Below are 144,179 nucleotides of genomic sequence, written 5' to 3' on the forward strand. Positions count from 1 at the left end.
GATTATAAAGTGCAAGTTAATAAGTTAAATATCTGTGAGACACTGGTTTCTTTCAGATCCATAAGGATCTGTATTTTACTGTATTTTATCCACTATGTAACCTAACCCACAATTAGAAAATAAGCAGTTTACAATTTCATTAACTAACCTCTTCCTGCAGCAAATTATCAATACATTGAACATATTTATAAATAAGAAAATAACCAATGCAAATTTTAAATTAAAATTTACCTTCTTTAATAAAAATACAAAACTTATTATCATAAAGAAAATACAATACTATTTACAAATTTAAAAAGTAATAAAATAAAAATTTAATAAACATATGTTTTTTACATTATAATTTATTAACATAAAACTATAACAAAAGAAAAGAATAATCAAATGTATAAGAATAAATGTGTTTATTCACACATATAATCTTCGTTTTTTATTCAAACTTAAATTAAAAACTTAATGAATATATCATTTTCTTTTAGATCCTCCAAATCCAGAAAAACCCATTATCGAAGCTAATTCTGATCGTTGTGAATCTTCTGATTCATCATGCTCCTCTAGTTTTCTTTTACGTTCCTTCTTCTTTTCTTTCCTATATTCTTTCATTTTTTCTTCCTAAAAAGGTAATAAACAAAAAAATAAAATAATTTTTTCAAAATAATCAATTATAGTATCACAATTATTGAATCTTTATAATGGCTTCATTTACCATATACTTCATATTTTCTTGTAATACCCAGATAGGAAAAAATGGTGTTATCCCAAGATAAAACTTGTATTTTTCTTTATTGTAGATAAGACTTTAAAGAGAAAATTATAAACGAAACATAAAGCAGTATGTTATAAAATCAAAAAAGAAAAAAAAATTGTAACTATTTTTATATAATTTTTTGGAAGTATTTCAGTTATTCTTTAAAGAAATAATGAAGCAGTATTGTAAACCCTAAAAGAATTTTATTGAAAATTATTATCTAATTAAACAATTTTTTAACATATTCAGGATTAAGTCTGTCTTTTTTCTTCTCACAAATTAAACTAAAGAGTTAGGAGTTAACTGAGAACAACTACTATCTGATAAAAAATTATATATTGCTTACAATTAAAAAGAAATTACACAAATTGGTTATATAATTTACCTCTTCTTTAAGTTCCTTCATCCTTAATTCAAGGTCGTAATCTTTCTTTTTGTCTTCTAATTTTTTTTTATTTACTTCAAAACGTCTTTTAACTTGATCTAAAGAAGACCTTTCTATTCTCATTGACATTCCCAGATTCTGTTGATCTGAAAATAAAATTAAAAAGATATATATATATATATATAAATTAAATAATAATATGCAGGCTACAATGGAGTTTTATGATTTAAAATTATGATTCTCTCATTTCAATGCTTTGTTTGTGACTACCACCTAGAAATAGACCTTTATAAATTAACTAACCTTTATAAATTAAATAAAGTGTCGAAAATAACAAATACTACAAAAGCTTTTTTGGAATATACGAGGGCTATTCAGAAAGTAAGGAACGTTTTGGAATTTTAAAAAACCAAGTACAACTTTTTATATACATGTGAAAGAGGGGACTAAAATACCATTTTTCAACATAATCACCATACAAATTCAGGCACAAGCAGTGCCATAGCAGTGGACAAGCTTTAAAATTCCTGTGTCATAGAATTCTGCCGCCTGTGATCTCAACCACTCAGTGATGCACCCATCTTGCACAAAATTTGTGGTAGCCTAGCTTCTGTGAAACAATTAGAAAACAATAAAGTCCGTGAAACTTGTAGGAAACATAGAGAAAGCTCAGTTATTGTGAAACGGCGGTTTTCACGAATCTTTTCGTCAACTTTGGAGACCAGATCGTCAGTCACAGTGCTCGGACGTCCACTCTTCTCTTTAAAGTGAACGTTTGTTCGGCCATTTTTAAACTGAATGCACCACTTCCTTACAGAACTTTCACTCATTGCGTTGTTCCCGTATACTTCACACAGTTCCTGATGAATTTATATTGGTTTTAAGTTTTTTGCCAACAAAAAACTAATCACAGACTGCACCTCACAACTGGCGGGATTTTCGATTGCAGCACACATTTCAAATTTGTATATAAAAAAACAGGCAGTGCAGAGATGTTCCCGTTGTCATGGCTGGATGCTGACTGAGGTGCCAAGCATGAGCACACCAATATATACGCGATTGGCGTGCGCCTGGCGGCATCAGGTAGAAACGTTCCTTACTTTCTGAATAGCCCTCGTAATTTCCAAAATAAAGATAATATAACATTTTTTTTATGGTAAACCTAACCAAATTTACACAACAGAGATTTTCACCAACATCAAACCATTTTTCAATTATGTTTGCCTATAGTGTCACTGGTTTAGCTGGCATCAAGGATAATCATAAACATGACTGAAAGAAATCTGATATAAATAAAAAAAGGATATTAAATGTAAGCATCTAGCAGATCCCTATGAAATTTTCTACAGACAAATCTGTTCATGAGTACAATTTTAAGTTATGAATTACGGCAGTTTATTCTATACATGTATTTAATTGGCAATAAATTAATTAGAAACGTGCATGCAGGAATGATAACATCACAAAAGAAAAGTGGATTCTTTCAATTTTTTTTGCAACCTATCTAACTCATATCATTGTTTATATAAGTAAAATAAATCATAAATATAATTCAATTTAGTATAAAACAATTAACAACTTCATGTAATCTTTATCAGCACTATCAATCACAATAGTTTTATATATATATATATATATATATAATGTAGAACAATACATCAATATAAAGATAATAACACACTAATAGATTTAGTGTAATACTATTTATATCTATTTATTTTACAAAAACTTTTAAATATTTTTGATATAAATTAAAAATTAAATATACATTCTTTCAGTATGCATATTAACAGTAGCTTTATTTTTCAAAAGAGTGGTAAAGAAAAAACAAAAGCAGTTAAAGATAATGCATTTGCCTACTATTATTTTCACAACTATTTAGCACAGCTCTTTTTTGTATCATAAGCAAATAATGATAATAATAATTTGGATAAACCCAAAAATAATAGAAATTGTATTTATACGGGAAGCGGGTTGAGAGTTCACACTTCTGCCACTGGGTGATTAGGCAGAACTCTTTCCAGTCAGTATGCTAGGTGGCTACCATTTCGAGAGGTACTACAGAAGCACAGTGAATTTTTAATTGTTATTTTCCAATTTTGGCAAAAACAAGATGCATGAAAATCACGAGCAACATGTAGACATACAGATTTTTGTTTCCTTTTTGGAAAAAACCACTGGAAACACTCAAAATGATTTAGAAAGCCTACATAGAATATGTGATGAGCTTTGCAAGTATTTGTAAGTAATTTTCATGCTTCAAAGAAGGAGAAATGCCAATTGAAGACCATCTGCAATCTGGCATTCTGCAAACATTTGAATCAATGAAAGTGTTGAAAAAATTTATGATGCAATCAATGAAGATCATAAATATAGACAAACCAGCCATTTTACTTGGACATTATCAAAAGATTTCTGTATGGAAAAACTACTGAAATTATGAAGAGATGAATGGTTTTTCCATCCTGACAGTGCCTGTTTTGACAAGAAACAGAATGATCTGCTTGCCCCATCATCTGTATTTGCCCAATCTTGCATGGTGCAATTTCTTTTCAATTCCAATGATTTAAAGGGACCTCAAGGTAGTACTTTTGCATGATAGAAGAGGTGAAATAAAGGCCAATGCCAATTAAGGCGTAATAAGTAAAGAGTTCAAAGATGATTGTTTAGAGCAATGGAAAACTGTTTGGACAAGTGTATTGGATGTAATGTAGGGTAATTTGAAGGTTATTATTTTAATGTAAAAATAATACATAATTTAAAAATAAACAATTCCTATTATTTTCACAGTATAAGTATAATGAGAAATGTATTTTACACAAATAAACAACTTACGTTTTTTTCCATTAATATGGTCAAGAAAATTGATAGAATCTTTGACCACACAGTCACATACATTACAATAGTATCTGAAAAAGAGAAAAATAAATTTTTAATTAATCACATCATACTGCTACTTTCTCAGTTCCTTAATGCTGAAATGAATTGATTAAGCACAACTGATACTTTTCAAGAAGATGCCATAGTTGTCATTGTAATTAGTTGTTAGATGGTGCCACAGAAATGAGAAAATAAATAAAATTATAATAACTTGATATAATCAATAAATATAATTCAACCAAACTTCAGGTATGCTCGCTAACCTTAACTAGCAAAAGATGCAAGCATAGGTTAAGTTTGGTTCGATTGTATTTATACTTGTATAAATACAATTTATACAATTGTATTTGGTTATTTATATAATTTTATTATACAGTGCATCTTCGATTTACATGGGTGTTACATTCCGGAATAAACATTCATATCAGAAGTAAACAAAGTAAATTAATAATAAGAATTGCATAAAATTATTAATTTTTAATAAAAAAAATTAACCATAAATTTTTTTTTTGACTGCACTATATTGCCTCCAGCAAACACAATAGTTGACATCATAGTGAAGAACATCACCAATACCACTTCTAGTAAACTGACTAAATGGTATGATGTAAGTGCAAAAAAGAAATTAATGTAAACTTAGTTAAGGTAGATGTTAAAAATGAACTTAATATAATTCTCACCACCAACAATCATTGAAAACAAAATTACAAAAATCTGTATAATATAATAACTGAGGGTAATATTTTAAATAACTAATAATATTAAATATATGTACCCTCCAGTTTGTGATGATGGTGTATTCTTTGTGATAACAATACTCTTCCCTAATTTAGATTCAAGATCAACCCTATAATCGCGCTGTTTTAATAGCTCACGTTTAACAGGAGGCTGTTTATGATGAGCTCTGTCATGAGCCTCAAGCTCCTCTTGTATCCTCTGCGCAGCTAATCTTTCATACTCATCACGATCCCATTTCCGACGATGGTCTTCAATTTTCTGCAAGAAACAAAATAAATACGTTAGTAATAAATTAAAGCATTTAATTTATTTTTAAATTATAGCTATCAATAAAATAAAACATATAATGTAAAAATATAATTTAATTTTTCAATCATTTCCACGCAGAACACTTTCTTCAATTTGATGCATGTGTAACATACTCTAGCTAAAGTGGCCATAACTTAATCAAAATTTTACTTATAACAGATCATAAATAAAACATTTTATAAAGATTTATTTGACTGTCACTTATATGGAAAACAGTAGTTCATAAATTGAACCAGTATTTGTCACTTCAATGTGGTAATTTGTAATTATAAATTTAAAAATGATTTTTTACCACACATGGTAATAAACATAAAAATCTTCATAACATACACATAAATAAGTGAAATAACACAACTATCTAAAAATTAACAAGCCTTCAAGGCCTTAAAACTGAATGCATTCATATTTCTGATAAAAATCAAAAGTTTACAAGAAAACAGAAATAACCTAACTTGCTTGGTAGATACCGAATTACAATTTTCATCAGTTTCAAGAAGAATCATAACAATATAAATGAATTTTTTTATTATTTTCATTACGGAATTGTTAAGAGTAATAAAAATGATTAATCTGAAAAATTCAGCTATGAAAACATAACCTACAAAAAAATGAACTAAACAAATATAATTTAAACGTAAAACTTTAGAAAATGATATGTTCGCACCTAAACGTATACTTTAACACAGTTTAAACATAGTACAATAATTAAAATACTTACACTAGACGATGCCATGAAGAAACTTTATAACGAACCTCTAAATTCGTCAAAACTACAAATACTGTACGTATAAGTATCGAGCGATTTTAGTATGTAATAATAAATGTCTAATAAACAACACTTAACGAGGGCATACTCGTATCACAGTTCTCTATGTAACCGGATACTAGTAACGGGAAGAATCGTGAACGAGTCGTTCCTTCGATTAGATTTATATTGAACGAAAGAGTCGAGAATCGGTTTACAGGAACAACCGATTCTTAACAATGAATTGGATAGGCGACAGGAAACCAAATCTTTTTCAATTCGATTCGATTCCTGGCAATCTTTCTTATGCTTATCTTGTGGTGGTCGATCCTCCTATCATACCAAATTCTAGTTTGCGTTTGTTTTCTTTATATCCTCACGTGACGCATAACTTATAACATCACCGTCACTGATATTTATTGTACATTCGGCAAATTTATTACTTCTGATTATAAAATATTTTCATAAACTGTGCTATTTAATGAGTTAATATCAAACAATTAAATTTTATTTGTAAGTCCCATAACACATTATGTTTCATCACCAATTATAGCAAAATGAGAGCCAAATATTTTTTTTTCTAATTTAAACTCATTAAATGTATTTATATCTTTTTTCTGTTTAACCTTCGGAAGCACCGTCAGGAATTACTTCAGAATGAATAAGGGTGATATGTATGAGTGTAAATGAAGTGTAGTCTTCTACAGTCACAGGTCGACCAGTTCTGAGAGAACTAAAAATGAAACTGCACAAAGATATGTAAGAGTAGGGATAAAACTCCGTTTTAAGCCGATGCAGTACAACTGTTCTGGTTTTGTATTTTGAATACTGATCTCTATATAAATATATATTTGATGTCTATATAAATTTTCTACAACTGTCAGTAAATTTCTGCTTGTGTTGCGAAAATGACCGTTCTTTTGGTTATCTGACTTTAGTAAAATAAACATCCCTACCATCACGATAAAGTCGCGCAAGCGTACAATGTTTTTTTTTTAGTTCTCAGCCGCTCATTCTGCGGCGCTGAAATTTGCTTCAATATTAGTTGTATTTACACCGTAAGGATCCCCTATCCAGTTATATAGAGTCAGTGGCTTAGATTAATTTTTTTTCCAACGGTATTTAATATTACTTTGCAAAATGGGTTAGATATTTCGCCTTTTCATAAAAAAATTAAAAATAATAAAGTAATAGTCATGCAACTACAAGAAATTAATAATTAAATACAATAATAGTTTGGAAGCTGTTAATTGAAATTAATTTGAAATAAAAAAATGTATATTTAGTTCCTGATGATGGAATTTTATTCTGAAACCGCTTGAACGCATATATAAAAGATTTGTTGGTAAGTGGGTTTTTTAATTATTAATTATATAATCATACCAACTGACCATGTTTGATAAAATTATTAGTGTTATAAATTTTTTTCTTGTTTACTTTCTTGTACAAAATAAAGTAAGTATTGTATTGTGATCGCGAAAAATTTCAGTTTTGAGATTTCAATGGAAATATCCATTTTGACCATCCCTGAATCCATTTAATTAGTTTCGGTATGACGTCTGTACGTACATATTTATCTCACATAACTCAAAAATGATTAGCCGTAGTTGGATTTAGGACTGTTGTAACATCTAGTTGTGGATCTCTCCTTTTGATTGCAATCGACTCGACCAAAAGTGTTCAAAAAAGCCCAAAATCCATAAAAAAAATAATTTTTGGACTTTTTCTTAACTGCCGTAATAAACCCTCATTGAGAGCTTTTCAATAATATATCATAAGTGGTATTATTTTCATTGGTTCCAGAGTTACAGACAAATAGAATTTTAATTAATGAAACATTTGGATCTTAAAAGAGAAGGCATATCGGTTAGAATCAGAATTCATCTCCTTTTTTTAAATTAAATATATAGATTTATTAATAATTATTAACCCGTGATTGTAAAACAAATTACAAATAAATAATTATTCAATAATAACAATAAAAAATAAAATATGAAAAAAATCAGAAGTTATACTGAAATAAATAAAATTTTATGTACTTTTAAAAATCTGTACATGTAATTTAATAAGAATTTATTCTAATGTGTGTATGTAATAGATCTGGTGAAATATCTGATTATTTATTATTAATTGAAAATTGTAATTTAGAATCGAATTACTTTTGGATTTCTGGTTTAATTTTATTTAATTATTCTGAAATTTCTGTTAAATTTTATCTACCTTAAACCTAACTACAGCGTGACTGAAAAATAGACCCTAACGAGAACAACATGTACACTGAAGCATACATGTCCAATCTTTAAAACATTGCAAAAAAAATTTATCTTTCAGTTCATTACTCCTCTGATATTGTCGGACATTATTCTTCCCAAGTTGGAGTTGATCATCATTTCGTTTATTTGTTTTTTGTTGCCAACCATTTAATCGCTTTTTGGCTTTAATATAGTTCTTCTGATCTTAATTTGCGTGCACGTTCTCTATTTTTCAAATTATATATATATATATATCTCCTTCTCTCTCTTTATATTCATAATCTTTTCTTAATCTTTTAATTCTTTCTTTAGTTTTAAAATTTTCCTCCTATTTATATTTATCATCTCTTAATATTTCTATTCTTTCTTTGGTTTTAACATTTTCTTCCTCTTCATATTTATCTTCTTGTTTATTACTCACTATTCGTTTCATTTTTGATTATTCACCAAATAATGGAATAATAAAAAATGAATATTTTACACCGTAAGGTCAAAATTAACATTTGTAACCAGTATACAGAAGTTATCTAAACGGAAAAGTTTAATTACTGTTAACTTTTATTTATACGACATACCAGAAATCTGAAGCATTTGTTAACCAGCAACTCAGGAAGATACGAATATTACTGATCTAGTAATATGAGTAATAAAATGACTTTTACTCTATCCTAATATTTCATGTAAGATTGTTGAATTAATAACTGTTTAAATATTTGATGTTAATAAAAACTAATACTGTATTTCGCAATTGAATAACTGTCCACATTATTAAAGAATTGGAGGATCGTATCTCACTTTCAAATGAAATAAGTTTAAGTGAAGTGTAGTAAAAAATGTGTATATGTAATTTAATAGGCGTACAAGGAAGTCATATGGTGTCCACATCAGATTTTTTTTTAAATATGATATTTTCGTACGTAAAAAATTAACGGGATTCTGATCCAGAACCTTTTGGATATAAGTCAGTAACGTGATACATTTAATCTGTTAAAATAAAATGATACGTACGTATCATTACGCATACGTACGTATGTATCACGCATAACTCAAAAACGATTAGCCGTAGTATGTTGAAATTTTGGATTTAGGACTGTTGTAACATCTAGTTGAGCACCTTCCCTTATGATTGCAATCGTCTGAAACAATCCAAAAAAATTTGGATTTTGGACTTTTTCTTATCTGCAGTAATAAGCACTTGTTGAGAGCTTTTCATATCATAGGTGGTACTTATTTACATTGGTTTCACAGTTGTAGCCATAAATAAAATATTTAATGAAATATTTGGATCTTAGGGGAAGGTTCGAATCAGACTTCATCTCCTTTTTTTTAACGTTTTTTTAAATTTAAATTTATTTAAATAAATATTAATTTACTAGCTCTACCCGCCACGCGTCGCTGTGGCACATTTTGGTTGCATGGATGAGAAATGAGAAACAAAACAAAGCATACGTTTCATAGAAGTTTAATTTTGCAATACTTGTGGATATACAATATGTTTTGTTTTTCCAGTGTCTGCGTAGATATAAAGGCTATCTGGTTTGCCGACTCGGGAACACGCAACGTACAATTGCCCATGTGAGAAGCAATCCGTATCTAAATCTAAACCACACAATTCTAAAGATTGACCTTGAGCTCTATTGATTGTGATTGCAAATGCCAATCGAATTGGGAATTGCAATCTTTTAAATTAAAATGGTGTATCGGTCGGGATACAGTCAGGCCCCGTTAAAATCGTTGCTTCCACTACTTTATTCATTAATTTCTTAACTGCAAGTCGCGTGCCGTTGCAGAGTTTTGGCTGATTAATATTCCGCAACAGGATAATTGTCATTTTTTGATCGAACCGTTGCTAGAATCAATCTAATGAGGAATGTTTTCCCAGTTCCTCCTGGCGCATCCAAGAAGAAGGTCCCCTCAACTCCGTCATTTATCATTTGCATTATGCGATTATAAATGCCTTTCTGTTCACGCGTTAATTTGGGAATGTTTGATTGGACATATGACTGAAGATCACCAATGTTGTAACTCTGTTCACGGTGTAAATCCACATCAAATGAAGTAATCGCAGCTCGGGTGGGTGCTGGCGTTCCCAATTGACTAAGAACTTTATTTGCAATAGCTAAGCACTTGATAAATATCTTCAATATTTATCTTGTTATATGATAATATCTTCAATATTATCTTCAATGCTTTGTTGTAAATGCCTTCTGTAAATTCCATGGTCATATTGGTATTTTCTAGGCGTACTCTATGCAAAATATCCTCAGCATATGCGATCGATATCTTTCCCATAACTCTGTGGGAAATGAAGGGAAGCAAGCGGTCAATATAATTGCGAATAATGTGCGAATTTGGTTTGGATGTGCAGTGTTGCACGCGTCATTAATACATATATCCCACTGTTGGTGTTTTCTAATAAATTCAGAGCTTGGTGAAAGGCGCAGCTCAATCACGACACGATTACACAAATGTACCTCAATTAAAGTGAATATTTAATTCAGATTGTATAATAATCTGAATCAGATGCAAGTGGATACGTTTTTTTTTTTTGTTAATAAACAATGTAATTGGTAACAGGTAGTTTAAAATGTGACTGCGGTTGTCGTTAGCTAGTATGGCGAGTGTTCCCCTCGGTTCCGGCAGATGGCGCGGTCACTGGTACACAGCTGACCGTTAAAAAAACTGTTTTCTCACGGTCGCGAGTATGTGACTGATGCGAAAAATAGATAAAAACAATCTTTGATGTGGGTTATATATCGTGCTAAAATTTGAGCTCAATCGGTGCAGAACATTTTGAGTTTTTGAAGCGTACACAAACGAACTTAACATTTTTATATATAAAGATTTGTGGGCTGCGAAAAAAAGCCCTTAAGTCGTGCGAAAAACACATCATTTAAATGCTTACAAAAGCAGAGTAATGCTTACAAATTACAGAATAATCAAACGGCGTTGATTTCAGATGTTAATAAACTGCTAACGTAAGTAGAAGTTGTGCTGCTTCAGTGTACAACGTGATTCTCGAGTATGAATCTACTAATGAATTACGGTCTCCAAAGAAAACAAAACCCCGCAGGTCAATTGAAAAAAAGGTGAGATTTTGATAAAAACGCGATTCGTAAAAAAATTACACGAATTTGAATTATTTAGAAATAGTTTAGCGATGTATTATGTCCTTTGGAAGAGAATTCGGTTATTGTCTTCGACAAAGCTTCTTATCATTAAACGAAAAGAATTCCAGCCGTGTTATAGAAAAAAATGATATCAAAATGTGGCTTAGTTCAAAAGGAATAATTTTTGAAGAGGTTTAATTTCGAATTCCTAATTAACTATTATGTTCAGCATTAAAAAAAAAGAAAAAAGGGTTCAAATACAGAGATAGAAGAACAATTGCTAACATTTACAGGAACCAAACAGTAACAGTAATAATTGAAGAACATAAGAAAAGCCGTAATAAAAAAGGGAGTTCGGCAAGGACTCCCTTAGTACTCCCAAGTAACGGGGATAGGAAACAACCCTATCCCCGTGTTAAAAAATATATATTGTGTTAAAAAACAATTTAGATCCGGAGTAACAGTACAAGGTGAAAAGATAACGATTCTACGATATGCTGATGATATAGTAATTCTAGCTGAAAGTAAAAAAGATTTAGAAGAAACAATGAACGGCATGGATGAAGTCCTACGCAAGAACTACCGCATGAAAATAAACAATAACAAAACGAAAGTAATGAAATGTAGTAGAAATAACGAAGTTGGACCGCTGAATATAAAAATAGGAAGAGAACAGATTATGGAGGTAGAAGAATTTTGTTATTTGGGAAGTAGAATTACTAAAGATGGACTAGCAGGAGCGATATAAAATGCCGAATAGCACAGGCGAAACGAGCCTTCAGTCAGAAATATAATTTGTTTACATCAAAAATTAATTTAAACGTCAAGAAAAGATTTTTGAAAGTATATGTTTGGTGCGGCGTAGCTTTATATGGAAGTGAAACTTGGACGATCGGAGTACCAGAGAAGAAAAGATTAGAAGTTTTTGAAATGCGGTGCTATAGGAGAATGTTAAAAATCAGATGGCTGGATAAAGTGACAAATGGAGAGGTGTTGCGGAAAAATATAGTTAAAAGAAGAGACAAACTTACAGACCACATATTAAGGCATCCTGGAATAGTCGCTTTAATATTGGAGGGACATATAGATGGGAAAAATTGTGCAGGTAAGATACGTTTGAAATATGTAAAACAAATTGTTAGGGATGTAAAATGTAGGGAGCATACTGAAATGAAACGACTAGTACTAGATAAGGAATCATGGAGAGCTGAAGCAAACCAATCAAATGACTGAAGACAAAAAAAATTAATTATTGATTTTATAATACATTACAAATTTACGGATGTATTCATTCTCAAGAAAAGTATGAATATCAGCAATAAAAATCAGTTTAACCGAATTTTTATATCAATATAATTTTTTCAATCATCTTTTCAAATAAATAATTAACAAAATATTGATAACGAATTCCATATACGTCTAATCTATCTAAATAACCACACACAACGTAAAAAACCTTCTGGACTGCGTTATTTGTAATTTCGATTGATAACAATTCGATGTGGTTTATTTCCTTAATTTACAAACAAATTTTATTTTAATTAACAGTTAATATTAATTAATCCAATATATAATTATTTTAATTTTACAACATAAAAAAGATTCTATTTAAATTTTAAAAATGAATTGCATATTGTTAGTATTTTAATAAAGAAAACCTCATTACGTGATCCTTTATTTTCCTTTAAACTGGACCGTTTATCAACTAAAAATTAATGAATATATAAATTTAAAACCTTTGCTGAAGAAACTGTAATGTTCAATATTTATGAATCATAAATTTTACGATTTATAATGATGTTAAAAAATCGAAATATACTATAATCATTTCTGTGCATCTTGATAAATAAATACAAACAAAGAAGTAAGCTGAAATTATATTTTCATTACAACCGATATTTTCATCTAATTTTGTAAAAAAAAAAATATATATAAATAAAATAAAAAAAATTGAATTTAATGATAAATATGATTAAATCTCCATAATTTATAACGTTTTCGCTAATTTTAAATAAGTAAGTTCCATTAATGCTGATCAAGACTAAAATTATAAAGCATTTACGTAGCACTGAGCTCCCGATAAACAGTGATTAATCATTTTTGTTAAATTTAAATATTTTTCTCAAATGAAACAAAGTGAAAATCACGAATAAAACGAGCTCGCTTATAACCAGCATAATTCCGGAAATTGTTTGGTTTTTTTGATTAATGATAAATTAACTTGCTTTTAGCAAGGTATTGACGTACCGTAAAATTGGTTATTACGAGCATTTCCATTTTTAAAAAAATATTGTAATTCAAAAAAGTTAAATAACAAACGACCAAATAATCTCAACGCAAGGGAAATTCTATTTCTTCATTTACGATTTATACTTAAAGATTGTATAATAAACGTAAAGATTATACGTAAAGATTAGATAATAAACCATACTGCTATTAAAAAAAATCAAACTTTTAGAATTCTTATTATACCTTAATACTGATCCTCCGATAGAAGATAATTTAATTTATAACAATCCACAACATTCTCGAAATGATAAAATGATAGTTGGTTTCTCCACGAATTCTACGTGAAGAAATAATAAGAACTAATACCCACATCTACCCCAATAAGTAAAACAACTTTACAATTGTTAGATAGTACCTGTCAATTGTCTATCCTGCAACAAAACTCACTAAAAAATCTCGCAAAAAAAATTTGAAAATAACTGTAAAAATTCAAATTATTATTTGTATGGTTTACATACATACAAATGATAATTTGATTAAATGATAAGTGATTATCTTAGGCTTGTTCAGGTCAGGTCTGAAGGGTGAACAAAGGTTTGTAACAGGACGTTGTACAGTACGTGTTCCATTGCGGTATTACAAAGGCTGGTAGTTCTTTTAATAATCGGGTTTTTCTGTTTGCAAAATCCCAGGAAACACTGAGACAAAAACAATGACCCGTCAAAATCGCCCAAACAGGTTCTTCGAACTCAATAGCACATTTTAAACGATTTAAGTGAAAGTCTGAGGAGGGGTGTGGTTAAAGATAAATTTTACCTGTCCTACCACAACTGGTAAATTCAATAGTCATAATTTTTAGTTTAAAAACCTGATGTGGAGAACACATGAATTCGTTTACGCCTGTTAAATTATATTTCCACTTTTTCTTTTTAAATAAAAAGTACATAAAATTTTATTTCATTAAAAACTTCTGATATTCTACATTTTTTTTTGTTATTATTGAATTATTACTCATTGTAAATTTTTTTTTACAGTGAGAGGTTAATAGTTAATTATTAATAAATCAATAAATTTAAATTAAAAAAAAAGGTGATGAAGTCGATTCGAACCGATGCTTCTTCCCTTAAGATTCAAATATTTCAGTTAAGTTTTTTAAACATGGCACAGCTGGTATATAATATTATTTATATATAAATAAATGAAATACCTTACCAACAATTCATCCGCAGTCTCTTTTCTAGTACTTTCTGTCATTCAACCATCTTCAGGAAAAGTTATCCTTCAATTATTATCATTAAAATTAAATTATGAAAAAAGTAAATTAAATAAATAATTAAATAACAACTGCGTCCTTCTTACATAACAGACATGACTAACTTTATAGCCTTGATTATCATTTTAAGACAAAGATCGTCATAGGGAATATAGACGTCGAGCTAGTTATAATTTTCCAGCACCTGGGCTGCGATCTTTACTAAGATACGCAGAAGATATCTTTAATAAGACCGATTTTTATCAGTGAATATGTAACACGATAAGATAAACACTTGAAGTTAAAGACTACCGAGATACATCTAAAATTTTACTTATTTTTATTATTTTTTTTTTTAAGTCACGGCGACTTATCTTATTAGAGTGAGGATGAGATGCGAACATCATGAAATTTCATGGCAGAGATGTTGACTCAGTTGCGCGCACGTTAAGGTGTGATAAAATAATGTAAGATCGAGATTGTGATTATGATTATTAGCTGATACTTGTACTTCTGGTGTACTCTTCGTGATCTTTTAGTAGAGAAATATTACGCAATTTTTTAACGCATCGCTACCTTTCACCTGTTGCAATCGCTCGGTCTCCAGAAACTTATAATTTTCGTCTACTTTCAAGTGACCAATGTACTATGGAATATTTTTCAGCCGATAAAAATGCTCGCCGTCACAATAAATAAAAGAAAATGAAATCAGGAAACTAACAAATTACCACAAAATATAAAGTCGAATTTATTATCTGTCTTGTTATCCTCATATTCATTAATTCAATAACACAAATAAATAATAATATTAAATTCATTTCAATAAATTATCTGCAACAGTTTGTAAAACTTTATCATTTATAAAGTTTTTGCAAAAATAAAAAAGTTACGTTTCTTTTCTTTTTGTTATTTTATTTCATTTATTTTACTTTCATTTTCCTTTTCTTAAATTTTATACTAAATGTTTCCTTTCTTTACTTCTCTTAAATTCTTTATTTTTTTATTTCTTGATTTGTGTGCGTGGAATTGAGACTGCAGTTCAATGTTACAAAGAAGACGGATTCAGAAATTAATATGGATGAGAGGGCTTGGAGTAATCCTTGCTCCTATTTGATTAAGCATCGATTCATAAGGCAAGGTTGAGTATCGCTTACTGTGTATTTTTATGAAAAGGATATCTTGAAGAGCGATGGAGTATCAGCCATTAGAAAAATACACACACATCGGAAAGACCGAGGATAAGAATTAGGCATGAACAAGTTATTGGACTAATCCTGGATGGACCGAAGAAGAAAAAGAAGATGATTTTCGGGGTGTTGAATGGAGATAATGGTCTACAGACAAAACAATACCTAAGTTCATGCAGTATTTTGAAAGGTTGGTTTATTTGTCGATGTGGCTGTGTATGTGATTTTTAAATCCTTCAATTGTGATATGTAAACCATACAAATGATAATTTGAATTTTTACAGTTATTTTCAAATTTTTTTTTGCGAGATTTTTTAGTGAGTTTTGTTGCAGGATAGACAATTGACAGGTACTATCTAACAATTGTAACGTTGTTTTACTTATTGGGGTAGATGTGGGTATTAGTTCTTCTTATTTCTTCACGTAGAATTCGTGGAGATACCAACTATCATTTTATCATTTCGAGAATGTTGTGGATTGTTATAAATTAAATTATCTTCTATCGGAGGATCAGTATTAAGGTATAATAAGAATTCTAAAAGCTTGATTTTTTAATAGCAGTATGGTTTATTATCTAATTTATAAGGTTAATTTAGCATGTTTAAAGGATCCAGTAACATGATTATAGCTTCTTTTAAATCACTCCAAATTAAAAAAAAGAATAATAATGCATAATCACTTTTTTTTTGTTGAAAATTGTATTTTATAATATTCCAAACATTTTCATGAGGTCGCGACGCAGACTAGAATAACCATGTTAGAGCCATTCATCAATGGGGTGTGAACCAGATACAACTAATGTGATTTAGTGAATCTCCTCAAGGATGTCTTGAGTTCGTCCTTGGAAGGAAAGTAGGCGGGACCTGGAAGATTTCGGATTTCATGGTTTGTCAGTATAAAAAACTGAATCAAAATGACAGCTGTGCTAACCTGTTTTGAAAAGTGCTAATAAGGTTTGTAAAAGGCATTTTGGTTGTCAAAATGATAATTATCCCTTAACTTAAAAAAAAATTGAAATAGAATAAGACCTGCTCTACCTACTCTTTACCTTAGGGTTCGTTTCCAAAAAATTACTGTATTTTAATTTAATAGTCTTTTCACACAGGTGGACAAAGTACACATATTAAACACTATTGCGTTTGGTAAAGTCTTCTTGCAGTGTATGTCCTTCTGTTTCTTTCTCTTGTGAAGTGATAACTTTTGAATGGGTGACAGCAAGCTTATTAAATTGATTAAACAATTTTTATTATTATCATCATCGACAAAAAAGGTTTATACTATCTAAATTACCTATACATCTGATTTTTAAATAAGTAATCTATATCTCACAAATAATAATTTTATGGAATAATTTCAATTATTTTTAAGTAGGGTAAGCTTAGTGAATAGTTTAATTTTTGTTATATTGGCATCACGTTGTGAAAATGGCGATGTCAGGTGAACCAGATGACATCGAAGGAGCGTAAGGAAATGTCTGTCAATTTAAAAAAAAAAATATATTACGATTTAGTACTTGATTCTCTATTTCATGGTTACCTGATAATTTATTAGCTGTGCATAATGATAATTTTAGTTTTGCAAATTAACAAAAAATCAGTGTTAAATATGTATGGTGTTATGGTGGTATTAAATTTAAAATAGTGTTGGTCCTGTAGGTTAAGGTGTACGAATGCTTAATTATATTGTTTATTAAATTTATCTTACGCTGTTTACTTTGACTTAAAGTATTTTTGTAAATTTAAGTGTTTATACATGGTATTTAACATTTATTCAAAATGAGTTGGCTTAAAAATAACTCATTTAGTGGAACTCTAGGGAAACTGAGGTCATCTCATTCACCGTCTCCAGCCAAAGAGTGTGATCCGTCTGCTTGTTATGCCAGTTTTCAAAAGCATTGGCAACAAATTTATGAAATTATTGCTAGAACGAAGGTGAGTGAATAAAAATATTATTTGTAAAACTTTTCTTGTTAACTAAAATGTAGTAATGAGACGTGTAGGCGTACTTGAAGGTTATTTATTTACAGAAATAAAATGTTACCATTTGTTTTTGTTTATCGTTCTTACAAACAGTCTTTGTGGTGATGCATTTATTTTTTTATATGAAACGTTTTACAATGTGAAATGCTACTTGTATATTGCCTACAATTAAACCCAGTAATTTATTATATTTTCTACTGATTACTTAGGGAGTTACAATATTCGTCTGCATAAATTCATTTTACATGGGCGTTTAGAACTTCTCAATTAAAGGTAAAGGCATTAATGGTATTGATCTTGGTTTCTTATTTTGAAAAACGTATGTAATTAAAAGTAACAATTTATGAAACTACATTATCTTTAATTTTAGTGAGTTTAAATGACAAAAACGTGTCATCAGAAAATCATGTCTATTGGACAACGTTTTTGTTCTTATTCCTTGTTCTTAAACATTATCACTGTATTTACCTTTTACAATATTAATTAAAAAAATGAGTCTGTTAAAAGCAATATAACATGACTGGATTTATGTTTATTTTAAACAGCTGGAATATACTAGTTTTCTGTTAACATCCAGACAGGAGTGCACAGATGCTGAAATGTCATTAAAGTCACATAAAATTTGTTTTAAATTAAAGCTATCAATAATATAACCCAAATACAAAAATCAGTCTGCTTGAAAATGGTCCTTACGTTTGGATATCCATGACAAAATAAATTACTGAAAATCTAGTTCACAAAAAAAGTGGAACATTTGATATGAAAAAGATAAGTTTTGCTTCTTATTAATGTAAACATTGAAATAAATGTGCATTTTTCATAAAATTTTAATGTAGCCAAACTGCCTGTGTATGTGGATCATATTCTTGCAGTCTGCTATACAAATCAAATCATAACATGAAATCAAATGCTCTGTTCTGGAAAATTTATGAGAGCACCTCTGCATATAGACTGTATATACATTATCCTGAAGAAACTTTATATAATAAAAAAACATTGCTGAGCAATGAATATCCACTGTCATGTAAAACAAGAACAGATTAGTTTGTGAATGTAAAATTGATCAAAAATGTGTAGTATTTATATCGCTAATTAGATTAGTTGACTTCCTGGCAATCGGCTTCAGAGTGTTTGAAGTACTGACTTGTCAGTATATGTCCACTAAATTGAATTGCATTTGACTTGAAAAAAGTGTTGCTGATAACAGATCAACTATAACAGTGTGCTAGCGCAATTATAATAGTGTGTTAGATGGATTGTGAATGAATAGTTAATTTTCAAAATTCTTATACTTTGTTATAATTATGGAGATACATAGAATTTTGGAATCTTTTGTTTTTTTTTTTACTATTTTCTTTATTATATTTCTTAATAAAATTATTGTGTTTATGACTCTAAATACTTGGAATTATGCTTCCAGAAGCTTTTTTCATAATACTTTTACAACATTATACCAACATACTACTTTTCCTTAGCAGTGGTGAGATAGCTCTGTAGTCAGTAGCAGTTGATTGTCTTAAAGAGGTTACAGGATAATTTAATCCAGTCAAATAATCTATTTGATCTGAATTTTATGTAATATCTCTTTTTTAAATTTAGGTTTTTAAGATTTTATTGTTCAGGTGTATTAAGTGTATGATTTTGATGGATGTATGATTTATATGGAACATATGTCCAGTACCTTTGAGATGGCTTTTAAATATTTATATAATGTAAGTGTTTAATTCAGTTGTACATAATGCTTGAATTTGTTTTTTCTGTTTGTGGGTAAATATGTATCCAGTTTGCCCAATGTAATACTTGGTGCTGTCACTATAGTTCAGTTTGCATCCTCTAAGTTTGTTTTTTAATTATGTTATACATTATTTTATATTTTAATCATATCTCTGTTGGTGTGTGTATATATGTGTGTGTGTGTTTGGGGGGGGGGAGAGGCATGCATGCATGCACATGTATGTATGTAATACATATAAATTTTTTAATAAGTAAGTTGATCTGTATGAAGTTATATATAAGTATAATTATTTGCATTAAGTGTTTTGGTAATATTTGTTCTGTATTCTATGTAATTTGCTGATTTGGAAAAGTGGATCAGATTTTAATTTATTAAAAATGATGAAACACTTAGAATTTTGAACAGAATGTTAACTAATTATACCAAAAACTACTTTAAATACATAATTATCATTTTGTGTATATAATGAAACATGTTCAAATAATTAAAGAGGTTACTAGCTGTGATTACTAATAGAAAAATTGTAAATAAACTGAAAATAAAGCAAAATTAGGAAAAGTGGTTGATAATTAAAACAAAATAGTTGATCTTTAGTAAGCCAGATTTTTTTAATATGTTCTTATAGTACGATTGCAGAAGGAGGATGCTTCTATGCACTTTTGAGAAACTTTTGATAATATGTTTTTAACGTCTGTAGTACCAAATTCTAGAACCACCGAACCAGTTTTTAAAAACTATAATAAAAGACTAGGTATATCATTTCATATTATATGTTCAAGTCCTCACTCTTAAAAAGTTGGCCAATCTTGAATATTCTTTTTTAGACATTTTTAAGAAGTTCCTTTTTTATGTTAATGTTTTTTAGATAACATAAGTGGATTATTTTTTAAACCAAAAAATTATACTGTCTTCATATATTATTATAGATATATTTTTTGTCATCATAATTCCAAATTTTGTTTAAAATCATAATGGTTGTATAGGTTACTATAAGTACCTACTATATAGTTGTATTACGTACATGCAATTCTGATATTCAAAGTATTTTCATGTGAAAATTCGAGAAAGTTAATTTATGAACCTAGAATAACAAAAAATTATGTTTCTGCGTTCCAGAGAGCATTAGTTCACAATCAGTTGTTCTGCATTTCTTTTCTTATTATTAATTTTTTTTTATCAAGATATACATTTCTTGTGATATGTGCAGGATTACACTTTAAATAACAAGAATAAGTATGGAAAAAATTTTTACAAAAAATAAATCCAGTTTAAAAATACTTTATCAGTTTTCTCCTTTAAATTTTGAGTTTGAAATTGTCAGATTAAAAGTTAGTAAATTGTAGGTGTTTTTTATTTGGACCAGAGTTCAAAAGGCAAATTAAAGAAAGTGTTATTTTCTTTTTTTAAAGTTTGTTTTTTTTAAGCCCATAAATTTTTTAAGTTTATTTTATTATTAAAAACATTCAAGCAATTTTTCCATAAACACCTAAGATAAACCATAGTGGTGAAGATAATAGATTTAATTTGATTTGTTAGTTTTTTAAAATAAAGATGTTTGAAATTGGTATTGACAAACACAAAAGCGAATTGTATTGAAATCATGGTAGTAGTGATGTTATGTATTCATCAATTCCTGTGTATGATTTTTCTAATTTTTATACATAATGGTCACTTGCCTGTCTCTGTTCTTGTCACTGTCTCTGTTCTTGTCAATTTTGGTGGAATTTTATGTCTTAGTTTCCCTTGCTGAGGCTAGGTTATAGTCTAGAATATGATTTGGAAATTTTTGGCAGGTGAAAAATGTATAACCTGCTGTCTTTTGTAATAGATAATACAATTAATTTTCAATTCTTAGTTTGGAATTATTACACTAATCATTTCTTTCATCTTATCTTCTTCATTAAAAAAACACATGCAACATGTTCAGGGATGTGATATTAAAATAAATAAAAATATGCAACCAGTTGGTATTCCAGTTAGTGTGCTTGGTTTCTAAAATTAGGTGATTTGGATTCAATTCCTAGCAAGATTTTGGAACCTTTTCATGTGTAGTGTTTCATTCTTCACATTTTGTATTGATTGTATCATAGAATGCTTATTGTGGTTATATATGCATATTTTCATAATATATATTTTTAATCTAGTTCACTTAATCAGATTTAATTATAATTTAGTTGCTGATCTTTAAGTCTCTTATATTATTTATTTTTTTGTTGATTATTTTTTTTTTTATAAATTGGTAAATCAATTAAAATCCATGCATAAAAAATTTACTTAAAACCTACAGCTAGATGGGTGTTTAAATTGTTAAAAAGAAATTATTTTACATCGAGGAAAATGAATGTATAAATATTAATTTGCAAATAAACAGCCCTTTGTGTGTGTGTGTGTGTGCATATGTTTGTATGTGTGTGTTTGTGCACATATGCATGTAATTTTCCCCCTTGGGATCTATTGATGATTATTTAATGATTGAAATGATCATCTAATTTTAAATTGTGTATTAAACTTTTGTAAATCATGTTACCATTTCATTTCAGTAACCATTTGTTGTAGTTGTTTATATTTATTTATGACCTTTTGCTGCATATAATCTAATACAAAAATCTGTTGTTGACATCACATGACTTCCTTGTATGCCTATTAAATTACATAAATATACACAATTTTTAAAATGAAAAATATGTAAAATTTTATTTCATTAATAACTTCTGATGTTTTTTCATATTTTTTTTTATTATTATTGAATTATTATTTATTGTGAAATTTTTTTACAATCAGAGGTTAAAAATGATTAATAAATCAATATATTTAAATTAAAAAAAAAAGTTAAAAAAAAGGAGATGAAGTCTGATTTAAACCAATGTGCCTTCCCCATGTACAATCCAAATATTTCATTAATTAAAATTTTATTATAACTCTGGAACTAATAAAAATAAGTATCTCTTATATCGTTGAAAAGCTCTCAGTACTGCAGTTAAGAAAAAGACCAAAATCCAAATTTTTTTGGATTGTTTCAGACGATTGCAATCATAAGGGAAGGTGCACAACCTGATGTTACGACAGTCCTTAAGCCAAAATTTTAACATCTTACAGTTAATCGCTCTTGAGTTATGCAAGATACATATGATGTGACGCCAAAACTAGTCAAAATGAATTCAGGGATGATCAAAATATTCTGTTGAAATCTGAAAACTAAAAATTTTCGCGATAACAATGCTTTCTTCATTTCGTACAAGGAAGTAAACATGAGATGGATGAAAGGTTAAAAAAATAAGTATTTACTAGGAACCAAACCCAAGACCAGATGATCTAGAAGCCAGCATATTAACCATTCCACCATTAGCGGGCTATATGGCTCTTATGATAATCTACCAGGTTTTTATTTTATACTATTAGTTAAATATAAAATTATAATAATGATATTTATTAAAATTGTTTTCTTTTCATTTCAGACCAGTGCTGTAAAGCAGGATGATATACTCGGTGTGGTTAACAATTTAAAACAATTAATGATGTTATTATTACTTGAATTACAGTATAGTCAGACTAACAAACCATGTCTTGATTATTTGCTCAGTCAAAATTTATTAGATAAATTATTTAACTGGGGAGAGATTACTGGCATGTAAGTAATACCTGTAGTACTTTTAAATTTTTTTTAATGTTAAATTTATATTATTTAAGAAATAATTTGAATGTAAAAGTGTGATAAAAATCTGTTAATAGACAATAAGAAAGGATAATTCCTATTCTGTTTAATTACACTGTTAAGTATAAAAAATTTCACTATAATAACAAGTTTTACAATCAAAATGTATAGCGAAAATTATTTTTTTATTTTTAAAAGGCCCATTACTGATGAAATATCTCTGGAATCATAAAATATTTGATGAGGGTATAAAGTACTTATTTTAACACATATAAATGATACTTTTTGTGCTGTTTAAATGAGAAATAATAAATGCTGTTCTAAAAATTGTGTGCGCGTGTGTGTGTGTATAGAGTAAAACTTGTCAATATTAGACATGGCTTGGGAACAACAGTTTGTCCGTTATTTAGAGGGATTCGCTATTCAGAAAAAATTCATCTAAATTAAAATTAAAATAAAAAATTAGGTTCTAATTAAAACAACATTGAAAAAATTTAAGTTCTTTTTAATGATTTTCTGAAAATAAAACACTTTTTCCTGTTCATATTTGAATAAAAAAAAAATCTGTACTACTGTAATCTACCCACAAAATAAGAATAAAATTACTGTACTGTACTAAAATGTAGTAAAAAACAGTGTAAGGTACAAAAATATTTATCAAAGACGTTAACAATATCAAGAATATTAATCAAAATAATGTAAAGATCAGAATAAATATACAATATCAAGAATATTAATCAAAATAATGTAAAGATCAGAATAAAAAATCAAATACGGATAGTACAATATATTTATATGTACATGGTTTAAAGTAGCTGTCTATTTTAGCTGTCAACAATGTTCAGGTATTCTTTGTAGTGTCCAAACAGTTCAATAAGTTCTTGTCATTCATTCTGTTCTGCAGAAATTTCATGTGGTTTAGTAAGATTTTCAATGTTGGAGTTGAAATTAGTTTGTGGAGGTTTAATAGTGGCTTTTATGAAACAGCTTCTCACTGTCATAGTAGTAACCTGCTTTAGAGCCTTACAAATCCATAAAACTGCAGCCAACACACTAATGCTTTTAGAAAGCTCATCAGCATCTGTAACTTCATTCATTGTTGACAATAAGTACCATAACACCTTCTTTCTTTGTACTGAATTTTAAAGTTCTGAATGATCAAGCAGTTGACTTACTGCAGTGGCTGGGGAAAGAAATTTCAATTTTACATTTTCTAAGCTAACATTAGAGTGGAATTTTGCATTGTCCAAGAGTAGTATGACTTCCCTGTTTTGCTTTCCTGCTTTATGATTTAAACTTAACAACTACTTTATCATTAAGTCCCTAGTCATCCAAGATTTTTTATTTGAATACAATTCAATTTCTAATAAATTTATCTTCATGCCCTTAAAATATTGTGGGTTTACAGCTTTGTCAATTAATGGTTTTTCAAATTCACCTGACATATTCACAGCACCATAACAATCAGTCTTCCTTTTGATATCTTCCTGTCTTTACATTTCTCCTGTTTCAAACACATTGTTTATTGGACAAAGCCCAGAAAAAAAGATCAGTCTCATCACAATTAAAAATGTTTCTTTCATTATAACTCACGCATATTTTATTTTAACTTTTCCTTCTATTCAGACACCAAATTCTTATCTACAGCCCCAACTTAACAAACATTTATAAATGGAATGTTGAGTCTTAATTCATAATTTGTTTAACAATGATGCTTTACACTCATCATAACAAAGTTCTTTAGCAATTTCTAGGGCTTTCTCACTTAACAAAGTATAGAGACTAGAATGAACCCTGAAAAGAACCCTGAAAAACCACTCACAAGTCAAATTTTCAACTACTGGGCTTGGTGTTTTAGGAAATGCACATTTGTTTACTGATTGTTATTTTCAGTCTATGACCTTAGAGAAATCAAGTTTGCTTTTTAAGATATCACTTTTCCTTAGTTTCCTGGTATCAGAATGTTTTCCCATATCGCACACACTAAGTTTTTCTTTTTTTGTAATCATTGATAACTGCCACTTTTTTTATGTCAAGCGTTTATGTTTTTGAGACATTTTGTTGCAATAACAATGGTTGTAAGGATTTTTATAAAATACACGAAATTGAATGTACAGTAAATGTATGAATAGAAAATGTACTATAATAAAAAATACAGTACTATATTATAACTAAAATATTACATGTGTTCATTGAATAGTTTACACTTGCACAACAATTGATGGTGAATTAAGTTGGATGATGAATTGGTTGAAATCATAACATCAGCTTCTAGGCGGGAATTGATGCTGTTCATAACAGATAAATAAATTAGTCTCACTGTGTATAAAATAGAACAGGAAAATTATGCAATACAATTTTTATTCCTGCTGTTCATTTTCAGAACCGATTGAACAGTTTTATAGATAAATTCAACTGTCTATGTCTGTTTGTTAGAAGGTTCGTTGTTGAGAAATATTTTATTCAATAATACTACTCTAAAACTGCCAGGGAATCGAAAAGTGTTTGGTATTAAGAGGTGTCCATTATTAGGAAGGGAAATTTCACTGTATATATAGGTGATTCACAAAGAATGTTACAAACTTTCAGGACATAATCTACTAGTGAAAATAAAAAAGAAAGTTCATATAAATATAGTAGATTCAGTAACACTTTGTTTGTGAGGGTTGGCCGGTGAAAGATTTCACCCTGATTTCTATGCCTTTGGTAAATTTCAACCAAACTGTAATTCTTGGGATCCAAATTAAGGAGAAGATTTATGGCTTTATATGAAGTCTGATCAGAAGAAATGAAAAAAAAAAGTTCTAGAACTGTATCTAATGCAGTTTTTGAGAAATCCAAGGTAAAATGCAAACAATTGGGGGTGGTTGAAAAACACTTAATGTTATTTTTGTTGTTGAATAACTTAGTTAAATGGGTAATAAACACATAAAAGTTTTAAAGAAAACTTGTTGAAAATTTGATTTTGAGTAAAATGGTATGAATAAAGTCCACAGAAACTAAATACAGGCGTAAGAATTAGTTTGAATGTATCAGTTATTGGATTGATTATTCCCTTCGACAATCTCCTCCTCCCATAACCATTATTCCTTCTTTATCTAAGTACTATGAGAATTGTGTGAGTTATAATCTGTGGTACCAAGCTGGCACCTTCTAATAACAAATGAAATAGCTGCTTGTTAAATTTTGGCTCGGTGGAGTGTGACACTACTCCAGACATTTTTGATTGAACTTGGCTAAGAATTCAAATCAGTACCCAATTTATGGTAGAGCTGGGTTGTATGTTATTCTTGAAATTTAAAATAAGTGTATGAATCACTAGTATATTTGGTGGTTGGGGTTCATTAAATGATATTATCAGAGTTATGGTTAATCTGAGACTGGATAATGAAATTTCAATTTGTAATCAATTAACAAGTTTTCAAATAAGTATTAACAAGGACAAAAAAGCATCAGATTGTTGTCTTTTTTTCAAATTTATCAGCATATTTCAATATTACTACTTCCTGTTGTTACAGTCTGTAAAAATCAGGGTATTTAAAGTATGTATGGAAAAGTTATATTTTGTTATTATTTTTTTGTATTAAATTTAAATCGTAACTTTTATTATATTAACGGTATTTGCGCATACTCTACATTATATTTAAAGTAAATATTATATTTGAGAAAGAGATTGTAAGAAGAATATCAATTTTTACAGGCTTTTTTTAGTTAAACATTTTTTTAACATGTGTACATGTACTTAATTATTGTTTCTTTAAGTTAAACATTGTTAATGGTTGTTTAATAAATTATTTTAAAATTAGGTTTTTACATTCGTTATCTGTTGAATCAACATCTTTTATCTACATTAAATAAAAAAATTACACTTTTATTTTTATGTGTAATTAGATTTAATTGTACTTTTTTAAATTAATGAAAGATTTGTTCCCATTTGTTGAAAAATTTATGGTATAAGTATTTGAAAATCCCTATTTATATTCCTCTATGTTTGGTGTGGGTGTAATAGAATCACATTCGGAAAAAAGAATTAAGCTAAATTTTACAATCTGTAATCTTAGTTAATTTTTTTTTCAGATACTATAATAATTTTTTAATTATTTTTTTTCAGGTATGGCAATACAATTAAAATGCAACAGTTACAGTTATTCGAAATATTAGTGAGCTATTCTAGAACACAATTATTAATACATGAATCAGTACATAGGCCACTTATAAAACTTTTAGAATCATGTAGTAATGAAGTATTTTCAGTCGATATAGAAAAATGTCTTATTATCTTACTTAATCAACTTTGCATCTGTCTAATACATCATAATGAACTATTAGAATTGTTTTTCTTTGTTGGTGAAAATAATCAACCAAGCAGGTCAGTTATTTTAGTAATTAATTACATTTATTTTAGTAATTATGTAAATATTATAGATATTAAAAAAAAAAATCACAGTTGAGCACAGTAAAATAGCAAACTTAATGTAGATTTATTAATTTACAAAGAGCTTTTTCAGTAGTTTGTTGTTCGTAATCAGTTTATAATACTATTATTAAAAACATTACAATTTTTTCATATGAAAACTGATGTTATCAGGCTATGTAGATGATATTTTAGTAATGTTTAACTACACAAAAAAAAAAATTATAATTTAATCGGATTAAATTCATGTGAAGGGTAGCTAAAATGTAACGCTCACTGGAAAGTAACAGGAGAACACAATGTCACACAAAGAAGCAGGTACATTCTGTAGTTTCCTGTTGAAATCCTGTAGTTTCATTCACCTACTACTTTCTTTCTTTTCTTTCTTTTTCCTGTTTAGCCTCTGGTAACTACTGTTTAGATAATACTTCAGAGGATGAATGAGGATGATATGTATGAGTGCGAATGAAGTGTAGTCTTGTACATTCTCAGTTCGACCATACCTGAGATGTGTGGTTAATTGAAACCCAACCACCAAAGAACACCGGCATCCACGATCTAGTATTCAAATCCGTGTAAAAATAGCTGGCTTTACTAGGACTTGAATGCTGGAAGTCTCGACTTCCAAATCAGCTGATTTGGGAAGACGATTTCACCACTAGACCAACCCGGTGAATCATTCACCTACTACTGATATTCTAAAACTGAACTTCCTCCTTCTCACTTTTGTCAGTTCCCATTATGAATAGATGAGCAATATAATTTTGTGCATCAGAAGCTGGTAAAATTAATGTTGAGGATGATTCTTGCAGCAGGTGATCAATTTCTGTTGCTGAAATGTGTGTATCACTGACTGCCTGGAAGGTTTTTTCCTGTTTAGCCTCCGGTAATTAACTTTCAGATAATACTCCAGAGGATGAATGAGGATGATATGTATGAGTGTAAAAGGTTTTGTCTTGTACAGTCTCAGTTCGACCATTCCTGAGATGTGTGGTTAATTTAACCCAACCACCAAAGAACACCGGCATCCTTGATATAGTATTCCAATCCGTGTAAAAATAACTGACTTTACTAGGACTTGAATGCTGGAGCTCTCGACTTCCAAATCAGCTGATTTGGGAAGGCGTGTTCACCACTAGACCAACCACGTGGGTTTGACTGCCAGGTAGGTTGACTGTAAATCGTGTGCAGTATATAAAGATGTTAAAATTCCTTAGAAGTCATGTGTTCAACAATCCACAAGGCCTTTAATTCTGCAACATGATAATGCTCAGTCACACATATGTAAACCACCAAGGCTCTTTTGAAGTTGAAATTATTCTACACCTTCCATACTCACTAGATTTGGTGCCCTGTGATTTTTCATTTCTTTTTGGAGTTGAAGAGCAGTTTTAAGAGTATTCATTTCATCATGAATGGTCAACTGAAGGATGCAGTGAGAACATGGGTCAAGGAAAGATGGCCAGCATTCTTCATCAGGAGAAATGTATAACTGTAAATGGTGACTATGTGGAGAAAAAATTGTAAATTTTTGTAGCAAATAATATACTTTTTTTGCCATTTTTTTTGTTTGTCTATCTCGTTTCATTTATGAGTTATGAGTGACTGATTACATTTTCGCTACCACTTTTAAACAACTTCTTTATGTAAAATTATAGATTAAGTTTACTATGAAAACTGATTGAAAAGTAGATTAATAAATTTTGTAGTTGTAATGAAACATTTATTTCAGTTTTTAGAAAACCAGTAGATATAATACCTCCATCTACAGAAAATCAAATCACCCTTGCTATTACACAACAGATACTTATTATGAGCTACAGACATAGTATTTAAGCATACTATTTCACTTAAAGTTTTATTGAAAGTGGTCAACATGTTAAAATATCCTTCTGAAATTTTTTTTAAGTGAATGACAGAAAAAAATACACAATTGTTCTTAAGTATACTAAAAGATAAAATTTTTTGAGTATCCTCTTAATTAAAAAAGGGGGAAAAATATTGTATACATTTTATTTTTTATTGAATTGATGATAGTGCAAAGATTAATGATTTTTAATATGGTATATGGCATAAAACAAAATTTTTTTCTATCAGCTGGTTCATAGATATAAATCTTCAAGGACAAGCTTTTTTTATGTAAATGATATTTATTTTAGATGATATTATCAAAAGTTATAGCAGTATCATACCACGCATTAGGATATTGTATGGACAGTTTCAAAGTTAGAGGACACTAACAGAATATATCATAAAAATGAATATTAAGAAAACAGAAGAAATTAGGATATGAGACAATAAGCTATTGAATGTCTGCACTAAGGTAGGAAGAATACAATAAGTAAAGCAGTGCAGGTACTTAGATAAGTTAGGAGAAGGTTGCAGAATTATAAACAGAATAACAGTCATGAATTTTTTTGTATTTCTGTACGAGTGTGAAAAAATAGATATATGAAGAAAAGGGGGAAAAAAGGAGGCTAGAAGGATTTTAAATGTGGACATAAACCAGTATGAAGAAGTTTAAATAGACAAAATTAAAAATTAAGCAATTAGGAGTATGGACAAGAATAAAAATTTTAATCAGAACCAGTCAGAATAGGAAAGTTAATCAGCTGGGATATATGAGAGGAGAATGATTTAGTAAAACAGTTCTAGAATGATCAGTAGAAGGGTTATAAATTATAGACAACCTGAAATGAAATGGGAGTTATGAAAATTGTAAAAGTTTAGCCAGTAATAGAGGAGGAGAGTGGAGATAAACGTGGTGCAAGGAACCTTGCAATGAGACTAATTAATATATGTTCAGTTTTCTTTTACAGTTCTTGTAAGCAATAAAGACAATAAACCTTATGTAGTGAGATTATATTATAATTTGGGAGACTTTTTCCCCAATGGAAAATTTTGTAGACTTTCTTCCATCATAATACAACCAAATTACACTTAGAAAAGAAAATAATTGTTACCTGGACTTTTATTTATAAGTGGAAATGGTAAAGGGGTTTATAATAAACATAAAAAAAAATAAACACATGAGTGGTGGTGGGGGAGGGGTGATTTGGGTGGTTGGGATTTGTCGATCGTGCAAAAATCGACGACTTTTGTAGATGTCACTTTTTAACATAACCTCAAAATTTCCAAGGAAAATGTAAAAATATATATTTTTTTCATTTCCGTACAAATAATTTAATTTTGATGAAACGTGGTGAAAGTATACCTTTCTATGTCTTTTATAACGACACATTTTTTGATGTAACTTTCATTGGAAATCCCAATAACACCATTTTTCACCCTTTTTCATCCCTCCAACACCCCGCTCACGTGTTTATTTTTTTTAAGTTTATTATTATTCCCTTTACCATTTCCACTTATAAAAGTCCAGGAAACAATTTTTTCCCCCTCTAAATGAGTTATTTCGATCGGTCTGTCAGAGGTTTTATAAAATTTAATTTATACCAAATTTATATCTTTTTCTGTTGTTATTTCAAGATTTATTAAAGTTAAGCAAATTTTCTTTAAAATTAGTGTTTTCTTCATAGCACTCAGTGTATCTCTTATCTTAATGTTTTATTTTTTCCAGATTTATTATATTTTCCTTATTATTACCTTATTTACATAGAGATGGATCATTAGGCCAACAAGCAAGAGATGCACTTTTATTATGTATAAGAATTTCGAAACAAAATGATGATGTTGCAGAGTATATCGCAAGACATTCAAATGTCTGTCCGGTAATTTTAAAGTTTTCATAATTTGTATTATGTATAGTGTTAAGTTGAAGTTTTTAAAATATAATAATTTGTTCTCATATTCTACTCTTTTATTAAAATTGTTCTCTGATTGTTCTTGGATGCAATGAATTTTATAGAATAAATAATTATTCTTTTTAAGGATGGTAAAAGTTTATAATACCTTCATGTTACATGGCATGAAGATACTATTATTTAATGTATTACAACTCACTTTTAAAGTACTGCAATTTTATCTTCCATGGGACCTTTCAAATGTAATTAGCACCACCTTCTTCAATGGCTTTCTCTGAATTTAATAAGTTTAAAAAGTTTTCAGGATGTTGTGTTTTTGATTTTTTTTGTTGTATAATTCAAGTTCTTCAGCAACTCCTCTTATTAAAATATTGGATCTTTAATAATTTGCTGAACTTCAAATTTGATGGTTAAAAGTACAAAATTATATTCTTTGACACACTTCTCTCCCTCTCCAGAGAGAGAGCGCGAGAGAGAGAGAGAGCGTGAGCGTGAGAGAGCGAGAGCGGGAGAGAGGGAGAGCGAGAGCGTGTGAGTTGTTGAGTGAGTGGGTGTGTGTGTGTGTGTGTGTGTGTGTTAAATAGTTGGTAACAGACTTTTAGTAAAGCCGGCTACATTTTTTTACTGTTGAGAATAGATCCCAGACATTTGGGATAGTATCTAATTAAAAAAAATTATGAGGGATTGTAAAAAAAAATAATAAATGTGAAATTACCATTTAATGAATTCCTTCATGTATGCATGTTGAAATGATTCCATCCAAAAGAGCAAAGAAGTTTAATTAAGCACCTTCTACCCGAAAAATCAGGGCTACTGTCTTCTGGTCAAAAGAAATTCATCTTGTGATTGATTTTCTGAGATATGGAATACTTATTAATGCTTGCACATTCTGTAAAACCATGCGGAATCTTAGATTTGCAATTAAAAAACAAAAGACTTGAGTTATCTAGTGTGTTCATGCTTTACGTAATAATGCTTGACCTCTTAAGAAGCTCAAACTTTATGATTAATGGAAAGATTTGGCTAGGAAATTTCTAAACATCCACCCTGAAGATTTGGCATCAAGTGATTATCATTTATTTTTGCATTTAAATGAGAGGTTGGATTATAGCAGTTTGAAAATGATGGACTATGGTCAGTAGTCAGTGTTACTGTTTGGCTCAAGGGACAAGCAATAGATTTTTACGTCCAATAAGATATCGAAATAATACCAAAAATGCGTAAAGTCAGTGATGAATACGCAGAAAAATAAAGTTTTGTTTTTCAAATCTTTTGTAAAGATGTTATTGTTTTGGCTACAGTTCATTATTTATTTTTATCTTTAATTTTATTTTTATTTTCAAAATTAATCATATTTGAAGAATACGTGTGTGTGCATGTGCATGTTTTATAAAAAAAGGTTGTACTTGTGTACATGCTAAATTTAGCTACTCCAAAACCATCTGATACAGAAAAACATTTTCAGTTCGCTGCTGAAATTTTAGAAAAAATTAGTGAAAAGGAATTAGTAAAATTAGTAAATTTAGAATTAGTAAAATTAGGAATTAGTAAATTAGTGAAAAGGCTGTAATTTTTACAGCCGAAGCTACTTTTCACCTAAATGGATGTGTTAACAGATGCAATTCATTGTTAATGTTCCTATTGATTATGTAACAAAACTGTTTCAGATGAATTTGATGAATAAAGCAATATAACTAAGTATTTTTGCTATTTTTTTTATTTTTAATTCAACTTGTACACTCCACCATTCTTTTATGATCTGTGTGTGCGCGCGTGCACCCATGTGTATGTATGTGTAAAACTATCATAAAGCATACATATAATAAAAAAAATATGAACTTGAAATACAAAAAAAGTGTTCTTAAATTCTTTAGAAATACACCCACTCGTTTAGTTATAAATGTTGTTACAATAGAAAATTATAAATTATGAAAATATACGTAGGATTAAAAATTACTTTTGTTTGGTTATAAGATGATTTGAACATGCTACTTAATAAAATTATCAATTTAATTGTTTAAAATTAGAAATGATAAGTAGAACAAGATAAATGTAAAAAACCAAAAATAAAAATTAAATAAATAAATAAATTTAAAAGAGAGTGAGAGAGAGACATTTTAAATGTGTTTCTTTTGAAAGGTCTATGCATATTTTAACAGTGTTAATAATATTTTATTTCAGATAACAAAAGTGGGAGTTTCTTTAAATCAAAAACTATTGTTACCATCTTATCTTATTTGCCATCATTACTTAATGTTGGATTGTTATAGCAAAATATATACCCCGTTATTATTCTGATGTTTGAAGTATTTTCCAGTATAAGTTAATTATTTAAAAAGTAGATTAAAAAAACAAAACAATATTTTGCTATTTTGCACACCAGACACCCTGTGTGATTTGGGAATAATCTTAAATTATTTTTTTGATTTTTTCTTATTTTTGTACTAAGATGTTAATTTGAATTTTTTTGATAATAGGTTCTTTTTTTTAAAGCAGCCATCTTTTTTTTAGGTTCATCCATATTTAAAATATGAAATTAAAAAAAAAATTAAAACTGATTTAAAAAGAAATAATGTTGTAAAGAATAAATTTTGAGAGACGTTCAATAATTAACAAGACAAATTGATGTAGAGAAAAAACTTTATTCGATGACGATGAAACTTGTCAACACACTCTCCACTTTTCAACATAGTCTCCAACAACATTTAGGCTCTTGTCCCAATGTTCTATTAGCTTTCTGATTCTTGCACTGTAGAAATCTTTACGTTGCTGTTTGAACCATTTGTATACTGCTTTTTTGACTACTTTGTTGTCATCGAACTTCTTGCAGCATAAAAAATGTTTGAGCATTCCAAACAAATGAAAATCAGATGAGGCGAGGTCTGGGCTGTAAGGAGGATGTGGCAACACCTTCCAACCCAACTTTTGAGCATTTCTCCGTTCTCTGAGCGATGTGAAGGCACATGTCATGCAAGAGAATCACACCTTTTGAGCAACCTGATGTTCACATTATTGCTGGCCTCACTTTCTGTTAGAGCATGTTAGAGTAGTACTGACTGTTCACATTACGTTATTCTTCTAGTCACTAAAAATTGGGCCGTGCAAGTCCCAGAAGACCGTCAAAATCACTACTGGTTTACATGTGAATTCTGAATTTTTTTTTGGTGGGCAAACCTGGATGTTTCCACTCCAGACTTTGCTATTTAGATTCGGGCTCGAAGTGGTATACCCATGTTTCATCTTATGTTATTATACAATCTAGAAAGTCATACCCTTTCACTTCAAACCATTCTTTGAGCTCAGAACAAATGCATCTGGGTGTTTTTATAAGCTTGAGTCAACTGTCTTGCAACCCATCTCGAACATGTTTTACAATAATTCAGCACGTCATGAATGATTGAATGCATAGTTCCAACACTAATATTACACAAACTAGCAATTTGGGAAATTTTGACTCGTGAATAAGATCATTTATGCGATTTTGCAGTGTAGTAGTCTAAACTTCAACTGGTCTTCCAGAGTGGTAGAAATCAGTCGTGCTTGTTCTGCCTGAATTAAACTGTTCCACCCACTTAGACATGTTGCTGTGATTTAAACTTTTCACCATACTGTCTCAACTTTCTTGAGTAAATTTCCACCTGTTTCACATCTTCTGATAGCAAAAATCTTATCACTGAACATTGCTTTTCCAGCATACACATTTCAAGTGGAGCTGACATTCTGAAATCAACAAAAGAGGTTATGTTTAGATTAATTATGTATGATTAAACAGCTGATTAATTGTGTTACCAAGGAAAAAATTTCATTGTCATTGAATGAACCGTCTTATCTCTTCATCAGTTTGTCTTGTTAATTATGGAATGTCCCTCGTACTTTTGTTATTCCTTAAATTGCAATTTTTTATCTATGCACCAAATTAAAACCAAACCTAAGGGCTTTGGTTTTAATTTGGTGCCAACTTCAAAAAAGTAAAAAAATTAAAGAATTGAAAGGCATTTTTTTCTTAACCACTATATTTTTTTTTTTAATTTTATGTTTATTTTGATTTGTATTATTACTTTCAAAAAAAACTTTAAGTGTAATTTTGATTATTATATACCTTTATTTTTGTTTGTTTTTTCAAACAGGTTATGGCTGGTGGACTTTGTGGGCTTTACTCAGCATTACCTAGAAAACTTACAATAGAAGCTCCAGATTGGTATCGTTTCACTCCTGATGATGTCAACGACATGACCGATTTAGCTCATTTTATGAACTCATTAGAGTTCTGTAATGCAGCTGCTGAAGTCGCTCATCCAATTGTACGATCCGAATTGCTTCAAATAATTTATGTAGCATTTCTTATTCCAGTTATGGGTCCTGCTCTTTTACAGGTCTGTTAATTTGTTTCAGTTATTATGTTTTTTACAATTAATTTTTTAAATTTATTAAAAAATAAGCTTTCTGATATTTATTTTTTGAAGTATTTACTGCTGTATTATTACTACTATATTTATGCTACTTTTAAAATTAATTTTTTTTTAATTAGGTATATTTTTTGATGACGTATATTAATTTTTTTCAATTTGAATTTTAGGTTGCTTCGTGGCTATTACAGTGCTGTAGGCTTCATGCTGTAATGCATTTATTTAAATAGGGCCTATTGGAATGATGCCTATTCTATAGCTTTTCTTTTTTTTTTTAATGAATTGCTGTTGTATTTGAGTGTATCTATTAAAGTTTTTAATTATAATTCATAAATTGGCTTTTTTGTGTTAAATTTATTAGTATTTTATATATTCCAGCACATGAACTCTAAATTTTTATATATTTCAGTGCTGTTACAGCATTATGATAACATGTTATCTGCTTTCTCCAGACTTGTCATTTTCAAGATGCTATTTTGATACTGTTATTAACATTACATCCTACACTATTAAATAGCTTGCTAGGTAGTATCCCAGCAATTTTTATAACATTCACTATTTTCACTTACTGTTGGGTAAAGTTAAAAAATAAAAAAACACACAGCTAGTATTTGCCAAAAGAAATTGGACTTTAATGAGAACAACTTGATATAAGTTAATTATTATAACCTTAAAAACTACTTAATACATCAGCTGAAATCAGCGTCTGAACAATGATAGTTAACTGAAAAAATACATGAGTACACGCTTCTAAATACAGATTGTTACAATATACGTTTTTGACAAAGCCTGAAGGATAACATGAAACACCTTAGTTTTAATTATAACTTTAGAAAAATATGACATCAATAAACATAGTATGCCTGAAAACTATTGCATTACTGACAAATGCTGTAATATTGAAAAATTAGCAATGAACAAATGTCATAAACTTAGAAAAATAAATTAAAGTAAATCTTGATTGGCATTGGCCTTTCCTGATTTATGAACCACAAACTTAACGTTAAATAATGTAAAAATGTAATTCTAGTTTGACGTAGAAAAAGACACAATAATATTACAGTACAAAAGAGTTAATTACAATATAATCACACTGAACTTAATTGAGCACATGAAATGGGTTGCAGCTGAACAATGACAGCCTTCTGTAAGTGACCTGTCGTGACTGTACTAAAGTGAAATTGAAACTTGAACGGCATAGGTAAGATGAACTGAATGTTCCACAAATTTGAATGATAACATAAAGGTTTAACGTAATGAGTAATGAAAAACTGAACTTGCCTGTAGCACACAAATATTTGCCAGAGATGAACTCGTAACAGCAAGTACAGAAGAATACCTATGTAGTCCTGGGCGTAGTCCGCACGGTGAATCAGGAATACAGCGGCGTGATGTGGTTTGGTGGTAGAATGAGGCGTGGAATCTCAAATGTGTAGTGATGAGTTTGAAATTCTGCATGAGCGTGAATGTTACCACCAGGTTTGCAGGAGAGTATTGCCCTAGGCGACTGCAGTGGTGAGATGTTGGAGGTACTCTGCCGAAAAGATGGCGAAAAAAGGCGGGGGTAACCAAATCCAGGTAGTGGACAGGAGAGTGTGTGTGTGTATATTAGTAAGGGGACGAAAAAATAACGGGTGTATGAAAAGGGTAGTCAGAAATAACTCGATAGAATAATAGGCGCGGTCGCTAAGGATGACGGTGGGAGGTTCGAACACAAGAACAATAATAAAAACAGGTGGGCTTTACAGACCCAGCAATACGAAACCAAGTGGAATTCAAACATTCCTTGTAACAAAGCAACGGGACCTACCCTAGCTTGGAATTCGTAGAAAATAACGGAAAACTTTATGCCAGAATGGCGTAAACACTTACATAAGATAAAATTATTTAGCTACATGAACTGTTCTTGTCATATGAAAGACAGATTTTTGTACTTTGTTGTGATTTTTTTTAGTTTTTCATATCTTTTTATGGTTTTTTTTGTAAGAAAATCAAAAATCTGGTTTAATAAATATAGAATTTAATGTGAAAATAAAACTTAATACGAATTGTCATGATTCTGTTGAAAACGGTTAGAAATTAGAAAATAAAAAAAAAAAATAAATAGAAAGTAGAAAACTAATTCGCATTTTAGTCTTAATATTGTTTTGAAAAAAACCTGAAACAATTCTTCAAAAATAATAACATAGCAAACAGGAAAAAGGTGTAAACAAGAGTCACAAACAGAACTAACATAGGAATGGTTACAAACCTGTACTGGAATACCATGACCATGTTTTGCACAGATAAGTAGAAGCATTACTTTGCCCATCGTTATTTATGTAAATTTTACTACAGTGTAGAAAACAAAGAAAGTACCATTCCTTGTGTTCAAAAAGTCTAGGTTGGGTATAGCCTGGTGGTCGTTTTATAAGTAGCTTCAATCAGAGATGACAGATATCGACAGATATAACTAGACCATTTCAATACCGTAGAACATAGGACAGGCATGAGATTGAAACTTTTAAGAATAAATTAGTATAGTTTTAAATAATCTTTATCTGAAAACTTTGCAGTTAAAATTTTTAAAGCAGTGTCTTTTTCAACTACAAAATAGGGACCTCAGCCTCAGTTACGGTTTTTTTACAGCTACTGTATAGAAAATAGAGACCATGGATATGTTTTAGGCATAACTCTCTCTTTTTCTGTTTAGCTTCCAGAACCATCATAAGGTACTTCTAAAGTAATACTTCCTCTAAGGATCTCATTCATCCTCTAAGGATCTCATTCATCCTCTAAGGATGAATGAGGATATGTTTGAATGTAAAATGAAGTGTAGTCCTGTACAGTCTCATGTCGACCATTTTTGAGATATGTGGTTAATTGAAACCCAACCACTAAAGAACACCAGTATCCAAGATCTAGTATTCAAATCGATATAAAAGTAACTCAAGTACAGGATAGTGACTGAACAGATTATTGAAATAAATTTGCAATTAAATTAAACCTCTTTTTTATTTTTGTACTCGCTTGATATTGAAAGGCAAAAAAATCTCCAGAAAAAGAAATCGCATAACGAAAGACTGTTTTATGTGCTAAATCATACTGCCATGCTGAGACATGCAAGTCTCCATCCAAAGAGATCTTGTGAAGCGGTGAACAGTATTGCTACTTTATAATAAAATTATAGACTATTATCTGTTCTGCTGAACTATGTGGTGTTTTTCAGTGGATAATTCTTCAGTTCACTGCTGAGAAACATTTGAATCGCTATACCATTCTGAAGTCATGTGGAAAACGATGGAGTTCCTATGATGTTTTCTGGCATTTAGATATTTTTTTATATTGGGCTTGAAAGTTTTAATTTAACACTGAAATTTTCAATCTATGTCATTTAGTGTGATTTGGTAGAACTAAATCGTAAAACCAAACTTGAGAGTAACAAGAAATTTTTGTTGCACAGCGTTGTAACAATCACTGTTTTTATAAAATAATTTTACTGCAAGTGCCTGATGTACTCTTGACCAACTTTCCATTGTATGCAAATGGCATTGGTTGAAAAATAAAATGATTTGTAACAGTCTTACAGACTCCATGGCTTTGTAAAACATTCAAAATTATTTATTCCCATGAATTACAGTTGATAGTAAAAGGGTGAATTCTGAGAAAGGATGGACACAGCAAAGTACAAATAATAATTACCAATAGCATACTTCTTGTTTCTTTATTTCTTTAGGTAGCAGGTCCCATATTTTTCACATTCCTATTGTAGATCTGTGCATTTTTATTCAGAGTGGGAAAAACTGAATACTGATCATAAATTTTGTGCTAATTAGCCTAATATATACTGCAACGTATATTTGCTTTTTCCTTCAGATCATAAATAAGCACCTAAAGATCATAAATAAGCATATAGTTGCATTATTATAATCATATATCTCTTCATTATTGGACAGCACTCAAACACATTATTTAATAAAATTAAGGATCCTCTGCTACAAGAGTTTTTGGGTTAAAGTTTTCAAAGAGAGGTTTCGGTCATTATGTTCAACAGAGAGAAGTTATTATTAGAATCAGTTATTATTATCAATATATCAGTTATAAATACAATATGACTCTAATAAAAGGGGCGTTGTAATCAATTTGTTGTAAAAACTTATTTCAAAATAAATATCTTTTCCTGTATTTTGTATTAAAAGAAAAACATATAAATAAGTTGTCAAAAGATTCTAATATCATTATAATATATGCTTTGAAATCATTTATGATTTTGTGTACAAAACAACCTTGAGATATTTTTGTCACATTATTCTAATTAAATTAATCTTTGTGTGCTTCATAATACTTATGTCTTGTTTTGTTATTATCTTTATTACATTACTAACTTTGTGTTTTGTATTTATTTATTTTTTACTAACACTTATCATTGTTTTTATCTCCTTTTTTTTTTACTGACTATATTTTAGCTTAATAATATTATTAATTTTATAATTTTGTTTTTACTCATTTAATATTTAATAAGCTAACTGCATGAATATTTCATCGTGCTATTAATTTAAAAATACAGTAGAACCTCTATAATTTGCCAGTTTTAGAGGCATATGAATGTAAAATTAGGAAAACATGACAAAGTATGGAAACTCATTAACATAGCATATAATTATTATACTTCTAAAAAAAAAAAAAAAAAAAAAAAAAAAAAACATTGTTAACAACCTTATTATAATTTGAAGAAAAATTACAATTACCATACAAATATTTTTACAGACAAATAAGGAGTCAGTAAGTTCTATTTATCTGTTTACAGAAGAGCTCAGAAAAAGTTCCTTTTAAGAAATTAAACATATAAAAACAAGTTAAACATATTTAGAGGAATATAAGGAAATAAAAATACCGATACAGATAGATACAATTAGACAAATTTTTGTTTTTTTATTTTTATTTTGTGATTACCATTGTCTACTATTTTAAAAAGTATATTTTTTCTCTATTCTATTGAGTTAAAGTTATATGTATTGTTTCACTACAAAGGGCTTCGTTAATTTGTTGCTTTACACTATCTATCATAGTTCTCTTATGGTTGTGAGAAAAATAAAGTGTCAAGTGTTACGAGAGACAACATTTCAACCCTGTAGGGAAAGACACTTGTCTTGTGACGCTTCCGGTTGCCACCCCCCCATTCTTAGCCCTGACGGGCTTTAATGAGACAATAATTAACAGCTGTTTGGTCTGAGAGTAATGGCACTGTCTCTACAGTCAATTTTGTTGATGAACTGAATGAAGATGTCACATCTAGTGCTGAGTATTATCTGAATTTAGGTGTTGACATGTTGATATGCAAACGTATATATTTGGTTTGGTGAAGAAGGCATCAGGAAATGACGTCATGCCTCAGTATCCATAGTAAGCCTGTTGTATGATCTTGTTATTCATTAAGATGGCCTCATCATTTTCAATTTACATCACTTTGCCAGCTACCATTACTTTTATGGCCCTTAATGTATATTCATTATTTTCTTTACTATAAAAGTCCTACCGTCTCCTTTTTTAATGGCGAGCTGAGATTGTAATATTAACCTTATCAGTTTGGTGACATTTTTTTATTTCTTATATTATCCGATGTATTCTTGAATATTTCACTTGTCTATTTCATTGTGTATTATATGTCATTTTCATGTCAAAACTCCACACTTTTCCTCTAGTTTTTTTTTTAAATTGTGTATTTTTATCATAAGTGATGGCAAATGAAATAGTTTACCATTATTTCATTTTTATGTATGGTAAAGTTAAGTAATGCACAGATTTTCAATATAGATAGTTAAGTATAAAGGGTGATTAATTAAATTAAAAAGAACAAATTAGAGAGGTTTTACTGTAATATTTTTTTTTTTTTTGTAATTTTTGTGTTTATTAATGGGATTTGTGAGTTCTTTATTAACTGTAACATTTCACGTTTACAGATTTAAAAGTATTAATTTTAAAATTATTAATTCTCTTATCATGTTTAAATATTTTTGTACCCAATAACTTTTAATTCCATTTTAAGTCAAGCTGAATTTATCATTCATTGTTTTTATGATTATTCGCAAATAATAAATCCAACCAAATAATTTTATATAATATGATTCTCAAAAGCCTATGAGTAGTTTTAAGAATTACAAAATTTCTATAAATAATTAATCAATTAAAAACATATCAATAGTAAATTGATGAATGACTTGCGGTACAAAAAGAAAATTGAAAGAGTTCAAGAAAGTTGAAAAAAGTACAGATAAAAAAATATCATCCTATGTATTCTCTAAATGATTTAGTTTTTCACCAGTAGTATCTGTTATTTCCCCTGTCGAGCTGAGGCAGTATATTCAGTGCCCTATTTCATGGTAAAAACACTTTAATTTGTTACTTAACATTATCACTATTAGTTCCAGTCATTCTTATGATTATGGCACATTCAAAGCACCTGAAGGATAAGGGGCATTGTATTCTAGCTAATGAAAGATGAAGGAAACACCAGTGTTAAAGCTGTTTTTTAACTAGTAATTATACAAACAATTTAAAGCTTGTCCTGTTTAAACTGTATTTATTGATATACTCATGTAGTTTTTATGTTACTTTGTTTTATTGGAATATATTTTTCCTATTTTTCTCTCTCGCTTGTCCATTCCCTTTTCCTGTTATCACTTATTTATTGTTTATTCTGTATGTTAATTGTTATGTGTTTATTGCTTCTAAAATTGGATTAAATGCTTGTTATACAGGGTGTCTCACAAAGAAATGGAGAAACTTTCTGGTCATTTCCTAGTGGTGAATATAATGAAAAAAATTCTTATAAACATAAGTCTGAAATCACTTTGTTTTTATGCAAAGAATGCTTATAAAAGACTATTTATTAGGTACAGAAAGAATAATATGATTTTGTGTCTTATTTTTCGTCTGTTTTTCTTTCTATAAATAACTGATTTTTAAACATTTTTCTTGACTTTTTATTGGCTGTATTTACATTAATTTTCTTAGAGTTAAATTCTCTACAAGTTTTGTTAGTAAATCCTTCCACATTCATTAGTCATTTAACAAAGCTATTGCATTACAAATCTACAAAAACTTGTTTATCAACACTAAATTTTGTCAGATATCTTGAAATCTATTGGAGTTGCATTTCTAGTATCTGCTTTATCCTATTTTTCAACCCAAATTACATAAGAAACCACAAAGTTTACTCCTTAATTCCGGTCCCAAAAGTAACAGTAGGGCTTCTTCATATTAGAAGAGCTGAAATCCAGGCGAACTCTTTCTCTAGCATGATTCGAAAACAAACCATTTACAGACTTATGTTTATATAAATTTTTTTTCACCAGTAGAACATTTTCTGAAAGTTTCTCTGTGAGACACTGTATGTAAATCATTTTGTCAAAAACTCAACAAAACAGGATAAAATATATAATTTATAAAAAATAAAATGCATTGCAGGAAAGTGTGATTATTTTGTATTTGTAATTCCAAGCTTTGTAATGTTAAGAAGACAATTCTATAAAATATTTGGTTGATATATGTTAAAATATATAATTCTGTTTTATCCCTCATCAATTTTTTTATCATGTCGGTGATTATTTACATTTCTGTCTTCAGTTACTGTTTCAAAAGTCTAAATAAATTATTTACTATTTTTACTTTTCTTTTATATGTTTTAGAATCATGTTACTAAAACTTATTGAGGTCTGATATTGTATGTATAAAAAAACTGTTTTTACAAATTTCTTTGTAGCATAAATGACATGTTTTTTGCTTGTGTGTACAATTTTTTTACATTTAACTGTTAATTACAAATTGTAAAAGTTTAAAGTCATATTTCTTCTTTCTTTAGCTAGACTATGATAGAAGTTACTTTTTTCTGAAAGTAATGAATTCGCTATGTGGCCAGTTTCTATGTTGAACAGAATGAAGGTGCCACTTTTATTTAATTGAAATTTGTGATAATATATAATATATTCAGCTCATTGAATGAAGTAATGGAAAATTGCATATTTTCCCTAAGGCCTGTATCAGATGTTAACTTTTACTTAGTAAGCTTTGTTATATTCATTAGTAACTTGTCTCATGATGGATAGCCTATAACTGTTTTTGGTTTTGCTATTTAATACAATAGTAGTAACAAAAAACCGCAGAGAATAATACATAATGCATTTTCAAACTTTAACACATGATTTACAATTTTTACTAGTGATAATGAACTTCACAATTTTTTGTAACAAAAGTAGTTCTTGAATGGAAGTTCTTAATCAGGTACTATTAAATAATTTTTCTATTTGTTGTAAAAATTAAAATTTTTAATAAGCATTACATTTTATTTATTTTAGTTTAACAGTTTCTATTTCATTACTTATTTTTGTTTAAGTTATTCTTAGCACTAATATTATTTTTTATTATTATTATTAGTAAATATTTATTTGCCTCTGTTGTGTTTTTGTTGTTTTTTTCTTTATGTGGTTATTTGTAAAATGGCTTATTTAATTTTTCCTAGGAGAATATGGGGTTAACTTTTGAAGGTTTTGGCTATGGCACACCACTGCAATTGGTTAGTACACTTAATCAGTGTGCTTCAATTTGCATGCTAATTTCTTCATTTTGTCCTCTTCTTTTTTTTGTTTTTTTTTTTTAATTTTTATTCTGTTTATCTTTAATATTCTTTTTACTTAAATTTTTTTTTATACTTAATTTTCTTTAACATTATTTTTAAAAATGTGTGTACATGATTACTTGTCAGATTCTATGAAACAATAACATATCAAATTTTAAGATAAAATTTCTTTCCTTTTTTTTAAATTTAATTTAAAACATTTTCAATAGTCATTATAGCAATGACTATTGCTATTCCTATATGAGGATGATAGCCATCCTCAGTAACTTAGTGGATGCTGTTTAAATTCTGATGTTTGCTGATTACTGGTATGTTTTTTTTTTTGTGTATAATGCAGACATGTATTAATAAAAATGTGGTTGCAGTACGTGTGTGATTTTAAAGTGATCTTTTTTTTAAACTGTTTTATTATGCAATTTGGTATGGTGACTTTACAAAAGTTTAAATAAAATATTTTTATATAAGTTTTACTTATAAAAATTAGTTCACCCTGTGCTATTAGTTATAAAATTATTATGGTGGTCTCAGTTTGATTAGCAGCTAGTGCATATAATTTTTTTCATTATTCTACTGAGAGTAGTGTTATTATTAATACTAATAATATTAGTATAAATACTGTTGTGATTGTTATGAAGAATGAGTAAATAAGGTGAAAATGTTATATACCAAAACCGACCATCCATTGTATTAGTTTGATGAATTAATTTGAATTACATCTTTTGTCAAATAAATTTTGAGGAGGATATATATTTGTAACAATATATTTGCGCTCTAATATTTGAAACTGTCGATTTGTCATTGAGTGTATACTGCAGTTTGCAGACAGGCCTCAGAAAGAAGCTTAGGCATCCAGTGAGCACAAAATTTGTGGAAGTGTAACCTATCTGTTATGATTTCATACAGCACTGTTCACAATATGCGAGGAAAAAATTCAAGTTATTTTGTTGTTGTGAATCAATGATTTTCTTGAATTTTCATATCGACACTTTTAACAAGTTCATCTGTGACAATTTAGGGTCAGCCGCTTCATTCATTGTTGTGAATGTTTGTTTGACTTTTCTGAAAAATACAGCACCATTATCTTATTGCACTGTCACTCTTCATATATACTCTTCATGTATTCTCTTAATATACTGCACAAAATTCACAAAGAATTTCAGCAGCTAATAAGTTTTCTGTGTGAAGGAAATGAATGATGGCAAGCACTTCATAGTTGGTTAGATTTGCTGTGACAACAGCCATTTTGAATGAGAGTTTTATAGGAACAAACAAGTGAGTGATATTTCCAGTAAAACTACTAGAACTGCACTGAACCTGGCTATTCAACTGCGCAAAGGTAGAATTGCTATCCCTAATCCTTCACACGATACCAAGAACTGGAAGTTAATTTTCGAATAGCCCTCATAGAATAAAATTTCAAGAGGTAGAGATCAGAAATTCACTATGAAGGACATCCCTTAGAAAAAATAGAATATATCATAGAAGAAAATATATAATTAGAAATTGAGGTGATTTGAAGATTTGAATAGAAAGATCAAAGGCAACCAAAGAGTCTGAGAATTGAGAGTGGATTAAAGGAAACTGAAAAGATAGCCTAGAACAAAGTGGGAGAACATTGTACGCAGGTTGATAAGGATTGACTTGGAATTCAGGTTGAAGAAATGGCAAAGGATAGAAAATGATGGTGACTTCCTTGTAAATCCTGTTCATTCAGTGAATAAAAGAGGAAAACTAAATAAGTAAATATTAAAAAAAAGTCTATATGCATCTAATTGTTTTTACATTTGATTTCGGGTTGAGTGTGTGAAATTGTAAGTTTTCAGATTTGTGCTTGAACATCTAAAAGGTTTATTGTTTCAAATTTTGCTTAGTATTGTGCCAACATAAATAGTTTTCTTCATGAGCTATTAGATGGTTCATCATTTTATTTTAATTTTCTGAATAATTTTTGTAATGGTCACGTAATGTAATACAGCTGAGCATCTAATTCTGTCACATTCTTCTTCTTTAGCACTACAACCCTAACTGTGATTTCCAGTGCATTCTATTTCTTGTCTTTTTCCAATACATCATCCTTAACTTCATTAATATATTGCTCATCAATTTCTGTCTTAGTCTTCCTGTTTATCTTTTTGTATTACAGATCCTGCATTTATTGTTCTTTTAGGAATTGTACTCTTTTTCATATGTCCCAGCCAATTTAATCTGTGAGCTGTCAAAGATCTCATAATCTAATAAATCATAATCTAATAAACATCATAATCTAAAAAACTAATAAACATTTAAACCGTTTAAGAAATTAAGTGTAAAGGTTAGGTTAGCACAGAGAATCTTTGAAAAACTGATACCACTTTTTATAAATATATAACAACTCATGTATACACATTTTTATATAGGATTGTTTTCTTCTGCTTATTTCTGTTATTGCTTGTTTTATTTACACACTATTTATTTTTTTGAATGCAGCATTTTTATATTATTTTTTAGATTAAATAAAAATGTATTTGTTTTGCACTGTACATACATTTTGTTATATATATTAAAAGTGTTTTTTATTATATTTTGTATTCTATTCTTTTCCAATATAATGTTTGTTTTCTTTACTTAACATTTCCACCATGAGGATTGTTGAAAAAATTTGTATTTTGACATTGTGTCTGAATTTCAGTGAAAAACACTTACTTTAGACATACTTATAAATTTGGCAATATTCTATGGATGCTAATTAATGTTGGTACTGTAAGAATTTTGATTATATAAAATAATCAACCATGCTAGTAACCAATTTTTCAGTTATTCATCGATAAGGAAGATATTTCAGTTGTGTACAAATTTAAGATATTTCAGTATACAAATATTAAATTTTAATAGAAAATGTGAATTTAAAAATGATAGTTTTGTAATTAAGGATCCAAAATTACTTCACGTAATGAAATAATTGTTGCTTCAAAAAACTATGCTAATGGTGTCATTGACTGATTTTATATATTTCATTATTCACTGTATTTAGAAAATTAAAAGCTTCTTTCTTTATTTTGTAGAATTTTTATCATGTCTTTATTTATTTTAAAACCTACAGATAAAACAGTGCATTATTTGTTTACTGTTAAAAGAAGGGATAGACTTATAAGCCACATATTATGGCATCCTGGAATAGTCGCTATATTAATATTAGAGTGACAGGTAGAAGGAAAAAATTGTGCAGGCAGGCAATGTTTGGAGTATGTAAAACAAATTGTTAGGGATGTAGGATGTAGGGGGGTATACTGAAATGAAATGACTAGCACTAGATAGGGAATCTTGGAGAGCTGCATCACTACAGTCAAATGACTGAAGATAAAAAAAAAATTGTTTATTGCTAGTAAAAAATAACCTGAGATTTTTTAATTATAAAATTTTACATGAAATTGTTTGTAAAACAAACTAATTTTTTTATTTTAACTATGGATATAGGAGAAAAGATTCTTTGTTAATGAAAAAAGATGAGATGCATAAGAAATGGAAGTTCACTATGCATTACCAAGCATATGGTGTTCTGTTTTTCACTTGTTTTGACCTAACAAACTTTTTAGAATTGTATTAATTTTTCTTGACTACTATAAATTGTAATGTACATTATAGAGAACTCATGAGTATAAGATCAAGCTTTATCAGTATAGCTTTATGTGCTATCTTCGAATAGAAGAATGTCCAAATAGCCAAAAAGCTTAATTGTTACTCTCACTGAGCCCTAAATAAAGAAGCACATATCCATCAGGTTCTAGAAAGTAATATGACATCATAGGTGGAACCAGGGCAGCAGCTGATACAGTTCTTATAATAGTTTATCAAAGAAGGAAGACTGAAAGTAAAATAAGCAAAGAATGTAGAAGTATGAAACGATGATTTCAGACTGTGACATTTTTTTTGATCAGGATAGATCAGAGTAGTTTAATGTTTTATCTGAAAAAGTGTTTATCTACAGAAAATTATTAATGTTTTAGCTGAAAACTTAATTAACTGGGATTTATACTTTTTATGATCAATTTCAAATAATCAGTTTTTTTAATAATCAACATTAATTTGATAATATATTTTTTTTTATGTTCTAAAATGTAAATCACAGTTAGTATTACAAAAGCAGTTCAGAAAGTTTTCAGCCTGACAAAGAAAACTGAAGGTTTTTCTGACCTTTTTTTATTTTCAACTAGGGTCACTACATTTCAATACATTTAGACCAATGATTTTCCAGTTTTTTAATACCTTCAGTATAATGTGATTTGTCCAGAGCTGCACAATCAGAGGTTTCATCCCAACCCTCGTAGGGGAAGACACCCGCCTTGTGACGACTCTGATTGTCACACCATACCCCCCTCATTCCTAGCCCTGATGGGCTTTAATGGAGGTCATCTTTCGACCCTCTAACATTTACTTCTCACAGCCAGGCCTTATTGGGATGCCACCAATATAAATGCCTCGATAGACATTTACATCAGTAAATTATGACTCAGCCTTTGCTGTAGCTTCTTTCAGACATCTTGACTGTCCTACTTTGTTGCGCTTTGAACTAGCTAACTGAGTTAGTAGAAGCGCAAACCCTGTGCCTAGTTGTATGTTTTTAGTTAGCTATTTGTGAATAAATGTCTCATAATATTTGAGGCAAATTTAATAAATAACATACCACAATAAATGTTATTCGCAACAACAGAATTTATTCCTAGTTCCTTTAGTGAAATCAACTTTATAGTTCAAATCCCTAGTTTGATTATAAGTACAGACTCTGATCTGGTCTACCAGGGAGAGAGTGGTTTTCTCAGCTTTGATCTCATCATATGAAGTGAATCTTCATTCAGTGAGCAGCCATTTCTTCAGGCTTGGGAAAAGGAAGTAATCGCTAGGAGCCAAACTGCTTCCACAAGGTGCTTGTGGAAGCACTTTTAAATGTAGGTCATTTGAGTTTTGCAATATCGACCCGAGATGTGTCTGCAGTTATATTGTCGTGGTGAATGAACACTCCCTTTTTGGCCTAATGTGGACTTTTAGCTTGAATAGCATCCTTCAATTTGTTCAGAAGTGAAAATGGAATACAGGGGAATACTCCGCTGTGATGTCCTGCCTTTTTTGGGTAATGTATGATCATCATCCTGTGAAAATCCTACAGTACCATATAGCCATGACTTTTCCTGTTAGTGGAATTGTTTTCATTTTCTTTGGTATACTTTTATTTGCTCCTCCCCATTGTCTGGACTGCTGTTTTGTATCTGGAGTGTAATGGTAAATCTGTGCTTAATCTATTGTAATAAAAAATCAAAGGAACTCAGCAGAATCATGTTTAAGTCTAAACAAACACCCTTGAGAAGTGTTCAGTCAAATGCATTTTTGGATGACTGTTAACAGATAAGGAACTTGTCGAGTGGAAAGCTTTTTCATGCCTAAAATATCATGTCAGATGTAGTGACACAGTCTTTTGCATTGTTTGCAATGTTAACAAGCTCATGTACCTTCAGTCTATGATCATTTAATTTGTCATTGTGGATTTTTGTGATAATTTCTTTGATCTAGCACTTTTTGGATATTATGAGCATTCATCACCTTGAATGAATGTACAACCATGTTTAAATTCAGCAGCCTACCTTTTTACTGTTAATATTGAAGTGGAAAAATCCTTTAAAGTGGAATATAACTCTTTTTGTATCTCTGTTGGAATAAAACCTTTTAAAAGAAAGTATTTTATAACAGCTTGAACAGTTTTATACATTTTTTCAGGAGTTGTCAAAACTTGTTTGATTTACTTGATGCCACAAACAAGTAACTAAATGCTTACATCTGAAACTTCACATCATGTCATATAAAGGATTATTTATGACAAATATCATATTCATTTGGTCATACATACACCCTTTCTATGTCAGGCTAAGAACTTTTCGAATAACTCTCATAATTATCTAAACACTCCATTGGCTACAAAAATAACTTAATATATTTTAATGGTTAAATAAACTGTGTATTTAACCGTTTTGTATATATATTTGACATAATACTTAGTTCCAGTTCTGACATGTGGAATTTGCCAGTAAGAAAAAATTTTTTAGACTTAACATTGGAAAATCAATAATATTTTTTTCAGAATTATTTTTAAATATGTATAGATTTAAAAAAGTACAAATCTTGATTTATAGTAGTCTCATTACAGTATTTAGTGTTGGATAACCTTTTAATTTACTTACATCTTTTAGTAGTATCAGTATCATCTTCAGTAGTATCATTTTATACTACTGAATGTTTCCACTATGAATACCAGTTACAGATAAATTTTCCCAACATCCAAATTCTCAGTTAAACAGTATAAATGAAAAGCAATACACCAATAGAACGCCATAGTCCTAGATTTGCTGGCAAACTACCTAATTCACAAGGCGTTAGCCTATATAGCTCTGTATCAAAAGAATTTCCATTAAAACTGATGGAAGTCATGGTAAAAGTGAGTATTCTTGTTTAACATAAGCTTACAACACTCTACATTTGTCACTTTGAACAAATACAAGTTTGAAGGCTAACTTTTTCCTTCCTTATGTTTGTTTATTTTTATTAATATATAATGTTGTTGGAAAGGTTTTTGACTATACAATTTTTTTTTATGATAAATTGGCACGTCTACCTTTGTAAATCACTTCCTGTTAAACTCATGAGTGACTTTCTGCCTCAAGCCTGATATTATGCATATCAGAATTTTTTTCATGTGTATTTTGCACTTACAAGTTTGTCATTCTAATGTACTGGTTAGAACTAGCAATTTGTGCACAATAAATTTTCTCAAAATCTCAAGATATACAATTTCCCAGACACTGTAGATACATCATCAGGCTTTTGGAAATTATGATTTACCAGAACCAAAGAATATGCATCATAACAGAAGGTAGGTAACATCAAGAATGTATGTAACTTGCAGTAAATTTAGTTGTACGTATTTTAGTTCAGATAAAATTTGATGATGTTGAATCTTTTATTATGCCTCTGAATTTTTCAACAATCCTCATGTATGTTATGAAATTTTGTAATTAATTGACTATCGTTTTAATAGTTAATTATAATATGTTAGCTATGATTTTTTTAACTTAAATATTTTCTTGGTAAACTTTTGATTGGTAAATTTTATTTTTTTTTTTAAATGCTTAATCTTTTAACAAAAAATTGACTTTGTTACGTATATTGTTAACCATATATTGTGATTTAGTACAGCCAGTTTGTCTATTCAATACGGTGTTTGTTTATTTATTTGTATTTTCTTTAAAGCTGAAGTTTACAAATTAAGGTTTTGTGGCATAATTTGGTTTTTTTAATTATAATTTGTCAATATTCTTTTGGAGTGTATATCAGTATTATCTATTAAATCTTGTTATTTATTTGGTTAGTCAGATGTGAAAAAATTGATATGCTTAGGAAGTACAGTCTGTGTATGTAAATAAAGAAAAAAGTCATGTAAACATAAATCAAAAAATGTTTCAATTTATAGTTACGATATCAGTAAGATTTTTTACTATAAATTTTAAGTACTATAATGCATTTTCATGAATGTCATTTTAAGTGAAATTTGATTTGAATAGTTTTGAAAATTTAATTCCAAAACTTGTTGCTATTATCATTAAAAAATCTTTTTACAAAACTCAAACAACCGTTAAAAACTTTTTTTTTTATTTTTGAGTAAATAACTTTTCTAAAATTGCAGACTTAAAATATGTAACAATAAAATTTCATCAGCCAGCAATACATTGAACAGCATCATTTATTGACGTATTAAAAATTATTAACAACTGCGTAATAAAATTATTTTCTTTGTATTGTGCTGTTTTTCGAGATAGTCTTTCTTGAGAGATGCAAGTGTGTGTTTGTTATTTTAATGAGAATGTACGTATGTTAATTATAAATTAATTATGAGAAGTAAGTGTATTTGTTATAGTTATTGACAGAATTTTATAGATCTATGTTTAATATTTTTCAGTTAAAATCAATTATTAATTCAGTGGTTGGAAACAGTTTTGAGGTACTTTTGAATTAGTATCATAGTGTTGATTTTTTTTTTCATTTAATTATTAATGTTAATGTTAATTAAAGTTGTTAATTTTTTATTAGTTTTTTCATAATTATTACTAATTAAATGATTGGTTATTGTTTTGCCTATGATTTTTTAAAATAGTTATTTTTAAGCCTAAAGATGTTTTGTGTTAGTGATTTGATTAATTAGTTGGGATGAATGTTGGATTATGTAAAATCTAAACATTTTTGTTTGCTAAGTTTTAATAATTTGAAAATTACAACTAATATGTGTTTATTTTGTTATTATAATTTTTTAGTGAATGCTTGGGTAAATTTGTTCTTTTAAGGTAATGAAGTTGTTCTACATAAGTAAATACAGTGAAACCTCATGTCAATATCTTCCTAAGAAGACCACTGCCGAAGGGAATCAATATTTTTTAGAACAAATTTACATTTTTTTTACTGATAATTCCGTTATTGTTTCCTAAGATAACTACTGTTAATTTTGACTAGACTATTAAATTAGAAAATCTTGGAATTAAACTGTTCTATTTGAACCAAACTGATAATATGCATTAAACTAGGCCTGTACAGACTATTTGGTATGATTAGTTTTATCTGTTATGGTTTTTCCTGTTTTAGAAAATTAATTGAATGCTCTGTAGTTGAAACCAAGTCGGGAAACTTTCTGTAAATACAGTAGACTGCCGATTATCATGATAATTGACGCAAGGTTGGCCGTGGATAATGATTTTTAAAAAAATTAGGTTGGAAATATTTATAAAGGAAAAACAATACATATTATGGGAAGAACAAATTATTAAGTTCTAAGTAATCTTTGTATGTATTACATTTTTGTAAACAATAAATCTCATTCATTTTGTTCTGAATTATTAAATTGAGTGCTACTACAACATTGAATTATTAAGGAGAGAAAAAAAGGTTATTGATTATGTGGCCATGCGTTTAGCTGTCAGTAGCGTGACTAGGGATTGTGACTTAAGGAATATAAGAGCTAAAAAAATGATCCAATGAGCTTTTTAAGTTTATATTTAGTCTTTAGAATTAAATTTCTTACAAAATTAGAATCTTTTCTTATTTCAGTTGTTCATTTCTAGAAAAACAAAAATTGATAACCATTAGAGATCAGAAATCATTTAAGCAGTTTAGTTAATTCTTTTAATTCTCATCACTGAAACTCAAATTTTCTTCAAAAATTTATCAGATCACTTGTTACACCATTATTTTTTACATCTATTCTTGAAATGTACTGCCCGCCATTTTAAAAATGAAAACTGAAATTTTAGGAAAAAAATCTTTATACTCCTTCATTGTTTCATCTAATTATAAATAACAGCAAGGAACTTTAATGCATAATTTTATAAAAATCAAGGAAAATATTTGTTTGCAACTGAATCAAACACAAATGAATTGTCAAAAGGTCAAATTAAAACAGGACTTCACTTTTTGCTTGGTCACTAATAATATATCCAAGAATATGAGTATAATAAAAAAGTGTATGTTATGCTGCAACATAATAGTCACTAAATTTTTTCCTTTTTTTCCCATATATTTCCATTTTTTTATATACCCACACATTTGCAATTTGTTTATTTTATAATTGGCATTGCCTTGTCTTTTCATAAAGTTAATTAACTTTTAAGGCTTCTCTCTGTATAATGTTACACTGGATCATCTTTATGTCATCCTGAAGAATGTTTAAACTAGGTGTCATATTTTTCCTTTTATAATAAGCCATCTTCACACATTTTTTGTAATCATATCATTCATTAATCCATATTTTAAAATTACAGTGAAATCTTGCTTGCTGTAAATGGCATTGAAGGTATTGACAATTTTCATTTTCTTTTTTCAAAGTTAAATATATACATTTTACCTAATCAGTAAGTGGGAACAATAATGTAGAATTATAGTGTAGAGTTACTCAAATAAAAATTTTCATTATGGAAATAAAATCTGAACGTAAAGAAAAGAAATGTACTTATTACAAGAGAAATGAAAATATCAGCTTATGATAATAAGTTTTTAGCAAAATATTCTGGTATTCTATACAAAATTACACAAAAACATTATGAAAGTAAGATATTCACAAAAAAAAATACACAATATACATGTATATTATGCCTCGATACTTTGTCAAAGTTAAAAAAGTAATTTCATTAATTGTTGACAATTTTTGAAAAATTTTACCCTACATTAAAAAAAAATAATTTTAATTATTTGTGTTTTGATTTGCAGTCAGTTTTATTTCAACATTTGTGACTTGGTATTGTAAATTCTCACTTACTTTGCAGCATCATAAATACATGGAAAATAGCCAAATAGCAGCACCTAACACTTGTTTATTTGATGAGAGTAGTATGTCTGGCCCAGTTTTACCATTTTTTTCCCACATTTTTCCACTTCTTTCTTCTGTGAGTGAGTGAATGCTTTTGATGATAAAAGAACCATTTATAAAAAACAAAGAACCACATTAACTTCTCGAAGAGACCATAAAATATTGAACTGTTTTATCCACTTAGTGCAAGATTGTCTTCTTCATCATAAGTGTGAGGGACATTCACATCAATCTGGGACTTTGTTATGCTAGAGTGTAAATGGAGATTCCTGCACATTCTATTGGTTATACATATAAGGTACAAGTGTCAGCTATTATTGCATGATGCACTGGTGTGAAGCAATGTTAAACAACAACAACAGTCAGTTGTAAAGAACATGGCGTCCAATGTAGTGGACTGATATGTGAAACCAGTTCGTTGTAGTGAAATTAACAATTAACTTATCAATTACTAATAATTTATACTTGTTGTCTTAGAACAAAATGGTGACTTGTTTTTTTGACATTTCTTATTTTTAAATTGTTAAGTTTTATCTGTAAGCAACTTATAAAATATTTTATTCTCATTTCATCATCATTGAATGCCAACTTTCTGTCACTTAATAAAATCTCACTTAGTTTTTAACTAAGTATTTGTAGAATCAAATCATTATCGTTGGTTTCAGCACTTATTTTTTGTACAAATATATTATGAAATTACTTTGAATTTTTCCTTCCAACTATTAGAATTTTTAAAATTAAAGAATCCTAAATTCTTAATTACTTCTGGGCCTTTTACTGGAATATTTAAACTTCTTATTTGTCAAAACTAGTGAAGAACTGGTTGATGAATTTGTACAAATTCTGCTTACAAAATCTTTTTAAGTTTCTCCGTACATTAAAAAATTTATTGTTTTTTAACTGTTTTTCGATATTTTATTACAGATGAGCCAGTTAAAATAAACTTTCTGCAGACTCAACTTGTTTAATATATCCTATTCTAATTCATGAATTGTATTAATTTTTTATGTTTTTTATCCAAAGACATTCATAAAAAAATTTTGTCATTTAATAACTAATAAAAACAATCTGCGGTCTCTAAAAATACCTAAGACTAACACAAATGTATCTTGACTCTTAAGCAGAACATTATTTAAACATGATTAACTCAAGAGTTACAGTTTATGCTTCTTTATTCAGAAATTGAAAAAAGGTCATTAACGTTAGAAGAAAGAGCAATTTTTGAGGGGTAGGCAATTAGTGAATAAAAAAGTAATGATCATAAAACAAAGATTAAAAACAAATCTACACTTAATTAATTAGAAATGAAATTGAGAAAAATTAAGAAGTTTGATTTTATAAATTTAAAAGTTCTGATAGTTGGAAGAGAAAATTCTGTAAAATCAAAACAAAGCTTAAATCTTGATTGTAAAATACCACACATCTATCTGAAAATTTACATATGTCTGTCTTTATATAGAGTGGACTAAAAAATTAGGGAGAAAGGGACCAGTAAGTATTGTTGCAGGAGAGAAATTAGCACTACAAAGGCTACTGAAATAAGATTTCACTGTATTTCAAAACTTTTATCGCTTTTTCATCATGCTGTTTTACAAATCCACATTTAACATTCATAATTATTTTTCATTAATTTAAAAATGAGATTAAAGAGATATTTTCTATTTAACATTTTTTTCAAGGCTTACTTTTGACCAAATGCATCGAACTCTGTGATTTTTTTTTATTCTGTAGATTGATTTCCCCATGTAATTCTATAGTCAGGTTTTCCAGATATCAGCTGATGATTTTTTAAATGAAAAATTACTTGGTCACATAGACAATTTTAAGGTTTTTATTTTTTTTATAATTAATTTAAAACTGGATTTCTTATGTCATGTGCAACCTGAAGTAATTCTCCAGTATTACGTATTGCCACCTGATATTAAAAAAAAAAAAAATTAAGGTAAAAAATAATAATAAGCATTTCATGCATAACTACTGACAGACGAAATAGCTCATTTTCAGTTTAATTTTCCTAAGCCAATTTCCATTCCTCTTGCAAAACTTGTTGAATCATTAACCAATAAATTTTCATTAAATTTTAACAACTGTTTACAATAAATTTTGTGAGGTTTGATTCTGGAACTTTTTTTAAATATAAATTTTTATTTTATAGGTTCAGTTTTTTTTTGGGAAATTATAAAAATTTGAAATTTAGTCAAACTGTAACAGTTTTTGTTATTTTTTTGTGCATGGTTAATATGTTAAGTTTTTTCTTTTAATTTTATGTATGCTATATTTAATATATAATTGCTTGCCTAAAAAAAAAACATGCTTTTACTGCATAATCAGTTTTGTTTTATTATGTATTATGCATGAGATTTTTCTTTTTGTATCTTATAAATATTTTCCTGCTTTCTTTGTCTATTTCAAAATATTTATTTATATTGTACAAACAGATTATTTATTATGACTGATAATATTTAATAACTGAAATATCATTTTTTTAAATCTTATTTGGGATTTCACTGCCTCTTAACAGATTTATTACAACGGTTATATTTCATTACTGCGTGTATATTTTAATTCTATTGTTTTTAAAATCTTTGTGTCTGTTTTAAATTTGTTAAATTTTAATTGTTAGAAAACAACTTCATTTTTTGTGTTTAGTTATGTAGTATAAATTTCATAAGGGTGAAGTGGCTTTACGTTGAAAGCTATTTGTTTTTAAAACTTTTGTAGTATGAAAATATATTTATTGTTTTACTAAAACTACTTAATTTAGCCTAAATTTAATCACTGCGAACATTGAGTCATTTTTTTTACAATACAGATGTTTCAGTATGCCCTAGTACTCTGTTACCACCAATTTACTACTTGACTGTTTTTTTTAATGTATCATCTCGTTAATCTCTTACAAAAATTTTTTTAACTTTTTGAATAGATCAATTCAAATAATCGATGGTAAAATCTCACAGAGATTTTATCAGCAAGCAAATCACAGACAATGAATATGCATTATTATCACAACAACACAACAACCTTTTTTCGGCTTTGCTTTCCCCAATTTTAGAAATTACGGCACAGATGTTGATTCAAATTCAATTCGTATAATGTTTTTTGATGTTCAAAAAACATACATTAGTAAATTTGTAGTCAGCAGGCAAAATCAATTGCCTTAATAATTTTAAAACTTTACAACTCTCATATTAGATACTTGTGGAAATAGCCAATCCTGTGATGGAGTGGTAGCGTCTTGGTCTTTCATCTGGTGGACCTGAGTTTGAATACTGGTCAGGCATGGCTTTTTTTCATACGCTACAAAATTTATATTTCATATTTCCATGAACAAGATTCGAAGCTTATATGGTGAATTATCCAAAAGAAAAAGAAAAAAGTTTTGATAGATTATTAAAAAAATGTTAACAAACTGTTGTTCTTGGTTCTATAGTTATATCAACCTCCACAAGAGAAACTATTGAATGATGATTAATTTTAAGACAACCCTCATACAGCAGTATGAATGAAAGAAAATTTCTTTTTAATTTTCTACAAATAATTTTAAATTTAGTAAATGTATTTTTTACAGGTTTATTAATTATAAAAATGAACTGACCCATGAAGATATCTTTCTATTATTTTGCATTAAAGAATTTTGTAGTCTGTAAATAAGTAAGATTAATAGAAATATTTTATTGTTTTACTTGCTCTTACTGATGATTTATTATATAATTTGAAGAAGATAAAATATTTTTAATCAAATATAAGTATTATGTTTATAAAAAAATTATCTTGTTATTCAAACAAGTATGTTCAAATATCTACATAAATTTATCCTTTTGTTTGTGAAAATGTTTAAATAACTTGTCACTTGTTATGATTATTGTTTAGGTAATATTATAATGTATTAGGTAGTCAGTTGTTACTATTATTATTATTACTATTTATTTATTTTTTTCTTAAAACTAATTTAGTTCTTTTTAAAAAAAAAATTAATTTCTAATACTAAAACCAAATTTCTCTTAAATATCTGTTTTATTTCTCAAAATTACCGAATATATTATTGTCATAGACCAAAGCAGTCTATTATTTTTATGGATCGGCTAATGAAATATGCATTTCAAGAGCAAATATTTATTCCAAATAATAATTGATTATTGCCGTAAGATTAGCTATTACTGAAAGGTCTGCTGTAGTTTACATAGTAACATACACAGTGTACTTGATTCCCTTTCAATTGAATAATCTTTGGAAGCTATGCAAAAATGTTTAAAGAATTATTTTTAATTTATATTATTATGATTTCATAACCACATTTTTTCATCTGTTATAACATTTTTAACTATTGGTAAATAATTAAGAAATAGTTTTAATACTTTAAATGGAGACAGATGCATGTTTTTTTTAAACCTCACTGTTGTCAGAATAATTTTGAAACAGCCTAAAATTAAATGATTAAAGTTAAATGAGGTGAACTCCATATTTTAATGATGTTAACCTACCTTAGAATTCAATTGTTGAAGTTCAGAGATTGCATATTTAAAAAAAGAATTGTGAAAGTTATATTTTTCTTTACGTTTCTTTAAATGTAAATTATTTGTACGAGGTCTGATCAAAAAAAATCTTTATTATTAATTTTACAGATTTTATTGGTCCATGTTCCCGTCAAAATACTTCTCTCCCTACTCACACACTGTTCCCAGTGGTGTTTCTACTTTGTAAAGAAGTCCTGGATAGCTTCATTTCAAATGGCCTTTAAGGCTGTGACGAATTTGCATTAATGTCATCAATAGTCCCAAACAGCATCCCTTCATCACTGATTTTAATTTTGGAAATAAGAAAAAATCGCATGGAGCCAGGTCTGGAAAGGAGAGAGGCTGAAGGAGGACAGTCACGTGATTTTTGGCACAAAAATGATGAAGTGACAAAGCTGAGTGTGCAGGTCAATTGTTGTAATTGAACGATGAGTTGTCTTGCTGCAACTCTGGTCCCTTTTTGTGGATTTTTTCACATAACCGTTGTAAAACACCTTGATAGTATGGATAGCTCACTATTTCACTTTGAGGCAAGAATTCAAAACGCACAATTTCATTAAAATCGATAAAACAGAGAGCATCACATTGAAATTGGACTGAGACTGATGTGCTTTCTTCGGGCATGGAGATCCGTTGTCAGTCTCTTGTGATGATTGATCTTTTGTCTCAGTGTTACAGCCATAAACCTGGCTTTTGTTTCCTGTTATGATCCTTTGCGTGAATGTTTCATTGTCATTTGCTTGTTCAAGAAGTTGCCGACATATGTCCACTTGATGTTCTTTCTGCTACTCGGTCATCAAATGAGAAACAAACTTTGCTGCAACTTGACAATTCAATTTTTCAAGTTCAATCAAAACATCATGGTGTGATCCAATTGAGATGCTAACCTCTTCTGCAAGTTCTCTGACAGTTATTCGACAATTTGCATGGACAATATTGCTGATGTTTTGAACGTGAGTGTTATTAGTTGAAGTTGAAAGCCTTCCTGGTTGGGGGGGGTCATCTTCAGTTGACTGATGACCACTTGCAAATCGTGAAAAAACCTTTCATTACATTGTCTACTACTGAGAGCATCATCTTTGTAAGCTTGTTTCAAAAGTTGAAATGTTTCTGTGAAAGTTTTCTCCAGATTTTTGCAAAACTTTACGTTGTATGATTGCTCCTGAAAATCACACATTACAAAAATCACTATTAACACTTAAACACATTGCACTAAAATAACAATAACATGAAAACTAAACAAGATATCAACAATCAAAGAAAATGTAGTTACAGAGAAGGTTATGTGGAACACAATGATGCCAACTGCATGTCACCAAATATCTCTGTTGGAGTGTGATTGAAAATGTTCAGTTGCTTTCTGAACATACCTTTTTTATATATATATATACACACATAAAAATTTAAATTATCTGATATTTAAATTTGCAATGTAAATTTAAGTAATTAGTGTTTTTATGACAAAAGTAATGCCAAATTAATATAATATTGTTAATATGATCATTTATTATTATTTTACAATTATAGAAAGTAGACATTTCAAAAAGTTCAATTTTTATATAAAGAAAAGTTTTTTTGATGATTTAGAACCTCGACTTGTCTTCATTAATTTATCCAGCCAATTTTGGTCATTGGTTGGAAACCAACGACTTCAATTTTATTTTGATCTTTTTGATTTCTTCATAAAAAATTCTTACTTAAATTATGTTCCTTCTTAATATAAACAGTTTCTACCTTTTTATCCTCCTCAGTGTCTTTTTTACCACTTCCAACTTAAAATTACTGTAAAAAAGCATTTTCTTGAGTCAATTTAATGTGTTGTTGTATTCATGTGTTGTTTCATTGTTTCATGTGTTGTTGTATTCAATTAAATTATATAATCGTATATAATTTAAAAAAAATATATTATAATCTTTATGCTCTTATATTATGCATAGAATTTAGTATTGTACATATTATAAAATTACTAGTTGAGATGTAATATTGTTCATGATACAAAAATATTGTTCTATCTTTAAATTGTAAAAATCAAACATCAATATCACTTAAGGTTCTTATTCATAACTACTGGTTTGTTTGTTATTAAATATATCTTATCAAAATTATATTTTTTTTTGTTACAGATTAATAAAATGTTTAATTGCATTTTTATTTTTGATTGGCCTACTAAATTTTCTTTATCTTGTTTTTTCTTTACAGAACGCAGAAGAAGAACTGACTGCAGCTACTGCTTATTTTGATTTATTTATAAGAAGTTTAACGAAATCAGGATTGTTACCAACGTTTATTCAATTTATTCTTAAAGATAAATATGAAGAACATAGAATTATAGACTGCCTTATTAAGAGAATAAAATCAAAGTCAAGGGTAACTTTTCTAAATTTCATATCATTAATATGGCTGGCTAGTTAGTTTAGTAGTCAGTTTCTTATCGGTTCTGTTCTTTTTTCCTGATTGGTTCTCACTGTAGTCAAATTATGAAAATTTAAATATGGTGCAAGATAACTCCCTGATATTCAAATTTAAGAGAAAACAATCCTTATGGGTCATCTGATATTAAATATAATAGTTTAATTAATAATAAGTAATTTAATAATTTTAAACATTTTTAACTTTCACGGCTTAAATAAAAATTAATACTTCCTTTAATCATTATTTGCACTTAAAATGGTTATATAAAGGGAAATACAATAACTGCCTTTAATAAAATTAGAAAAATTAATGCACAGTATTGAAAATAGAACAATATTGAAGAATTACATGTAGAATTAATTAGTGTTTATGAATTTCAGTTTTTTAAATTAAAATCAGAAATTGGGAAAGTAGCACTACAGTGAGGTAGTACAGAGCTGCTACTTACTAGTTAAAAATATACTGAATGTTGCCATAAAGTGGATAACATTTTAAAAAGTTTTTACCAATATTTATTATTTAGAGTTGGTATTTTATTTTAAATCTATTTCCATACCAGAAGTTGCTGTTAATTAAATTACAGCAGATTTTATTTATAGAAAAAGCTATAACCACTTGAACAGAAAGTTTATTAGCATTTTATAATAAAAATTGATACCTTTAGGTATCAATGTACATTCATGTATTCATTTAGAGATAAGTAATTATGTTATAAAAATTAGTCATAAATTAAACATTTTTACGGTTGATACAACATTAACGCTTTTAAAACCAATTAATTTTGTTAAAGGAGGTGTGGGTAGGAGTAAACTATAGTATATAAATAAGGGAAAATATAGGTAGAAGAAAATCTTTAAAAATTATAAAGGAGTAGGATGAAAAAACATCACACAGGCAATTTGGTTGGTAAAAATATTGAAAAAACTAAATAGAGGAAAAATTTTCTAAAAATTTTATTCCTGATGTGTGTTTTACAATCTGTATATCTGATAGTCAGTCGGCGATTTTCACTCACCAGATTGTTGATGTTATGAACATGGTGTCATCAGTTGAAGTTGAAGGCTTTCCTGGTCGGGGTCATCTTAAATTGACTGATGACCACTTTTAAATTGTGAAAACAGTTTATAACATTGTGTACAACCCAAAGCATCATCTCCATAAACTTGTTGCAAAAGTTGAAACGTTTTTGTGAAAGTTTTCCCCGGTTTCATGCAAAATTTTACATTGTATCATTGCTCCCAAAAATTGTACAGTACAAAAATCACTACTGACACTTAAAGACATTGCACTCAAATAACAATAACACAAAAACTAAACAAGATATCAACAATCAAAGAAATGTGGTTACAAAGGAGGTTATGCGGAACACAATGCTGCCAACCAGATGGCACTAAATATCTCCATTGGCACATAATTAAAAATTTACCTCATCTATAAAACGGAAGATATAGGTTATAAGAAGTATGTCAATGTTAAACGATTAGCTTTGTTTAAAAAGAAATGAAGAATTACATTAAACCATTCAAATAATTAATGGGAAAAAAAATTTGTCTTATTTGTGTCATCAATTATTTTATTTTCAATAATTAATTTTTCTATTATCCTCAATTTTTATTGTATGATTTATCCATGATTCTGTAACTGACTATTGCCATGGGTAATCAAGGCATTGTTTGTATCTTGTTCTTTTCTTGACCCGCATGATACTGCCATAATTATCAGTATCTACCAATGCACTGTTAAAAAAAAATTACTGTTGTCATCTTATATCATTGTATTACCTAGTTTATGTGGAATTTTTAATTATATGTTTATTTCTTTGTTTTCAGTTGTGTATAGTAACATTGGCATTATTTGAAACATTGATAGATTTAAATTGCGAAGATGTTATGTTAGAATTAGTATTACGTCATTTAGTACCTTGTACACATGTTATGTTATCACAACGTTCACGTGTATCACATATCGATCCTTACTGTCGAAGTGCTGAAAAATTTTTGTCACTTGCTCCTACCATACCAAGGTACTTTTGTTATTTTACTTCATTATTCAATATATTCATTGTAATCAAGAAGTTTTATCTATAATAAAAAATTAAAATTTAAAAATTATTGTTAAATGTATTAAAAAAACACTTATTACTTCATTAAAATTACACCACTACCTTACATGACAAAGGCTGGACAAGGTACTGGATTTGAATCAATCAGGAATTTTTGATTTGAATCAGTCAGCGAATTTTTCATTCACTATAAAATATCTAATCCATATTTCCACACAATAATTTGACCTTGTATGGTGAATTATCAACCAAAAAAAAAATTCAGACAAAAATAAAAATAATTTATTGTACAAATTTTTTGATTCTCCTACCACTCCACTAATTTACATGAATTGTAAGTTTTGAAATATTTAAATAAGAAGTTAATAAATATAATACTGATACATACAGTGTCCAGTGTAATTTTGTCTTAACAACTCAGAATAACAAAACTTAATATTTCACTTTCTGCAGAACAAAAAATGAATGAACAACTATCAGGTGCAGTGTAGTTCATGACAGGTTTTAGGTTTTTCAAATACAGCTTTGCATTTTCGTAATGGCCAGGAAAAGTCATTTTATACTGAATTATTCATACTGAAATTTTCTATTAGTAGAAAAAAGCATTATGTATTGTTATGAATGCTCAGTAAGGCTAAGAAAGAATTATCTGCCATTAGTGTAATATATTTCTATCATTCAAAGCAGTTTGAATTCTTTAGTGAAACTTGTTTTCCTTTTCATAGAGGTTTTAACTTTATTAAAAGCCAAATACATTGGAAAGTGATAGGGTTTTGAAATTATTTACTTTTTATAAGGCTTCTTTAGAAAGATTTTTTTGTTGTATGTTATGTAAAATATCATTATTCTAACAAAAAGGAATCACATAACTACAAGCAATGCGACATAATAAAGTTTCATATCCAAAACTTTGAAATCACAGTCAGGATTATACTGAAAACAAACCCAGAACTCTAGAAAAAAATGAAAATGATATTGAAATCCTTCAATTCATAAGTAACAATTCACAACCAGTTTAATATGAGTTGTATATTAGTGTCATAATTATGAGACAAATAGCGAACCGAAGGCCACTCATTTGTCATATAAATCTCTAATTGCATTAATGATTATATTAATTTATTTTTAAATTAAAGGTTAATGAATGCAATATACGCTGCTAGCATATTTACCAGCTATAACGTGTGGATAAATTTTTAAATCTGCATCATTCCACACACTCAGTATGACTGTTATTAATTCAATATGATGCTCTCATTTTGAGAATTGAGTTCAAAAGTCATCTGCTCATTATCATTTAGTGTGAAATTTTTAAATATAATGTTTATTATAAATTACAAGTATTTGTTTTTGATTAAGTAAAAATTTGATTTTATAATTTTAGCAGGACTGAAATTATGGAGGGTAGTTTGTATGGCGATTATCAGGCATATTTATTCGATGCCAGAAATAAAATCAATTTGTGTGCCATGGCGACGTCATGTTGGACTTATTCTTATGATGGGGAAAATCCTCCACATACAGGTAAAAGAAATTTCTAGTTAAAAATTAAAAAAACTTTCATCAAACAATAAACACACATAATATAAAAATTGAGTAACAGGACAGTATATAAGATATCAAATTACATTGTTTACAGTTTGATGGTTTGACAACCATTAATTAATATACAGCAGGTGACTGAAATTTAATGTACAGTTGAATAACTTGCAAATGAGAAATAGTCAAATGTAAATAGATAAAGAATAATAAATGTCAATTATAAAAAGAAAATCAAACTGTGAGATCCTTCTCAATATTTGCTTTATCAGGTTTTTATGCACAAAAGTATTATTGCCCACTTACTCACAGTACTTTGATCAACAGTTTCATCACTATAAGTGGCTGTTAGATGACAATGTATAATGTATGTCACTAGCATTCAGTTTTTTCATTGTTAAAAATTCAATCACTGTATGTAGTTTTAAACGTGTTGACAGCAGGTATATTCAATTCAAAATAAAATTTCAAAAATGAGAGGCATAGGTCAATGCGTTGTGGAATGTTAGTAATACGGAAATATAACTATAAGATATATGGACTTGCTGCTTAATGTGAAATTTTGTTCTTTTACGTTCCAGTATGCATTACATTTCAGCCATTCTTTGTAATGTGTATAACCATCCTTGAGAAAGTGCTTAAACTAAGAATGAAAGCCTACAACTAAAGACAAGTTTAATAAATCATTTACAAGAAATTATCACAGTTAAAGATTGCTGGATGTAGTTTCACTATATGCTGTAAGCTATTAATGATTTTTATATATACATATATATTAACATAACTGCCATTTCTGATATTTGTATTCTTATGGAGCTAATGCAAAGTTATGTCAATGAGTCATGAATTTATTGTTGTCTATTTGGCATCTTCAATTGATTTGCTAGCACACTGTAACAGAAAACTTTATAGTCTCATTGGAGTTGATATCATTTAGCATAGCATATTTACAGTGAATAGATCCGTATGATTTTACATTATTTGCCATTTAATTCTTCTTCTTATATATATAATTTTATATTACATATTTTTCTTCTTTTTTTTTTTACAGGTTTACCCACAAGGCCAGAAGATTTAACAGTGCAGAAATCACATAATATTAATAATAACAATAATAGTAATAATAATTGTGTAGAAAATGAAACTGACCCGCACAGTTTACCATCAGCAGATGATGGTAGTTCTGGTTATGAAAGTTTTGCTTTTAAAGACAGTGGTCGTGAATGTGAAAGTGGTGGCGAATGTGATTCACCTTGTGGTAGTGGGAGTGGGGGTGATATACCAGAGACATCTTGTGCCAATAATAATAGTACCAGTGGTAATAATGTTAATAATAACAATAATAATAATAATACTGTAGATAATAGCTGTGTTAATAATACTAATATTAATAGAAATTATTCATCGTCATCTAACAATTCGTCATCATCGCCTAATAAACAATCATCTTCAAATTGCATATTAGCATTCAGAAAACCTCCTTCTGTTTATATGAATATATTTAATTCAACTCCTTGTATAGGTAAGTCCAGTTATTTTTTTATCATATATGTTTATATATAATGAAACAAACATTAAGGCTTGATAATAACACAATAAAATTTATAATTAAATTTCATTACTACAGTAAGCGTTTTGATTCATTTCAAATGAACTAAGTTAGGAAAACTTGATAAATCGTACGTTTTCCTTTTGATTAGTCTTGTTTATAATTCTATGCATCCTGAAAATTGATAAAATTTTTATCATTTTTATGTGGTAATGTTTGATAGAAGCATGTTTACTATTAAATTAAGTTCCTTTCATTGCTTCTTTTTTATTCAACTGGAAATCTGTGATATTTTGGGAACATTGGTATTAAAATCTCATTTCATGGTGTTCCTAGGTACATGCCTAGTTAATATGCCAGCCCAACACATACTGTGTTGTTTCATTTCTACAAGTGTATAATTTATGTGGTTTGAGCTTGTGACAACTTTCCGATACGGATAAAATGAGAATTCTTGAAGAACAAAATTTTTCTTTGAAATTAAGTGCCAATTTATGCAAGATGTTTTGTTTTCAAACATTACAAGAAAATGTGAATACATAAATCTGTATTCAGAGTAATGAATGGTAAATAATAAAATACATTTAAAATCGTTTGGCTCATTTAAAATCAAACCTACCTAAATAACTCAAGTATGAAAGTGACAGTGGTTGTCTCTTATGATTGGAATGGTGTTGTTTATTGTTAATACATTCCATGTCATCATAACATCAGTAAACAATACTATAAAGTTGCATAGAGGAGACAATAATATTTTTCTTATTTCTTCATATTGTTGAATACTACTAGAATTTCCGGTTTTGTAACCTTGAATTACTAGAATTGTGGTTTTCTGTATTATTTATTGTGGTTTTGTTTTTTCTTTATTAAGGTTTGACTATCTCATTTACTTATATATTTTTAATAGATGTTTGTCTTCAATAAATTTCTAGGACCGTTTCTAGATGTATTATTCGCAAAATTGGAACATATGTTGGAGCATGACTTATATGTTAATTTAAGGCTCACTGGTTTAGTATCAAGACTTGCCATCTACCCTCAACCTCTAGTTCATTCATTTCTTTTGGATCATTCACTTGTCTTCCAACCAAGCATCCGATCACTTTTTCAGGTATTTTTGCTATTGTATTAGTTTTATGTTTATAATAACTGTCTGCTTATGGTTATTCCTCTACAAAAAATATTTCTACATTTCTTTTCAAAAGATAATCTTTTGAAAAGATAAAATATGAACCAAGTAAAGTGTTATCTTTAATGAAGCAGTTTATGCATAAGGTAAAAGGATGATAGTATATCCTTTCACTCTCATTTCTTCAAAAATTATTTTACAAGGGCAGTTTGGAAAGTTACTTCTGTTTGACTATAAATAAAAAAACCTGCGTAGAAAAATATATCTTATTATATACAACTTAAAACTATAGCTTTTAGCTATTTTTCAATGTAGTTGCCATTTAAATTGAAGCATTTTTCATAGCATTTTACTAATTTATAAATACCTTCTTCATAAAATTCAGCTGCCTGGGTACCTAGCCAACCTTTCAAGGCACTTTGGGGTTTGTCGTCAACATCAAAGTGCTGCGACGCAAGTCACTGCTTCATGTGAGTGAAGAGATTAAAATCACTTGGCGCCAAGTCCGGTCTGTAAGGGTTATGATCAAAAATGTTTCATTGGAATTGATTCAGAAGTTCTTGAGTTCTTCAAGTACTGTGAGGAGCATTGTCATGGAAAAAAGCAACATTGGATGACAGCATACTGTGAAGTTTGTTCTGAATGGATCACCTAAATTTCTTTCAAGTTTCACAGTAGATTCTGAAGTAATCATCGTACCACTTTCCATAAAATTGACTAGAAGAACACCCTTGGCATCTGAAAAAACCATATCCAAAACCTTCGTCACTGACAAAGTTTGGCAGGCTTTCTTTATCTTGCACGGAGAACTGGTACGATCCCAGGCCATCAATTGTTATTTCGTTTCAGCATTCATGTAAGCCACCCAAGTTTCATCTGTAGTCACAATTCTCTTCAAAAAACTTTCTACTTCCACGTCATAGTGTGAAAGGAAGTCTAAGGCAGAGCCCATTTGTTTGGTTCAATGAATCCGTGAGAATTTTTAGAATCCACCGAGCACAGAATTTCTGGTAGCATAATCTATCTGTGGCAGTCTCATACAAAACCATACAACAAATTTGCATAAATTGTTTGGAAAGTTCAGAAATGGAGAATCTTTGATTTTGCACACATTTTTTCATCAATTTCACTGACAAGATCATTGCTCACTACAGAAGGTCTACCACTCTTTTCTTCTTGGGTGTTTGTCCTTCCATTTTTAAAAAGTCAGACCTGTTGCCACACTACATCTTCACTCATAATGTTTGGGCCATGCCCATTGCACAACTGACAATGGATATTTGCTGCCAAAACATTTTGTGCTCAAAGAAATTTTATGACAGCCTGCACCTCGCATTTTGGGGGATTTTCTGTTGCAGTGCTCATGTTTTTAGGTTATAACATGTGAACAGGCTAAAGATGCGGCTCACACTGACACAGCTGGAAGCGCACTGATTCAGAGAGTACATTGATGTGTCAGTGGTGGTACCACTAACACTATTGGTAGTGCTATGCTACAACAGAGATTACTTTCCGAACCACCCTTGTAATTATACAAAAAAAAAAGTTTCTATTAAAATTGGCTTTTTTATTTTGTTTTACTTTGTTTTCCAATAGCTACTGAAACTGTTACATAAACTAAGAGGGCTTAAATATGACCATTAAATTCTGATTTTTTTCAGAAAACAAACAATAATAATAACACCTTAAAATACAGATTGTCACTTTTACAAAATCTAATTAAGTTTTTAAGTATGCTTTTAAAGCAATTTTTTAGTTTGATATTATAAAAGCTATTACCTGCAGTACACTTGATGTATTGTACAGATAAATTTTACTTAAAAGTTTTGCTAGCTTAATTTTTTTTAATTTGTTTTAGAGCTGCAACAGTTATAATTTATCTTTGAAAATTTCTAAACCCTTTAAAAAATGTTTATAAATGTTTGGGGCTATTAAAAATATGTTTTATATAAAATAAAAAAAAAACTTAAATTAATGAACTTTATTTTTTAAATAGTAGACACTGATAGTTGGAACAAATAATGTTTAAACAAAGAACTAGCCTGTGGATGCAGCTATGCGTGGTGAATTCAAAATTGTTCAGACCCATAGTATCTACGGGAGTTAACCTGAAGATGTAAATATAATGTATAATACTGCTTTAATAGTTAGAAAGTAATAATTGAAGAGTAATAATAATAGTAATTACAACAGTAATAGTTGAAGAAAATAAGAAAGAAGCCGTAAAAAAGAGGTCCGACAAGGGTGTTCCCTATCTCCATTACATTTTAATCTTTACATAGAACTAGCAGTTAATGATGTTAAAGAACAATTTAGATCCAGAGTAACAGTACAAGGAAAAAAGATAAAGATGCTGTGATTGGCTGATGATATAGTAATTCTAGCTGAGAGTAAAAAAGATTTAGAAGAAACAATGAACGGCATGGATGAAGTCCTATACAAGAACTACCGCATGAAAATAAACAAGAACAAAACGAAAGTAATGAAATGTAGTAGAAATAAACATGGACCACTGAATGTAAAAATAGGAAGAGAAAAGATTATGGAGGTAGAAGAATTTTGTTATCTAGGAAGTAGAATTACTAAAGATGGACAAAGCAGCAGCGATATAAAATGCCGAATAGCACAGGTGATATGAGCCTTCAGTCAGAAATATAATTTGTTTACATCAAAAATTAATTTAAACGTCAGGAAAAGATTTTCGAAAGTATATGTTTGGAGTGTAGCTTTATATGGAAGTGAAACTTGGACGTTCGGAAAACCTGAGAAGAAAAGATTAGAAGCTTTTGAAATGCAGTGCTTTAGGAGAATGTTAAAAATCAGATGGTGGATAAAGCGACAAATGAAGAGGTGTTGCGACAAATTGATGAAGAAAGAAGCATTTGGGAGAAATATAGTTAAAAGAAGAGACAGACTTATAGGCTACATATTAAGGCATCCTGGAATAGTTGCTCTAATGATGGAGGGACAGTTAGAAGGAAAAAATTGTGCAGGCAGGCAACGTTTGGAATATGTAAAACCAATTGTTAGGGATGTAGGATGTAGGGTGTGTACTGAAATGAAACGACTAACACTAGATAGGGAATCTTGGAGAGCTGCATCAAACCAGTCAAATGACTGAAGACAAAAAAAAGTTAGAAAGTTTAAAACCTTAAAAATTTTTTTTTTATATATAGGAAAACACTAACTTAGGTCTATTATCTTTATTTGAATGTTATATTTTTCCAAAGATAACACTAGAGAAAATGTAAATAGTAGAATAAAGTATTATATTACAGTTAACCACATTATTTTGTTACTTGATGCATTAATCCAGAACTTTCTTGTAGTTACACTGGCCAATACGTATATCATACTAACCAGTAGAATTTCTTTATTCAGTAAGAAGCTATGGTCTAAAATTCTTTATAAGAGATCTTATATCTGCTAGAGATCTTATAAGAAAGATACCTGTACTTATATTCAAGCCTATTATATTGATTTTCTTCTTTTTTTTTGAGAAATAGCTATATAAAGAATAAAATTTATTATAATTACCAGGTAAAAATAATATAATTTTATTATAGTTAAATAAAATCAAGGTTTAAGTTAAATGTTATTATTTTTTATTGTTTGTAGGTGCTGGGTGCATTAAAACAAAAAATTGAGGACAAATTATCAAAAGAACCCAATGTACATTCTGTAATTACAGAGGCTCAAAATTTCTTGCTGGAGAGAGAAGAAAGACTTGTTAATGCAAGAAAACATGCATTAGAGGCTCCAGCTAGTTTGCCTCCAAACATTAATAAATCAACATCTGATCCATTCGATAGAAGTTTGTATTTTTGTTATGTTTAAAGATTAGTTTGTATTGTAGTAATCTGTATTTCATGTTGTAAAAAGTTTTATGTAGGTATGGATCATGTATTTTTTTATGGTGGTTTCATTCATTATTTTTCTGGTGTGATTGAAAGTTTTCTCCCTTTACCAAAAATGTTATGACCCAAATAAATGTTTAAAAATGTTTTTTGCTAATTTTGTCATGAAATTTTTTTTTGTTGAATTTTTAAAATCCATATGCTGAAGTCATATTCTTGAAACCAAAGGAGTTTGTTTATAAATATATAAAGAAAAAAGGTACTTGTTTGTTATCGCGCCACCACTTTTTTTTCACCTTTTTTGACGCAACTTCTTTGTCAAAAAGCAAATATTTACAAAAAATTTATTATTACAATGTGTTAAACAAAAAATATATCTGTTAGAAAGCAAAGCATGTGTAGGTTGTTTTTTTAGATTTCGTTGACTCCATGTTCTGATGAATCATACATATATCAGCATAACCTAACCAGACATAACCTTTGCTCACTAACCTCATCTGATTAACATTAAATATGTATATTATACACTATTTAACACTAATTAGACAAGGTTAGCAAGCGAAGCAAGTGTAAGTTATGTTTGGCTAGTTTTTGTTGGTATACGTATGATTTGTCAGTATACATAACATAACCGTACAGTTAACATAACCGAAGGTGTTTGTAATTTTTACTTTTCATTATAAAATGCCTCCTCTATGAATCATGAGACCTTGCCGTTGGTGAGGGGGCTTGAGTGCTCAGGGATACAGAGTAGCTGGACCGAAGGTGCAACCATATCGGAGAGGTATCTGTTGAGAGCCAGACTAAGGAATGATTCCTGAAAGAGGGCAGCAGCTCTTTCAGTAGTTGTTAGGGGCGTGAGTCAGGACGACTTAAACGGCCGTATCAACATCACTCAGTCCTCTGAGTACTGCGCAGCTGAAAGCAATGGAAAACTACAGCTGCTTTTTTTTTTCCAAGAAAATGTGGCTCTGCATTTTCACATAACAATAATGGAGGCGCCTTCCTTGGTAAAATATTCCGGAGGTAAAATAGTCCCCCGTTCGGATCTCCGGGTGGGGACTACTAAGGAAGGGGTCACCAGAAAATTAAAAAATAACATTCTACGAGTCGGAGCGTGGAATGTTAGAAGCTTGAAAAAGGTTGGTAGGCTAGAAAATTTAAAAAGGGAAATGGGTAGGACAAATGTGGATATAGTAGGAATTAGTGAGGTTCGGTGGGAAGAGGAAGGCGACTTTTGGTCAGGTGATTTTAGAGTAATTAACTCAGCGTCAAATAATGGGCAGGCAGGAGTAGGTTTCGTGATGAACAAGAAGATAGGGAGGAGAGTGGAGTATTTCAAAACGCATAGCGATAGAATCATTGTAATAAGGATAAAATCAAAACCTAAACCGACAACGATTGTTAACGTTTATATGCCTACAAGCGCCCATGATGATGATGAGGTAGAGTGTGTATACGAAGAGATTGATGAAGCAATTAAACACGTAAAAGGAGATGAAAATTTAATAATAGTTGGAGATTGGAATGCAAGCATTGGAAAAGGCAAGGAAGGAAATATAGTGGGTGAATACGGGCTGGGCAAAAGGAATGAAAGAGGGGACCGACTTATAGAGTTTTGCACAAAGTATAATTTAGTAATTGCCAACACCCAATTTAAAAATCATAATAGAAGAATATACACTTGGAAAAAGCCAGGCGATACTGCAAGGTATCAGATAGATTATATCATGGTTAAGCAAAGATTTAGAAATCAACTCGTTGACTGCAAAACTTACCCTGGAGCAGACATTGATAGCGACCATAATTTGGTGATAATGAAATGTAGATTGCGGTTTAAAAACCTGAAGAAAAGGTGTCAGATGAATCGGTGGAATTTAGAGAAGCTTGAGGAAGAGGAGGTAAAGAAGATTTTTGAGGAGGACATCGCAAGAGGTCTGAGTAAAAAAGATAAGGTAGAAAATGTAGAAGAAGAATGGGAGAATGTTAAAAAGGAAATTCTTAAATCAGCAGAAGCAAACTTAGGCGGAATAAAGAGAACTGGTAGAAAACCTTGGGTTTCAGACGATATATTGCAGCTGATGGATGAACGTAGAAAATATAAGAATGCTAGTGATGAAGAAAGTAAAAGGAACTATCGGCAATTAAGAAATGCTATAAACAGGAAGTGCAAACTGGCAAAAGAAGAGTGGATTAAAGAAAAGTGTTCAGAAGTGGAAAGAGAAATGAACATTGGTAAAATAGACGGAGCATACAGGAAAGTTAAGGAAAATTTTGGGGTACATAAATTAAAATGTAATAATGTGTGAAACAAAGATGGTACACCAATATATAATACGAAAGGTAAAGTCGATAGATGGGTGGAATATATTGAAGAGTTATATGGAGGAAATGAATTAGAAAATGGTGTTATAGAGGAAGAAGAGGAAGTTGAGGAGGATGAAATGGGAGAAACAATACTGAGATCTGAATTTAAGAGAGCATTAAAAGATTTAAATGGCAGAAAGGCTCCTGGAATAGACGGAATACCTGTAGAATTACTGCGCAGTGCAGGTGAGGAAGCGATTGATAGATTATACAAACTGGTGTGTAATATTTATGAAAATGGGGAATTTCCATCAGACTTCAAAAAAAGTGTTATAGTTATGATACCAAAGAAAGCAGGGGCAGATAAATGTGAAGAATACAGAACAATTAGTTTAACTAGTCATGCATCAAAAATCTTAACTAGAATTTTATACAGAAGAATTGAGAGGAGAGTGGAAGAAGTGTTAGGAGAAGACCAATTTGGTTTCAGGAAAAGTATAGGGACAAGGGAAGCAATTTTAGGCCTCAGATTAATAGTAGAAGGAAGATTAAAGAAAAACAAACCAACATACTTGGCGTTTATAGACCTAGAAAAGGCTTTCGATAACGTAGACTGGAATAAAATGTTCAGCATTTTAAAAAAATTAGGGTTCAAATACAGAGATAGAAGAACAATTGCTAACATGTACAGGAACCAAACAGCAACAATAACAATTGAAGAACATAAGAAAGAAGCCCTAATAAGAAAGGGAGTCCGACAAGGATGTTCCCTATCGCCGTTACTTTTTAATCTTTACATGGAACTAGCAGTTAATGATGTTAAAGAACAATTTAGATTCGGAGTAACAGTACAAGGTGAAAAGATAAAGATGCTACGATTTGCTGATGATATAGTAATTCTAGCCGAGAGTAAAAAAGATTTAGAAGAAACAATGAACGGCATAGATGAAGTCCTACGCAAAAACTATTGCATGAAAATAAACAAGAACAAAACAAAAGTAATGAAATGTAGTAGAAATAACAATGATGGACCACTGAATGTGAAAATAGGAGGAGAAAAGATTATGGAGGTAGAAGAATTTTGTTATTTGGGAAGTAAAATTACTAAAGATGGACGAAGCAGGAGCGATATAAAATGCCGAATAGCACAAGCTAAACGAGCCTTCAGTAAGAAATATAATTTGTTTACATCAAAAATGAATTTAAATGTCAGGAAAAGATTTTTGAAAGTGTATGTTTGGAGTGTCGCTTTATATGGAAGTGAAACTTGGACAATCGGAGTATCTGAGAAGAAAAGATTAGAAGCTTTTGAAATGTGGTGCTATAGGAGAATGTTAAAAATCAGATGGGTGGATAAAGTGACAAATGAAGAGGTATTGCGGCAAATAGATGAAGAAAGTAGCATTTGGAAAAATATAGTTAAAAGAAGAAACAGACTTATAGGCCACATACTAAGGCATCCTGGAATAGTCGCTTTAATATTGGAAGGACAGGTAGAAGGGAAAAATTGTGTAGGCAGGCCACGTTTGGAGTATGTAAAACAAATTGTTGGGGATGTAGGATGTAGAGGGTATACTGAAATGAAACGACTAGCACTAGATAGGGAATCTTGGAGAGCTGCATCAAACCAGTCAAATGACTGAAGACAAAAAAAAAAAATTATAAAATGCTTTTTCCTCCTTACATAATTATTATTCATTTTCTCATGAAATCTGAAGAAGTTGCATTAATAGAAGTGGCAGTGTGATAACTAATGAGTACCAAAAAATTATAATCAAATTCTTTTGTAAAATACATAAGCTAATAATTTTTATATTTAAATTCATTAATAATATTTTATTAAAAAATTTTAAAAAAATAATTAAATTTAATTGAATAAACTTAGATTAAATTTTTTTTTTCTTAAAAGAATTATAAAAAATGAGAAGAAGCAACAAAAATAATTTGTTAAAATGTTTTCTGTTAATAGTATGATTTTAGCTCTCAGTTCAGTTCTTTTTGTCTATGTATTGCAACGGTTTGTTTCAGTAAATTACTTAGTAATGTGTAGGTTTTAATTCTAAAATAAGTTTTCTAAACTGAGTATTTATGAATGTGTGTGATGTATGCTAGTTGTTACAACAAATCTGATAAGGCGCAGTAGTTGAAATGTAATAAAATTGAAGGTAGAACTATAGGATTGTTTAATACATCAAATGCTTGTTAATCACACTAGTACTCTCAAAGATTTTCACTAAATTATATTTGTGAAATAGATTATTGTTTGCATTACGATGATCGTTTGGATGTTTCATGATGAAAGAGATATAATTTCAGGATATCTTCTGTGGTAAGAAATTTGAATAATTTGGTTTGAATAAAGAAAGTATTGATTGTATTACTGTCAGAAAGTATCTAAGCTACTTAAGGAGCAATAAATTAAGTGAAAAAATGTACTTACTCTTCTAATAAAATTTTGAGGTATGGGATCCATAAGGTCTGTACTTCCCTGCTCCCTTAACTAATTGTGATCAAAATTTTATAGCACCAATGCCTCCAGTTCAGAAATCATTGTGCCAAATTTAACTCAAATCAGTCCATCCAGTCTGAAGTTATGGAGAAAGCAGGCCAATGAGTTTTTAAAGTAAGATCAGTTTTGAAATAAAAACAAAACTGTAAAATTAATTACTTATGTATAACAAGTACATTTATGCACTATTTTTCTACAAAGTTGCCTTCAACTTCAATTCATTTTTCATGACATGAAAAATGTCATGAAAAATTCTTTCTTTCATCATTTCTTTCATTCTTTCTTTTTTGAAATTTCATTTCAAGAAATTCTGCTGCCAGTGACTTAAACCACTTGTTTTTTTCAGTTTGTTGTCATTGTCAAACCTTTGTGAACCAAGTCTTTGTTTAAGGTAAAGAAAAAGAAAATAATTGCTGGGAGCTAAGTCAGATGAATGATGGAAAATTTTCTAACAAAACTTTTCCCAAAAAAGAAAAAATGAATTTGTTAGTAATTTTATTTTTTTTATAAGCAATTCTAAGTGATCTCTTCATCATTCTATTTTAATAACTATTTAGCATAGAATATTATTTATATCTAAAATATTATACATGGCTATTAGTTATTATAAATTCAGAACCAGAATTATCTGTTTTTGTTGATTTAGGTGATGGTAAAAGAAGGAGTTTTTCCTTAGCATTGAGTTCAGTTTTTAAAAGACAGCAGAACCAGTCAAATAATAATAAAGATATTTCAAGCTCACCTATGTACAGGTAGGTAATTAATATATATGTATTTATATTTATTTGCTGAATACATTTCAAAATCCATTATATAAACTGTTACTGTCATGAATGCTAAATTAGTCCAAGATAACCAATTTTTTCCTTGAATATACCTTCCGAATTGAATTTATGAGATTTTTGACAGCCATGAACAAAAATAACTATATACAGATAGCAAACATGCCAACCCACCATGTTGGTTTAGTGGTGAACACATCTTCACAAATCAGCTGATTTTGAAGTTGAGAGTTCCAACATTGAAATCCTATTAATAACAGTTACTTTTATACAGATTTGAATACTAGATCGTGGGTACCGGTACTGGTGGTTGGGTTTCAATTAACCACACTTCTCAGAAATGGTTGACCTGAAACTATACAAGACTACACTTCACTTCACACTCATACATATATCATCCTCTGAAGTAATACCTGACGGTGATTCCTGGAGGCTAAACAAAAAGAAGCTAATGTGTCAGTTTTCCTAACACATTCTGAAAAGTGGTCCCATTTTTACTTTTTGTTAGTGAAAAATTGATGAGGTGTCACTATATAAAATAAAAATATTGGGAAAATAAATTTTTTTTTAAAATTAGATTTTAATTATATTTCTAGCATATCAAGCAAAAAAATAAATTAAAATTAGAATTTTATGGAGGTTATTTGTTCATGAAAACTTAATGTGTCTGTGAGCCATACATATCTATTCTTATTTAGCCAATCTTAGTCATGTCTGCTTAATATGCGAGCTCTCATTGCATACTTTTTACTTGTATTGTTTATGTGCATTTTTAAAATGAGAAAATGGAGAATATCACTGCCTGCAAAGTGACATCTGCGATCCAACTTTGTAATGAAAAAAAATGTGTGACCGTGCATTATTCATCAAATCAAGGAAGTTTACAAAGGTGTAGTAGATGAATCATCAGTACAGTAGTACAATAGTGTCAAAATTGAATGCAACAAAGAAAACATCCATGATTATGAACAAAATGATTACCTATCTTGTCAGTACATATTAGTGCTTTGTCATGTTGATGGAATTCATCAACATGAATCATCCGTACAGGTTAGTGATGGCTAAACAAAGGAATTTTCATTTTATTAAACTGAAAGATTTTTTTAAGAGGAAACCATTTTGAAAACAATGATTTGAAGAAAATAGTGACCACTTACCTCAATGAAATGATGGCAGAAGAATATGGTGTGAGAATACAAAAGCTCCTCAGAAAGTGCGATAAAAACGTAAACATATGCAATGATTTTGTAGAAAAGTAACTTAGGTTGAAATTAATTTATGTTAAATAAAAATCTTTGTTGATTATTTTTTTATCACACAATAAGGACCTACTTTTCAGACAACCTTTGCAAATAGTTATTAGTTTCTGCAACTATCATTTTAGAAAAAAAAAGTAAGTATTATTTATATTTCTGGTTTAAATTATTATTTTAATTTTAAAAAAGTTAATAAATAAAAATTAATTTTTACAGTTCATGCTTTTTCATGGTATGCCTTTGAAACAAGAGACTTAAAAAATTCACTCCTTTTACAGTACAATTTATCAAAATTGTAATATTTTTCTTTACTGTTTTTAAATATAAAAAAAAAACAAAGCAAGTAACTAACATTATTAACATTGTAAAAATAAAAAAAACTTAACAACACTGTGGATTAGTATTGCTCATAGGATGTTTTTAAAAGAGGAATAAGATTTCATGTTTTATTCTGATCTAATTGATGTTTTGTTTGAATCTTTATTGATTCTGCTTTTTTTATGTTAAATTTTACTGAAATTTGAATACTATATTACCCAGCTGTGTTTCCATATTCATTAAAAAAATCTGACGACTATAGGTTGTTTCTGCTGCATGGCTTACACACACATACATACACAACTTAATCTAAAATATTTATCATTTTATTTAAATATAATTATTTTAGTTTATTAAATTCAGTGATTCTAACTAAAGCATGTGCGCGTACTGTATTTAATTTGCATGATTGTGATGGTACTAGCGGCAATGGTTGGCACTAACTAAGCTAATGTAATTTCACAAATTACATAGAACAAATTTCATTTGTATGGTCGGCAGACTCGTGTAGCCGCAAGGCTTAATGCACTAGGTACCAAGACAACCAGGTGAATGATTTCAAGATCCGGCTAGTAGAATTAAATTTTATTTATTTCTACCTCTCTCCCATGATGTTACAACACAGCAGATGACTACAACAGCATTTTGTGGGTGGGGTGCAATTTTGCAACATTTTTTTTGCAATGTCATTTTTAAGTTTTTAACAAATGTGCCTAAGAAAAATGTGACCTTAATTAGGTGAAATATTGAGCTACTGAAGGTGACCTTGCTCTACAGTTTTACCCCCTTGACTTTTTAAGTTGAAAATTTAATGGTATCAGTGCCCCATATATATAGAAGTATGTGACCAAGTTTGGTCAAAATCGGTTTAGTAGTTCTAAAGAATAATGTGATTTAGAGGCCAGCATTGAATACACACTTATGTTCGAACATTAACATCTGGAAAATTTCCATCTGATCTTTTGGGTTCCTTAGGTGTCAAAATGTCAAAATTCGGTGAAAACCACACATACCCAAATTGGACCACTTTCCCGTCTACAGCTATTGTGCTATCTAAATAGGAAAGTAAAAATATTATCACATATCAGTATGTCCAAGTCTGTAATGAATCAGTTTATTTTTATAGAAATTAAATCATTCATTTTGGGATGTCTTACATTTTTTTAAATTATTTCTTTAAAAAAAACTATAAATTTGGTTGGATTTTGTGCCTTCTTGGCTATAATCTTTTTTTTTTTTAAATTGATTGATTGATTGATTGATATGTAGGATATTCCAGAGATCTCCAGATATTTATACATCTTTATTTACTATGGCGTGTAGGCAACTACATCCTTTTTTTGTGTTATATACATATCTGTAGCGTGTTACATCCATTAATTTAGCAACGTGATTCATATATGAAGTATTAAAAAAAAAAAAAAAAATTTATTTTAAATATGAAAAATTCATCTTTGCCAAAAATCAGTGCAACAGGAAAAAATCTTAAAATTATCATTTTGTATAAACTGATATATGTGTTGTATATTTGGACCAGGATGTTTTTTTAATATGCTAAATTTTTATTTATCTTGGTTCACGGAAATAATATTTATAAATTAATTTGGTTTATTTTTACTTTTAATTTTTTTACAGCAACTATTTTTAAGGTGATGGATACTTGCCAATTCTAAGAGTGCGATTGCAGAGCAAGTTCAATGCCTTTATGACAAACAGTCCTGTTTGTCTTGATTATAGTCTGAATCTTTTTTCCTAGATATATGTTTACTTTTCTTATACTTGTACCTTTATGTATATTCTTTGTGTAGTGCAATTTCTATTTGCATTATTCTCACTGTACATAGTCAATATTTTTTTTGTTTAAAAGCTCAATTGTGGAGAAAACATCATTATTTTTGGGCATTTGATCCCTTTTTGTACAATTTCATTCTGCCTCTCGAAAATTTCCCCTCTGAGCTGCCATTTTTTAATTGTGTAAAATACTAGCAGATTTTCTTTTAGAATTGTTTCTTTAATAAAAAAAATGAGCTTTTATTTATTGGATCAGTATGAAATGCGAAAAGAAAATTTCTCTTTGTCCCCCTAGTTGTATTCTAGTACGAGAATTGGTGGTATTATATACATCTTGCGACAAACATATGTAGAAGTTTATATTACACCTGCTCATCCAATTTGGTCATTTTTTGAACAGCGGTTTCAGTTTTATTTTCCAGTAAGAATATTTTAGTTAGTTATTCTAAAAATATAATAAAAAACCTCTCTCCACAGTAGTTAATGCAGCGGTTTCAGTGTAACAGTTTTTTTTTCCAAATAACTGTGTTACTTATATGTAACCATAACTGAAAGTATTTAACCATAACAGTAATTATATGTTACACTTATAATGTAATCATGCAGTGTAATGTTGTATTGTAATTGTTGCAGGGGTTACTTTTAATTACTCTTTTGTTTTCTTATTGAGCTTATTAAAAGAAACTTGCCATTTTTTTTTTTTTTGTTTAATTTTTAAAATAATTATTCGTGATTAAGGTAGCTTACTTGAAGAATTACCAATCTAGTAATAACAATCATAATAGAATTGCTGAATTGATTTGTCACAACACACAAGTGAATTTCTGCTGGATCCCTAGCCATGTAGGAATCCTGGGTAACAAATGTGCGGATTCCGCTGCTAAAGATGCATGTAGCCAACTAACTGTTTTTCACCATTCAAGTTACAACTACCAGCTTTATTAATTGCATTAAATATACACTTTGAAGAAGGTGGCAAGGTGACTGGACTGCTACAGTGGATAATAAACTGTCATTAAAAAATACAGTGTTGCCTTGAGACTCTTCATACAGAAAAATTTGCCAAGAGGAAGTGGTCTTGTGCAAATTGCAATTAGGACATACCAGAGCTACTCACAGATACCTGATGTTTGGAGAAAATGCACCACTGTATGTACAATGCAACTGCCACTTGACAAGTGTGCCACATCCTTGTAGACTGCATGTGTTATAGCCTTACATCGCAAATTTAGATTGCAGAGGGACATACGATGCATCCTAGAAAATGATAAGAATGTACTAGACTACGTATTATTACTTCTTCAGTATACTCAGTTAGATTTAATGATAATCAACCGTAAATTTTATTTTGTTATTAGTGTTAAATATTTTATCCTAACGGTTACATTTCTTTTATTATTTTAGTTTTAATCTTACTACTATTTTAGTTTTAACTTTTTTTTATTAACATTTTAATATTTGAGAAGGGTAATTTTGTTACTTTTTGACCCATTTGATAATAACACAAAAGCGTTTTTACCAAATAAAAAAAAAAACTGGAAAAGTTCTGGTCCAAAACCAACCACATTGTTTTAGAAAAATGAAAAAAATTTAGTTGTTTGGCTGTTAATATTTGTGATTTTGAATATATATATATATATATATCTTTTTGGTGTTTAAAGTCAGTTCTGTTGGTTCAAAAAGTAGGTAGTCAAAAAATGATAAATATTTTAAGAAAAAAATTAGTTTTTAAGGTTTCCCAGTAAATTTTGTCCAGTTTATCCAGAGTGCTAATGACCGTCTGAAGCCTGGTATTGTTGAGAAGGAAAATCACACCTCTGATTGGCTGATGGTGCCATTTGTTTATGTAGGGGAATATTTCTTTATCTAGGAACTGGCAGTAATATGCAGTATTCATAGTGTTACATTCATAGAGAAAATCAATGAACAGTATGCTTTACTGTCCCAAAAGGTGGTTGTCGGGATTTTTCCAGTTTACAGATCTGGTTTCCCCTTTATGAGGCAATGGTCTCTACTCCTATGTCACTCCATATTCATTGATTTTGACTTGTGAGTGAAGCGATTGGCCCGTGTCTCATAACATGCAACTGTGATGCAAAAGATTATATCTCTCATCAAAATTGATTCAGCATATTTCTATCTTAGGGTCAAAAGTATTGGAACTAACCTTGCACAGACTGCACAGCCCAAGCTGCTTTGTGATAATAGGCTTTTTCACTTCTGAAGCAATTTGTTTTGACAATAAGGTGCTATCGTCAATGAGAACATGGATCAACAAATTTTTTCATCCATCACACTTTTTGTTGAACTCTTTCTATGATCCATTTTCTGAAGTTTCTTGTCCTTTAAATTTTCTGGCCTAGTTGTAGACTTTGATGCATGACGACATATCCCCAAACTGCACACACAGTCTAGTCAAAAGTTCAGGGGTTTGATGCTTTTGTTCATCAGAAACTTCATGATTATATTTTGTACAATTGAAAATGTTATCTCATTTTGTGACATGTTGCTACTGACCAGAGAGACATGAATGAATGCCAAGTTGGTTGAAGTGTTTCCTCCCCACATTCTCTACTGTCCTATATCCTTTCATGCCAGCCCATTTATATTTTTATGATAACTGTTAAGACAAAAGTCTGCTTGTATATTTGACAGAATTTCATATTTAATATAATAGCAATTCGATATAATAGTATTGTATAGTTAATTTAGTTTTTTAGTATTGTAATTCAGTTAAATTTATTTCTTTTTAGGTTGTCTGGACGAGGCAGTGAGATTAAAAATGTTGTAATGTGTGCTGTGATATTAGATGAATGGGTCAAAGAACTGGCTGCCATCACTCAAGAACATACGGTAATACAGACTTCAGTTTTTAATCTAGTTTCAGATTTTATTAATTGTTTTTAATTGTATTTTAAAAAACTGTTTTTATTTATTTTGGCCTTGGAGTTTTAGTATATTCTGCTAAAAAACATAGAAAAAAGTTGTTTTGTAATTGTTTTGATTCTGTTTATTTATTTAAAAAATGTATTTATGCGCTTTGCTCTTATTTTTTTTAATGTTCTTAAAATTACGTTGCCTAAAATCTACTTAACCGTACAAAAATAGTATGCGCATGCATGCATGCACATGCATAGAGTGTATCATGAAGTTCTCCTCATCATAACCTACTTTGTTATTCATGATATTAATGGAAAAAGTTCATATAAACAGAGGTCCTAAAATCCTTTGTTTGCGAGTTATGGCTAGTGAACGATTTCACTCGGATTTCAGTTATTCTGGTGAAATGAGGTCATACTGAAATTTTTAGGACATTAATTAAGGGACAGAATTAGTGATATTGTATAGTTTTTGACAACAAAAATTAATTAAATAGGTCCCAGAACTGTATCTGCAGTAGTTTTTGAGAAATCTGAATTGAAAACCAATAAATTGAGGTAAACAACCCTGTTTTGTTATGTTTGACATACAATAATTTTGTTAAATGGATAATAAACATATGAAAACTTTAAAAAAAACTTCTAGAGAATTTAATTCTGAACAAAATCATGTATTTCACTAGTTGCAGCCCATCTCCTGGGTGTAGATGTTGAACTGGCTGTTTATGATAGGATAAAACTTATTTTCTTTAAGTATCCTTCAAACTAAGAAATGCAAAACTCTGATCTGCTTGGAAAGACATTGTGTAAAGAGTTCTACAGTGAACTGCATCAATAATAATTTTGAACAGCATCATGTTGGACAGATCGTACCTTGCTGTTATGAATACTAGGTAGTGAACCTGCTTCCCAAAGATTGTGCAAATTCATGTTAATTATTTTGGGATCAGGAGTCCTGCAATTCAAAAAAGTATTTCATATTTTACTGCAGCAGCTGTAAGCAGTACCATATCCATATCAGCATATTCCTTTATTGTAAATAAGTACATAATTACTTCAATGGCAAACCGATCACATTCAAACTAAAATTCACAAAAAACCTTTCACTAACAACAGCACAGTTCACAGTACCCAATGTACTTAATCTACATTACAGAATGTTTAAACACTTTTGATCAGTTGTTTTTATTTTATTGCCAACTCTGAAATAATAATTTTTCAAGTAATTTATTGTATTTCTCTCATTAATAAAAACATTATTTAACTAATTTTTATTTATTTATTTTTATTTTATAGTTTTAAAAAAAATATTTAACAGCAATGTAACAGTAAATTTTGTTTTTACAAATTTTTCACATCACCAAAAAAGAATTTGGTTTTTGTTTATGTTGAATGCTTTTAATATATTACTTTTAATGTAGTAATTTACTGAAAAATGTAATAATGTACTGTTCAAATTTTTCTAACTTTTCTTTGTTTTATTCAACTTATTTTACACCATTTTGTTCAGAATTCCATTCTTTACAGATTTTGTTTAAAAGTTTTTAACCATTTAACAAAGTTATTGTACATTAAACATAAAAAAAAATTTACCCCTATTGGTTTTCACCCCCAGATTTCTCAGAAACTACAGAGGATATGGTTTTGGGACCTTTTTTATTTGATTTTTTAGGTTAAAAACTATAAGAAATCACTAATTCTGCTCCTTACTTAATTATTTGCATTAAAAATTTCAATATGACCTCATTTCATCTGAGTAGCTGAAATCCAAGTGAAATCTTTTACTAGCTGTAATGTGTAAACAAAGAACATATGCTTATATGAACTTTTTCCATTATTTTCATGAGTAGAATAGGTTATGAAAGTCCCGGGAGAACTTCATGATACACCCCTGTATATATATAATATATATATATATATATATATATACTGTAAAAATATTACATTTTTGTAAAAATCCTAATTTGTTTTTTCATTTCACAGGTTCTAAGAACATGTTTATAGCAGAATTAAACTTAAAATGTAAGTAAAAATAATATTTTCTCTGTTTCTATTAATTAATTTTTTTAAATTAGTTCATTTACAAATTAATTACATAGTTCAATTTACAAATTAGTTCATTTACTAAAGAAAAAATTAGTTCATTTACAAAAGATAAATTTTACAGCATTTGAAAAATATGTGATGAGAATTTAAACCTAAAACTTTCCATATGAAAGTAGAGATGTTATCACTCCACCACAGAATTTTTTTGAAGATTAAAATGATTTTATGTCCCTTATCAGATAAAATCATTTTTAATCTTCAAAAAATTCTGTGGTGGAGTGATAACATCTCTAGGACATAAAAGAATTCTAATGTTGTAACAAATTTTTAAATGGATCATCACTGCAAGTGTTAATTTTATTTCACGTTCACTATGATACAGACATTATAGATATAGAATCTCCTTGATATAATTTACAGATTTTCAATCATTATATATGATTTCATTAATAATTGTTAATTTTTTTGTATGAATATTGATTTTATATCGTGTGAGACATTACCTATCAACAGAAATAAAATTCTATTCCATACTTCATTTCATAATTCTGTTCTTATTGACTGTAGGAAACTGTGCTTGATAAATTGAATTTTTCATGTCTGAGCTATGAGATGTTGGAGAAAGCAAAATGTATAAATTTAGATTTTTCTACCCATTCTTCCATGCAAAAGTCCCCAGTGCCTCCTTATGTAATGTCAGTGTTTAACCTTCCATACTCATTCTTGAGCAGCATTTAAAATTTTACTAACTAGGGTTGTACAAACTTAATTTTTACGTTTCCTTTATCTTGTACAGAAATTAAAAATATTTTCTCTTGAATTTGATATATATTTTTTGTTTCATATGTTTGATTATAATAACGTACTAAGCATTGGACGATTCTATGCATTTTTGTGGTTATTGTGCTAGAAGATTGATAATCCAAGTTATAAAATTGACCCATTTTTAAAATGAAAATTTCTTCATCTTCCTAGCTGATTTGCACATAGAATGCAACATTAGTTAATGAAACATTGAAATTTTAAAGGACATCAAACAGTCATTAATTGATAATCTCCTAAAATAGTTTTTTAATAGTTAGAAAAATTGATAGCATAGAAATAATTAAAATGTTTATTGTACAATCCATACAGTATCATGCACCAATTACCTATATAAAAACGTTAAATAATTTTATTTTGAATGGTTACTTTTGTATTGTCAAGAACAATTTTTATTTTGTGCCAGGAAAAATTAATTTTTTTTTTTTTTGATAGTTAACATCTTAAATTTGAACTGCTACTTCAATGAAGTTTTGTATACCAGTCATCTTATTTTGAAATATTTTCTAGAAATTACAAAGGGAAAATATTTTGTGACTTGTCCGATAAAGAATCTATCACAGAAAAATATTAAAACCTTTCCTCTGTCTTATTATTAACGTTTCCTTATAAATTTCTTTTTGCAAAATGAAATCATCAAATTTTTTATTCAAGTGTACCTGAAATAATTTAAAATTATAAATAATACACTAACAGTTTTGGTAAAGATCATACCAATAATATAATAGTTACCAATATTAAGATCATACCAATAATATAATAGTTAGTAGTAAATAATAGTTTACAGTACAGTTTAATAAGTAATATGCCATCAGTTTTGATGTGGAAGATCTAAACAGTGCTGTACCTCTAATTGTGGCTGTTTCCTAAGGCTTATTACTTGTTTGAAAATTTCTTTGTTTGCACCGTCCATTCATCTACCCAAAAATTATAAATAGAAATGTATTCTTTGTAACTTTGTATTTATAACCCTTTTCGAGAAGTGTATAATATAATTTCAAAGCTATATTTTTATTTTTATAGCTATCATCAGGCTTCAAAAATAGAAGTTCACAGAATTTTTACTTATATTTTTATGCATATAAAATTTCATAAATACTTCATTTTAATAATTTTTATATCATTTAAATTTAAGAAAGGTTTGTTATCAGTTATTTTTGAGAATTTTAATATTTTTTTCTAGGATTTATTACAAAAATTTCAGTGTTTCTTAATATATTCTCAATAGAAATCTGAATGTTGAGCAGTGTTAATGCAGTACAAATCTGAATGTTGAGAGTTGTTAATACAGTAAAAATCTGAAAGTCTATCAAATTCACTCTTGTTTGTGAGAGAATTATATATCCTGCTACCTTTTACTTCTCTGAAATAATTCTTCATTGCTGTATTTCAACAGAATATCATCATTCTGTCATGACAAAAAAATTCTGCATAATAAATTTGCCTTTCATACTTTACCAGTAAAGCTGACTTTCTTAACAACATTTTTTTATGGCTGAATTTATTAACTTTTTAATACATAAAGTTGGATGATATTTTAAAAAAGAAAGTATCAACTCTAAGACTTGACATAATTTTGAAAGAAATATTTATACATAGCATGCATCTTTAATTTCAATTCAAAGTAATGCACTCTAAAATTAAATTACATTATACGTTTTACAAAGATTATTGTATAAAGATTAATTTAAAAAAATTAAATTATGCAGGATTCCATTAAAAAAAAAATACCAATAAGTCACTAATAATTGTGGAATATGATGAATTTATTAAAAAGAGGAATTGGATGTTCTAATGCTTTCATGTATATCTTTTCACTTTGTATAAGATTAAAAAACAACAGAAGATTTAAATGAGTGTGGGTTTTTGAAGTAAGGTCTGTTTTAAAATAAAAACATAACAGTTTTCATAGTGTTTCATTCTCTCTTCAAGATATTCTGCCTCCAGTGATTTTTTAACTACTCGGTAACACCATTTTTTAATTTGTCGTCATTGGAAATTGGAATTAGAAGTCCTCCCCTTGAAGCATTCCTCCTTGATTTCATTTACGTATGACTACTTGTTTCATCAAGGTAATCGGCCTGTTTTTAATTATTACAATGTGAAAAATGAATGATTCATTTATCACAATTATTCATTTATATTAAATTTATTTATAAATGAATGAATTTAATATGCATTTATTACAGTAACTCCTTCTTACAGAATTGTTTCATTTAAAAGAAGTGTTGCCTTTACATTTATCAGTTTTGTCAATGTATGGGCCGTTGTTAATTGCTGGGCCGTAAATTATCATAATTTAGATTTAGAAATACCTATAACATTTTCACACAATAATTACAAGTGAAATAATTCAGGATTATTTTATTTTAATAGTTGTAATTAATATTATAAAATAAATTATTAAATTATACCTAACATCCAATTTCTTTGTTAAATAAGATTTATTTTTCATGTAAATTGTAAAATGATTGAGACTGAATCATGAATAGATTTAGTTTCCCACTTGGTAAACATCAATACGAGTAACATGTTTATAGAATCGATATACAGCATATTTGCTGTTTAACTGCAAGCTTCAGATTTCATGATGCCCCCTGCTATGTAATGGTGCTGTTTTTCATTTTTTCTAAAGTTACTAGTTGTTACATCTTTGTCTGACCTGCATATTATGCACATTCCACTTTTCCATGTGATATTATTTTAATGAAAATCTAATTACTGACTTTGTAATTTATAATTTTCTGTATAATTAAACATTTTTATTTTCGTTATTACAGAATGAAATTTAGAAGGTTACTGTTAAAACAAAAAATACCAGCTGTATCATTAACATGCTTGCTACTTGCTATAATATCATCATAAAATAAATCTTTTACCATAGTCTGTGTAAGGACAAACTTCTGCCAGCCAGCATGCTTGCTTGCCTTCATTTCTTCCTGCCTGCTAAAACAAGTGTACAACAATCGTGAATTTTTTTCTACTTCATATTCTTGATTTTGTAAAATTATTGGTATTTACTCGAAGGACAATCTTTTAATAAAAATGAAATATGTTGTGTGTTAGGTGTTTGTTAAAATTTTACCTGTAAGTCAGGTGTTATAAAATTATTAATTTTTATTTTGTGATTTGCAGTGTGAAGTAGTTAGAGGTTTGTCTGAAAGTTCATAATGTACAACAGTTTATTCTCAGCAATAATTTTTTATTTTAATTGTCTAATATCAATTAAAAATTCTAATTCTTTCATTATATGTTATTTAAAAAAATTGTCATTGAAATTTCTTATTAAAGAAACCAATAAATGCTGTTACCTTAAAGACTTTATTGGTATTTATTGCTAATTAGGTATTAAATGCCAAACAGCAAAAAGTCACATGACTAAAGGAAAACTGCAGTTAGGAATTTTTATTTATAGTTACAGCTTGTGTATATAAGAGTTTATATATATATATATATATATATATATATATATATAAAATATATATAATAGAAGTTTACACTTCTACATTTAGAAGTGTACACTTCTATAGCATTTGATGTGTACACTTCTGTAGCATTATAGAAGTTTACACTTCCTAGAAGCATAGTACTATTATGTTTGATTTTAGACACTGTCAAACCACTTTTGAGAATTTAAGTCAGTAGATCAGGAATTTTACTGTTATAGAAATTACCTAACCTTAATGAAATCTTGCCAATCATTATCAAACATGTTGCATTTAGAAATAGTAAAGTATTGATCTCTGTCAGCAATCATTTTTCTCATGTGAAGCTTCCTCACTTGCAGAATGATTGTGAAAGTGATTCTGAATTTAGTATTGGATCTTCTTAACCTGTTATAAAAATGTTGTTTATTCACTGTGTTTTACTTATATTACAGTTTGTTAGCAATTGATAAATAAAAAAACAGGCATGAGTTTGTTTAATGTAAAACATTTGTTTTTTTCTCATATGTTGAAGATGTAAAAGAAAAAACAAGTTCAGTAGCTAGAGTAGTCATGTGTATAACTTATGTTCATCCACAGCCTATTTTTCCTGTGATATTCATAACAAATCGAACTATTCTTTTAATGTAATAGATGTGACTATATATTGTAAAGAGTTCTTTGTGGTCATAGTTTTACTATCCAGCCAGTTGATCAAAAATGATTTTGAATAAAAAAAATCACGATGAAACATAATATAAAATTACTCGAAAAAAATTAATCTCAGAATTTACTCGCTAAAATATAATAAGTTTTAAAGCAAAGTATATGATTTAAAAAAAAATATTTTATTGTATTTTATACCTCGGTTTAATTATGCTAATAATAATCTAATGGATACATCAAGTCATTTAATAGAAAGTTTCCAACTAACATCGTTCTTAAACATAGAAGAATGTTACTTTGATGCTCTTGTTGCTGTTCACTTCTGTTTATAAATATGAGAAGTTGTTTTAAAATCATTGTTAGGTTTATCGTGGATTAAAATTTAATTTACATATTTATATCTGGTGATTCAATAATTGAATTTCTGTTTTGAACTAACTATTAATGGGTTGTTCATATTAATTGTTATGATATTTATTTAAAAACAGTCAGTTAACATCTATACTTTTATAAGTCTTTCTGAATTTTTATGACCATAAGTTCATCGTAAATTTTTATAACTATAAAAACACAAAAAAGGTATCATGCTGAGAATAAACTGGTTTTATTGTTTTCAATTAAGAAATTTTTTCCCTGGTTCATTTGTTTGTTAAATAAAATTAATAAATATCTTTCTGAACACTCAGTAATTTTCTGTTTAATTAAAGTTTTAGTCGTTAAATTTTATTTCTTTAATACTTTACAACATGTCTGAAAATTTTTTTGTAAGTGTAAAATGATTTTATTTAAGCTTGAATTTCATTTGAGATCTGTTATTGTAAAAAGTTAAAGATATATTTTTAAATTTATGTAAAAAAGAAAGAGATGAATCTGCTTTGTTGTGATTTCTTCAGAATAGGTCTTGATGTTATAATTTGTCAAAAAAAACTGCCTTAAAAGCATTTAGAATCTGTAGGTTTTTAAAAATAAAATTATAATAAATTTATTGATTTAACCCTTTCAGTGCCACATTATTTTTCTTATATTCTACCTTAAAGTGCCACCTATTATACATCTGGGTATGCATAGAGTCCAACCGATATTTCAACAATATGCTGACTATTTTTTAAAATACTACTATTTTGTTTTCTTTTTCTGAATTGCATAATTTCTTTTATTGATAATAAAATACAGGAAATGAAAAAATAAAAAATTGTTCTCATGTAATTACAAGAAAAATAAAATCTGAAAAAACCTTTACTTACCAAATATATTTTTCTAACTTTTCCATTTTGTTGTCATAAAATTCATTTAAATGAATAGATGGCCTATTTTAAGTCACAGTACACTAAACTGCATTTAAATTTTCTATAAAGTAGCCAATTTTTTGTTCTTTTCCCCCTCCCAAATAACTAAATTACAATTATTTTTCTAAAATTGTGTAGTTTATAAATTGTTATCACTGTTTACAAGAAAATAATATTATGAGTTCGATATTCTGATTTTTCATGTCTATATGTACACTGTATTAATCAAAATAATTATTATTAAAATTTACTGTTTGAACATTTTTTAAGCTAATTTACTGTTTTACACAATAAATAAATACACAAAACTTTCCTAACATGTATGCAAAGGGTAGCATTTGCTGTGAATTCCTTTTTTACACATTGGCTTCACTTCATTTTATATGAATATTAAAAAATAACTTTACTAATAATAACTTTTAGTATTGAAAAATAACTTTAACGATACAATGAAAACAAACAAATAACTCAATCTCGATACACCTGACTAACTTAAACTACATGTGGGCCAACTTACAAAGGAAAGATGTATCACAAAACCTAAATCATTTAATTGCATCCAAAACTGGCTATTGATGCTATATTCATTTTTAAAACATAGAAAAAAACTATTTCTAGTATGACTAAAAACATTCCATATTACTACAATTTGAACTGACTTTTAAAAAAACTTGTTTTCATAGCATCCTGTTTTCAGGATATTGGCACTTAGTGCATAAAGTGCCAGTGTTTTTCTGAAAACAGAAGTCAGCACTTTTAGTAAGAATTAAAAACATCTTATTTTTAGGATGTTGGCATTGAAAGGGTTAAAAATATTGTTTTTAAATTTCAGTTATATCTAAAATTATATGTTACTTGAAAAGTAATCATAATGGTGTCATTTAAAATTACTTTTGTCTGTTTCCTCCAATACTCAATTATGAACTCTTACTATTGACTAAAAAATTCAGTATCAGATTCATAATTTAAATAGTATTTTTTTGCAAATTATAAAAAAAACATGGGTTATCATTTTATGTCATCTGTACATGGGAGTTCTACAAGCCAGTAAAAAATTGTTGATATCTAGAAAATAAAATTTAGAAATATATAAATTAATTATATGTTATATATTTTTTATTATATTACACTGTTATTAAATCCTAAAAAGATTACACATACTATCATTGCTTAGTAGATTTTCTGAAAAAGTTTCTGAAAAGTTTTTCTGAAACATTTTAAGCAAGTTTTGAAAACGGTTGAAATTGTTTCACTTGAAATGTGTAGTCATTATTTGAATATTTCCTTTGGAAAAAAGAAAAAGTGCTGATTGGACAAAGGAAAGCTTTTTCCTTTTATGCAGTTAGCAGGGTGGGGTTGTTCATTATCATGCAGAAGGATTTTTCTGTAAAAAAATTCTATTCTATAAATTTGTTAATCGGTTGGCTCTACTCATTCCAGGCTCCAATTGGGATCAGGCTTGGTATTTCATATACAATCTTCATTGTTTTGGATTAAAAAAAATTGTCTCTTAATCTTAAAATGGTATGACTTTTTTTCAATTGTTTAAAATTTAGGTTTGTGGGAATCACATATGTCCCATGTTTTATTGGCTGTTGATTTGCTAGCACCAAAAAAAATAGAAAAACAAATGTGTGTATGTAATATCGTAGGTTACTATGCACGTGTAATTTTGTTTTTGAAGTCGGTTTATTTTCAAAATAAATTTTGGAATAGTGCTCATAACAGAGTTAAGTAAATCAAAATCATTTACATATAAATTATTATTAAGGAGTATTATTTGGAATGACGATATTTAATGACATATGTATATAAGTTATAAAAATTGTATGTTATTTATCGCATATGAAGTGAAGAATTTTTTTGTTGAATGATACAGTTTTCAGGCATGTGATACTATTCATAATTAATATATTTGAATTTAGTTGCATTTATTTATTTATTTATTTATTAATTTTTGTTTATTTTGATTGTTATTAGGTATGTTTTGTTTTAACTCTCTTTTTTTATTAGCTTTCTGTCCGTCCTTGATTTAATATATAATGTATGTACAATAAATTATTAAAAATATAAGTATTAATAGTTTATGAATAATTGTATTGTGTAATAATGGATTGTTTCTTTTTACATATAACGTTGCATAATTGATTTCTATTTATTGTATAGTTTATAGTATTATGTAATATAAATTATAAATAAATAACTATTTATATGTTGTTACATTTTAAATATTATAATATTTTTAATCTGTCCATAGATAGATTTATGATAAATGTTGTTATCTGTACAGGGTTACTTATTGTAGGTTGTATTTTCAGAATATCTTCTTTATTGTGATTATATTTAACTTGCTTTAAAAAAAAAGTATTTAAAATTATTATTTTTTATTTCTTGTTGTCTTCCTACTTCTCCTTTACTACTATTTTGAAATTTACTTTATTTTAAAATTATTTATTTGGGATTTGTCTATTGCATATGTTTATGTATGCAAATGTGTGTAAATTACACGGTTGAAAGTAATTTTTCTATCTTGTATAATTAAGATGCTGTATATTGATCAGCCTAATAATTACAGATGAAGAAAGTGATTATGTTAGTTATTAACTTTTCTTTTATGAATTTCTATCAAAATTTGCAAAATAATCGAGAAATAAAATAAAGGCTGTGTAAAAATGATTATTTTTTATTTCTAAATTCAATTTTAATTTGTGTGATGTCAAAGGTGGTCATCTGATAGTATTAAACCTAACCACTGTCGTGTCATCTATCAGTATGGATTGCAGAAGAAAATTTAATGCTGTTTATTTATTAGCTTGCTCCAACTACCAGTAAGTGTTTTTTGTTTTCAGGTGGACCTAGTTAAGCCCGACTATAGTCTTTGAACTTGGTTGTTTAGTATTGCACTAGCCAATTCATTGCATAAGACAGAACCATTCTACCTATTAGTTACTGACCAGTGGGGTGCTACTGTTGCATGACATGGAAGCCAAAATTTGGTCTACAAAGACCATTATCTAGAGTCAAATTGAAACAAGATATCCTGGATAAAGCAGAACTAACTCTGAATTTCAAATTTCAACTTTTTTGTTTAATAAGGGCACTCGGAACTTCAAACTTCAATCATCTAACTTAAACATTTTGATGTTATTTTCATGGCATAGATACCCATGGTACCGGAGACCATAAATGAAACCATTTAGAAGTGAGATCTGGTCACCCCAGATCTCACTTCTAAATCTTATTCTCAGCTCCCCAAATCTAGAGTATCCATTTTGATCTGGGCTTTGGATGAGCCCAAGTATTATTTTGGGAAGAACAGAAAACTCTGTTTTCAGGCTTGAGTAACCTCCCTTAATAAATTTTTCTATTCATTTAGTCAAGTCATAAGTTACATATGTATCCACAAAAAAAAAAAAAGATATAAAATCTTTACATATTTTTTTTTCTGATTATTTCATACTGCTTTCCTATATCTTTATCATTTTGATTTTAATTTTATTTTACGTACTTATTATGTTTTTTAATATATATATTTTTACATTATTTGAGATTTTAAAATATATTTGTATGATTATATATAAAGCAGTTTTAATTTTAATTTTTAATTTTTTTTTATGCAATAATTTTTGTATTAAAGCAATATTGTATAAAATTAAATTTTGTGTTTAAAAATAATTTTGTACTGAATACCATCTAATAGCAATAAAATACATATCAGACAAAAATAAAAGATGTTATATGCAGAATATGATATCATTATTAAAATAAAGTAGGTGTGTGTGTGCGTGTTCTTTTTTTATTTTTTTTATTGGTAGTCATATTACTTAATCAAAACTATGAACTAAAAGGAATTTTATAAATTAATCTTTTAGATCTGTTTATGAATTAAAAAAAAGTTTATGAAAACTATGATTGATTTTCAAAAATTTCAAAGGATACTAACCGCTTGTAGTATATTACTATATGAGAAGCAGTAATACATTTCAGAATTTGAAAATAAAAGAAAAACAGTAATAATGGTTGGCCTCACCATCTTCCCTTCTAGCCAACCCCTATCCACCAGTGTTACTTGGTGGAGGGGAAGGCAGGTCAATGAGAGAGTATGACAGGACAGTAAAAGCCTTTGTATGTCATGCAGTCATGGGTGAAAAATTTATTTATATATACATAAAATAAATTTAATGCAAATAAAATAAAAACCCACATTTACAATATGTACTTGTATGTACATATGTAAGTGTATATATATACTAGCCGGTCAGGACTCACTTTGCTCACCTGACATTTAATCTACTATGTATCCCCAGAATATATGTACATATATATATATATATATATATATATACTAGCCGGTCAGGACTCACTTCGCTCACCCGACATTTAATCTGGGGAGACTATTGTCTCCCCAGACATTAATGTCTAATGGGGGGGCAGAGACTAAGTCTCCACCCCCGTTTCAAGTTTCATATTCAAAAGAATTGAATATGATGGTCACGCTACTTTTATTTTAATTTTTATTAATTGACATCATATTTCTATATGTTATTTTTAATTTTTAACTTTTAATATTTAATTATTAATTTTAATTTTTAAAATTTTAAAATAAAATATATAAAAAATAATGTTTAATTTCAATTTCAATTTTTAACTTTGAATCATTGATTTTTGTTACTCGCATTTAAAAAGTCTAACAATGAAATTTTAACAAAGTTTTTATTGTTTTTTTTTTATAAAAAGTAAAAGATTTTTATTATTTTATAATATATATGTGTAAGTAATTTGATGTGTACAATTAAAAAAAAAAAATGTATTGTAACTGATGATGCAAGAAATTCACTAAACATTTTTGCATAGATGATAAAATAAGGCAATTGTCATCCTACTTTATTTATTGTTCTGTACTTAGGTTGATAAAATTAATATAATATTTTTATATATTGGTTATATATATAACCAATGGTTAATTTTTAAGTGTAGTCAATGAAACACTATAAAGTATTGATATCTATATACAAGGACTGTGCCGAAAGTAACTTAAAAATAAAAAACCAACCAAATAAAAAAAAAATAAATTTTATTATATACATTTGAAAGGGACAACCTTAAACTGTTTTTCTACAGTCATCATGTAAATTGAAGCACTTATGCTGCACAAGCATAAGCACAATGCACAAGCTTTTCAATTGCTTCTCTGTAGAAATCTGCTGCCTTAGATTTTTGGCACCCATCTTGTACAAAACTTGTGATAACCAAGCTTTCCCGATACAATTTAAATCATAATACGGCGATTATCATGAATTTTATCATTGATTTTCATTGTCAGTTCATCAGTCACAAGGTTAGGCTGATCACTGCAGTCCTCATCATGAACATTGGTGCAGCAGTTTTTAAATTGAATGCACCACTGCCTCACTCCACCTTCATTCATTATTCTATCTCTGTACACTTCATAAAGTTGCCGATGAACCTCAATTGGTTTGAGGTTTTTTGTCACTAAAAACCTAATCAGTGAATGCACCTCATAACTCGCAGGATTTTCTAATGAAGCGCACATTTCAATAATTCAAAATGAACAAAGTAGAAAAATTCACAGTCTATATGCTACGACAGCTTGATGCATATTGAGTGTGGAAACATTTTGACGCCAAGATGGCGGCTATCCCCACCCATATCCATGCTAGGCACAAATGTAAGTTAATTTCTGGACTGCCCTCATATATGCAGACAAATAGATTGATTTTTAAAAATTGAAAACATTAAAGTTATGAAAATAAATAGGATTTGCTAATCTTTAGTCATAAAACTATTCGTAAAGAAGTAATCAAGTAGAATTCACAAATAAAGTAAAAACAAGTTCTGCCATGTATTTTGGGTATAAAGATTAAATTTTCTTTTTTTAAGCATGTAAATTGAAATTAAAATGTTTCTTGTACTAAAGCATTACATTTTTCCATAATGGTTATATCCATTTTCAGTAATTAAAATTTATTGATTCCAGTTAATGAGGTTTTACTGTATATAACATTTACTAACCGTACTAGTCCACTAGTCCTTTGTATGGCTATAACATTTATAATGTAACTATAATATAAGAGGTATTAATCAGATTTTCTTTTTGTAAGAGTCATTACAAAAAATATATTGTATTCACTATGCAGCCACTAACTTTGATGAATCAACTTGATATGTCACTTAAAGAACTAAATATCATCTGCATCTTAGCAGGATTCAAATACTGTTTTGCAGCAACATAATTGATTTAGTGAATAAGGCAAAAGAAGAATGTTTGTCCAAACAGCCAGGCATGTGGTGCTTTTTCTTCAGGATGACTCATGCCACATCCTTCAAAACCATTTGTTGGTTATTTCACTTAAAAAATATGATAAGAAGTATTGAAATTAAACAAATAGTTAATTTTAAGCCATAAAATCATATTAACATGTGTTGGGTTAACGTGTATAATTTTTTATTACATTTTTAAATATATTCATCAAGGATATTAACTGTATATTAAAGAATCGAGAAACATGTATTGTTTAACAAGATAATTTAATGAAAATTTTTTTGTTATTCCGAATTACATTGTTCTATTGAAAAGAAGAGCAGCACTAAAAGTTGAAAAACTGTTCAATTTCTGAACTATTCTATAAATAAATGAAATACAGCTTTTTTGGTTTTCTTGCAGTAGTTTGTAATCCATATATATGCATATATACAGAAAGTATATTATAAAATCAAAGTCTTAAGTTGACTGTGATCTTAGATTTTTTTATTTACCCAAATAATCCTATCATAATGTCTCTTTCAAAAGAATTGATGTAAAAAGATTGATTTATATTCAGTTTTGAATAAATGTGGAAGAAATAAAATTCTTTAAACTGTTATTGTAAGAGGTCAACCCTCCATCAAGAATATACAGATAGCCCTTGTTCATGCTGTATTAATGATATATATAGTGATTAATAAATTATTTAATATATTTACAATAGATTAAATTGCACTTAAATAAAGTTGTGGAATGCCGTATTAGACATTGGATTTGTCTGATCAGATTCTATTTTTATCACACAACCAATAAATTAAAAAGTTTTTTAGTTATATTGAATTACTTAATTACAGTAGAGTTATATTAAGGTGAGTTTACAGTAAAATTAAAGCTAAGTCAAATTATAAAATAAATGCACTTATTATTACTCCCAATTTTTATACTAAAAACATAGTATATACTGTACTATAAACATGTTAAAAATAAAAAAAAAGATGCTATGAAGTGAATGATTTATTGTGTACTTTGAACCAACATGACCCTATGACAAAATTAATAGTAGATATGACAAGAATTTGAGCCATTACCAGAAACCTCTGCATATGTTGAATATTCGTTTTTAGTGCAATTTTTTTTTACCTGTAGATGCAGTAAAGATTTCTTTTTATTCTACAGTAAATTCATAAAAAAATTGTTAAAAAGTTATTTATCATTATTATTATTCATTGTTAAATTTACTGTTATTTATTTTTACTGAAAATAAATTTGTAAAGATTTTAATATTGTATTGTATCTCACAATAATTTTATGTGTGCAATTACTAACCTGTTTAGTATTTATTGTGGGGTTAATATTTATTTTATATTGTCTAGTATTACTTGAAGGATATTTTAATATACAATAAAATGTCATACTATTGTAATATATTTACATTTGATTTGGCTTGGGTAGGCTTCCTAACAAATAACATGAACTGTAAACAAAAACATATAATCTTAGTATAGATGTTAGCTTTCAGTTGCATCAAAAAATATGAAGGTGTTGTTAATACAGCCCATGATCCTGTCAGAGTAAATATGTTTATTATGGATAACTGAAAACACATTAATGTTAAAATTTAATTGTGGCAAGGTATTTTATATTTAAGTACAACTTGGTTTTAATTTTATCACCTTTAATCTAATCTTTTTGATGGTGTGGAGGAATGATCCATATTAAATTAACAAGATTGTTGTAATAAATGTCAGCATGTAGGGAAGTTGCATCTTAATGTTATTTAACTTAAGTTATCTATGAAAACCAATTTATTAATATAATTTTGATTAGGGTTGTTTTATTCTTCATATTTTTTTCTATTTTTCACAATATACTGCTTTTTGAGATATCTCACATACTGTATAACCATATAATAAAAAGAGCTTCAGTTTATAATGTTGATTCAGAACCCATTACTTTAATTAACTACTGCTTCTACAATTGTATTTTAGAATGTGAACATTCATGATATTTCCTTTCACATATGTTTACCTCGATGGAAACAAAGAGAAATCTGAAAGCCAACTAATCTCAATGAGCTTATGATTACTATGATTAACAGAAAGAAACTGCTCTTTCACAGTTACAAAAAAAAAAGTTGCTTTTCCAACGACTTCCTAAAGGAATTCAGGGAATAGTCTAAGAATCAGAAGTAGTAGTTCTTTTTATTCATTAATACCAAGTCACAAATTGTTATTGTTACAATATTTCAAACCAAATGATTAAAACGTTTTTAACAACTGAGAAAAACACTTATTTTCTTAGATCTGCTATATTGTCTTAATGCGGCTATATTATAATGACATTTTCTCTGAATCGTAATGTAAAACAATCCAATTTTTGTTTCCAGGGTAAAATAATAAAAAAACTATTGTAATTAAAATTAGTTATTTAACTTTTTTATTTAATTTTTACTTTCTACACATTAGTTAATATATTTTGTCATGTTCTTTACATTATTATATATTTTTTATTTTAAAAATTCTTTTCTGATATATTTACATCATAGTAAAATTATATAACATTTAACATAATAACGTATTGATTATGTCTTTTTAAGTCAGTTATGATGAAAATTTTGTTTTATGTATATATTTTTTAATAACAAATAAGCAAAATCTTTCAAAATTTGTTATTACTTAGGGATAAGAAAAAAAAAATATGCTAGAAAGCAAATAAAATCAAAGATTAAATGAATTCCTAAAATAAAATAAAATTTTGGCATGTGTCCAAATCGTCAGTTATTACTCAACTTTAACAGTGGAAAAAACCAATGAATGCATTTTTATATTATAAAGATAAATTTGGATATGAATTTGTTAAAACAAATTTCCATATAAAATATAATTGTTTAAATTTGAATAAATTTTTTTTATCTGTATTAATATGTTTTGCATACTTTTATTATTACATTACATTCATTATATATTACAAAATTGATTAACTTAAATTTTTATGTGGTGTTTTGGGTTTTGTGTGTATTTCTGAAAATATATTTTATATTATGAAACTTTTACAATAATTAGGATCATATATTACATCAATTTCTTGAAAACTGTTTCATAAAGTGTTTTATAAAAATGTGTATTTCTTACTTGATTTAAAAAATTCTTGTGATTGAAGGAAAATTTTAGTTTCTTATTAGAAAAATTGTTTTCATTTATAATTTATATTTTATTTTTATTATAGCCATATGAACAAGATCTTGTTTTAATTCAATATTTTGATGTTTTTATGTTGTTTGTTTGGGCTCAAACACACTTTGCGTCATGTGATTGTCAAAAACGTTCTCTGTTTTTAATGAAAATTTTTGCTATTAGGTGTCACACAACATGCGCCAAAATTTTTCATAAAATTTTCTGTTTCAGAATGGCAGCTGCTATTATTCTTAAACAAGAAAAAGGAGAGGAAATTTTTATTTCACTAAATTATAAGCACATGTTTCCCTTCCACTCCAGATATAATCTACTTCTAACGTCACCCACTATTTCCAGCTTGTCTCTCAGTGGCTATGAATTGGATAATTTACTTTTGAACTTGATGTTCAGTTTTTAAGTAAATTGTTTAGATTTTTGTATTCAAATATATTTTTACATACGTAAACATTTTTACATACACTAGGAATCTTCTGTTTGGTGAATTCAGCATTTTTTTCTGGTAAATCTGTATTGACAAGTTCGAATAACCGTAATTTTTCTTGGTCCTGAGTGTCTTCCTTCATTTCTATTGAGAATATTTCTTACCAATATCTGCAAGCACTTCTTCCTTTCCTCTCTGTTCCATCGGAGACAATCTTTTCATAGAATATGTCGCAGTCAAGAATTTTCCTGTTTTTTTAACATTCCTCTTGTCTTTTCAACATTTCTTAATTTTTTTTTTGTTTTGTCTGTCCATTTCACTTTCTATATTCTTCACAATCACATTAAAAACTATCAAAAACTTCTTGTTTCTCCTTCTTCTCATCCATAATTCAGTTGAGTAAGACAATTTTACATACCATCTACTTTTTTCTAAAGTTTTTAACTACTGTTAAAGGTGTTTTACATCTCCTAAAAACCATCACCTCCACATACCCATCTAACCTGCACATATTAAGCATTTCATTTTTATCATATTTCACATTAGAAATTTTTTAAAATCTTGTTTTCCTGGTTTTTCTCCTTAGTTTAGTTGAGATCCTTCCTGCTGTCAATCCTATTATGTTTTTGAAACTATTATGAAACTAAACTATTATGTTTTTGAAACAGTTTCTATTCGAAGAAGAATACTACTATATGGGTTAAAAAAAGTTCACGTTAATATATTCACTTCCACAATAGACATCCTCTCTTAAAACTCTTTAATGAATCCTTGTTACCCTAAAATACTTCTTTTTTAAAATAAATTTTACTTTTGATGATCTCAAGATGTAGTTCTTTTTTCCATAGATAGAGAGGAGATCATGCCAAAAAATCCCATATCCTTAACAGGAATTAAATCTTGTACCAGTACATGTAAAGAAACTAACATGATTACCTTCACACTACATCAGTCATCTATTTAACTATTTTGAATAAAATCTAAGTATTTTTTTACGTTACTAAATTACAAGTTTATGTATACAATATCAATAACAAATGCCCATAGTATAATTTAAAACTGTATTCAATGTTGTTTAACTGAGGGAAACTTTAGGATCTGATTTATTAAATGAGGCTTAGGATGTTAATTTTATAATATTACCTCACATCCTTTAACATTCAGGATGCTACACTTTTTGCTAAGATATTCCAGGTATCGTGAAAACACCAAGTTGTAAGGGATTCTGTTTTATCATCTTGCCCAGGATACTTTTTAAAAATCTTGTTTTGAATAGTATTTAAAATTCTAAAAAAAATTATGAATGAATTAATTGTAAAGAAAAAAAATAGTAATATATTGTACTTGTAAGGTGTGTTATTTAATATTCTGTCTTGTTTTTATGATAATTCACCCATTATGAGTATCAGATAAGGAATATAATGTGGAAATTTTTATATATAAAAAAAGTCATTTTTCCCTATACAAAAAGTTTGTTTACTTTGCCAAGTTCATCAAATTAATCCATCAGTCTCTCTTTCAAACAGAAATGTAAGCTGAAAAGAGAAGGTTAAACATTTGAAGGTTGTTTTTACTCTAAAATAGAATTAGGTAAGGTTAGTAATTTTTTACTGACAGTTACATTATTAATTTTGTTGATCTATGTTGATTTTATGCAGTGATCTGTCTTTTTATGCCTTAATAATATTTTTAATCATTTAGTTATTTAAATGTAATCTTAAGTTGAGTTCTATAGTTCATTGAAATTAATTTGTTGCGATTTAATATGTTGGCATATGCACCCTGAATTTTTATAACATAGGGTACAATATATAATAATTAAATAGCTATTTTATTCAGATAAGCACATAATTAAATATGATGTATTTCAGTGTATAAAAAATGGCAGTTTTTCGTCCCAGTTGGATAAAACAAAATATGCTATACATCATCCAGATAATCGAAATAATTGTCAGGTTTAATGAATTATTAACTAACATTTTATAGTCTTGAATTATTGGACTGATAGGTATGCACATTAAGATGATAAAATCTATTCCCCACTTAGTGTGTTTTGGTAGCAACCAGTCTGTATAAATTGAAATAAACTCATGGAAATGTTAGAAAGAATTTTTAGTTAATTATCAGTGTATATGATTCTAAACAGTGCTTTGGGGATCCTTTTAAAATTTTAAAATTCATTTTGACTTGGTTTTTAATAATTAACTTTTTTACATTATATGCTCTTGATAGCTTCTTATAGTTTGAAATAGCAATGGCATTATGTTGAAAAAGGAGTAAGAATAAAAAATGAAATTAGAAAAGAAATAATAGTAGTTCCTTCTTGTATTTTAATAAATAATCATTTAAGTTAATTCAAGTATTTTAAACCAAATGTAACATATTTTATTAACAGAACTAATTAGTAGTCAATTTATTGCATCAAGATTTAATACTGTAATACTGTTAAGATATTAATTTAATTATTTGTGTATAATTTGTTGTCTATGGTGGTTACTGGAGATGATTACATAAATTTTATTAATGTTTATAAATATGATTCCTTTTTTTTATTTACGAAAAATGAAACTGCTTGGATTTATTTATTTAATGTTTATCAATTAAAATTTTAGAAAACAAATTGTATATTTGTTTTTTTTTATGTAAGTAATATATTATCTTTATTTTTATATTAAAAGTTATTATTTTTTTAATATTTGTTTCAAATCATACTTAATTGTAATAATACTGTTTATTGTTGTAATGAATTGCTCAAAAACAAAAAAAAAGTAATTTATCATTTTACTACCTATACATAATATTTACAAAGTAATAGTATTTTATTGTAAATATATATTATATATTTCTTATTTTATAAATGTAATAGTTCTAAAAATTTAATTTATTTTTATTTTTTTTACTTCATTTTTAAAAGTTGTGATCATATTTTAAATGTAATTATATTTGTAATGTACATAAATGTTTTAAGATATTTTTGCTTCTTTATTAAAAAAATTAAATTCTAGGTGTTGTTTACATAAAAGATATTATACAGTATATTTGGAAAGTTGTGCACTGGAATTATGCAAGTGTAGTGAATGATGAAACTTTCTTAATTATTACTTTTTATTTTTATTTTATAGAAATGGATATTACAATAACTATAATAGTTTATAAAAGGTGTTGAAAATGATCTCCTCCAACATCAGTACAACACTGCACAAGTTTCAGTTTGTTTAACTAACTGATGTACTGGAATGTCTCATACGTATGCTGTTATTGCAGTTTTTAGTTTGTCAATCATGCGTGGTTTGTTTTGCTAGCCCCCATAGAAAGTATTCTGGGGGAGTCTGATTGGGCAATTGTACAGGCCATAAATCCCTCAAAATGATTTATTCACCAAAGACATTTTGTAAAAAAGTCTTGAAGATTGACCTATTAGCTGTATGCACTGTGTCGCCATCTTGTTGGAACCAGCCGTGATTGATTTCCACATCTGCTTATTGACAAATGAACTTAAAACAACACAATTACGATTACTATTAACTATATTTTCAAAAAAGATTGGACCCAAATGCGTGTTTTACTCACACCGACCCAGTTTCGCCTCCATTTTCACCGATCCAATTTTCGCTTCGTGTAAAGATTGGTCATATAATTCATGGAGATTAGTTGTTGATCACAGTCATGTATTTTCATGTGTTAATTAATATACCCATCCAGGTGAAAGTAAGCTTCATCTGTAGAAAACATAATGTCGAGGATACCCATGGAATTTTGATCAATAAAACATTAATTGAAGTTAATTTAATCTTTTTGCAAGATATGAAGGTCTCGGTTATTGAACACATTGCTTTGTAGGGGAAAAGTTTCAGTTCTTATGTGCAGCAGTAAGTTCAACATCTTGCTCTGTGCTAACTTACACATTGATTTTGATGGACTTTCAGCCATGTCATTAAAAAAGTGCCAGCAGCACATAATCAATTTTACTCGGTATTTTTTAACTTAAGTGATCAGTGGGAATTGGTTCATTCTTCAGTTTTTCTGGATATTGGTACATGAAACATTCGAGGTATATATTGTTTTATATATATATATATATAAAACATATATATATGTTTGTATATACATATTTTTTTTTTGGAATATGATAATTTTCTAAATTTATATATACATTTTGAAAGACCACCTTCGTTTTTGATCCTACCAGTAAGACATAATCTGTAGATAGATCGTTGAAGTAATTTTATTACTGCAAAGATAGGACACTCACCTTTTTTTAATGAAAATATAATAAACTATTTATTATATTAAATAGTTTAGTTGGGTCAATATATTTTACTTCAGATTCATTCAAAGTTGAGATATTGGTTGTTGAATTAACTATATTTAAAATAATTACATTTTTTTAGTATTGAGAACAATATTTATTTATTTATTATGTCTTTTTTTTAATATTAAAGTAATGAAAATTATATTAAAAGCAAATATATTTAGGACAAAAATGATTCAGTTTATTTATTTATATAAATTTGTATTAAAATAAAACTATTTACCTACGTAACTATATATGAATTGAAGTCTGTGTTGTGTGCAATATTGTTATTAAATTTAAAATTAATATTAAATAATAGGTTATTTAAAATAACAATAATTTTTTTTTAGTTGATTATTTTGTTTGGTAATATTATATAAATAATTAAAAACTACTTCATTAAAATGCAGTTTTTTATTTTATTTTATGTGTGTATATAGATTATAAAAATAATTATTTAAATTTAATATTATTTATAAATTTTTTCAGCCCCATTTTAATTGTTCCAGTTTATTAAAATTTTATTTAAAAAATTATTTTATCTTGCCAGAAAAATTTTAATTCTTTTTTTTTGATTTTTAATGGTTTAATTTTAATTATTTATTGCTTAATATTTTTAGTTTATTGATGTTCATTTAAATTCTAATGTTAATGATAATATAATGATAAATACATAATTTAAAACTATTGTATGTTGTGTTTGGGGTTTTCAAAAATGTGTTTATGGTACAAACTGTGCGTAGTTTTAAACAAATATTTTAGAAAATTAATACTGTGTGTCTAATTTTAACTTTTGTTTTACGTGTGGTAAATATTAACATGGAGATTGCCAGTAAAGATGTTACGTATATTACACAAAACAGTGTTAAACGTTTTTCTGTGGGTGGCCACAGAAAAATCAGATATGATAACAAAATTCTTGATTATTAGAAAAACCTTGTATCTGGTAGTTATAAATATATAGTAAATGTGAAAATTTAGCTTTGTTTATGTAATCATGAATATTTTATAAATAAGATAAACTGGGTGATTAAAAAGTCATTCAATCTGATAACTGTATTTTTAACAATATTTATGTTTATGAATAAATCTTATTATTTAAAAGGCTAAAATTTCTTAAAAAACTTGTTTTTTTGTCAAGTTTTACAGGGTCAATTTTATTTAACTGTTTTTATGTTCAATAAACTTTATTGATGTTTTTCAAAAATTCTGAAAGTAGTTTTTCTAGGGAAACTGGAAAAATCTACCTAATTCATTAACAGTTGAAAATATCAAATTGGTTTTTAATTGATTCCCTGATCCTTGAAATTAAAAATAGTTTGTGTCAAAACAGTCAAGCCTTTTTAAAGATAGTCATGAATTGGTAATGGCTAATGCTTTCCTGTTGTTATTGTAAAACTGCTCTTCCTGAATTGTATGTGTCTGCTCCTTCCCACATCAATCAATCGATCATCATTTCAGCAAAAATTCATATTCTAATCAAATCAGTGATAACTCAGAAGTCAAGTTGTACAATACATTTATTCAGTTGCTTCTATTACATAAATGTTACATAAGAAATCAGAACTTTATTGTTTTCTTTAATCACATTAGTTTCAGAACATGAGAAACATTTCAAATTGACCTTGGATCAGAGCTTATCGAATTACTTCTCAATTCAGATAAAATCTTTAAATATAAAAATCATTATATATAACTGATCTGTCTGTAAACAAATGTATATAACGTAAATAATTATAAAAAACCATGAATGAAAATGTTAATATATATATATATATATATAGATGTCCCATGAAGAATTGAGAAAATTTCAGGTCTGGTGAAAATAATAAAAAAGTTCATTTAAACATAGATTTGGAATCACTTTTTTTTTGAGTTATGGCTAGCGAAAAATCTAAATCTGCATTTATTTAGCCATTTAACTATTGCAGTACAAACCTAAAAAAAAAATTTTTTCAAAATTGAATTTTTTATTTTACGTAGATATTAAAAACAGAGTTACAGTTCTGGGACCTGTGACCTGTTTTATCCTATTTCCCTGCTCAAATCACATAAGAAACCACCAACATTACTCCTTAATTTGGACCCAAAATATTACAGTAGGACTCCTTTTTATTACATAGAATAGCTGAAATCTGGGTAAAATCTTTCACTAGCTGTAACTCAAAAAACGCATTTCCAGACCTATGTTTATATGAACTGTTTTCATTATTTTCACAAGTATCATATGTCCTGAAAGTTTCTCTGTTTCTTTGTGGGACACTATATATAAAAAACCATCAACATATATATATATATAGACAAGTGAAAGATGATCAAAATACCTTTTCCTGGGAGGATTATTATCCTGTAAATACCTTTTTACATGCCATACCATATCATTTTACAGCATTTTAATGAAAGAAATTGCTGGCAATTGTTTTCTACAGCTCCTGAAGTGTTTTTTTATCCAAAGTACTTCATTGTTAGTATTCAAATTGTTATTGTAATTTATTGTTATTAAACAATATTAGATTCAATGCATAATCCTTCACTTAACTTTAGACAACAACTTATTTTTTTTTACTTATAAGTATGAGTACTCATATAAAGCAAGTAGGAACATCTTTAATTTTATAGTTAAGCCTTACTTAAAATGATAATCTTGTGCAAAATGTCAAGAAAATTTCTTTCTTTTCTTTTTATCTAGAACCCAAAGTGCCACCAAACAATCTACCATATGCCATATTTTTTTTTTAGAAATAAGGATTTTTGTGTAAGCTATGAACAGGACAATTAAATGATTTTTTTTCAGTGATATTAACATCTGAAATTCATTTAAAAATCATAAAATTTATGGCATTGCTAAACTTGAAAACTATGCAGCAATTAATAAACTCAGAGCTATAATTTTTTATCCCTAAATAACTGTAACATGTATGAAATAATATTTTCGTTCCTCCAACTCTGATAGCTTCATCTTCTTCTAGAGCATTTTTTTTAAACATATTAAAGAAGGTTGGAAATAAGCAACATCTTGCTTTTACTTCTCTTCGTAGGACAAACAGCTCAGTTTTTTCGTTTTTTTTTTCGATGAGTCAGAGGAACCCCATTTACGAGCAAAGGGTCAGACTTGCTAACAGATTTCACAAGATTTTATTAAAAATGCATGTGTGAAGCCTGCACCCTACCGATTAAACCATGCAAGCATGGATGAATGGAGGCTCCATAGGGGACTGTCACTCACCGGTCTGTTTCTTCACCACTTCCTTGGTGTTTCTAACTTATGTGATGGCCTTGGGTGCCTATCTCTCTTAGTCCTCCATCCATGTTCTGTTCTTGTCTTCAACATCACTACCACGAGTTTACAAACTGATTCCCACGACATGGGTCCCTCAAGCATAAATTTGACTGTTCCTTTCAGAGTCAGTCCTAGTCATCACCTTTGATTGTTCCATTTCATACATCTATAAATAGTATGCTCTGGTGAATCCTCCATGGAACAGTATCTGCACAGGGGAGAGAGACCCTGTCTTCCTAAATCTAAACAGATAGTCAGAGAACTTCCCATGCCCTGACAGGAACGGAGTCAGATAAAAATTTATCTCTCCATGCATTCATTTGACCCTAGGATCTATCCTGGGGATCAGTCGTTTGATCCATAAACCCTTTCTGTCTCACCCTTTGGCATTCCCTTATGTGTGTTCACAAGCTGATCTGCCATTTGATGTATTGGGGGAATACCTGTGATTACCCGATCTGTGTCCCTCAACACTGTGCAATAAGCACAGTGTTGGGCTTATTGATTAGCCACATCTCTACAATGACCACATCATAATTACAATATACAATATAATAATATGTAATTACAACAACTATGTAAAACCTGAGTTATTTCCTATTCAACTAAGACCGGTTATTTCAGGAACACAGTGGTATGTTACCTAACTTAATTTTAGTATTTTCTTGGGAATGGAAGAATGTTTTTTTTTTAACAAATAATAGTGAAATGTAATTGAAATATAATAATATTATTATGAGACTATTTTATTATTATAATAATCTCATATTATAAGACTAAAATTTGAAAACAAGTATTGTTTCATGTAATCTTGAAATTCAAGATTACATCATTCCCTTGATTTTAGAAACATATGGTATATTAATGATCATACCATTGTGTTAATGAAATGTAAATAAAGTAACAAAAATGTGATTTAACATACCTCAGAATCAGATTACCCACTGGGTTGGTCTAGTGGTTGGTCTGCCCAAATCAGCTGATATGGAAATTGAGAGTTTCAGCATTCAAGACCTAGTTAAGGCAGTTACTTTTATATGGATTTGAATAGTAGGATACAGTGTTCTTTGGTGGTTGGGTTTCAATTAACCACACATTTCAGGAATGGTCAAACTGAGACTACACTCATAGATATCATCTTCATTCATCCTCTGAAGTAATACCTGAACAGTAATTTCTGGAGGCTAAACAGGAAAAAGAAAGAATCAGATAAATCACCTGGAATGTAGTCTGGGTATAATGACTGTTCATTACTCTGGACATCATTGTTATCAAGATCACTAAACTCATTTCCACCTTCTGTTTCCTTGCTTATGTTTCTCATTTTTACTTGCACATTTTCATTATGGCAGCCTTCTTAACTGTCTCTTACCATTGCGTTTCTATTAAAAGTAGCAGTTGGCTGTTACCATATTGCCTTGTCCTGCCATCTAGTGAGTAAGTTTGAAACTAATACCTATCACATACCACTCAAACATGCAGGAAGGTCAAATATTGCTTGTTTGCTGACTGTGGCGCTTACCATTATGTTCCCTTGAGCAGCTCAATTATTGCTCCATTTTACTACTTTATCTTCTATCCTCTGAAGAATCTTTGCTAAATTCAGAGTTAGGTTAATTTTACTGTGACATTGATGCTCTACTGCACCATATATTTTTGGGTTTAGAATCATAGTTATAAGAAAATTTTTTGACCACATCCTGTTTTTGTAGATAATTTTAAATAATTTCATTGCATCCTATAGTTTTTTAGTTCTTCATTAAGTCACTTCTATTGACAGCTCCTCTATATCCGTATAATTTGTAATAGAGAATTTATTAAAATAGATTTTTATAAACCAGCCCATGAAAGGGGGCTAAATTTATCTTTTCTAAATGAAATTATATTTAAATAATTTTTATTCTTTGAACCATTTTAATTGCAATATTTATATCTAATATGAAACAAAATACACTTAACAGTTTGTTTTTATGAAACTAAAAATTGTAAATTAGTAATAATAAGGTAATAAAATATTTAGGAAAAGCTTTATATGCTAAGATACTTCCACTCTTTAAAGATGTTCTTTACTTTGCTAATTGACACACTCTGTAAATCTGTGGATTAGTTAGTAATCCTATATCTTAAAATTACTAACTACTCCATTATTAAAATTATATTTATCTTTATTTTTAATGTTATTTTGTTTGTGTGCAATATTTATTTGTAATTTGTTTCCCGAACCATTTTTTCTTTCAAATGAGAAATTTATATCATTTGAGCATATTTATAAATAAATAATTATCTTTCCATCATTAAAAACTTAATGTATTCTATGCAATCTTATTTTTTTTTTAATTAGAAATAGATTTGCCCAAATTGTAGTGCACTTCATTGTATTTTTTGCAGTTATATTATTTTGGTATAATATTTTTCTTATGTATAATAATATACTAAATAATCAAAATAGATTGTAGTTATATGTTTTAAATAATTATAATAAAAATAAGTTTTTAAAAATTTGTTTGGGCTTTTAACTTAATAAGGATTAAAGAAAAGAAATGAGCAGATCTGTTCATAGAAATGTGTATTAAAAATGTAATAAGAATTATAAAATTTTAGAATTTGATGAATTTTAACAGTGTATTTTATTAAATATTATTTTATGAAAAAGTGCAACTTCTTGCCTATCAATAAAGATATTAAAAATGTTTTTACAGTGAGTAATACATTTATTCTTAATGATAAAATTTATTGTACATTGGTTAAGATAGTATTTTTATTATTGTTATATTATTGATATTAACTATATTTTTAATTATAAGTATATAATAATATTACTTTTATCATTTTAATTTATTGTATTGTAAGAAAATTTGTTGTTATTGTTAATGATTAAATAATCTGCTTAATTATAATTAATTATAAAAAATAATTAAATTAACGGTAGTGAAGTTTCTATTTGTTGTGGTTTGAAGTAATTAAAATATAAAAAATATAAATTAGTTATACTTTTATTTTATTTTCCTAATGTGTACGTTGCAATCTGTAAACCCCTCCATGGATCATTGAGATGAGAATCATATGTATGACGTAAATGAAGTGTAACGTTATACAGATTCAGGCCGACTATTCCTCAGACCTGTAGTTAAATGAACCCCAACTACCAAATGTACAGAACAGCATCATTCAAAATATTTTAATTTTTATAGCTGCAATTGTTTGTTTTTAGTGGAAATGTAAATGTTTGTAGTTGTGCTTGAGCATTTGTAGTAAATGTACTACTTAATCCAAAAACTGGGAAAAGAATATTGTTTGTTTTTATGAAGATCTTTTTAAAGATTATTTAAACCTTTTTGAAAGATGTTCTTCCAAGAATATATATATATTTATAAACACAGATTTGTAAGAAATTCTTAAATTTTTCTCGAATTTGGAAGGATTTCTTTAATTTTTCTTCTATTTGCGAGGGATTCCTAGATTTAAGCCAAATTTGCGATAAATTCTTAAATTTTTCATGAATTTGAGAGAGACTTCTAAGTTTATGTCAAATTCACAAGAAATTGTTAAATTTTTCTCAAATTTGTGGTAAATTCTATATTTTTTCTCGAATTTGCAGGAAAATCATAAATTTTTCTGATTTCTGAGAAATTGTTCAATTTTTCTCAAACTGCTAGAAATTCTTAAATTTTTGTCATCTTTGTGAGAAAAGAATTGAATTGAAGAATTTGAATTAGAATTGAATATTCCCAGGGTTACAGTATAGAAGGTATTTCTTAATCGACGGTTATTTAAACCCTACAAATTATAACTGATACAAGCTTTGAGTCAAGGTGATAAAGATAAATGACTGAATTTTTTGTAAACATGTTAAACAAAATTAAGACTGAAGACAATTACATCCTAATAAAATTGTGTTTAATGATGAAGTAACCTTCCATACCAGTGGTAAAGTGAATTGACATAATGTTCAGATATGGGGGTGAGCAGAATCCACTTGCACAATCAAATATGTACGGGACTCACCTAAAGTAAATGTTTTTTGTGCTGTAAGCTATCACAAAATTTATGGTTCTTTCTTTTTTGCTGAGTCATCTTTAAGTGGGATAACATACCTGGACATGCTTGAACATTATTTAATAACACAATTACAACAGGATATGGGCACAGAATTCATTTTCCTACAAGATAGTGTGCCACCACATTATCATCGTCCAGTTGTGTATCTCAAAACCAAAGTGCTGACTTGGATTGGACATGGTGGAACAATTTTCTTGTCACCATGATCGTTTTATTTAACTCCAATGGACTTTTTTGTATGGAGTTATTTTAAAGACAGAGTGTTAGTTCCTCTGCTGTCAGGAAATGTTGACGAGCTGCGTCACCAGATAACAAACAGTTGCTACCACAGATCAGGACGTACTTCATAGGATTTGGCAGGAAATTAATTACAGATGGAACATCTGCCATATTACAAAAGGTATTGATATATTGAACATTTGTAAATGAAACTTGAAGATATGCTGTAATCAGTGTTGTATCAAACAGTTTACTTTTTTCATTATTAAAGGTTACTTCTGTATTACATGTAAAACAACAGTAAATCATAAAGCAATTATTCTGGATATATAATGAGATAATGCTTCCTTCCCATACGTTAGCAGGAACTAAAAAAAATTGCCGTTTTCTCTTTACTTTACATATTTGAAAGGAACATACTTTCAGATAATTACAAATATTTTGTTCATAATTATATAGATAAGAGGTAAACAGACAAAAATTTTTCATAAGACCATTAATTTTGTTCGAATTGAATGGATTTGTTCATTTATTTAACTGGTTAATTTTAATTCTTGTGATTTATATTTTTGAAAAGCTCATTCTGTGCAACAAAGGTTTGATATTTATAATTGTGGGATGAAAAATAGTGGAGATAGGAAGCATTACACAGATGCAGCTATCCTGGTGTTAATGCAAAGTCAGCCACAAGTTGGATACTGCAGCTCTATCACTACATTGACAGTATACAGCAAGGAGGTAAACAAAGTTTTTAAGGTATTTATATTCCAGAAGTTTGGAAAGTAGTTGTATCTTAGAAACATACTACATGCAATTGTTTATTACTTTAATATAAGAAAAGCTTCATAAACAGTCGGTTATCTGTTTATTATTTTATTAATGTCCACTCAACTCAAATGAATTCACTTGTATAAAGTCATTTGCATTATTTATCTTTAATTTGCAATGCACATTTAAAAATTTGTAATGTTCATTTGCAATATTATTTAATTTGCATACATTTCTACATTGGGAATTAAACTACTTGCTTTTGTGTTCTATCAGTATACTTTTCTACCATGAAGTCTAACATAATCTCATTGTAACTGATAATTATTACCTATTGTTACAAGAAATTTACAACTTTATTGCCAGATGAACCCAACTTCTGTAATGTGTATTGATGGATCTAAGTAGGAAGATTACAATGGGTATTCCTTTGTGGTTGGTCAGTCACAGATTATTTATGTTTGGTCTGTCTTACCAATATACATATATTTTCTGCCAAGTTGTATGCCATATACATGGTTCTTCATTGTATTGCAGATTGATTTCATCGTATTCTTGTGTGCTTCAATTCAGTGAATACTCTTCAGTTGCTGTCTGACACAATTGCAGTTATTCACACATTTATTGCAATACAATTACAATCATATAAAATTGTCAATTTCTGATGGATTCCTAATAACATAGTTATTCTTTCAGTGAAAGAATGACTTGACCCTCAAGAAGCTTTCACTTTTTTTTCTCAATGAATCTGAGAAATACCATTTACGTACCCCCCACAACTGGGGGAGTGTCAGACTCGCATAGGTTTGGCTGGATGTTGTGCCTATGTGTACCCACACCCTACTGACTAAAATTCCTCTCACCGGTCCTCCTCTCCCAAGGTCAGATGTGCACTTAAGTACTACTCGACCCTGGGAGGAGCTCAAGGGATCCAGAGTCCTCGTGCATCATCACCATCGCTCATCCATGCATACGCAGACGAATGGTGGCTCAGCAGAGGACTGTCTTTCACCCCTTCGCTCTTCAGTCTAGCTCTTCACCTGACTGCAGATCTTTTAGATGGTTCATTCATCATCTTCACAGCTCCCAATCTTTCTGTTTCATGATTTTTTTTTTTATGTTTTCATGATGTAATCAGCGATTGTGTGATACCACCATTCATTCTCTAACATCTTTGTAATTATATTTTGTATCTGCAGTATCCCTACTATTGTTTCACATACCTGTTGTTCATTAATGCATTGGGACACGACATGTTCTGGGGTGTCCTCCTCTCTACAATATGGGCACTTCACATCTGTATGGCGTCTTTTGTACAGGTAAGTCTTAAGGCCCCATGGCCAGTCAGAAACTGGGAAAGCCAGTAACTTAGCTCTCCAAATCTGCTCCCGTACCACAGTTCACTTAGAAAGCCTTCACTTAATTGATATTGGAATCACATTATAGCCCTATTTAAAACCGTGAGAAATTTGAAGGCAACATGTTGAAATGTGTGTTTGGCAGTTGTTAACAATGTGCATCTCATTAAAGGAAAATGTTTTACCATGGAATTCATCTGATTGAGAATTTTAGTTTTACATTCTTTTATTTTTCAAAACAGAATTTGCTTAGATTCTATGAAAGTCCTGAAACAATTAGATTATATAAATTTAATGTATTATGCAGGATCTAATATAAATTTACAGGATTTTTTTTTAGTATTTCTATAAATTTCTTTATTTTGGCTCTGCTGTTACAACCAATCTGATCCAAAAACTGATTCACTGTAAATACAAATAATGCATTAAATATTATTTATGAACAAACAGACCAGTTAATTTTTCCAATTTATTTTTTTAACAAAGTATTTTATTCACTTAAAATAATATATTAATTTTTTTATTTTTGTACAGATATAATTAAAAAAAATATATGAATAAATTAAACAAATTTGTATATATAAATGTATTTATTCACTAATTATATTTGTTTAAATGTCAAGAAAAACTAAATTAAAACAGGTGTAAAATAAATTATTTAATAATATTTTATTTTATGAGTTTCATTATGAGAAATTAATTGTATAATAGAAACAAAGATTGTACTCATAGTGTTAATCCTATATGATTAAAGTTAATAGTTATAAAAATTGTTGCAAAATAAAAGCAACTTATAGAAACAAGTGCCAAAATAAATTTTAAACTTACACCCACCTACATGTTGATTTTGTAATAGTAAACACTTTAAATGTTGGAAGATTAAATCCCTGTTTAGTTCGTTTATCATAAAAACAGAAATAACTTCTTACACTATGAAATAAATTTATTTTTCATAGCAAATGTGTGTATTCATTTATCATATTTATTCGACCATATTAAAATGAAAACTCTTATTTATACTTATTTATGAATAACTACTATAGTTTTTTGTCAGTTTTAATTTTAATAGTATTTTTGGTTTCCAAATACTATTAATTTTAAAATAAATTAATTATATTTTAATATTGTTAACTTATTTTTCTTCTTAACGTAATTAATTTATATTGAATTTTATACTCCTTTTGTTTTTATTCATGTATTGGCAAACATAACCCTTTTTATTATGCTTGATATTACTGATGATTATTTAGGAGAAAGAGGCCTGGCTCTACCCAATAAGTACCTTAGTCGCTAGTTTGGCTTTATATCCTACACCAATGTAGGAAATAGAATCCACAGTCATCACATTTTTGAGCTATAACAAACAAGAAATGACACAGTTCCCATGGTATTTATCCCAGGAAATGAGGTTGCTTTATTTATTTAAGAGATGATGTAAAATGAAATAAAGGTAGGGGAGGGGAAAGTGAACCCATTGAGGGGATAATTTATCATATTTTCCAGGAACAACCAATTATTCAATTAGAATGTAATTATAAATAACATTAAATCAGATAATGTTACTTAAAATTATTTTTATTTAGCTGATCTTTACCTGTCATAATATTATACGACAAAAGAAAAAGGAAATTCTTCCTATCTCATTACTCTGATGATCATATATTTATACACAACTATCATTTTGGCTAATTTCACCTGACCAGTGCTATTAATTGATCCACAATGGTCAAAGTATATTTGCAACATATCAATCTCTATGGTAGAGTGGTATTATCTCTTCCTATCATTGAAAAAGTGCTGGTTTGAATCAAGTTTGGCACTTTCAACATTATAACATTTATTATTTTAAAGAAAAAAGGGAGGAGAGTGATGTATTCAGGAGGAAAGGGAAATAAGGAATCTGAAATAAGGAAAAACGTTCATACAAACATATGTCTGAAAGTGCTTTGTTATTGAGTTACAATTGGTAAAATTTTTTTTTTCATATTTCAGTTTCCCCAGTGAAATGGGGTCTTACTGAAATTTTTAAAGCGTTATATAAGAGGTAAACTAGATTGATGATTTCTTACGTTTTTAGACTTGAAAAACTGAATAATTGAAAATTAATATAGTATAAATCACAGTGAGTATTATCTCAATGATGTTTATGTGGACTTTTCCACTCAAACATCCATATTATGCTTAGGGGAAGAGTACAGAGTGAGCATGCACTTAGAAGAAAATTTACAATAAATTAAGAGGCTTTTTAGTGAAGCTTGAAAGTGGAATTTTCAAACATTTATGGTAATTTAATAACATATAAACCACAGTTAATATCTCTTTTTAAAGTAAAAGTATGTTAATTTTTCAAAGTCTAAATTTTTTGTAATAAAACAGCTATAAATAACAAATAATTAAAATAAATGTTTGAAAATTCCACCATTGCTTAACATATTATTTGTTTCCAAATAATATGTTATTTAGGAACAACAAATAACATATTTGTTACAAATATGTAACAAATTTGTTACATATTTGAACCTCCCATATTGATTAAAAATTAAATTTTTTTTTATTATATGGCTAGCCACACGTACGTTACTGTACTGTTACAGTACAGTATTGCACTGTACTCTTTCAAAAAAATTTAATTCTGTATTTATGACTACATATTTTTATTTGTTATATTTTTAATGATTTGAATTTAATGTGTGATTTGGAAGAAAAATTTTAACTGATTATGAGGGAAAACCTTGAAAGCCCTATTAGAAAAAAATAGTAAGCATAAGGTAAGAAGCATTATCGAATTCTGTACTCTTGGTGGTAAACGGTTTTTATACTTTTATCTTTGATATATATATATATATATATATTATTACAAATTAAAGGTAAACTAGCATGAGTTTTAATATAAAAAGAGGTGTGTTAGTGTGTAATATACATCTAAGAATGAAAAATATTTTCTTAAAGTTATCTATCATTTAAGGTTATATTAGATATGGAAGATGTTTAGGGTAGTGAAACATGGACAATATGAAAATTAGAAAGGAAAAGAAGTCTTTGAATTTGGTGTTACAGGAAGATGTTGAAAATTAGGTTTGTAGATAAAATATTAAGAATTCTTAAGAGAATAAAATAAGACAGAAATTTGTGTTAAAATCTTGCAAATGGAGGAATTAGGTCGGTGAGTCATATATTAAAGATATCTAGGTTTAGTTAGTTTGTTGTTACAGGAATAAATAGAATAATAAGATTTGCAATTTATAAAACAGATAAAATGTATTCATTGCTTTGAGGTTTAAAGAATAGTACAAAACAAAAGGAATTAAAAAAGTATCAAACCTGTCAAATGATTCATAAAAAGTTACTTCTTTGAGTAAAATAAAATGACAAAAAATTTGATTAAAATGGCAGTTCTTTAATATTATTAAAAAATTGCTTCGTATTTAATTTAAAAAAAAAATAAATAAATAAATTCATTTGTAAGAACATTTAAGAGTTTGAGGAAACAATAAATCATATTTATCCAACATTGCTAAAATTAAAAAGATAAGTAGATTATAAAATAAAAAATACCCACAAATTTTTAGATCTTTAAATTTAATACATTATTATTAGTTTTGGAAAAATATTTGTATCAAAAAATAAAATTCATAGAAACTGATTACTGAAATGTCATTATGAAAATAATACATTTAAAAAAAATACACTTTTAAAAAGTAATAATTATAATTTAAAAATTATTTTATCATTTAAAATAAAATTAGTAATTTTAATAGTCTGAATAAACTTGATAAATTTAATACAATTTTATTATTATAGTATATGTAAAATTTAAAGGCGGGTCCTCCCTACAAGCTGCCTGTACTTGCCTCCTCTACTTCATTCGTATAACGCGGCATGCGGAACACGTGCTAGTGGTTGCAACAAAAGTAATGCGTACATCCTATTTAAAAATTATTTTCGTAAATAACTACCCCACGTCAAAGATTACGTGGCGTGGTTAAATTACGTTGGCTACAATGTTATGATTAACATTATAGCTAACACAGTATGTCTGAGAAGTTCCCGAACTAAATTAAATAAAAACACAGATTTAAAGATAAACGAATGTACTTACATCAGCCCTCTACATAGAACCCTTCTCAAGTTAAACACTCTTTGCAGCGCCAGTAGAGCCCGTCAAACGCTCTGGAGAAATCACTTAGTGGGATCGCCTTCAACTGATTGGTGCAAGCCCTTTGGATGACTGGAATGTCGTTGAAAAAGCGGCCTTTCATCTTCAACTTGAGTTTCGGGAAGAGAAAATAGTCGGCTGGAACCAAGTCGGGTAAATAGGGCGGGTGGGATAAGACGGTGATCTGATTTGCGCGAACGTATTAAAACTGTTGCCGTGTGTGACGAGGCATTGTCGTGCAAGAGAGTCCAATTGCCTGGATCCCGACACACCGGCCGGATTCGACGAATTCGATATATCAGGCGTTTCATTACTTCTAAATAGAATTTAGAATTCACGATTTGACCAGTTGAGATAATTCTCATGATGAATGACATGAGCTCATGATGAATGGGGCCCTTTGAGTTGAAGAATGCAATCAATATCGTTTTCACTCTTGATTTTTGCTGCCTGACTTTCTTTCTGCCAGGTCTTTGTGCTCCAGGATTCAATCAAGCAGCGGATTAATGCTTCGTTTGCGGATCATACATGAAGCACCAGGTACAATCGTTTGCAAATAATTCGGGTCGCTATCGGCAGTTTCAACGAAGTCTTGTTGTAGGAAAGACGCACCTGTTTTTGTTCTTCGATCAAGAAGTATGGAACGAAACGAGAGTTCACTTTTCGGCGGTTAATTTTCTCTGTTAGAATTGTACGTACCCCGTCTTTATCGATATTTAACTCTTCTGCTATGGCCCAAAGGGTAAGACGAGGTTGTTCAAGCAGAAGCACGCGCATTTTCGCAACGTTTTTGTAATGAACAGCTGTTGATGGTCTCCCGCTTCGTTCGTCGTCATCCAACGACTGTCTACAGTCTTTAAACCGTTTTCACCACGTGTATGATGTAGTATGAGATGCGGCTTCATCATTGAATGCTTGCTGTATCAAAGAATAATTCTCAACGAAAGATTTTTGAAGTCTAACACACATTTTTATCGCGCTTTTCTGTTCCTTGTCGCGAGCTCGTACAAGGTCACATGAACACAACTTACGCGGCCGAATATAAATCGAGACTGGAATGACTGGTCAGACATCGTACTACATAGTTCCTTGGTTATCTGAGAGATGGCGCTAATTGTATCAACTGCAGAAATTTAGTTCGAGAATTTTTCAAACATACTGTGTGTAATAAATAAACAACTCGTTATATATCTATAGATATATAATATTTTATTACAAAAAAAAAATTAATATGTATTGTTGCCACATACATGCCAAGTTTCATATCGGCGAACGCAACGCTAGCAGTTTAGATGTCAGCGGGAATACACAATACTTACGCGCCTGCAGAGCGTCACTCCACTAAGAAGCTGACCGCGCAGCTCGTCCACTACAGCGGCGCTGAGTGGAATTTTCACCAGAGCGAATTTTCAATTCATTGTTGACCACCCCGTGGAGAAGCAGGAGAAGAAGAAGATGGAACAAGAAAGAAGAATTTCCCTGGCCGGCTTAACGTGAGACCTCCCGGGGGGTGCCAACATCCCCGCCGGAGCAACAGGCCTGGCCGGCCCGCCGAGGGAGCCGCTGCCTTCTGCTCCAGCTCGCTATCTTCCCGCTCTAGCTAGCCGGGCTCAATAGCAGGAGCCGGCTCTACGTGGGATCACTCGCGGAGAACCGTTTCGACGGTACCGCCGTAAGATGATCAATGCGGACCTGCGGGGCTCTGGGAGCCACCACTGCCACACTATAGTTGGGACCCAACTGTCGCTGAGGGGAAGCTCGGTCTAATTCAATGGACGAGCCGATATCGCCGGAGACCAGCTTTCGGACCCAACAGCCCTACTCAGAGATATCTCACAAAACGCACAAACGGCCCTTTTCAGGGCCACCACTCCAAAAACACAAGCAATCCTTTTCAGGGCTACCACAAGGTTTTAAAGTGCCGTCGAAGCCATCCGGCGACAAGTGGCGCGCAACGTGGGGCGAAGATCGTTTGAACAGTTTACTTTTATACTAAAATTACCCATTTCAATAACTACATTATTTTTAAAAAAATAATAAAAATAAAGGTTGTAAATATTTGTATTAAAATTACAATTTATTTTATAATATTAAAAACAATAAATGTACCTAAATATTTATTGAGTGTTAGGGTCTTTAAAAACATTTAATTTTTACAACATATTTTGCTACCATGTAATTTTATTTTATAAACAAATTCATTTTTTCTGTCTGCTTTACTGAATGAGATATGTTTTTAAAATACTGATCCAGTTTTTGTATATTTTATTTTTATTACATATAAATTTAACTATAAAATTTAGTGTGAACATATTATGAGTACTTTTATTTTGCTCTTCTTTAAATATATTTCTTCTTTTAAACTGACTTTAAAAAAGGGGAGAACTTTTATTTTAATTTTTATGTTTTTTGATGTACTTAAATTCAAATATTACACTTTACAAAATTAAACAACTTGGGTCTGCATAAATGATGAAGATTTTAAAATGTTTTTGTTGTTAATATTGCTTAGACGGTTTACTATACTGTAATGATATACATAGTATGTTGTTATTCTGATCGTTGGTAATGTGACATAAGTCACAAGTCATTCTCAAGTATAACAACCACACACTATGTCATGTTTAATAGAGATAAGGAGGAAGTCTTCCTTATCAACTTAAGGCAAAAAAAAAACTACTTGGCTTCTTTTTTACCTTCACAGCACCAAATATACTGTCGTTTATCACCATACCAAGTCCCCCCAAAATTAGATAGTATTCTACAAATGAAATTTTCACTAAGTTCTTCATATATGCTGACTATATAATTAACACTATATTCTCAGAAAAAACAACTAAAAATAACTCTTAAGTAAACAACTAAACAACAAGTAATACGTCTTATATAACTCAGATACTTTAGGTGTGTTGCAGTCTTACAACAAACGGGACAGATAACCCACAAATTAATGTACTCCTTTCTGTGCCATATATGTAAGCACTGCTTCAACTGATAGGGTCACTCGGATATTTAAAGTATTTTCATGTTAATATTTATGAAACAACTGTAAGGAAGAAGTACATATACATTTCTGCTGTCCAATGAACCTTAGTGTAATTATGCTAAGAGTAGTAGTATATTTTGTTCTTATCCTATATGTCTTTTCCTATTTTCATCAAGGTACATTGCCAGACTTTACAAATAGCATTTTTATATATTTTTTTATAAAGTGTAAAAAAAGGCTGCCTGTATTTTAGATAAAAATTAAAGTAACTTTTCTTGTTAAATTAAACTGAGTAAACAAAACAATAAAAATAAAAAAAATATTTTTTTTAATAAATTGAATTCTTTTAAAAATTTCATGTAAAATTAAAAAAAATTATATTATATTGTTTTTATACTGTACCTGATATCAATTTTTATATTATATTGTACCTGATATAAGTTTTTTTTTATAATGATATAATCTTATTGTGTACGTTAAATACTTTAAGCGGGATTATTTGAAAATTTGATTTCAATTTTTGTGATTTAATTATCTACTGAAAATACTATATTTGTGTGTTGGGTTATTAGATTTCTGATGTGTAAATAATGATGGAGTGGTGGTTGTACTGGGCATACGCACCCTGCACTGCTGCAGAATACTACTTGAGGAGGGCAAGAAGAGGAAGTCGCGTGTCGTGTGAACTTGACACGCAAGATGATTTCAAATCTTTTATAGTAGTCTAAGTATGCTTGTTTCATTCATAATCATGTTTAGAAATGCCCATATTGAAAAATACATTTTATATGTAAATCTTTAATAAATTTGTTGGATTAATATATACAACAAATAGTACAAAAAATAGGTTAGAATTATTACTAAAATAGTCCAAATAATTTTTTATTTTTTTGGGGGGAAATTTAGTTTGAAAGTTATAAAATAATAATTTATCATATTGTTAAAAATTCAGATTTGTCATTTACCGTCTTTTTTTCTGTTGTTATTCTATCTCTTTGTTGTATTATGATTTTAAATTCAAATACAGAATATCTTTTTGAAGTCTGCAGGTTTCTAGAATTATGCGTAAGAAATGACTTGGTCATTAACAAAGTATCACTTTAATCTCACGAATACGCTGTGCAATTGAATATTTTGCCGATACTTAAAGAAGCCCAAAAACTATCCAAAAAGAAAGTTATCAATAGCTGGAAGAAAAAATGGCAACAGATCAAACCCCAAAAATTTCTTCAAATATGAAAAAGTACTTATGATGAAAATCCTGCATGCTCATTTCCCAGTAACAACAAGCCATTATAACTCATTGAGAATAGGACATGCTAACTTCAACCGTGTACATCTCACATTGAAAAAGGAGTGAAATCTGTATGAATATTACCAGGATTTCCTGTCAGTAAAACATATTATTACCAAAATTGTTCACACTATCAATTAGAAAGAATGAAACTGAAGATCTAGAAACCACTTAAATAATGTGACAAATTGTGAGAAAACTATTAATAAATTATTTGAAGGGCTTGAATTTTTAGCATTATTAAGACAACAAAATTGTTTTTTATTTCTAAAATTGCAAAATCTGTGTTAATTTTGTGACAATAAATAAATAAGTGTAAATATATATAACATTTTCGCCTTAGACGTGTGCCTTTTAAATAATGTGTGTTAAACTGACAAATAGTTCTTAGGGCTAGCAGCATTATATAATTTAATGTTATATACATGTGACCCACTAGTTGACACTAATGAACAATAAGACTGAGTAAATCAAAAATAGAAAAAAAAGTCTTTTTGATAATTTATCCAAAATCATCAATTTAGCGAATTTATTTCATCTTCCATCTAATAACTTGAGACAATGGGTACTGTTTCCCACAGAAATGGTAATATGTCATAATTTTTCTTCATGACAAAGATATTGTAAATGATATCAGGTTCAAGTAACACTAATCCCATGTGTTTTTGTGAGTGTTATGATATTAATTATACAACCGGTCCCTGTGTTGACATTATCATTTACAGGATTGAACATCATTTGCATCCAGTGAAGAAGATAACAGGAAATCAGTTCATTCCACAATCTTCTTAGTAAGCCTGGAATGGAGTGATTATTTTTTGACAGTCCATATTATTTATTCTCTGAATCTGGGGCAAAACCCTCGAAAAAGAAATTGTTTTAAAAAAGTGCTGTATTTGAAATAATAATTATATAAAATTTTATGTATGTAAGATGCTATAACTCTTATGGTTGTAAGCAAGTTATTTTTATCAATTTCTGGACCTTTTGTTCCTGAATCAGTTTGTCCTTACAACTATTAAAGGTACTATTAAGTACCTTAAAGTGCACTTTTTTTACAATTTTATTGAAGTTATACAATATATTTAGTCGATAAATAATATGGTATTATTAATAGGCTATTGAATATTGGTTTTATATTTAGTAATACTTTGTTTATAACACCTTTTATTTTGAATATAAGAATCTAATATTACTTAAATAATTGTTAGATTCAGTTTTTTTACATTTTATCAGTTTGTTTGTTAATGCCATAAAATGATGCGCAATCTATTTTGATAACCTGCAAAAATTTGTATCTCTGTTTATATATATATATATATTATATATAGTAGTTATTGGCTGTTTTAAGTAATAGTAAGTTGATCTTTTTACTTTAAAACAGATTTCATTGGTAGATATTTCAAGAAAGATTTTCATCCAGGCACCCATCCAAGTTTTTAACCCACTTCGTGTTACTTAACTTTATTATAGAACTTGGCCTTACTGATGGAATCTATTATAGGCTAAAATATATTACCACCTGGGCATTTATTTTAGTAAATAACTGTATTTATATTATTATTATGGCCTCATATTTTATTTTTTTTATAAATTTTTTTTTATACTGTTATTTATAGTCGCATCAACAATTAAAGTCATCAGCGACATATCAGTATAATGTAACTGTACCAGTAAATGTGTAGTTTTGAAGAAACTCAGGCCTACCATTAGTTAATTGAAACCCAACCACCAAAGAACACCAGTATCCATGATTTATTATTCAAATCCTAGTAAAAGCAACTACCCTTATTAAGATTTGAACCTGAGAACCTCACCATCAAAATCAGTTGATTTACGATGATGAGTTTACCACTAGATAATAGTTATTGTTCAAATTTGGTGATGTTAATATCATAATGATTTTAAACAATAATTTCATAATACAAGTGACAGTTAAACTTTATAATATTATATTATAAAACTAGGTGTGAATTTATTTTTTTTCAATAAGCCTTGTGTTACATTAACTGTATTATAATATACTAATGTAGAAAATAAAATTTTAATTTAAGTTCTATCACTGATTTCTTTTTCTAATTATAATTTTGGTTTAAAAATTTCAACTAGTATAATTTTTATGTAGATATTAATTGATACAATTTAGCAAAAAATTCAAACTGATGAAAGGTTTCACCAATAGAAAATTAGAGCCTCTCTGATTAAACAGTGAGGAAGTGATAACAAAACTCATTTCTCACCAAAAGAACCTTGGGGCATATAAAATGTTTCAGATAAGTATTATTACAGATTGTTTAAGATTTAATTTTTTCATATAAATATATTTTTTAAATATTTTGTTACTAATAAAATGTTAAACTTTTTTTAACTTTTTTTTCTCTAATTACAATTTTATGAAGTTGGAACCATACTAAGGACAACTGCTTGCAATTTACTAAATCCTGATTAGGCACTGACTTCAAATAGTAAAAGTCCTTTTTCTAAAGAATAGAAATAACTTTTTTAAATTTACATGAAATTTTTAAACAAGAATTCAATTTATAAAAAGTTAGTTTTTATTTTTATTGTTTTTTAACTCAGTTTAATTTAACAAAAAAAAAAAAAAAAAAATTACTTTAATTTTATCTAAAATTATCTAAATTAATATTATTTAAATTAGGCAGCCTTTTTTATATTTTATAATAAATATATAGCAGCCTCTATCAAAAATGCTATTCGCAAAGTCTGGCAATGTACCTTGATGAAAATAAGAAAAGGCATACAGGATAAGAACAAAAGATACTCTTTTCTTACTACAGTTTTTTGATAAATCTTAACATGAAAATGCTTTTAATACTCGAGTGACCCTATCAGTTGAAGCAGTGCTTACATACATTGCATTTTTTCAAAACCCCTTTCTGTGTACCCCGTTCTGTTGAAAGGGGTACATCAATTTGTTGTTTACATTATCTGTCCTGTTTGTTTTACGACTGCGACACATCTAAAGTATCTAAGTTATATTAGAGGTATTGCTTGGAATTGTTTTTAGTTGTTTTCTCTGAGAATATGGTATTAATTATACTGTCAATATATGTGATGAACTTATTGAAAATTTAAATTGTAGAATATTACCTAATTTTGGGGGAACTTGGCATGGTGATGAACGATAGACAGTATATTTGGTGCTGTGAAGGTAAAAAAGAAGCCAAGTAGTTTTTTTTTTGCCTTAAGTTGATAAGGAAAACTTCCTCCTTATCTCTATTAAACATGACAAGTTTGTGGTTGTTATACTTGAGAATGACTTGTGACTTATGTCACATTGCCAACGATCAGAATAACAACATACTATGTATCATTACAGTATAGTAAACCGACTAAGCAATATTAACAACGAAAACATTTAAAAATCTTCATCAATTATGCAGACCCAAGTTGTTTAATTTTGTAAAGTGTAATATTTGAATTTAAGTACATAAAAAAGCATACAAATTAAAATAAAAGTTCTCCCCTTTTTTAAAGTCAATTAAAAAGAAGAAATACATTTAAAGAAGAGCAAAATGTTCACAACAACAATATGTTCACACTAAATTTGGGTTTAAAATTTAGTTATGTGTTAAAATTTGTTATGTGAACAATATGTTCACACTAAATTTTATCATTAAATTTATGTGTAATAAAAAAAAAAATATATAAAAACTGGGTCAGTAGTTTAAAAGTATATCTCATTCACTAAAACAGACAGAAAAAATGAATTTGTTTATAAAATAAAATTACTTGGTGCCAAAATATATTGTAAAAATTAAATGTTTTTAAAGACCTTAACACACAATAAATATTTAGGTACATTTATTTTTTTTAATATTATAAAATAAATCTTAGTTTTAATACAAATATTTGCAACTTTTATTTTTATTATTTTTTTAAAAATAATGTAGTATTTAGCTTGGTAAGTTTTATTTAAAAAATTAAATTTAGTTTCATTTAATATTGAAATAGGTAATTTTAGTAAAAGTAAAGTAGTTCAATGAAACAAGCACAGCAAGAGATTCTAGAAAGAAGTGGGACAAATCATTTTATTTTTAGAAAGAAACTTCTTTCATTTTATAATGATGTCATATATACATTTACTACTAGTAGCATTGCAGCATGGAATGAATTAGAACAAATGAGATAAAGAAAAGAACTGAACAGAACATAATAGAATATAGCAAGAATACATTTTGATGTTTAACCTTGGTTCTGAACGTCGAAAACTCTTTTCTCCCACTTATTCAATATCCTTTCTCACTTTGTCTCTCTCTATGTTTTAAGCTTCTTCACTTATCCTCCTAACTTACCACTTGTTCAAGACACTTTAACTCGGTTAACTCATCCGACTTAATAGTCATACAAACAAATAAACAAAGCTCTGATAATTTGCACATTTATTCTGACAACTAAGTAGAAACATATAAATTTGTAACACCAGATGTTAAAAAATCTTATATCTATTGATTAAACACTTTTATATATGTTCACTAAACTTTATTATTAATATTACTTTTGTTATTATGCTATGTTAAAATATTAATTTATGAAATAATCATTTAATTTTTAGAATATATTTAGAAATGGAAAAGCTTGTAAATTTTTCTACTATATGTTATAACAATAAAAGAAAAAAATGTAAACAGTTTATTGTCTATTGCCTACTGCATTATAAGACTTTAATTTAAAAATAATGTTGGTTATAAACTGCATTCCTTATAACCTGATGGTTTTTCAATGCATATGAAACATATCAGGTGCCTGCTGAAGCATGCTAACCACTACACTATTGACCTCATCACAATGGTAAGCATGCTACTCTTCTAGATCTGTTTGTCCTGGGTTTGATTTCTGGCAAGATCTCACATTTTTTATCAATCAATTTATCCATTTCAATTCCCTTATTAAAATATCTATGTAGCATATATGAAGTCATAATACTAAAATAAATATTATTTAATATTTCTCCCAGAGATTGAAGGGTGGGAGGAAGTAAGGATAAAATGACAGTGGCCTTGTCATGTTCCTGTAGGATAAACTGGTATTCATAGATCACCAAATTTAAATTACTCTGGGATTGCATGTGTATTTATTATTGGTTAATGATTATGGCAGTTTTTCAATTAAAATTTATAATTTTAAATATTTTCTTTTAATAGTGAACACGCTCTAGATTCTACCTTAAAATTTAGCGGCAATTATGTATGCAACTTGATGATAAAATCTTTAAATGGATTATTTTTGACAGTTTTGAAAAGAAGTAAGTTCTCAATTCAACCTAATTATTTTTTGTGGTTTCCAAAGTTCTTTTTTTTGTGTTCTCATAAGTCTTTTACTCACAATTTACAGAAAGTTTTTATTATGCAATTTACAATATTGAGTACAATGTTGCATGCCCTTAAACACATTTTGTAATGTTTGTTGAGGAATTGCAGTAACACATCATTCAATTTCGTTTTGCAATTCGGGAGTGGTGGGAGGATGAGTTTTGTAAGCAGCATCCTTAAGGTGTTTCACAAAATAAAGTCAGGAAGGGATAAATCAAGTGACTGAGTGGACCACAACTCCTCTGAAATCACTTGTCCATGAAAACAATGATCCAAGAAACTCACAGTGTTGCTGGCTGTATGAGCCATAGCATTGTCCTGCTGAAACCACATATACTGTAGCCAGTCTGCAGGTATAATGTTTACAGACTGTAGGACCATTTGTATTTAGTACTCACTGTTCACTGAGCTATGAAAGAATGTCATGAAGATTCGCTTATGTACCAAACACCCACGTTTTGTCTGTGCAAAGGAGACTTGTGCAACTGATGTGGATTTTCCATATTCCAATATACTCGTATGATTTCACGTATCCATCAAGGTGAACCACTGACAGAAAGCACTGGAAAACATATGTTTTCCAGTGTTTGTTGGTAACAACTCGTTAACAAGTCGAATTCTGTATGGATGCATCTTTAAACACTTGTGCAATGCACTACCAACAGAGAGACCAGAATTCTTGGGAATAACAGAATAAGCAGCTAGCACATTGATCAACTTTTCTGGTGTTAGCACTTTTGGTTGACCACTTTTGGCTGCATCTGCCACATTCCCTGTCTCTTGTTATTTGTCATACAGCTGCTCGATGGAGGATTAGTTTAGTGCATCTACACTACCATACTTCTCTGTAAAGGCATTCTGGGTCTGGGTACATTTAATGTACTGGGAGGCAATGAATATTTTCTACTGCATTGTGTAAACATTTTTTTTTCTGTTTAACCTTCGGGTCCGCAGTCAAGAAATTCTTTCTGCAGAGGATGAGATGAGGTTTTTGTAGCGTGTGTGAAAAATGCCATGCCTGACCGGGATTCGAACCCAGAACCTCTGGGAGAAAGGCTGAGACACTACCACTCGCACCACAGAGGCTGGCACATTGTGTAACCTGATTTTCCTCAACTAAACCTACAACAAAAAAACGAAACATTCTTCTATATGGTTTTCTAACTTTTTGAACACCTGTATTTCATGCTTTCTGTTCTTACTGCAGCAGATTTCTCACCTTTGTGTTTCAGGTGAACGGCTTTTTATATGGATGGAATTTTTTATAGCCTATTCTTATTTTAAAAAGTTATAATACCAAAAAAGATATAAAATAAAATTCCTTTTATATTTAACTTTTTTTTAATCAAGACAAAATATAAAAACAACTTAATGTAGTGCCAACTTCAAAAAATAAAACTTTAAAGTACAACTGAAAAATATTATTAGAAAATTATTTTTACATTTTATGTTTTTAAAAGTTGGTGTTATAAAAAAAAACTCATATTCAGATTTATAAGAAAATATAATTGTATATTATATATATATATATATAAATTTTATTTTTTATTATTTTTTTTAATAATTTTTTTTGTAAATATGAAATTTCGTTTGTTTTGGGACAGCAGGCCAGGTAAAATTTGTTTCAAAACTAGTTGCAAAGTGTACCTAATTTATTAATTGTTAATTTTTTATTTATTTTAATACACTAAGATCTTTTTTGTTGAGAAAATTAGATACAATTTACTGAAATTTGTTCTGTAAAGGTAATGCAGTTCAATTGTCCTAACTCAAATGATGTTTATTTACATCAAATATTTAAATTAGGAACTGTAGTATTTGTAAACATGCATGCATGCATGCACACGATCAGACAAAATGTGTATATATATATATTTTTTTTATTTTAGAATTATAAAAATTTTTAGTTGTATTTTTCTTATTCATAATATGATGCTGAATGACATATGAATGCAAAGAACATTATAATCTTTTATATTGTTTCCAAAATTAGATTCAGTCGTCAGTAACAGATAATGTTCTTGTTTATTAGTAAAAAAGGCTGATGCAAGCAGTGAGCAAACATAAACTAAATTTCTAGCGAGTATTTATGTTTATTCATTTTACTTCTAAGAATTTACTGTTTAACATTTAGATTTATGTTTATCATAAATACTATCGATAAATTAACTATAAAAATTTTATTTTATGAAAAAGTAGAAATAACTTACTTATTTGAAATATAATTCTGATTGATCTTTGTAATAGCAGGTTTGAGTGTATAGTATTATTATTACACTATATCATGTATTGCTGGCATCCTATTTTGTTCTGGCATCAGGAAAGACATACAGTTGTAAAAATTCCATCTAAGTCTAGAAAGTCTAAGAATTTGGTAGAAAATAGAAAAAAAATATTTGTTTGATATTAAACAAATAAACTTATTAATTAGTTCCTTAGTTAACATAAACATACTAAAAAAAAAAGATCATCTAATTCATACTGTAAAAAGGGCTGATGATGGATCAATAATAGAATTTTTAGAAAGGATGATCATTTTCTGGCTGTCCACCAATAACAATGCTAATTAGTTAACAGCGCTTGTTTATTTTCCTACTGAGTTGAAATAGCATATGTAAGGCACATTTTTTACAACAGAAATTATGTACTATTTACAATATTTGGTTTTTTACTCTTTCCATCCTATTCTTTGGCTGTGACACATATAAATCATAAGAGGTTGTAATAGGCATTATTCATTGTTGCTTTCTGTTATAGTGGTGATGTTGGCCACATAGCCAATCATTGTAATAAATACAGTGTAGGTGTCGCTTGTAAATCTGAACATAACCTGCATTTTGGTGGGCTTGGCATACTGGTGTGCAACTTCATTTAGTGAAGAAAGCAATGACAAATCTTTTGACTTTTCTTTTTCTTTATTAAGCTTGTCGTGGTAATTTATTTTATTAGGTGGATCATATTATTGTTTGTTTACATCTTACTCCAGAATGACTGTACCAATTTTCATGAAATAAATACCAAATGACTTATCTATTTTATTCAAGTTGCTGTTAGGTGTATGATGATATAAAGAAAAAAAAAACACAATTGATTATTATGCTAATACTTGACTGTTATGTAATACTATTGTTGCTAATACTTGATTTAACTCCCCAGCAGATAATTTTGGATTAGTTTACTTTTTCTCACTTATAACCGTTCTTGTGTTGAAGTAGTTTTTTTTTATGGCCACATTTGCCTTTCCTTTGAGGTGAAAAGGAACCAGTTTCTATAAATTGTTTTAAAATAGCATTCACTGTCCTTAGTCCAACGCCACATTCAGAAGCTATTGGTCATTGTATCATACTGGTATGCTCAGAAAGAGAAATGATTTTCGAATCCTTTCTTGGAGTTAAGTCCATCATTATATATTCAAGGAATACAGAACAAAAATTATGAAAATATAATTTTGTAATAAGAAATGAAATAAAGTTTCACAAAACACTATTTGTAATATGAAGATTACTAGATAACCTAAGAATAATAACCACACATTACTCAGATAACTTAAAGAATGGATGTGGTCAAGCAGTACAGTCATAACTTAGAAATAAACAAAAAATTTCCTGCATTCAGATTAATTTGCATGTTATTATAGAAAAATTATTTGGTATTCTTTCTCTGAAGAAATAAAATGAAGGTAACACTTGTGAAGGGTTGAATACAGTGAATTTTGGTGAACTTGACATGCCGATACGCCTGTATGTTTGCCTCAGTGAAGAAGGCAACAGAAAACCACTTCATTCTTTGTGCACCCCAGCAAGAGATTTTTATTATTCTTAAAGATAGTTGAAGAGACTTGTGACTCATTTCTGGTTATAAATCTCTGATTTTAATGAAAGTATGAGTATTTGCAGTAAAATACGAGGTCTGTTTGGAAAATAACCAATGCAACTCGATGCATGTTCAATTTTTTAGTCACGATTCTTGGCATGATCCAATTGAGATGGTAACCTCTTCTGCAAGTTATCTGATAGTCAATTGGCAATTTGCACTTCCCAGATTATTGATTTTATGTGGGTGTCATCAGTTGAAGTCGAAGGCCTTCCTGGTCAAGGGTCGAGGGTGGTTGATTGAGAACCACTCTTAAATTGTGAAAACCATTCGTAACATTGCATACGACCCAGAGCATCATCTCCATAAGCTTGTTTCAAAAGTTTAAATGTTTCTGTGAAAGTTTTTCGCAGTTTCATGCAAAATTTTACATTGTATTGTTGCTACCAAAAATCGCACATTATAAAAATCACTACTAGCACTTAAACATGTTGTACTCAAATAACAATAACATGAAGAATAAATGAGATATCAACAATCCATGAACATATGGTTACAGAGGAGGTTATGTAGAACACAATGCTGCCAACTGCGCGTCACTAAATATCTCCGTTGGTGTGTAATTAAAAATGTTTGGTTATTTTCTGAACAGATCTCGTTGTAAGAGTTTTTACATTTTGTTATGGGACAAACATTAAAAAAGTACTCATGAAGCATGCACCAACACACACAATAATATAAGTGTAACCAACCAGTAAAGTTACAATAAATTGGTAAAAATTATTCTAATTCTTTTATTTTATTGGTAATGATGACATGCGTTAAATTCATTTTATATCTATTTTTTTTAAATGCTTGAATTATAAAGGTTTTTTTAATAAACTTAGGACTCTTAGTAGACAACTTGTAAAAAACACATCATTAAAACCTTAATAGTAAAAAATGGAAATATATCACAAGAAGTACTTATTTTTACAAAAATGTCAAGTTAAGCTTATACACAAAATTTTAATAGAATATTTAAATCTGTTATTAAAATTTTAATTTTTTAAAAATAATTATAAAAAAAAGACAGACAAGAGACTAAGAATTAAATGATTTCAGATATATGCTTTTAGGAATTTTTTTAAGATCTAAGTTACAAGTTTTAATCAGATTAAACTCTGTGTACATGTTATTTATTTCTCACCATATGATAAAACACGTTTGATGTTTATAACAGGATTTTCAATTATTTATTAGAATGTATGTTGTATACATAATTATAATTTATATCAAACTTATCTTTTTATATTCTGCCTTAATCATATATGGTTACAAATATACAGAGTATTAATAAATTATAAGAACCTTTAAATAACTTTTCAACCATTAAACACAGAAAAATGAAACTTAGCAAATGCTTCTACCTCAAAACAAACAATCTATTTTCTAGTATGAGGCAATTACCTTGGGTATACTGTAGTCTGCTTTTGAAACCAGCTGTCAAAAATATTAAATGATATCATTTTGGTTAGGGTTGCCATAACCTGAAGTTTTTTGTTAAAATGTTTGTTTTTCAGTACTCTGTAAAGCAATATGTGATAATCCTACCCTTTCTTTTTTAAAGTCTTTATTGGGGCCCTATGGGGTTTTTTTATGCGGTGGTATATGCAATCTATATGTATATATGTATGCAATTGTATATAAATTGAAAAAAAAATTAGAGAGTTATTAATATTTTTAATAAACACACTTCTCAAAATGTGTTGTGATTATTATATCAAATTGCTGAGAATTAATTATTTTATGTAATTGTGATATTTCATGATTTAGTCTACTGTATAATTGTTGTAAATCATCCATGCACACATTTTTACAATATTATATGTTATAAAAATTTAATTAATAAGTTTATTTTTTAAAAATCAGAAATAAATAAAATTACATAGTAATTTTATCCCTTTAAATTATTGTTAAAATAAACAATTTAATATAAAAATTAACAGTTTTTTCTGATTAAAAATTAATTTGATTAGTCATAGGGGATTCCTTCAAAAATAGTATTGAAAAATAAATGACCAGTACTTGTGGGCGTTTGTTGTAATATTCTGTGGAATGTTGTGGGTGTTGGTTTGTGTCACTGTTTAGATGAAACATAGGGGAGGGAGCTGTTTAGAAAAGTTGGATACTGGATGATTAGTGGTCTAAGGTCCCAAATGTATGTCCCATTTATGACATTTTTACATTAGTATTTGTGCATATTTATGTTTTGTGTATGTGTGTAAATATTTGTGTGGTTGTGTGTCTGTACATGTCAAAGAGAAACAAAGAAAGTGGGTGTAAGTGAGAGAAAAAGAGGGGATGCATGTATTACGACAGATTATTCAAAATCTAAAATTAAACTTATACCCTTCATATAAATACTGGAATATCCCCCTCTGAACTTGGCACTAGCAGTCAAAACTTGAATACACCAACACAACAAGATGGCTTTGGAACGCGCTGTCAGAGCAAAGGTTGGTATATCAATGCATTAAAATATTTTTTTCATTTAATAAATTATGGAATATACTCTTTAAATTAAAATATATTAAAATATTTTTTAAATTAAATGTAATAATTTCATTTTCCAGATAAATAAAGTAATAAATTAAAATTTTAATTTTTTCACTAAATTAAGAAATCATTTTTTAAATTTTATTTTAAAGTTGTCTTAATTTTTTTTTTATAAAAATTTCTTGAAATTATTATAAAAATGATATAATATAATAATAATATACTAAATATTTAATAAAAATAATATTCATTTATAATAAATTTAAAAAAAATTATTTTGTGTATGTATGTACGTATATTATTTATATATGTATATAAATTTATAAAATACAACATAGATTCTCTTATAAAGTACTTATTCTAAAATAATTTTACAACATTAAAAAAAAATATATATATATAAAAGTGAAAACTAATTGATGAATTAATAAATAAGCGTGTAATTGCGAATAAATAAGTGTGTAAAAACTTTGTGCTGTACAAACATATATATATATATATATATATATATACTGATGATCAGAATTCGGTTAGGGTTTTAAATGACACTTTCTACATAATTTTAATGGCTGCAGTTGAAGTTAAAATTGACTTTTTTTTAATTTAAAATAAATGTTTATCTTTAAAATATAAAGAAATAGATTTTACTTTTAATTTCTTTTAAATAATTTAAAAAAAAATATATGAATATATAATATTTATGAAAATAGCACCTTCAAATGTTTTAATATAATTTTTATTTTTCGGTTAATTTATTTCTGTGTAATAGATTTATTTAAATTTGTAATTATTAGTACAAAAATAAATTATAGAATTTATTAATATGTTAAATAATGTTTACAATTTAAAAGTATAATTATTTATTTATTTTGTGTAGTAACAATAATAATAATAATCTACAATTAATCTCATTATGACAGCTTCAGTCTTACATTCAATACCTACTGGCCCATTTTTTTAATGATAAAATGAATTTTATAACATGGTAAAAAATTCCAACCTGACCAAGATTTGAACCCAGAAACTATCAGATAAAAATCAGAAGTGCTACTACTTGGACACAGAGATCAACATAATAATAATAATAACAGTGGATCCCTGGATAGGATAATAAATAACATTATTTGTACCTGATGGTTCAGTAAAACCTGGAATGTTTGAGGGATTCTGCAAATTCAAGGATGTGAAGTTACGATAATATACCAGCTGCCAAAGCCATCTTTTATAAATGAGTGAGATCAGCACTGAGCAGTATTTAACCACATTTATTTATATTTCTCCAAAGCTAATTTTAATCATTGAAAATTTAAGATAAATAATAAACAAATGGTTATTAAAAATGTAGTGATCTATAAAATCTAAAAAAAATCATCTAAAAATTAAAAAAAAAAATTTATTAATTAAATCTAAAAAAATATATATTTAAAAAAAATATTTTCATAGATTTTAAATTAAAAAAAAATAAATTCAATTTTGTTAAATCTATATGTATGATCTATAAATCCATTTATTTTTAAAAATTTATTTAATCATTATAATAAAATGTGAAGTTTTTTTTTTAAATTTTGTATTGTCTTAAATTTTTTTTATAACTTTTCCTCTGGAGAAATATTTCTTGACTATTCAATGTTGAAGTAAAAACAAAGTGGAGTTTGTAATAACAAAGCAAGGAGAAGAATATTTGTTATAAGATAATATTTATTAGTTATTCTTTAATTTATGAATAATTAGTATTGCAATGAATACATTGCAATACATAACATTCTTAGATAACTGAGTAGCTAACTAATCTCTGAGTAACTTTCTCTGAACTAACTTTTCTCTGAGTAACTTTACTAATCTCAAAATTTTCATTTTATATTAATTATAAAATGAAAATTAAATGTTATAAATCTTTATAACATCTCTAGCCAGAGACATTTTAATTGAAAGGAAATATTAACTTTGCTATTGTCCATATGTAACCCCAAAAAGTTTTAACTGTATTATATGATCAAAAAAAATAAATATTGATAAAAAATTTTAATAAATAGTTTTTATAGCATTTTTTGGGGGAAGGGGAAGAGGGAGGCAGAATGTTTTTATTAATTAGAGAATTGTAACAATCTCTCAATTATCTGAAATGAAATGATCTTGAAGATAGACAATTAAAAAAAATTGGTTTAAGGAGTTTCAAAAACTCCTCTTCCTTATGATTACATGAGTCGATATATCCAAGTTTGTTGCAGTTCTTTATACTATTTTTGATCAATTGTAGTTTTGAATGCATTGTTTTTAGTAAATATTTAACTATCCTCATGATAAACTTCCATAGACAGTATTTTTAAAATAGATGCAAGTAATTTAAACACTTTAAAATGAAAAACAAAATTCCATAATATATTTAAAGAGGATAGTTAAGGCTGAAAATATATTCAATATATTAATTTAATAAAATATTGATAATAAAAATAATTATAGATTTAATTAAAGTGGTACAAACTATTTTTGAGAAATTCAGCTTTGATGTGATTTTCCACAACATACAAACGTATCAACTTATGTATTTGACTAAAACTGGTTATAACTGATTCAACTATTTAAATTATAGGTTTTTGCAAAATAAACTTACAAATAAAAATAAGTAAATTATATGTGAGGTGATTATAACTCAGTGTTTCAATTCAACACATATTACCTCCCTTGGTGTACTGTAATTTGTTAAAAATGCTGCTATTTTTAGTTTTAATGTGTGTAAAAAAAAAAAAACAATAAAATTATATCAATAAATATTTAATCTTCACTTAAAAGATAAAAGCTTGAGTTTATTGTCTTTAATTAAATTTACTGCTGAATGAAAAATTGTTAACATGTTAACTACAATAATTCTTGATAACATTCTAGAATTCTTGTCAGTAACATTTGGCAACAATATAAATTTTTTATTTTTATGAGTACATTGCAATCTGTTCAGTTAATGAGCAAAAAACAATCCCCCGTGGTCCAGTGAAATGATCATGATATGTATGAATGTAAATGAGGTGTGTCTTGTATAGATTCAGACCAACCATTCCTGAGACATGTGGTTAATTAAACCTCAACCACTAAAGTACACCGATATCCACTGCCTAGTATTCAAATTTGTATAGAAGCAACTAAATTTTACTAGGATTCAAATCTCAGAATCTTCGACTTTGAAAATCAGTAGTTAAAAAACTGATTTACCATGATGAGTTAATAACTGGACTAGCCCAGTAGGCTAATAAATAAATTTAAATTTAAACTTTTGTAACACCACACCAAACCAAAATTGTATTGTAATATGATTTTAAAAAACTTAATTCAAAATATTTTCAGTCATCTTTGTGATTATTCTCAGTGATTGAGTGAGTAACTGTTGTTTTCACATTGGCATCACTGGTGTTATTGTTTATTGATTTTTATTTTAATTGGGTAAATAGATATTATGACTTCATTTAAGAATGTGTGAGTAATTTGAATTGTATTTAATCCTGGGCCAGTTACAGCATCTTTCATATAGTAAAAATTTCTGTAACATTCCTTTTATTAGATTGATATCAGAAGAGCAGTTAGTCATTAAAACAATCCATAATTTAATTTTTAAAATGCCAAATTCAAATTGAAAAATGGTTGTAAAAAATCTAATAAAAAAACATAAATTCTGAATAAAAATACACTACCTACATTTTATTACTGACCACTAATATAAATTGATTTAATTTTAGCTTGCAAGCAAACGAGATCCTGATCAAGATGCAGAAGCACAAGAATGGATTGAAATTGTTCTTGGCAAGAAATTTCCTAAAGGCCAACTTTATGAAGATGTACTCCGTGATGGTGTAATCCTTTGCGAAGTAATGAACAAGTTGAAACCTGGTGCTATCCCAAAAATTAACACATCTGGTGGACAGTTTAAACTTATGGAAAATATTAACAAGTAAGTTGCTTATATAATCAAACTAGTATGATTTATTTTCTTGATCAGCATGATAGAAAGTAATAATGTTTAAAAAAAAAAATTAAAAATTATTAATTACTTGTAAAAGGTTAATGGAAAATTGCTCTTCCAGAGAGCAATTTTAGGCTAGCTTATTATGCAGTTTGAATTTTGGTATCTGTGACATACAATAAAAAAAATTTATTAAGTAGTTTTAAAAAAGTCAAGGAGTTTTATAATACAGAGTGTACTAAAAAGACTATTGGGGGTAATAAGCTACTTAATATCTCTTAACTTTGACTTACAGTAATGAATCACAAATGAAATGAAAAAATAACTTTTACAGCTTTTCCATACAACTGTTCAATGTGAGCATGTTTTGTCAAGTAGCGTACATGCAACTTATTGGAAAGTTTGTTGCATACTTTAAACAGCATGTATGGAGTAATGGAAGTAACAGCTGATTAAATCCTGTGCCTCAAATTGTGTAGATCAATAGGTAGCAAAGACTATTGGGGGTAATAAGCTACTTAATATCTCTTAACTTTGACTTACAGTAATGAATCACAAATGAAATGAAAAAGTAACTTTTACAGTTTTTTCATACAACTGTTCAATGTGAGCATGTTTTGTCAAGTAGCGTACATGCAACTTATTGGAAAGTTTGTTGCATACTTTAAACAGCATGTATGGAGTAATGGAAGTAACAGCTGATTAAATCCTGTGCCTCAAATTGTGTAGATCAATAGGTAGCAAAGACTATTGGGGGTAATAAGCTACTTAATATCTCTTAACTTTGACTTACAGTAATGAATCACAAATGAAATGAAAAAGTAACTTTTACAGTTTTTCCATACAACTGTTCAATGTGAGCATGTTTTGTCAAGTGACGTTCATGCAACTTATTGGAAAGTTTGTTGCATACTTTAAACAGCATGTATGGAGTAATGGAAGTAACAGCTGATTAAATCCTGTGCCTCAAATTGTGTAGATCAATAGGTAGCAAAGACATACACAAGATCCTTTGTAAAATTCTAAAGGAAAAATCACATAGAGTCATCAATCAAAATCAAATTGGTGAGGCCACTCCAAACAAGTTCTGTCATTAGGTCCATGTCGACCAATCCAGCAGTTGGGAGAAAACATCATTCAACCAATCCCACACAGAGTTATGCCTATGTGGAGTACACTATTGTACCTATGTGCAATAATATAAAAAATAAAATATAATATAATATAATAAATTATAATAAATATAATATAATAAAATAAAATTAGTGCCAAATAAAATTCTCGAGGGTCATCTTGCAGGTGAGGAAAGAGCCATGTACACAGAATATCTGAATATACAACTTCTACTACACATGTTTCAGCTAAAAAGAACGGCCCAAAACTTGCCTTTAGAATAGTATACAGAATTTTAATTTTGGGGAATCCCTTTCATGTTGTAAGAGCTCAGAGGGATTTTCTGACTCCTAGATACAGACATTATGTGCATTAACTTTTCCATTAAGATGAAATGTTGACTCATCACTAAATACAATTCGATCTAGAAAGTCATCTTCATGCTGTAACATTTCAACCCTAAAGCTGGCACACACAGCATAGTCGGTAGGCTTCAAAACCTGTACAGCTATAAATGATTTGCATGAATAAGTTAAGCATTTCCTTAAAATATTCCATACTGTCATTACCGGCATTGCTAGTTCAAGGCTGACCTTCCTAAAAGATTTTTTAGGACCATGCAAGAAAGAATCCCTGACATTTATCATTTTTTTAGAAACCTTGGTCATCTCTTACTCTTAACCTTACAAGACATCTGGTTTTTTCAAATTGATTATGCTGTCGTCGTCTTTGCTAATGGTGTTGTCAAACAGAAAGATAGCAAATTAAGCTATGGCCATGGGGATAAGTAAAACTACATTTTTTCTTTTTGATTCTAGCCTAAATAAACACTGTACATCTCACCCAAGAGATATTAAAACAAAATCCTGATTTTCATTTTTGTATATCATTTTAATTAATGATTAAAAGTTACAAATTTAAAATAAATCTGAACTAGGATAATAAATCTGAATTCTGGATTTTGTTTAAAAGAAATTATTAAGTCGCTTTAAAAAATAATTACAAAAAAAAAAAAAATTGCGAGAACTGATATTAACATTTTATCAAACACTGAAATTAATAGTAACGTTTTTGGTTTTTTTTTTTATTTTTATAGTGTAGGAAAATTAATAACTGTATTACATAATATTGCAGAAGAAGATTTTGTTAAATCATGGGATTGCTGAAAGTTGATAATTCTTAAATGCGATCAATTTTCAAATGTTTGGATTTCCTTACTTACATTTCATTCAGTATAAGAGCCATCTTGTTGTAAAAAAACACAATAAAAATCAGTTTTAGTATTCTAACAACATAAATTATTTGAGATTACTAAGTTAAAGACTGCCTTAAACATTATTAACAAGCTATAATTAAAAAAAAAAAACAAAGAATCAAACAACATGCTTAAAATTAAAGAATCAAGCAAACAGGAAAAAAAAACAAATATGCTTATTGTTATTATAAATAATCTAATAGTTTAGTCAAAGTAATTTTGTTGAATCAACCTGCATTTTTATAAACCACCATCATAATACTGCAGAATTAATCAGTACTGAAAGCAAATGTAAGAAGTAGCTCTTCTGCTGAATAAAGTATGATTTCTTTATGCAGAATGAAGAATGATTTTATTAATCATTTGTGTTTGTATAAGTTTATTTATGCATTTTAAAGATTTTTAAATATCAAACCGCATAAACTTAAATTATGTATACTTTTTCAGCTTCCAGAGGGCCTTAAAAGATTATGGGGTTCCTGATTTAGATGTATTCCAAACAACAGATTTATGGGATAAGAAAGATCTTGCACAAGTTACTACAACATTGTTTGCATTAGGTCGGACTGTAAGTATCAACTATTTTTTATCTAAGAATAAACAATATAAAATTAACTAATAGAATTTTTAAGTCATACAACAGAATGTGGTAAGATTTCTTATTGAAATTATTGTAATCATACCAAATTACTTTCTAAATAAATTGAAAGTTTGACTCTAGAAAATTTTCTCTGAAAAATTATTATATAGCTCAAGTTACTGTTGATGTGGCTTGGGGAAGTGTTGAAATCTGTAGTTCACAATTCTGATTTCATAATAATATTAGATTGAAGAGATTATTCAAGCTGTATAGGTAATGAATCTGTAATCATTCATTTAAGTCCTGTGTGTAACAGGATATATTACTGCAAGTTAAAACTTTTTCAGTTCCTTGAAATTCGGTTATGAAGAGATTTAAATCCAAAAATTTCAACCTGTTTTGAATTTAAATATCAAATGTTTTGAAACCATCAATTTTAATGGATGCAGTATATAATCTTTTCCATATAATTTACTATATTTCTGTATAATATTTCTAAACACAAGCTTATGCGATAAATTATTTATCTAAAAAAAATTCTTTTACCTTTTTAATAAAGTATATTATTTTTTAATTTCATATTAATTTTTTTCTTTCAGACTTATAAACATCCTGAATGGAAAGGACCATGGCTTGGACCAAAACCATCTGATGAACACAAACGAGATTTTTCAGAAGAACAATTAAAGGCTGGTCAAACAATTATCGGTCTTCAAGCTGGTTCAAACAAAGGTGCAAGTCAATCTGGACAAAACATTGGTGCATCCAGAAAAATTTTACTTGGAAAATGAACAAAATATTTTTAAAATTATCATTTTAAAGACTATTTATTCCACCCTTCCATATTATTTATTTCTATTTTTTAATGTCTTATTTCTTCCTTGTATACTGTAATTTCATTACCATTTATTTGTTTATACAATTATTACATAAACATATTTGAGAAAAAATTACATATAAATTTAAAAAAAAATATATTTATATCAAATTTTTTACAATTTTTATAAGTAATTATGTATATAAATATTTAATTTTTGTTTTATAATAAGCAGCTTATTACTATTACGTTAAATATTTATATACAGATTACTTATTCAAATTTATTTGTAAAAAATAATATTATAGTCCTTATTTTTCTGTAATATTATTTTTGTTATCTGTTAGTTAATAATATAAATTGTGATTAAAAGAAAAAGAGTAGTGGCAGTAATTTATTGTTTTGTATATGTATTGTTTTATAAGAATCAAGAATAAAATTACCTTAATTCTTTTCTGAAAAACGTTAGTTTTTATTTTAATGTTTTATTTTTACTTTAATTTTCCCTTTCCTTTCTTTTTTAAACCTAGTCATATTTTTTATTGATTATACAGTAATTTTCACAAAAAT

At 28.5% G+C, this 144,179-nt stretch overlaps 3 protein-coding genes across 10 annotated transcripts; 2 read left to right on the forward strand and 1 right to left on the reverse strand.

The window, feature by feature from the left end:
- Nucleotides 1–213: 213 nt before the first annotated feature.
- LOC142332077 (zinc finger matrin-type protein 2) lies at nt 214–5,935 on the reverse strand. The gene is made up of 5 exons (XM_075378260.1): nt 5,779–5,935; nt 4,789–5,009; nt 3,969–4,042; nt 1,134–1,279; nt 214–612 (listed from the first exon to the last, which is right to left on the reverse strand). The coding sequence occupies exons 1-5, from the start codon at nt 5,791–5,793 to the stop codon at nt 466–468; spliced, it is 603 nt and encodes a 200-aa protein (XP_075234375.1). The 5' UTR covers nt 5,794–5,935; the 3' UTR covers nt 214–465.
- An 11,330-nt stretch (nt 5,936–17,265) lies between these two features.
- LOC142332078 (FHIP family protein AGAP011705) lies at nt 17,266–95,403 on the forward strand. Of its 8 annotated transcripts, none has more exons than XM_075378262.1 (17): nt 17,266–17,766; nt 23,005–23,177; nt 27,313–27,570; nt 31,193–31,343; nt 35,504–35,749; nt 44,280–44,333; nt 52,375–52,416; nt 61,482–61,649; nt 63,524–63,717; nt 65,141–65,280; nt 66,347–66,817; nt 67,777–67,955; nt 71,592–71,787; nt 77,293–77,398; nt 83,547–83,646; nt 85,656–85,694; nt 94,767–95,403. In XM_075378262.1, the coding sequence occupies exons 1-16, from the start codon at nt 17,611–17,613 to the stop codon at nt 85,674–85,676; spliced, it is 2,655 nt and encodes an 884-aa protein (XP_075234377.1). In that variant the 5' UTR covers nt 17,266–17,610; the 3' UTR covers nt 85,677–85,694; nt 94,767–95,403. The 8 variants fall into 8 exon arrangements, with proteins under 8 accessions (XP_075234377.1, XP_075234376.1, XP_075234384.1 ...); XM_075378261.1 differs by lacking the exon at nt 94,767–95,403 and adding an exon at nt 89,321–89,969; XM_075378269.1 differs by lacking the exon at nt 94,767–95,403 and adding an exon at nt 89,321–89,969 and having other exon boundaries at nt 66,347–66,613.
- Nucleotides 95,404–135,695: 40,292 nt separating this feature from the next.
- Nucleotides 135,696–144,072, forward strand: Mp20 (muscle-specific protein 20 transgelin). The gene is made up of 4 exons (XM_075379182.1): nt 135,696–135,855; nt 139,621–139,832; nt 142,660–142,780; nt 143,392–144,072. The coding sequence occupies exons 1-4, from the start codon at nt 135,826–135,828 to the stop codon at nt 143,581–143,583; spliced, it is 555 nt and encodes a 184-aa protein (XP_075235297.1). The 5' UTR covers nt 135,696–135,825; the 3' UTR covers nt 143,584–144,072.
- The last annotated feature ends 107 nt before the right edge of the window (nt 144,073–144,179 follow it).

Source organism: Lycorma delicatula, chromosome 11, assembly GCF_047948215.1.
Source record: "Lycorma delicatula isolate Av1 chromosome 11, ASM4794821v1, whole genome shotgun sequence".
Classification (NCBI taxonomy): domain Eukaryota; kingdom Metazoa; phylum Arthropoda; class Insecta; order Hemiptera; family Fulgoridae; genus Lycorma; species Lycorma delicatula.

Bases quoted from the DNA above. Each gene is read 5' to 3' on its own strand.
- LOC142332078 (XM_075378262.1), top strand. From the start codon at position 17,611: ATGAGTTGGCTTAAAAATAACTCATTTAGTGGAACTCTAGGGAAACTG. The intron at 27,571-31,192 runs GTCAGTTATTTT...TATTTTTTCCAG, and splicing joins GAAAATAATCAACCAAGCAG to ATTTATTATATTTTCCTTAT. The intron at 67,956-71,591 runs GTATTTTTGCTA...TATTGTTTGTAG, and splicing joins GCATCCGATCACTTTTTCAG to GTGCTGGGTGCATTAAAACA.
- Mp20 (XM_075379182.1), top strand. From the start codon at position 135,826: ATGGCTTTGGAACGCGCTGTCAGAGCAAAG. The intron at 139,833-142,659 runs GTAAGTTGCTTA...ATACTTTTTCAG, and splicing joins CTTATGGAAAATATTAACAA to CTTCCAGAGGGCCTTAAAAG. The intron at 142,781-143,391 runs GTAAGTATCAAC...TTTTTCTTTCAG, and splicing joins TGTTTGCATTAGGTCGGACT to ACTTATAAACATCCTGAATG.
- LOC142332077 (XM_075378260.1), bottom strand. The intron at 4,043-4,788 runs GTACATATATTT...TCTCTTTTTCAG, and splicing joins CCATCATCACAAACTGGAGG to ATACTATTGTAATGTATGTG. The intron at 1,280-3,968 runs GTAAGTTGTTTA...TTTTATTTTCAG, and splicing joins CCATATTAATGGAAAAAAAC to ATCAACAGAATCTGGGAATG.